The sequence below is a fragment of the Bos javanicus genome, chromosome 3, assembly GCF_032452875.1.
Source record: "Bos javanicus breed banteng chromosome 3, ARS-OSU_banteng_1.0, whole genome shotgun sequence".
NCBI classification, from domain to species: domain Eukaryota; kingdom Metazoa; phylum Chordata; class Mammalia; order Artiodactyla; family Bovidae; genus Bos; species Bos javanicus.
The window spans coordinates 99,980,855-100,102,750 of record NC_083870.1 but is presented as its reverse complement, the minus strand read 5'-3'; the positions used below and the strand labels follow the sequence as shown (position 1 = coordinate 100,102,750).

The 121,896-nt window shown below is 45.0% G+C and overlaps 5 protein-coding genes across 17 annotated transcripts in view; 4 read left to right on the top strand and 1 right to left on the bottom strand.

The window, feature by feature from the left end:
- Positions 1 to 2,182: 2,182 nt before the first annotated feature.
- On the top strand, positions 2,183 to 40,601 carry RAD54L (RAD54 like). Of its 3 annotated transcripts, XR_009735468.1 has the most exons (20): positions 2,183 to 2,862; positions 2,940 to 3,026; positions 4,833 to 4,955; positions 13,340 to 13,400; positions 14,107 to 14,242; positions 14,676 to 14,745; positions 14,865 to 15,153; positions 15,371 to 15,495; positions 19,164 to 19,314; positions 21,732 to 21,858; positions 22,875 to 22,949; positions 23,097 to 23,227; positions 23,734 to 23,844; positions 23,990 to 24,113; positions 24,694 to 24,772; positions 25,061 to 25,240; positions 27,876 to 28,039; positions 28,136 to 36,973; positions 37,121 to 37,211; positions 37,951 to 40,601. XR_009735468.1 is itself a non-coding variant. In XM_061412103.1 (18 exons), exons 1-18 carry the CDS (start codon positions 2,860 to 2,862, stop codon positions 28,347 to 28,349), a joined length of 2,250 nt encoding a protein of 749 aa, XP_061268087.1. In that variant the 5' UTR covers positions 2,183 to 2,859; the 3' UTR covers positions 28,350 to 40,601. The 3 variants fall into 3 exon arrangements, 1 of the variants encoding a protein (XP_061268087.1); XR_009735467.1 differs by having other exon boundaries at positions 28,136 to 37,211; XM_061412103.1 differs by having other exon boundaries at positions 28,136 to 40,601.
- Positions 28,463 to 46,841, bottom strand: LRRC41 (leucine rich repeat containing 41). Of its 3 annotated transcripts, none has more exons than XM_061412099.1 (10): positions 46,590 to 46,841; positions 42,709 to 42,795; positions 41,856 to 41,926; positions 34,571 to 35,714; positions 31,524 to 31,784; positions 30,403 to 30,567; positions 30,212 to 30,310; positions 29,548 to 29,670; positions 29,248 to 29,323; positions 28,463 to 29,155 (listed from the first exon to the last, which is right to left on the bottom strand). In XM_061412099.1, exons 1-10 carry the CDS (start codon positions 46,786 to 46,788, stop codon positions 28,936 to 28,938), a joined length of 2,445 nt encoding a protein of 814 aa, XP_061268083.1. In that variant the 5' UTR covers positions 46,789 to 46,841; the 3' UTR covers positions 28,463 to 28,935. The 3 variants fall into 3 exon arrangements, with proteins under 3 accessions (XP_061268083.1, XP_061268084.1, XP_061268085.1); XM_061412100.1 differs by lacking the exon at positions 46,590 to 46,841 and adding an exon at positions 45,185 to 46,381; XM_061412101.1 differs by lacking the exon at positions 46,590 to 46,841 and adding an exon at positions 44,389 to 45,178.
- A 13-nt stretch (positions 46,842 to 46,854) lies between these two features.
- LOC133244656 (cytochrome b-c1 complex subunit 6, mitochondrial) lies at positions 46,855 to 56,125 on the top strand. Of its 2 annotated transcripts, XM_061412114.1 has the most exons (5): positions 47,238 to 47,285; positions 52,154 to 52,180; positions 52,659 to 52,806; positions 52,915 to 53,076; positions 55,915 to 56,125. In XM_061412114.1, exons 3-5 carry the CDS (start codon positions 52,744 to 52,746, stop codon positions 55,945 to 55,947), a joined length of 258 nt encoding a protein of 85 aa, XP_061268098.1. In that variant the 5' UTR covers positions 47,238 to 47,285; positions 52,154 to 52,180; positions 52,659 to 52,743; the 3' UTR covers positions 55,948 to 56,125. The 2 variants fall into 2 exon arrangements, with proteins under 2 accessions (XP_061268097.1, XP_061268098.1); XM_061412113.1 differs by lacking the exon at positions 52,659 to 52,806 and having other exon boundaries at positions 46,855 to 47,285.
- A 16,350-nt stretch (positions 56,126 to 72,475) lies between these two features.
- On the top strand, positions 72,476 to 96,018 carry NSUN4 (NOP2/Sun RNA methyltransferase 4). Of its 5 annotated transcripts, XM_061412112.1 has the most exons (7): positions 74,100 to 74,817; positions 76,479 to 77,147; positions 77,646 to 77,989; positions 83,380 to 83,534; positions 87,248 to 87,408; positions 94,699 to 94,823; positions 95,406 to 96,018. In XM_061412112.1, the coding sequence occupies exons 3-7, from the start codon at positions 77,700 to 77,702 to the stop codon at positions 95,680 to 95,682; spliced, it is 1,008 nt and encodes a 335-aa protein (XP_061268096.1). In that variant the 5' UTR covers positions 74,100 to 74,817; positions 76,479 to 77,147; positions 77,646 to 77,699; the 3' UTR covers positions 95,683 to 96,018. The 5 variants fall into 5 exon arrangements, with proteins under 5 accessions (XP_061268093.1, XP_061268092.1, XP_061268094.1 ...); XM_061412110.1 differs by lacking the exons at positions 74,100 to 74,817; positions 76,479 to 77,147 and adding an exon at positions 73,144 to 73,758; XM_061412111.1 differs by having other exon boundaries at positions 74,100 to 76,868.
- Positions 96,019 to 107,807: 11,789 nt separating this feature from the next.
- The window catches only part of LOC133244653 (fatty-acid amide hydrolase 1), a 22,155-nt gene continuing 8,066 nt past the window's right edge, over positions 107,808 to 121,896 (top strand). Inside the window, exons 1-7 of one of the 4 annotated variants that reach the window (XM_061412104.1) lie at positions 107,808 to 107,893; positions 108,464 to 109,115; positions 118,834 to 118,947; positions 120,804 to 120,938; positions 121,144 to 121,277; positions 121,360 to 121,566; positions 121,817 to 121,857. In XM_061412104.1, coding sequence (XP_061268088.1) covers positions 108,921 to 109,115; positions 118,834 to 118,947; positions 120,804 to 120,938; positions 121,144 to 121,277; positions 121,360 to 121,566; positions 121,817 to 121,857 — 826 coding nt within the window. In that variant the 5' untranslated portion in view covers positions 107,808 to 107,893; positions 108,464 to 108,920. Of the gene's footprint in view, positions 107,894 to 108,463; positions 109,116 to 114,737; positions 114,966 to 118,833; positions 118,948 to 120,803; positions 120,939 to 121,143; positions 121,278 to 121,359; positions 121,567 to 121,816; positions 121,858 to 121,896 lie in introns of those variants that run through there. The other 3 variants (XM_061412107.1, XM_061412105.1, XM_061412106.1) reach the window with 3 other exon arrangements.

Here is a 121,896-nt window from a genome sequence, read left to right as displayed (position 1 = left end):
CAGTCTTGTCTGACTCTTTGTGACCCCATGAGTTGTAGTCCGCCAGGTGCCTCTGTCCATGGGATTTCCCAGGCAAGAATACTGGAGTCGGCTGCCATTCCCTCTCCAAGGGATCATCCCAACCCAGGGATCCAACTCAGGTATCCTGCACTGCAGGCTGATTCTTTACTGTCTGAACCACCAAGGAAGCCCGAAAGCACAGGATACTGGCCCCAGAGAGCTGAGGTGCAGATCAAAGGAATAATTTCACTGAGCCCAGAATCTTGCATTTTCCCATACACAGAAAAGCACTAAATTCCTTAATTTTTGATTTCTAGCTTTCTTCAATTATTTCTACAATAATTTTTAGGGCTTCCCTGTGGCTCAGACTGTAAAGACTTTGCCTGCAATGTGGGAGACCCAGGTTCAAACACTGGGTTGGGAAGATACCCTGGAGAAGGAAATGGCAACCCACTCCAGTACTCTTGCCTGAGAAATCCCATGGACAGAGGAGCCTGGCAGGCTACAGTCCAAGGAGTCACAGAGAGTCGGACACGACCGAATGACCAACACTTTCACTTTAGATATTTCTGACTACTTGCCCTGTGTTGCAAAACTTCTATATATGGAAGTTCCCCCTTGCCTCCTCTGAGGAGTTCTCTTAGGGTTACTTGAGATTCTGCTTCCTGGGCTTGACGTCCTAAAAATTCCCACCAAACAAAACTTAACTCTCAACTTTTAGGTTGTGAGCAATTTTTTTAGTCTACAGGGACAATAATAAACCTGCCTCACAGTTGTGAGCATTCAGTTCAGTTCAGTTGCTCAGTCGTGTCTGACTCTTTGCGACCCCACGGACTGCAGCATGCCAGGCCTCCCTGTCCATCACCATCTCCCAGAGTTTACTCAAACTCATGTCCATTGGGTCAGTGATGCCATCCAACCATCTCATCCCTCTGTCATTCTCCTCCTGCCTTCAATCTTTCCCAGCATCAGGGTCTTTTCAAATGAGTCCGTTCTTCATATCAGGTGGCCAAAATACCGGAGTTGGAGCTTCAGCATCAGTCCTTCCAATGAATATTCAGGACTGATCTCCTTTAGGATGGATTGGTTGGATCTCCCTGCAGTCCAAGGGACTCTCAAGAGTCTTCTCCAACACCACAGTTCAAAAGCATCAATTCTTCAGCGCTCAGCTTTCTTTCTTTTATTTTTTTAAATTTTTAAAATGTTTGCTTATTTTTATATCTTTTTTGTTTTTCTTTATTTTTAATTTTATTTTTTAACTTTACAATATTGTATTGATTTTGCCATATATCAACATGAATCCGCCACAGGTATACACGTGTTCCTCATCCTGAACCCTCCTCCTTCCTCCCTCCCCGTACCAGCTTTCTTTATTAAATGATAACTAAGAAACTTAGAGGTACCTGACAATAAATGCTACGTGTATACCCCTTACTAGTGAGTACCTAGGTTGTGCTTGGCATTATATCGAGAAATTTGAGCACATTATCTAATTCTCAGAATTGCCAAAATACTAACATAATACACAGTTTCGTTATGAAGTAATTGACGTTTTAAGAAACTGAGCCTACAGGAAGACTGCGTGTATAGGATTAGGTCTGACTCCAAAGCCACATTGCCGCCAGCACGGTTTTGCCTAGGAAAGGAAGGTAGCTTTCTTTGAGACACCCCAGATCTAAAAATCAAGTCCCCTGGGAGCTTTCACTGCCTAAGCCGACCACGTGGTAGGGAGTCCAGACGGAAAAACTGCCCCCACCCTCGGCGGCTGGGGATGGGGAAAAGGAGCGACATCTAACTCCAACCCCGACCTCCTCTCCAGCTCTGTCACATACCATGCCCCCTTTCCCAGCCTTCTGCACACAGGTGCAAGTCCTTCGCAGCCCCATCTAAAGTAAACCATCACTTCAGTTGCTTCCCAGGCAGCACAACAGGCCAGTGGACCCGAACGCAAGCCCTGCCCCCAAGCGCAAGCCCTGCCCCCAAGCACAAAAACCTTGCTGGCCCTCTTGCCCCGCCCACCTCGCCTAACCGCTCCCGCCACCGCGGACCCCGCCCTCCCCCCTAAGTCCCACCTCCTCGCTGATCCCCTTAGCCAACTCAGCTCTACTTCCCCGGCCTCTCCGCGACCGCAGGGCTAGGCCCGCCCCCATCCTTGGGGCGCGAGCGCCGAACGCATAGAACGCAGCCAATGGGTGGTGTGGTGGCTGCACCGCGGGAGGTTCGATTGACCGGGCCTGGCGGGTCCCGGGAGTCCTGGCGGCTGTTAACGCGCGCTTTGGGTAGAGGAAGGTTTAGCGGCAGTGCTTGGGATTCAGCTGTGCGGCTCTTTCCAGCCTTGCCTGGGATTCCCCTCCCAAACCCGGGTTTTCTACGTGTCCTGCCTGGACCCCTGCTCGGCCTCCCTCAGGCCCGCATCCGCACTCCGACCTGGGAAATCCCTTTTCCGGACTCGCCCTCCCCAGGCCTCAGATTTTCACCCTTCCTCCCCTCCCCCCACCCCGCTGCTACCCCCTGCCTTCAGGTCCATCTGGGGCCGTTATTCCGACTCCCCTCTGCCCAGTCTGGCAGTCTCTTCCCCTGCCTCTTCCCCCCATCCTAGACCTCTACCCATTTCTGATTGGGTACTTCCTTTTTGCCCTTCTCTCCCGCCTCGGCTACCTGGAGACCGACACTCTTCATACTTCGGGCCCAAAGCTCAGCCCCTGGCTGTATTCCCTCCATTCCTGCTCCTTTAATTAGCCCATGCTCTCAAAAGAGTAGCAGCCCGCTCTTTAGTAGGCTGGTTCTACATTCTCAGCTGCTGTGTGCCTTTGACCTTTGCCTAATGGGTACTTGACATTTTATGTTACTGGGTCCAGGATGGTAAGTATGGGCCTATGGGAGACTGTGGCTAGCACTATGGCTGGGTCTAATGGACTGTTTCCGTCCTCTTCTTACAGAGGAGGAGCTTAGCTCCCAGCCAGCTGGCCAAGAGAAAACCGGAAGACGGACCCTCTGATGATGAAGACTGGCAGCCTGGAGCAGTGGTGAGTACTCTGCCCTCAAGGGGATAGGGAACGTGGGGTTGCAGGGCTGTTTAGACAGAGAGGAATCCTAGACTTGGTTTCTGGGGTTACATGAAATGTACCCTGTCACCTCCAGAAACCTTTCAGTGTTTACTATGTGTCAGGCATCGAACTGGATAAAAATCTTTGTCCTCAAGGTGCTCACTAAAAGCTAGTATGCCTCAGTTTTCCTGATAGGAAAATTTGCTGTTCCAAAGCAAAGAGCTGATTGGGTTGGACCCTTTGGTTCCCTTGGGAAAAAAGTGGGGAGGAGGCCCCAGCAGCAACTAGCAGCTCTTTTTCTCTTTGTCACCTGCCCGTGTCACAGAACAGTAGGGTGTACTGGGCCTGTGGTAGAATCTGAGCTTCCTTGGGCCTTGATTGGAGGGGTGGTGCTGCCCCTCCTGTCCCTGCAGATAATCAAGGGCACCAAGTTTGACTTTGGACTGGGCCCTGCCTTGGAGGCTTTTTGGGACTAGCTGTGGGTAGGACCTATGTAACCTAAATCAGTAAGATGATGATGTAGCATGCACTTCAGAGAAAGCAATTCAGGAAGCAGTGGTTTGAAGAAGGGATTAGCTAAGAAATATCTAGAAGGCAATTTGGGGCGGTTGCAACATGTGAGTAAAAGCCCATAGAGAGAGTGGAAGGGGTCTGGTGTTTGTTTCAGGTGTGCCTTGTAGCTTCGGATACCTTGGCAAGCTGCTACAGGTGGATTCTTGCCTGATGGCTCAGTGGGGCTCGTTCTGTAGCTGCATTGCTGGTGTGCAGGCTGTCTTGGCTGCCCCTTGCCACTTACATGGGTCTCAGACTTGAACTTGGGGCAGCACTTGGTGTTGTCTGCTCCTGGTTGCTCCAGAAAATGCTTTCACCACAGACATGGTGGGGACTGGCGAGAGCGGCCTGGGAGTTGGGAGCAGCTCTACTCTTGCCCCAGAGAAGGCAATGGCACCCCACTCCAGTACTTTTGCCTGGAAAATCCATGGACAGAGGAGCCTGGTAGACTGCAGTCCATGGGGTTGCTAAGAGTCGGACATGACTGAGCGACTTTACTTTCACTTTTTACTTTCATGCGTTGGAGAAGGAAATGGCAACCCACTCCAGTGTTCTTGCCTGCAGAATCCCAGGGATGGGGAAGCCTGGTGGGCTGCCGTCTATGGGGTCGCTGGAGTCGGACACGACTGAAGTGACTAAGCAGCAGCAGCAGCAGCAGCAGCTACTCTTGCCCTCCATTGGTAAACCCTGGGAGGAAAGCAAAGAGTCACTCAGTCATTCCTTGGGGCTTTTGGAGTGAAGATTTGTGGGCAGCTTGACTATGCTACTGATGGACTTGCCCGTCACAGGCTCACTTCATTCGCTTCTTCCATTGCCCCTTGGGGCTTCCCTGATAGCTCAGTTGGAAAGAATCTGCCTGCAGTGCTAGCTCTATTCTTGGGTCGGGAAGATCCCCTGGGGAAGGGAATGGCTACCCACTCCAGTATTCTGGCCTGGAGAATTCCATGGATTGTATAGTCCACGGGCACGCAGAGTTGGACAGGACTGAGCGACTTTTACTTTTCACTGCTCCTCAAATTAGGCAAGTTCTTTAACTTCACTAAGCTCCAGTGTTCTCACCTGTTACATCAGGATGTAAACATGTATTCTAGGATTACTATGAAGATGATATATGATAACACATGTGAAGAGTTTAGCACAGTGCTTTACGCTTAATGAGATTTTAAATATTAGTTGTCATTGTGGCTAACTCTGTATCATCCAGACTTCACCTTCCCCAATTCTCTCTCCTAGACTTCTAAGAAACCTAAGAAATCCAGCTGTGAGACCCAGAGCCAGGAGTGTTTCCTGTCTCCTTTTCGGAAACCTTTGACTCAACTAACGAATCGACCACCCTGTCTGGACAGCAGTCAACATGTAAGCCTGAGCTATAACCTGTCGGTGTCTGTGTGTGCCCTCTTTTGTTTAGGGAGGCTCCCTGAATCCTCTCACAGTAGCCATCAGATGCTTTAGTGGGAGATTTGGGCCTGGCCACAGCTCCCGGGGCCTGGAAAAGGCCTGACCTCTTTTCTTAGAGATTTCCTTAGTGTACCTGACTTGGAATTCCCCTTGTTATAGCTACTTGGGCACCAACTCTCAGGTGGCTGGGACTGGCTGATGACAACAAGGTGCAGTGAAGACCTTCCCATTTAGACAGGGTGTTGGAACCCAGCAGAGAACTGTCTGATTCTGCATAATGGCGTCTAAGAAGTACCAGAGCCCTATAGCTTTCACTGTATCCTTTAGTAAAATCAAAAGTAATCATCACCATGGCAGGTTATGTGCATTATCTCATGTAACTCATTTTTTTAAGATAAGGAAGATGAATCCTAGAGGGGTTAAATAATTTGCTTAAAGTTACAAAATTGTCAGATCTGCCTAGCTCCATCCAAAGCTTTTTCCTCTAAACCTTCTGAAGGACACCAAGACACAGCTCCAAAAACCTTTGGAATTTAAATGATAAGAGGGATCAAGATGTCTTCTGTTATTCCTAATGAACCCCTTTCAGCCACACCTGAGTTTGCTAATGAGATGACTTTGGAAAGCACTTAACTTTGGGACTGGTTGCCAGGGGAACCAACCCACCAATGGCCAATGTTTAATCAGTCCTACCTGTGTCAAAAGCCTCCTTAGAAACACAAAAGGTTTGGGAGGGTTTGGAGAACTTCCTGGTTAGTGAGCAGGAAGTCAGGAAGAGGCACACTCGAAGCTCCTCTGGGCCAGAAGCTCCAGTGTTCACCGCTCTTCCAGACCTCCTCCCTCTGTGTGTCTGTTCATCTGGCTATTCATTCATATCTTTTAATATCCTTTGTGATAAACCAGTAATCTAGTAAGTAAACTTTATCTGAGTTCTCTGAACCAGCTAGTGAATTAATCTAAGGAAGGGGTTGTGGTAACATTTGATTTGTAGCTTGGGGTCAGAGCCTTTCAAGACTGCCTGCAATGCAGGAAACTTGGGTTGGATCCCAGGGTTGGGAATATCCCCTGGAGAAGGAAATGGCAATCCCTCCCAGTATTGCCTGGAAAATCCCATGGACAGAGGAGCCTGGCAGGCTACAGTCCATGGGGTTGCAAAGAGCTGATTGAGCGACTTTCACTTTGTGGTTAGAAGCACCTAGACTTGAGATTTGCTTCTGATGCTTTCTCCTGGAAGATAGTGTTGGAATTAAGGTGTAGGGAACCCAAGTGGAACCGAAGATTTGCTTGATGTGTGGAAAACCCACGTCAGGTGTCAGAAATAGTGTAGTATTGAGAATAGAGGAGACGCAAGATTGTTTTTTTAATTAATTTTTATTGGAGTATAGTTGCTTTACAATGTTGTATTAATTTCTGCTGTGTAGCAAAGTGAATCAGCCATACGTGTGTGTGTGTGTGTGTGTGTATATATGTATATATATCTCCCCTCTTTTTGGATTTCCTTCCCATTTAGGTCACCACAGATCACTGAATAGAGTTCCCTGAGCTATACAGTTGATTCTCATTAGTTATTTATTTTATACATAGTATCAAGAGTGTATATATGTCAATCCCAATTCATCCCACCCTCTCCCTTCCCCTTTGGTGTCCATGCATTTGTTCTCTACTTCTGTGTCTCTATTTCTGTTTTGCAGATAAGATCATCTATACCATTTTTCTAGATTCCACATATATACGTTAATGCATGATACTTGTTTTTCTCTTTCTGGCTTACTACACTCATTTATAACAATCTCCAGGTCCATCCATGTGTCTACAAATGACCCAATTTCATTTCTTCTTATGGCTAATTCCATTGTGGACACACACACACACACTCTATGCTTTATCCATTCCTCTGTTGGTGAACATTTAGGTTACTTCCATGTTCTGGCTATGAACATTGGGATACATCAGTCTTTTTTTTTTTTTTATAAAATAAGTAACAAGGACATGCAACACAAGGAAGTATAGTCATTATTTTGTAATAACTTTATTTTTTTGCTTTAGAGAGTTGATATTTCATTTTTAAAATTTTTATTGGAGTATAGTTGATTTACAGTGTTGTGTGTTTCAGGTGTGAGCTTCCCAGGTGGCTCAGTGGTAAGCAGTCTGCCTACCAATGCAGGAGATGCGAGTTTGATCTCTGGGTCGGGAAGATCCCCTGGAGAAGGAAATGGCAACCCACTCCAGTATTCTTGGCTGGGAAATCCCATGGACACAGGAGCCTGGCAGGCTATGGTCCATGGGTTCACAAAGAGTCAGACACTGACCACTACATGTGTCTTTTTAAATTATGGTTTTCTCTGAGTATATGTCCAGTAGTGAGATTGCTGTTCATATGCTAGTTCTGAGTTTTTTTAAGAAACCTCCATACTGTTCTCCATAGTGTTTGTACCAGTTTATATTCCCAACAACAGTGCAAGAGGACTTCCTTGTCTTCACTCAGTCTCTAGCATTTATTGTTTGTAGATTTTATTAATGATGGCCATTTTGATGGGTGTGAGTTGATACCTCATTGTAGTTTTGATTTGCATTCCTCTAATAATTAGTTTCAGTCGTGTCCGACTCTGTGCGATCCTGTAGACAGCAGCCCACCAGGCTTCCCCGTCCCTGGGATTCTCCAGACAAGAACACTGGAGTGGATTGCCATTTCCTTCTCCAATGCATGAAAGTGAAAAGTGAAAGTGAAGTCACTCAGTTGTGTCCGACTCTAGCGACCCCATGGACTGCAGCCCTACCAGGCTCCTCCGTCCATGGGATTTTCCAGGCAAAAGTACTGGAGTGGGGTGCCATTGCCTTCTCCCAATAATTAGTTATGTTGAGCTTCTTTTCACGTGTTTGTTTGGCCTTCTGTACGGTTTCTTTGGAGAAATGTCTGTTTACGTCTTCTGTCCATTTTTTGATTTGATATTAAGCTGCATGAGCTGTTTGTATATTTTGGAGATTAATCCTTTTTCAGTTTGTTCATATGAAATATTTCCTCCTATTCTGAGGGTTGTCTTTTTGTTTTGTTTATGGTTTCCTTTACTGTGCAAAAGGTTTTACGTTTAATTAGGTCTCATTTGTTTATTTTTATTTTCATTAGGAGGTGCATGAAAAAGATCTGAGTGTTTTGCCTGTTTTCCTCTAAGAATTTTATTGTGTATAGCCTTACATTCAGGTGTTTAACCCATTTTGAGTTTATTTTTGTGTATGGTGTTAGGAAGTGTTCTAATTTCATTCTTCTACATGTAGCTGTCCAGTTTTCACAGCACCATTTACTGAAGTCTTTTCTCCATTGTATTTTCTTGCTTCTTTTGTCATAGATAAGATGACCATAGGTGTGTGGGTTTATCTCTGGATTGTCTGTCCTTTTCCATTGGTCTATATTTTTGTTTTTGAGCCAGTGTCTTGATTACTGTTGCTTTGTAGTATAGTCTGAAGTCAGGGAGCCTGATTCTTCTAGCTTCATTTTTGTTTCTCCAGATTGCTTTGTTTATTCAAGGTCTTTTCTGCTTCCATATAAATTGTAAAATTTTCTTTTCTAGTTCTATGGAAAATACCATTGTTAATTTGATAGGAATTGCATTGAATCTATAGATTGCTTTGGGTAGTATATTCATTTACATTTACACAATATTGATTCTTCCAATCCAAGAACATGGGATATCTCCATCTGTTTGTATCTTTGATTTCTTTCATCAGTATCTTATACTTTTCTGCATACAGGCCTTTTGCCTCTGTCAGTCAGTTCAGTTGCTCAGTCGTGTCCAACTCTTTGTGACCCCATGGACTGCAGCACTCCAGGCCTCCCTGTCCATCACCAACTCCCAGAGTTTACTCAGACTCATGTTCATCGAGTCGGTGATGCCATCCAGCCATCTCATCCTCTGTTGTCTCCTTCTCCTGCCTTCAATCTTTCCCAGCATTAGGGTCTTTTCTAATGAGTTGCTTCTTTTTATCAGGTGGCCAAAGTATTAGAGCTTCAGCTTTAGCATCAGTCCTTCCAATGAGTATTCCGGACTGATTTCCTTAGAATTGATTGGTTTGATCTCCTTGCAGTCCCAGGGACTCTCAAGAGTCTTCTCCAACGCCACAGTTCAGAAGCATCAATTCTTTAGCACTCAGCTTTCTTTATAGTCTCAACTCTCACATCCATACATGACTACTGGAAAAACCATAGCTTTGACTAGATGGGCCTTTATTGGCAAAGTAATGCCTCTGCTTTTTAATATGCTGCCTAGGTTTGTCATAGCTTTTCTTCTAAGGAGCATGTGTCTTTTAGTTCATGGCTGCAATCACCATCTGCAGTGATTTTGGAGCCCAAGAAAATAAAGTCTGTCACCGTTTCCATTGTTTCCCCATCTATTTTTCATGAAGTGATGGGAGCTGCCATGATCTTAGTTTTCTGAATGTTGAGCTTTAAGCCAACTTTTTCACTCTCCTCTTTCACTTTCATCAAGAGGCTTTTTAGTTCCTCTTCACTTTCTGCCATAAGGGTGGTGTCATCTGCGTATCTGAGGTTATTGCTGTTTCTCCTGGCAATCTTGATTCCAGCTTGTGCTTCATCCAGCCGGGCATTTCGCATGATGTACTTTGCGTATAAGTTAAATAAGCAGGGCCTTAGGGCCTTTGCCTCTGTACGTAGGATTGTTTTTGTTTTTTTTTTGCCTGTGCTGGATCTTTGTTGCTGCCCACAGGCTTTCTCTAGTTGTGGTAAGCAGGTGCTGCTCTGTAGTTGCTATGAGTGGGCTTCTCATTGCAGTGGCTTCTCTTGTGGAGCATGGGCTCTAGGGCGCAAGGGCTTCAGTAGTTGTGGCGCAGGCTACAAGTACTGATTCTTCAGCGAGTGGAATCTTCCCAGATCAGGGATCAAATCCATGTCCCCTGCATTGGCAGGTGGATTCTTAACCACTGGACCACCAAGGCTGTCCTGTAGCAAGGTTTATTCCTAGGTGTTTTATTGTTCTGTTGCAATGGTAGAGACACAGGACTGTGGTTTTCCTTTATAGGGACATTTTGAAGGAACAATGGGAATATGATGATAGGAATGTGTAATGGAGGTTACACATGCACGGTTATTTATACATTCAGAAAACATTTTACGTACTATTTGATGAATACAGAAACATATGTATAATGTATATAAGATATAAACCAAAATAACTCCTGTGAACCCACCACCCAGGGCTAGAATATCATCAGTCATAATTCTTTTCCCATTCCCAGAGGTACCACCATCCTAACTATGTTCATCATCCCTTGCTTTTTGTGATAGTTTTACCATATGTATATAATTCACTAAAGTAATATTGTTTGTTTCTTGAGCTTAAAAAAGTAGTATTAGTCCTCTGAAACTGTTTTAATTCAGGATTTATCTTAGGAGATAAGTGTGAGGGTGGTGAGAGTTTGCAAACAGTAGGCCTAACAGTCTGGAGGCTGGTGGAGACTGGAATCTGAGGGACATGCTGATTAGGTCGGGTCCTGAAGACTGTGAGGAGTTTGCCAGGTGAAGAGAGTAGGAAATGTCCAGGTAAAGGGAACAGCCTGTGTGAAAGCTGTGGAGGAAGGATCCCCAAAGGAAAAAAATGCTTTAGGACTACAGAAGTCAGTGCAGCCCTGGGGACAGACTTTAGCCTTAGACACAATGAGTTTAAGTCCTGTAGGTTGTCTAGGTTGGCACATGTGGATGTGGTACCTAGGAGAGTGTTATGGACTGGAAATAGATTTGAGGTGATTGGCATAGAGTTTGACACCTCCAAAAAGTGTATTGGTGTGTCCATGTGAATGTATAGTCAGAAGAACTTAAGGTCAAACCCTGAGAAACACTGACTTTTAAAGGGATTGGGCAGAAGAGGAACCCGTTAGGCGACTGAGTGTAAAGTCCCAGAAAGATAAAATAGTGGGAGAATGGTGTCGTGGAAGTCAAAAGCAGAGACTATTTGAGAGGAAAGAGTGACCAGCTTTGTCTAGTAAGATAGGGTAGAAAAATATCTCTTGGAGTTAAGGTCTTATAGGCCATTGGTGACCTTGGGCAGAATCATTTCAGAAGATAGGAGGAGTGGGAGATAAGGGGGAAACAGACTACTTTTTCTAGAAGTTTGAAGGGGAGGAGATATGAGGTCAAAGGACATTTTGTTTTTAAGATAGGGGAGAGTTAAGCATGTCTTAAATCCTGGTGAGAAAGAGCTGGTAGAGGGAGAAGCTTGAGATAGAGAAAGATCAGGCAGGCCTGATACTGTCTGTGGAAGAGGGAAGCTTTGACCTTGGTAGGGAGGAGGAATGTTCTTCTCCGTCTTCTATCATCAGGAGCAAAGGGTGGTGTGGATTTTCAGTAACTAAATGAACTGAGTGAGAGCATGCTTTCTCTCCTGCCTCTGTCAGAGTCCAATGACTATTCCCAGACCAGATTCTTGGAAGCTGCATTGCGAGTCTTGCAGGCTGTGCCCTCAGATGGTTTTAGCCAGGGGTCTTCGCCTCCTTCCACAGTAGTTCCACAAGCCTGAACTTCTACCTGCAGCACTTGTGGCTCCTGGGTTTTACTGAAAGTCTTTTTAAATTTGGAGCATAAATTCTTGGCTACTTAGAGCTTTAATACTAGCCTCTTACATTTGATAATCTTGAACATAATATCTCAGTTTTGGAATTATAAGCAAAATTGATGCCAAGTTAGGGAAGAAATTGAGTCCATCTTTGTCCTTTTCCTCTTCTTTGACTTAATGGTAGCTTTTAGCATCTTTCATGTTTAAGTTTCTCATTATCCTTTCTTTGATAATTAAAAATAATCAAAAAATTTTATTCAGCTGCAAAGAAATATGCAAATAAAGAATTGGAGCCTTTGTCCAACCCTGGCCTTGTGTTATTTAAGCATGGTGATGAAGTTCAGTTCTCCACGTTTCTTTTCTATCTTGCCATACATTGCCATATATATTCATTACATTCTTCTTCTTTAAAGTACATTGAGTTTCTAGAATTTAATTTATAATCTATACAGGTGGATCAGAATAAAAATATAAAAATTTCAGGGCAATTGCCCCCCCCCCCCCCCCCATTAAACTGTGTTTTTGTTAGAAGGGAGTATTTTTCATTACTTTCCTACTAATGTATTCCATTAAGACTGCCTTCAACGTTTCTGCTCTTGTTTTCTCCTTGCTCTCTTGGCTAACTTATTTTGTTGAGGTTCACAGGCTATTGTAATTCCCTAGAGGGCTCAGGTGTATATACATGAGAACTTAGATGGGAGTTGTCAGTTAGCTCAGGAGCTGACACTGTGGACTTCTTCTGCCCCAGCCCAGTAGCCCAGTGCTGATTCCAGGCTGAAGTGATGGCACAGAGACTTCCTGTCATCCTTGTCCCTGGCTTTTTTTGGTGATTGGCTTGCCCTCTCTCTCATGTCTTCTTGGCTCATGTTTTCCCTTCTCTTGTACTGTTCCATGCAGGAAGCTGTTGACTCTGGGCTGATCCACATGCTATACTCAAACAGGTTGGGTTAGGGAGCCATATTGCCCATCTGTTACAAATAAAGGCCCTGGAATCAGGAAAGTCCTACAGATGTCATGGTTGTGTGACTTGAAACCACTCAGCCTCAATTTGCTCATCTGTAAAATAGGGGTGCCAATATACAGACCTCAAAGAGCTATTAATGAGGATTGGTAATGTGAATGCAAGAACTTAGCACTGCATCTGACATACATTATTAGTCATCATTATTGCTGTCATTTTTGTTGTTATCAACATTATTTTACTGTTCCTTTTTCTCCTGTGACCACTACTCTTAGAAGGGCTGTTTAGTTCCCAAGGAGGCTGATGTAAAAATTGATATGGGAATTAGATGCAGTAAGCAGGATTGATCAGAGATTACAAAAGAACTGTGAGCTATGGTTGGAAAGATGGAGCCCTGTAGGACAGTGGTTGAATCTAGACTTCAGAGTTACGTTAGTACTGGGATCAGGTCAGTTTGTGGTGCCTTCTTAAGGCACTGCAGCCTAGGGAATAGTTAGGTATGCTTGCTTGGCATGATCTTTCATGAGCTAAAGGTTCTGAGTCTTGTGGTTGACCAAGGCCAGCTACTTGCTTTGGCACTGTCCTGTCCCTGGAGATTTGTGGAACCTCGTGCAAAGCCTCAAAAATGAAAGCCATTGTACAAAAGCTAATAATTTAATATGGAGCACATCTTCTGTTCTAGATGCATCTGAATGAGATGGAGTCAAACTACAGTGCTCTAAATATATTATGATACTTATGTGGGCATTTTTGACTGTGTTTATAAAAATATCCCATAACATCTCCAAGCAGTCCTGAATCCTTGTTTCTTCTCTTTATAGGAAGCATTTATTCGAAGCATTTTGTCAAAGCCTTTCAAAATCCCCATTCCAAATTATCAAGGTAAAAGTGGAGACTCTTCTGTTTCTTAAATTAATCATGTGTGAATATGCCCAAATAGATCAAAACACCTACTTTTGTAAGTACAAGCTTACCTTGGAATTAAAGATGCCAATCCAGTGATGACTATGTGTGGGGTGACTCTCCCGGGGCCTGCATGAGGTCTGTGTTTGATAAGTTCAGCAAGGGCTACTAAGACTAAGTGCCCCTCATCTTGGTGGGGATGTGCCAGTGTGCAGGAGGTTTCTGGTGGGCCAGGGCGGCTGATGGACCCAGGCTCCGTTCAGTCCAAGTGAGTCCAGTAGCATTTCCTTTATAAGGTTGACTCTGTTGGAGGTCTAGGTTCTGCAGGTTTCCCCCTCTGTACAAAGAACAGAGCATTGTGCTAACTCGGGCTGCCGGGAGGAGGCAAACTCTTGAGCTTGCAGTCTTGAAAGGCCCTGTTAGGGTTTCAGACCTTTCCAGGATTGTTTTGATTTAAGATGAAAGAGACCTGGCCCCGCCAGAAGTTTGTAGTTGAGTGGGAGAAGTAATATCTGAGGCAGACTGGTTAATGGTTAGGCAGAGGTGCCCAAATTGCATCTGGAGAGGTACTGGGGAGAGGGGTCATGTGGAAGCTTAGGAAAGTTATGTGAAGGATAGGCATTTAACCTGGGCAGGCTGGAGCTCCTCAGCTTAGAGGCTTAAGTGACAAATTGTTGGTTTCTAGGTCCTCTGGGCTCTCGGGCATTGGGCCTCAAACGGGCTGGGGTCCGCCGAGCCCTCCATGACCCCCTGGAAGAAGGTGCCTTGGTTTTGTATGAGCCTCCCCCACTGAGCGCCCATGACCAGCTGAAGTTTGACAAGTACGTGCATTGGTGTTTCTGTGTCCTCTGTAAGTGCACAGAGCCTGGAGGGCAGAGAGCATTTTGGTGTGGTTTCACCCTGGGACCTGCATGTGTTTTCAGAGTGCTGTCATGACGATGGTACCATCCAGAGAGTGAGTAGATGGGGAGGAGAGTGCCTGGGGAAGAGTGTGTAGATATGTCCAGTTGGTGGGTTTCCTCATCCTTTCCCACCAGGCTCACTCAGAGGAGCAGGGGATGTTGAGGTGATGACATAGGAAACCCATCCCCATCTCCTCGCTTTTTCACCCTGGAGAGGAATTTGCTATGGTTTGATTGCATGGGCCAGAGAGGTCCTCTCTTAGGCAATTGCCTCTGGAACAACAGGACAGAGCTTTCTGAGGGTGTGGCCTTGCCGTGTCTGAGCTCTGTTTTCTGTGTTGTGTTTTCTCAGGGAAAAACTTCCTGTCCATGTGGTTGTTGATCCTATTCTGAGTAAGGTCTTGAGGCCTCATCAGAGAGAGGTAAATGGGGGTGAGGGTGAGGTTTGGGCTGGGGCAGTGGCTGGGCCTGAGAGGCTGTCATCCCCGGGGCAGCAGCAGTGGGGTGCCAAAGGGGGCTGAGTGCTGTTACTATTCCACAGGGAGTAAAGTTCCTGTGGGAGTGCGTCACCAGTCGGCGCATCCCTGGGAGCCATGGCTGCATCATGGCTGATGAGATGGGCCTGGGCAAGACGCTACAGTGCATCACACTGATGTGGACGCTTCTGCGCCAGAGTCCAGACTGCAAGCCAGAGATCGACAAGGCAGTGGTGGTGTCGCCCTCCAGCCTAGTGAGGAACTGGTACAATGAAGTTGGGAAATGGCTTGGAGGGAGGATCCAACCTCTGGCCATCGATGGAGGCTCTAAGGACGAGATAGACCAAAAGCTGGGTAGGAGCCTAAACAAACATGACTGCACTCCTCCATACAACCTGCTCCTTTCTTAAGTGTATCCTCACTGATAACCAGGGAAGGGAGTGGGTAGAAAATAAGAGAATTAGCATGAAAAAGAGTTGAGTTGTTTCCAGGCTAAATTACAGAATCATCAAACTGGTTTTTTCTTTAGCATATTCTCAGACTTGCTCTCCTGACACCTTTTCTGTCATAGAAGGATTTATGAACCAGCGTGGTGCCAGAGTGCCTTCTCCCATCCTCATCATTTCCTATGAGACTTTCCGCCTTCACGTTGGAGTCCTCCAGAAAGGGAGTGTTGGACTGGTCATATGTGATGAGGTACTTGACGTACTGCTGTTTGGGTGGTGGGAGAAAAGTCTGTCAGCGTCTTGTCACTGAAAAGTGCCGCCCAAGGGCTGTGCTAGTTACTGGGAGATGCTGAGGACAGAACATACGCCTCAGAGTCAGCAGATGAGAGGGAGAGCCCAGGGTACCAATCTGCCAAAAGAGGGGTTGAGTAGTGCTTGGGATGCCAAGGAGAGTGCGGTGCTGGGGCTCACCAGTTTTGTTTTACAGTTTTGTTCTCTACAGTTTTCCTAGACCGAAGGACTTTGAAGGCTGGGAGAGATGTGGATGGGTGGAGAGACACGGCACAGGGTTTAGGGGAACAGGTTCTAGGGTCAGAGAGATCTTTATTCAAATCCTGGCTGTCTGCTGCATACCAGTAATATGACCTTGGACAAATTACTTAACTACCCAAGCCTCTCTGTGTCAGTAAAATGGGGTGATAATATCTGCCTCATGGGATTATTGTGAGGATTAAATGAAGGAAAGCTTTTATCACAGTGCCTGGTATGTCATAACACCTTGGTAAATGTCAGCTCTGATTTTTGTGTAGGCTGAGAGGGCTCCCGTGAACAGGTGCACAGCGATAGGGAAGTCCGATGCGGATAGTCCATACACATTGTGAGCCTGTGTTGACTCTCTGGGACTGAGGGAAATATAGCAGTTGTTGCTTTCTGGCCTTTTCCAGCACTGTGCATGAAGGGTGGTAGGGATGTTACTACTTAGAAAGGAGTGAGGGTGGCTGGGAGCTTCCTGGTATAAAGAATTTTCCAGGTCTTCAGGGGCTTGCCTGCCCTGAGCCTGCTGACCTTGTTTACATCTTGGGGAAAGTCAGAGCATTCCCTGGGGCTTTAGTGGAGGGGTGGCTGGAAGACTTGGCCCCATCTTTAAACTGATGGCAGGCTTGACTGCTTTAGGGACTATAGATTACCCTAGTATCTGAGGGTCTTTTGGGAGGGGATGAAGAAAAGCTTACTTAGGGTAACCATGCTTGCTAGCCCTGAGCTGTTTCCCAGTTGAACTTTTGTCCATATGAAGTCATTATCTGGCATGCCTGCCAACTTCTGATACCCTGATGGGCCATTCCTTGGTAGGAGTAAGGGATTTAGCAGATTGAGGTGGGGTGTGCACGTGACCACTGCACAGCGCCCTGGCATTTGCTTCATCATGGAAAGGGACTGTGCCAGAAGCCTGGTCTAGAGGCCAAGATGTTGGGGAGGGGAAGGGAAGGCAGGCTGATGGCATCTAGATTTTCTTTTGCTCTATAGTGTTTCATTTTTTTCCTCATTCTCTCCTGTTTTCTGAGCTGACTGGCACCGGGTTCCAAGCTGCCTCTTTGTTCACTGCAGCATCCTGGCCTTCCCTTATACTCATCTACCTTTTTTTAAAAAATTTATTTATTTGGCTGTGCTGGGTCTTAGTTGCAGCACATGGGATCTTCATTGTGGCTCTTAGTTGGGGGATGTGAAATCTAGTTCCCTGACCAGGGATTCAATCTGGGCCTTCTGCATTGGGAGTGCAGAGTCTTAACCACTAGACCACCTTGGAAGCCCCTCATCTACCTTTTATTTATCAGAGTAAGAGAGTGAAAGTCGTGTCCTACTCTTTGTGACCCCATGGACTGTAGCCCACTAGGCTCCTCTGTCCATGAAATTCTCCAAGCAAGAATACTGTAGTGTCTTGCTATTCCCTATTGTGTTGATTGTCAGAGACCTGAGGAAGCCAGCGTCCTGAAGAGGTGGTCAGCCTACTCTAGGAGGAGTTTGTCCTGTTCAGATCCTGGAAAGTCTTTTCCCCAAGCTTTCATGTTCCCAGCTTCCTCCCGGCTGATGCTTTTCTCTGAAACACACAGAAATAATAAAAGATAATAGCATGATAACTGTGTACAAAATCTTGATCCACATAGTAATCTGAGTTAGGCAGAGCAAGTGAGAACACTTGGGATCAGTGTTGGCTTCGCTGCTTATAAGCAGTCTGATGAGACTGCTCTCAGACTATAGAGTAGATGGTACATTGTCTACCTGAAAGGGACATGATCCAGATCAAGAAAGAGGGTATATGGAACCATTTTGTAAGGTGTTATAAATGGGAGGGACTGACATCATCTTCACCTCAGTTTTAGAGGTTAGGAAACTGAAGCTTAGGGGAGTGCTGGGACTGGAATCCAGGTCTGAGATTTTAAGGCCTGGCTCTTCTCCACTCCTGCCTCTTGGCTTGGCTATGGAAGGACTATCTGTCCCTGTACGCTTCACCCAGTTCCATGTACGTTTCTTTACAAGTTCTAGAACACAAAGCCAGTCAGATGCTGGGGAAATGTGTTAAATATAAGAATCTATTCATGGGGCTCATGAGAGAAAAGTGGTGGTATTTAATCTTGGTATCATTTTTTTGCTTTTAAAAGGGTAAGCTGAGAATTCTGCCAGAATAGAAATTCAGCCAGAACTTTGACAACTTTTTATCTAGCAGAATATTTGATTTGCTGAGATGCCAGGGTTTGGGTTTTAAATTTGTGGCCAGTGGTGTCAGGAGCTGGGTCTGGAGTCAGAGTGGCTCCATAGGAGCTGGGGTTGGACTTCTCTTCCACAGAGACCCACAAAGGTAGTATATCAGCTCAGTTCATTAAATTGAGTTATTAAGTACCTGTTAGACGGAGTCAGGCCGTGGGGAATCCATGATTGCCTGCCCTTAGGGGGCTTCCGTTTAGAGGGTTCCAGTTGTTGATGTGCATTTCCCCAGGGCCTTTTGGGTAATTTCTTCACAGGTTTAAAGTTTCTTTTCCCTCTTCAGCTCAGAAGTCTCAGCCTTTTGTTTCAGGACTGGTGCTTGAGCTTTCAGTCACTTTAAAACTTAATTTTGTTTAGGATGTCTTTAAGTTTTTTTTGAGATACAATTGACATAAAATGTTTTTGTTTTAGGTATACAACATTCAGTCATTTTGTTAAATAAAATTCTGTGTCTAATTCTTCAATAACAATGTTGGTTATTCATTTCATTCTTCAGCAAACATTCATTGAGTAGAGAACTCTGTCTTGTGCATTAAGTTAAAAAGCAAATCTGACATGGTCTCTGCTTTAAAGTTTCTGCCTTGGTGAGATAAAGTCCCGGACGGGAGGGCTGGGGGTGGTGGCGGTGATACAGGGATTGAGAAGGGATGCAGAGAGAGGCTCTTTCTTTAGATCTGAACTGGATGGCTTCTGAGGAAAGAGGGGAGGAGGAACCTGGACTAAGTTTCCGTACCACTGACAGTCCAGACACAGCCAGGAGTCTAATACAGAAGGCATCTGACTCAGGAGGTTCTAGGATGGTTGGGCTGGTGGGGGAGGGAGAATTCCCTGAAAGCCTGGGTCTCTAACATGTCCAGATGATCCCTGAAGAGGATAGGCAGGCTGCTGTGACTTTGGAGATGGGGGCAGAGGAAGAAACAAGGAATCCTTGTTTTATGGATGTTGCATTGATCTAGAAGCTGAAGGTCTGTCCTTGGGCCTGGCCCGTTTCTCCCCAAGAGAGTAGATAAACTCTCACTCTTGGTGCCCCTGCCCAGTTCCCAAGGCCTCAGGACCTGTAATGCTTTTGATTCCTCTTTTCCTGTCTACACAAGACTTTGCTGCTGTTAGGGAGGCCACCTTGTGCCCAGGCCTCAGTGAGAATTAATTTCCTTGCAGGGACACAGGCTCAAGAACTCTGAGAATCAGACTTATCAGGCCCTGGACAGCTTGAACACCAGCCGACGGGTGCTCATCTCTGGGACCCCCATCCAGAATGATCTCCTTGAGTATTTCAGCTTGGTACACTTTGTCAACTCGGGAATCCTGGGTAAGAATCTGGCCTTTTCTGCTGCGCTGGAGAGGAGCCTTGATTTAACCTTGTGAGTCTAACACTAGCTGAGGAGAGAGGAGACCACGGTTAAATGTGGGTTACTAGACGCTCTTTTAGGAAGACTTCTCTTGTCAAGGAGTACCAGAACCGTGGGGAGACCTTGGCTCTGCTGGGCATCTTAGCAAGGCCCACCCTGGCCCTTTTTCCCACTGTAGAGGTGGCAGGGGCTGTGCAGGGCATGGTCTCCGTGAGCTAGAGATGGAACTACTACCCCCAGGCATTTTTGCTCATCACATCCTAGCAGCCTCACAAGAGCTCTTGCCTCAGAGAAGACTGTCTTGGGCGGTTTTGTTTTTAACCGTTATTTAGCGCACAACTTAGTGTCATTAAATACGTTCACATTGTTGTACAACCATCACCACCATCTACCTCCAGAACTTTTTCATCTTGCAACACTGGAACTCTTCCCATTAAGCAGCAACTCCTCACTGCCCCCCAGCCCCTAAAAATCATAGGTTGGGCAGTTCTTATCCATAGATATCTGTGGAAGGATTTGTTAGTGCCCATTTTTGAGCTTCATGTAAAAAGAATCATATAATATATTTTCCTTTGCATCTGGATTGTTTTGTTCAATATAATGTTTGAGAGTAATTCATGTTGTTGTCTATGGCAGTTTGTTTTTCATTTTAGTATACTATTCCATTTTTTAAAATATACCAGAATTGATCAGTTCTACTGTTGATAGACAATTGAGTTTCCATTTTTTATTATTTTGAATAATGATCCCATGAACATTCTTGTAGCTTACCTGAGAATAGTATGCATTTCTCTGTCATAAAAATGGAATTGCTGGGTCATATGTTATGTATGAGTTTAGCCCTAGTAAATAATCCAGTTTTCCAGAGTGATTGTACCAGCAGTATATGAGAATTTCAGTGTTTCTACATCAGGGGCCAGCAGCTTTTTTCTTAAAAGGCTAGATGGTAAGTATTGCAGGCTCGAAGGCTGTAATGTCTCTGTCACAGGTACTCAGCTCTGCTGCTGTACCGTGAAAGCATCCATAACATGTAAACGCACGAGCACAGACGCGTTCTAATAGAGCTTTACAGAAACAGGTGACTGGTCCATGGCTGTAGTTTGCTGACATCTGCTTTTTTTCACCAGTATTTATCTTTAGAAGACATTAAATTTTTTTTTTTTGTCATTCTGCTGGGTGCTTAGTGATATTTCTTTGCATTTATTTAATTTTGAGTAAAAGTGGAACCTCTTTTTATATATTCATTGGCAATTTGGAGATCCACTTTTGTGAGGTACCTGATCTTTTAAATTCCTGACTAAAACAAAATCCTATACTCATTAACGGTCACTCCCAACCCCACTTACCCCAGCCCCTATCAACTACCAGTCTATTTTCTGTCTCTGTGTACTTGCCTGTTCTGGATATTTCCTGTAAATGGAATCATATGAGACCTTTTGTGTTTGGCTTTTCATACTTAGCATAATGTTTTCGAGGTTCATCAGTATTGTAGCATATATCAATACAGATTTTCCGCAGCTTATGATGGGGTTCTGTGCCACTAAACCCATTAAAAGTTGAAAATGTCTTAAGTCAAAAATGCATTTAAGGGATGTCCTTGGTGGTCCAGTGGTTAAGACTGCATTTCCACTGCAGGGGATGTAGGTTCAACCCCTGGTTGGGGAGCTAAGATCATGCACGCCGTGCAGTGCAGCCAAAAAAATAAATAAAAAATAAAATGGTATGCAGCATAAAAAATCATATACCTTAAAAAAATGCATTTAATGCCAACCATTAAAACTTAGCCTAGCCTACCTGCAATGTGCTCAGAACACTTAAGTTAGCCAACAATTAGGTAAAAGCAGTTCACACAGTCTATTTTATAATGAAGTATTGAGTATCTCATGTAATTCATCGAATACTCTACTGAAAGTGAAAACCAGAATGTATGGGCATAGAATGGTTATATCAGTTTTTAACTCTTGTGATCACTGCAGCTCACAGGGCTCTAGGGCATGGGCTCAGTAGTTAAGACCCACAGGCTTAATTGCCCTGCAGCTTGTGGAATCTTCCAGACCAGGGGTTGAACGTGTGTCCCCTGCATTGGGACTGTGGGGTCTTAACCACTGGATGACCAGGGAAGTCCCTGGTCCATTTACATTTAATGTAATTAGGCATGTATTTGAGTTTTGATCTATTTGCTATCTTAATATTTGGCCTTTCAAGTCTTTACTGCTTTGGTAGCTCTCTGATCTATTCAAACAGAAATTGCCTATAATTTGTTCAGCATTGTTGTTCTTGGCGGGAAAGTTGGTCTGTGATAACATAGTCTGCCATTCCTGGCAGTGGAAAAGTCATTACTTTCTGCATTCTTTAATGCCTTTTCTCCTGTGCTTAGGAACCGCCCAGGAGTTCAAGAAGCATTTTGAATTGCCAATTCTGAAGGGTCGAGATGCAGCTGCCAGTGAGGAAGATAGGCGTGTAGGAGAGGAGCGCCTGCGGGAGCTCACCAGCATTGTGAATAGGTAATGAGGGTGGGGGTGGCAGTAGCATCTCTTATGGGGTCCCCCCACTTTAGGTCATCAGAATCGCCTCCTTAGCCATCCAAGGCCAGTCCTTTGGGACCTTGGCCTTTGGGGGTGGGATTCTATGAAGAGAGTGGGATGGTGCCCTGATAATAATAGCCACTGAGTAAATGAAGGGGTCTGGCAGGCTGATTTCCTGCTTTCTTCCTGGCCTTGGCCCCTGTGGTCTGGTTTGGTGCCACTTAGCATCCTGCTGAGGAGGTTTTGGTATCCCTTGGAGCATTGTTAGTACTTTAGAAGCTTCCTTTGTCTGTCTCAGATCTAAAGCACCAAGCTTCTCTTCCTACATCCCATAGCTTTCTGTGACAGGTAGTAGTAGATCTGAAGGATGGGTAGTGGTGCCTCGCCAGCTGATGGGGCTTTTTCGATGGGGGCCACATTGCTCAAGGGGCAGGTATATTCTGCACTCCTCTGTTGTAGTTATATATACTTGATGATTTTTATATCCTGAAGAGTCTTGCTTTTGCCAACTGCCACCTCCCTCTCAGGTTAAGATAACAGGAAAGAGAGTCCATGTGCTCTTAGGAGCTGCTGCTCAGGTGCCTGATCTCTGTCCTTCCTGGTCTGCCAGGTCGTAGGGGCAGAATTTAATTGAACCTCGGGCCATTTGGCAGCAGGCATTTGGGCAAATACAAGGAGAAACTCCCATGAAGACTCAATGGTTTACAGCTTCATTTCCGTCAGAGCACCAGGCTTAGTAGAAGACCTCTGCCTTCCTTTGAAGATAAGCTAACATTCTGAAGGAGTAGAGAAGAGTTGTCCGTCAAGCTAGACCCTAAGAAAGCGTCTCTGTTCCCATGGCTGAGACCCTGATATAGACATCTTTGCCATAAAGCTGATTGAGTGTCTGACATTTGATACTACAAAGAGCCTTGGTCCTTCGGGTGTCAGCTTTTATTCCGGTAGTTAGTGTGGCAATTTTATCAGCCTCTTGCCTTTTTATCTTGTTCTTTCAGGTGCCTGATACGGAGGACATCTGATATCCTTTCTAAATATCTGCCTGTGAAGATCGAGCAGGTGGTTTGTTGTAGGTACTGAACAACTGAGGGGTGTGGAGTGAGTGGGTAAAAGCTCAGCCCCTGAGGTATTGTTGGGCTCTCAAGGTGTCCTCAGAAGGCAGAAGTGTGGTCCTGCAATTCCTGCTGACCCAGCTACCCTTCTTTTTGTTTTTTTTAAAGGCTGACACCCCTTCAGATTGAATTATACAAGAGGTTTTTGAGACAGGCCAAGCCAGCAGAAGAGTTGCATGAGGGCAAGATGAGTGTGTCTTCTCTTTCTTCCATCACCTCACTGAAGAAACTGTGTAATCGTGAGTTAGATCCATGCCCTGGGGTCCTCTGTCAAAGTGAGCAAGGAAGGTAGTTCAGCCACCTTTACTGAAACTTGTCTGTAGTCTTCACGGAGGCCACATGTGATTCTAACCCTTCCCAAGGCATAAACTCATGCACTAGATCAGACCCTTTGTTTTGGAAAATTTAGCTTATCCTTGCTTGACCCGTGTTTGATACTTGGAGTATACAAGACTGTGCATGAGAGTGTGTGTGCACAAGTGTGCCTATAGAATGTTGGGTGGGGGAAAAATAACAAACTTTGCCCTCTCTGGTATAACTCCCCTCTTGTTGGGAAAACACAGAACACACTAGTGAGCAGAATTGTCTACTCATGATCCCAGGTGGCACTGCCCACACCCTGGGCTTTGGAAACAAGTCTGGTGCTGAGGAAGGTTAAGTTTCTAGAGGATGTTCTAATGAACACTGAAATGAAACTTCTAAACACAGTGTAGCTGGCATTTTGGAGGTTTTTTTTTTCTTTCAGATCCAGCTTTAATCTATGACAAGTGTGTGGAAGAGGAAGATGGCTTTGAAGGTACCTTGGACATATTTCCCCCCGGTTATAACTCCAAGGCTCTAGAGCCTCAGCTGTCAGGTGAGTCCTTTCCTGCCAGTCTTTGGGCCCCTCTGGGAAGAGAGACAGGAGGTTGTCTCTTTGTGCTCAATCTATTCCATCTCAAGAGTAAGAATCCTGGCCACTGGGATAGCGCATTGGGGGCTGATAGTTGTTGATCTCCTAGGTAAGATGCTGGTCCTTGATTACATTCTGGCGGTGACCCGAAGCCGCAGCAGTGACAAAGTAGTGCTGGTGTCCAATTACACTCAGACATTGGACCTCTTTGAGAAACTCTGCCGAGCCCGAAGGTAGGGAAGAGCTGTCATAGGGATACCTCACCTACTGTATTCATAGGAAAAACAGGTGTTTGGGTTGGTGGATGTGGGCCAAAATGCAGGCACAGGAAGGACTTTCCAGATGTTTGTTCCTTTTTTGCTCCATGTCCAAACAGAATAGCCCCTGTTCCTTCAGGTACTCCACAGGACGGTCCTCGCCCCTTAGCTCCTTGCCAATCCCTTTGGGAATTTAGGGTTTCAGGTTATATATGAACAACCTTCAAGAGTGGTTGGTTCTATCTCTTCAGTAGCTCTGGCTCCAAGGACACTGTACTTACTTCTTTTTTTTTAATTGGAGGATAACTGTTTTACAATGTCATGTTAGTTTCTGCTGAACAACAATGTGAATCAACCATAAGTATACATTCCCTCTTAAACCTCCCTCTCCCTCATCTCACCCCTTTAGGTCATCATAGCACCGGGCTGAGCTCCCTGTGCTATAGAACAGCTTCCCACTAGCTATGTGTATATATGTCAGTCAGTTTGTCCAACCCTCCCCTTCTCCCACTGTGTTCTGTTTACTTCTTGATTTGATCTTTGGATCCCCCTTTAGGTACTTATATGTTCGCTTAGATGGCACGATGTCCATTAAGAAGCGAGCCAAGGTTGTGGAGCGCTTCAACAACCCATCGGTAAATGCACGGCCACTGTCCCCATGCTACCAGTGCAATAACATGAGAACTAAGGGTTGTTAATTTATAAGGGGCCTCTGCTTTGGGGCCTCTCTTTTTTTTTTTCTGGTGGATATGGTAGGGTTAGGCTAATTGGTTTATGAAGGCTGTGCTGGGAACTGAGCTTGCGGGCTAATAAATTGGCTGGTAGGCAGGCAAACTGGCAGTCCACACGTGAGAGAACAGTTGGTTGGTCTGAGTAAGATTCTTAATTTGGGGTATAAGCAGTTCTTTTTCTTCTTTTTCCAGAGTCCTGACTTTGTCTTCATGCTAAGCAGCAAAGCTGGGGGCTGTGGCCTCAATCTCATCGGGGCTAACCGACTGGTCATGTTTGACCCTGACTGGAACCCAGCCAATGATGAACAAGCCATGGCCCGGGTCTGGCGTGATGGTCAAAAGAAGACCTGCTATATCTATCGCCTACTGTCTGTAAGGATAGTGGTAATGTTCAGAGTAGTGGTGGGTCATGGAATAAGCCCTTCAGGATCACCTTGGGTGTTTCTCATTGCCTCTGTGGCCCCTCTGCCTGTAGTGGTGAGCAAGGTATGGACGTAGCCTGGAGCCCTTCATTCTTCTGCTCTCTCCCCCCTCTCTACCCTGTTCCTCAGATCCTTTTTGCTGTGCTCTGGATGCCTGTAGATAATAAACTCCCCTATGCCTTCATGATTTTCACAGGACACTTGCTTTCTTTTAAACCTGATTTCTTCTGTGCTGCTTGCCTTGTAGTCTTCTCACATTCCATCTTGTGGGTCTAAGTGGTGGTATTGGCATTCTCCAGGTTCTCAGTGATCACTCAGACCATCTATCCTATAGTACCTCTTTTGAAGCTCATGTTGCCTTAACTACCCTCTTTTCTTCCTTGCTACAGTTATCTACCTTCTGCTGTTTACCTAATTCGTTAATAAGTTTGGACACCAGCTCAGTCTTCATTACTTCAACTCCAGCTATCTTCCTGGTTGACTTCAGGGGCCATGCAGTTTGCCAGCACTCTAGCCTTCATGTTTCCTTGACCTCTACATCTGTTTCAACCTAATGTCCTTAGTTACTACCTGCCCCAGTTCCTCCCAATCAGGCTTGACTTGCCTTACTATTCAGCCCGATCCTCCCTGTGCATCCTTTCTGCCACTCTTCCCCTAATACCTAGTCTTGGATCATTACAGCTGTTTGCAGCTTCTGCACCAGATAAAACTTGGCATTTTTAGATTGGCACTACCATAAGTTCACATTCTCCATTTTGAACTGGATTGTATCTCATTTCCTTCAATAGCCACTTCAAGTTTTTCCCTCAAGTTTCCTCCTAATCCTGTCTTTCCTTCTTTCTGCAGAGACTTTGTCTTCTACCTCACAGAGAAAATGTAGGCTACCAAACTTAAATTCTCTCGCCTACCTTCCTCTGTTCTGTCCGTCTCACATCTTCTCTTTTTTTTCCATTCTCAAACGAGAATCATTTCCTTCCTTTCTACTTGGGACTTACCATTCCAGCTCTGCTCTAGACCCTTTCCCCATTCTTTCCTTTCTTAGTTGATCAGTTTCTCCTTTATTTCCCTGATGTCTATGAGCATGGTCAAGTAGCTCTCACCTTAAAAATGTTTCTCAACCCTCTCTTACATTGTAGTGACTACCTAGGGTTATTTTCCATTCATTCACTGTCAGATTTTCCCAAAGCCTAGAGATTTAATTCATCTCATCTCCTACTCACTAAACTCACCAGTTTTGCCACTGAATCTGCTTTCAGGGTACTGTTGACTTCCTAATTACTAAAACAAGAGACTCTTGATTTTTCTTCTTTGTGTGTCTGACACTGTTTACTGGCTGCAGATTTTAAAATTCTATCACCTACTATATATTTCTACTTGAATGTCTTGAGTATACCCTTCTGAATTTTGTCACTTAATGACTGTTATCCACCCAACCCAAATATGAGTATCATCCTGTGGACCATTCTCTGCTTCCTAACCAGATTCCAATTATCATTGATTTTACTTTCTCAAAATGTGTCCCCCCCCTTTTTTTTTTGAAAGGGCATGCATTTTATTTTTAAAAATTTAATTGGAGGCTAATTACTTTACAATATTGTGGTGGTTTTGCCAGACATTGGCATGAATCAATGGCAGTTGATTCCATTGGGTGTACATGTGTCCCACCATCCTGTCCTTACTCTAATCTTCCTCACCATCCCATGCTAAAGTCAGTCATCTCCCACTTGGATTTTGAAGCAGCATCCTAATTCTTTACCTTTGGCCTTATCATAATCCATTCTTCACAACTACTTCCAGAATGAGCCTTCCAAAAATTCTACTTTTGCTTTGCACTTTCAGGACAAGGCCAAGCTCTTTAGCCTAGCATCCAAGTTTCTACAGTATGGGACTTTCTCAGTCCCAGCTCTTTCCCTGCTCCTACCATTCTCTAGACAGGCCTCCAGTAGGCCAGGCTTATTGATTTTGTTATTATGTCTGGAATGGCTTCTCTTCTTTCTTTGTAAACCATCTATTCATTTTTCAAGATTCAGCTTAAAGATAATTTTTACTTTCAAGCTCTTCAACATTATTTCATGCTACTGTCCCTCCTGTGGGTCGCTGGGTATCCTATAGAATTCTGTCATGTACCAGTTAGTTTATATGTCTGTCTGTCTCTCTGACTAGTCTATGAGTTGAAGGATAGGGATCATATTGATTCTTCTTTGTATCTGGTGTTAGCATAGGGCCTGGCATGTCATACCCAAATGATATTTACTTGAGTGAGTGAGACTTGGGCTTGGTGTGGAGGTCAGATAACGCTGCTGCAGATAAACCTCAGCTCATCCTAAAGAAATTTAGCCAGGCCCTGAAACCCTCCATCGGTACAGAAAATATCCTGGGTGGGCAGACATGTCCAAATTATATTCCTAAAAGATAGACTAGGAAAATGGGCTGAGGTGATCAGCCCATTTTGAGCCATATTGAGGCAAGACTCTTCTCATTCATCTCCCCTTCTGCGCAGCTACAGTTTCAACCCCTGGGTTTTCCTGCCCCCTATGTGTGGAGGTGACTTAGCCCTGGGCTCCACCTCTGCCCCCACCCCGCAGGCAGGAACCATCGAGGAGAAGATCTTTCAGCGTCAGAGCCATAAGAAAGCACTGAGCAGCTGTGTGGTGGATGAGGAGCAGGATGTGGAGCGACACTTTTCTCTCGGCGAATTGAAGGAGCTGTTTACCTTGGATGAGGCTAAGCTCAGTGACACACATGACAGGTGGGTGGGGTGCCTCTGCTGGCCATTATCTCTGAACACCCTGCACAGCATGGAGCTGGGACCCACAGTAACCACACTTCTGTCCTCTGCCCCCAGGTTGCGCTGCCGGCGCTGTGTCAACAACCACCAGGTCTGGCCACCCCCTGACGGTTCTGACTGCACCTCAGACCTGGCTCAGTGGAACCACAGCACTGATAAGCGGGGGCTCAAGGATGAGGTACTCCAGGCTGCTTGGGATGCTGCCTCCACTGCCATCACCTTTGTTTTCCACCAGCGTTCCCATGAGGAGCAGCGGGGCCTCCACCTTTAACCAGCTGGTCTGGTGTGTAGCTGTTAGAGGAAAGAGATGGGAAAAGGGGACTCCCTGCCCAATAGGGCACTGTTGGATTTTGTTCTCTGAGAGAAAAATCAAGAAGGGCTGCATGATGTTTGCCCAAAATTTATTTTATAAGAAAAATTTTGGTTAAAAAAAAGAAAGGAATAAAGGTATGAAAGGGACTGAGGCCTGGAAGCAGCATGGTAAGCCCAGCAGAGAGGAGAGGCCTGGTAATGGGCACTCCTATCCTTCACTAAAGCCTGGGTACCTGCTTGAGAAAGGAAAGCAGGAACCCTGGGGCAGGGAAGGGGACGGGGGCTGTCCTCAGTGATTGATGACCACTGAAACCTCCCGGCCCAGTACTGGGTAAGGAACCCAAAGGCTCCAAACCCAGGTGTGGGAATGCCTTTGCTGGGCCCCGTCAAGGCCTCCAGGACCTCAGTGCAAGGGAAAAAGGAAAAAAGAGAAAAAAGGTAGCAGAAAGAGAAAGACAGAATTGGTGCTGGGAGTTCTGGGCAGCCCATGCCTCAGCCCCTGCAAGCTGATGGTACTGAGCATGGGCCTGTGAGGCCTGGGCCCATCACATGGTGCTGACATAATCTGCGAAGGCTTGCGATGAGTCCCACGAGTCGCTAACCACATGGCAGGTGGCCCGGAGCCGCCGGATGGCTTCCCTGGCTGTGACTGCATCCTGGTCCAGCCAGTTCTGGAAGAGGCGCAGGTGACCAAAGGCCCCACGGCCCCAGCGCTCCAGCCGCTTGGCGAACTCCAGAAGCCCATCTGGCTTGATGCAGTTGGAACTGGTAGGGGTGAGGATCAGAAACCCAGGAATCAATCCCTGGTCTGTGTCCCTGCAGCTTTATCCCTTGTCATTCCCCACCCCCACGGGTACCTGATATCCAGCTGACAGAGAGAGGAGGATGAATCTTCCGAGAAAACATCTGCCAGGGCCAGTAGGCCAGCATTCCCTGGGGAGATGGGGAGAAATGCTCATGACCTTTACCCCAGAATAGGAAACAAAGGTATCCCAACCCAATTCTGGCTGGAGAGAAGCCCAGTCTCCTAAAGCCCCAGCACAACTGTATCCCAACCCCTGTCTTCCCAGTGGAGAGGTATGTGCCTTCACCCACTGAGTTTCTAGGTCAGAGGACTGGCTCCTTCCCCCTCTCCCTCCTCAGGGCCCTGTCCCCACCCAGGCGGTTCCCTGGCAGCCGGAGGCCCTTCAATGTGGAGTTGCCCTTCATAGCAGCAACCATCTCGGGCAGAAATTGGGCTGGGCGCTTCTCAAACAGACGGCAGAAGGAGAAGGTAATCTCTGTAAAGAAAAATTGAAACAAGTTCTGGTGGCAGCCTGAGAACTGGTGCTGTCCCACCTGTCCCCAGGGCCTTAAAAAGGGTTATAAGCATTTTATAGAGTCCCAGGAGAAAATAGTTTGTCCATACCCTCAAGCAAGGTTGCAGCTAAGTCAGGATTCAAACCAGAGACTGAGCCTATGTGGAGACTCTAGATGGACAGTTCTCCATTCACTTCCTTTTATGCAGGGGTGGACATTAGTGACAAGTCTATGAGGGGGGCCTGATAGCACATTTATCCCTTCCCACCACCATCATTTCTGTCAGCTAGTGGAAGGTAAGAATACTTTCAGGTGAGGTAATTTACAAGTGAATAATTTCCCATGTTTAGTATAGGAATGGTTAGGTTGGGGACTATCTAGAAGGAAGGTGATGCAGGTTCTATAATTTTAGTTATGAGGACGTAAGACTAAGAAAAGAACTATGGCTTGTTGATTCAGTGAGACCGTGGCAGTTCTGCAGTGAGGACCAATGAGTCCCTGGGTTCTAGATGAAGAACTTACCCTGAAGAGTCAGATTCTGTAGCAAAAAGAGCACCTCACTCTGACAGTCAGCCAGATTCATGTCGTGGAAGCTCAGCCTCTTTAGGGTTAGGTTATACTCTGGATTGGGAGAAAGTTCATGGACCTTAGCTTTCCCAAAGAACAAAGTCCCCTTCTATTCTCTTCCCTTTATCATTCTAGCTGGATCATACCTTTGAGTGTCTGCAACACAAGCCCAAAATCTTGGGGAGATGCAAAGGTGGCACTATCCAGGGACAATTGCTGCAGAGAACCTGAGGCCTTCAGTACAGAGCAGAGCAGTGGGGCTGGCTGGGCTCCCCGTGGAAATCCCATCTCCAGCTGTTCCAGGCAGTTTTCTGGATATGGTAGGAAGAGAAGATTCCAACTGGTTATATCTACTTCACTCCCATTGCAGGTCTCATCCTGTACTTAAGGGATTCACTGAAAAATCATTTATTCATCTACTTGTCCTTGAGTGCCTATATGTGCTGGCAGGATGCTAATACACAGTTTAGTCCTTGCCCTTAACGGTGCTTTTAATCCAAGAAGACTACTCAGACACAAGTATAGTAAAAGAGTATGCACAATGGTGGGCTCAAGTGACACCAGTGGTAGAGAACCTGCCTGCCAATACAGGAGACATAAGAGACGTGGGTTTGATCCCAGGATCGGGAAGATGCCCTGGAGAAGGAAATGGCTACCTACTCCAATATTTTTGCCTGGAGAATCCCATGGACACAGGAGCCTGGTGGGCTGCAGTCCATGGGAGTCACAAAGAATCAGACATGACTGAAGCAACTTAGCATATGCAGAATGGTGGGATATGAGACACGTAGGAACTAAGAGAACATATAACATGGGGACCCATCAGTTCGTTTCTTGGTTCAGACTCCTTTCTGGAGTGGATGTGCCAGTGACTCCCTACTAGGCTAGTGTTGGTCTGAGATCTATCCAACCCATGGTTATCTTGAAAACTGAAGTTCACTCAGTTGTGTCCCAAGTCTTTGTGACCCCATGGACTCTACAGTCCATAGAATTCTCCAGGCCAGAACACTGGAGTGGGTAGCCTTCCCTTCTCCAGGGGATCTTCCCAACCCAGGGATCAAACCCAGGTCTCCCACATTGCAGGAGGATTCTTTACCATCTGAACCACCAGGTAAGCCCATCTTTAAGATTAGCAGGCTCTAAAGGGAACAAATTATAGATAGCCAGGAATGTGGTGGTTTAAGAGACCTGGATTAGAAATCTTTTGCCTGGCCCACACAAATACACCTGCACATTTGTGAGGGAATACACGCACACAAAGCTTCACCTGGTATCTCCTCATCCCCAATTACGTTGCTAGGGGGCCCTGCATTCCCAGGCACAGCTGGGTTGTCCCTCTGGCTGGGGTGGTCCACACGGATAGAGAGGACCCGCAGCAGGGGCAGGGCTCGCACAATGGCACGTGTCAGCTCCAGGATGGGCAGTGGTGAGAACAGGTCACTGAGATGCAGGGCACGGAGGCGGCATCCAGCCTGGACTGACAGGGCCCGCAGGCTGTCCAGTAGACGGAAGATATTAGAGCCCAGGCCTATGGCAGGAAAGACATTAGGTCAATCGTGGGAGTTACATCAGGGATAACATTCAGAGACAACTTCAGATATTGATTAAACTACCAAATCTGAGCTCTGGATCAGATTATTTTCAATGATTCTCAATTATTCATCCATTGTCTTGCTTTTTCCTCAGGTAACCAGCCGACTGGTGTCTATTCTACTGGGTCATACCCTCAAGCATCAGTCAGGCCAGAGTCACAAAACATGATAGAATGTGGGGCAGCATGTGGTTGCTAGCTGAATGATGGACCTAAACAGTACAGACCTCTGGACTTTTCCTGTAGGTCATGGGTAACATCTAAAACTAAGCTGGAGAATGACAGTGATCCAACAGGGAATACTTTAAAAGGGTCATTGGGTGGGAATGGGGCAGAAAACCATATCCCACAGAAGGGAGTAGTAGAATCCAGAAAGGTTAGGGTAATTAATGCCACAAAGCAAATAATTCTGTGGAAGCTACACACCTTTATCTCTGGACTGAGCAGGCTCCTGTTGATTCATTTAAACCTTAACCAGCCCTAGTAAATAGTTTTGCTTTTTTTTTTTTTTGCTAGATAAGTCATGGGCAGCAGATCTTGTTCCTACCTGATAACAAAAGCATGGGATGAGAACTGGGGAAATAAGAGTATTGTGAAAATAAAAGGATGGCTACTTAGTACCCAGGCTAGCTTACATCAGTAAAGACTTTGCACGCAGGTCCTAAACAAGCTAAAAGGTGGAAGAAGAGTGACTGGCAGAGTGAACTTTGCATATATCAAGACCTGAAGGAGAAAGTAGCAGGTTCCAAGAACTGAAAAATTCTCAATTTGGCTGGTGTGTGAAGTATAAGGGAGGGAAGTATTCAACTATAAAGGTGAGCAGGGATAAGAACATGAATGACCCTGTAAGTAAAACTTAAAAGTAGGTGACAAGAAGCCACTGAATTTTTAAATGAATGAGTTACAGATTTGCACTTTGAAATTACTTTGATTGTGGCATAAACAACTATGGTGAGTATGGACAAACTGCTGAAATGATGAATCCAGGTGAGAAGTAATGATAATCTGAATTAAGGACGTGGAGATAAGTGATTCTGAGAGATTGTAAAGATACAATTTGTATCTTTAATATATGTGGAATAAGAGATATCTTTAATGTATGTGGAGTAAGAATCCAGGTTTCTTTTGGGCAACTGAATCATCTGTGATGTCACTGAGAACAGAAGGAAGAAAATGAATTCAGCTTGGGGAATGCAGTTTATCAATACTGTGATTCCTAGTTGTCAGATGGAAAAACTGGTCTGGAGTTAAGATAATGTGCTAATGTCAAAATGGGGGTGTCTTGAGCATGGCTGGCCTTTGAAATCAAGGAAATGGACAAAATTGTCCAGGAAATGTAAAGTGGGAGAGCTTTGAGAAACTCTGAATATTAGGGCAAATAATGTCCAGAAAGGGAGAAAAAGTCAGAAATTTTTGAGGTTAGAAGTGAGACTATTACATGAAGAAAATGCAGAATAGTAGATGTCAAGAATATGAGGGCTAAGAAGTATATACTGGACTTAGCAACACAGATAGCCTTGGTCACCTCTAGGTCCCCAGTGCAGTAGAGGGAGTGTAAGCAAGGCTGAAGTGGCTGTGAGAAGAAGAAAGCACAGATAACTCTTAAGGATGTCTATGAAGGGCAGGAGAGAATAGGACAGTAGTTCATAAGTAGAATATATGGAGGAGATATGGTGGTAGTTTTGGGTGGATACCTGATCCAGAGAAGAGAGGCAGCATTAAGTAGTTAGTGCTTTAAAAGCATGAGTTCTGGAGCCAGGTCACCTGGGTTTGAATTCTAGGTCTATAATCTATCGACTTATCCTGGGCAAGTCACTTGGCTTCACAATTTAAAGGATTAAACCAGTTTTAAGAATATTTAAAGTATGTCAGGCACATAATAGGCAGTATATAAAAGTTCTTATTAAGGCATTTGAAAAACAAGTTTTCCTAGGGAGGTGAGTGTATGGATCCAGAGCACAAGCAGATGAGTTAGCCTTAGACAGGACAGCCATTTATCCCACTGTGATGAAAAGAGTGCAAATGCAGAAGTTTATAGGCTGGTTAACAAATTGAAGGGAGTTCATGTGTGATGGCTTCTATTTTCTCTGTGAAGCAGGTGAGATTTACTAGGAAAGGAAAAGAAGAAAGGATTTGGAAGTAGTAGAGTTAGGAATGGACCTGACATTGCAAACAGGGTTCATATGAGATTGATGACCAGGAATGTATACAGTACACTAATCTGCAATTGTGTGACTTTAGCAGCATTCAGCAACATAGGTAGATTCCTGGGTTCAGTCAGAACTGAAGTTTGGCTAGTTGGGCACAACAAGGTGGGCAAGACCTAAGGACTGTTTGGCAGGTTGCTGGTCTGATCTTTTTTTTTAAATAAGTGTCCCACACCTTTTTGTACAGCTCCTTTGATATGATAGGTAAGAGACAACCTCAGCCCTCTCCTTGGGCCTATATACATTATACTCTCCCACCTGCCCTTGGTTAGCCTACCATATCCAAAGTAGACCCTTCAGATTCTCACTGCTCCTCAGGAACCCCTGCTTCCAACTAGATCAAGCCATAGACCATATATCCATCTTCTGTAGCACTGAGTCTGCCACTAAGTCTCTTCCCTGAGGTGGGTAGGGCCACATCTCTGGCTTCCTGATCATATCCCCTATTCCCCCTGACAGGGTTGGGCACAGCTGGTGCTGCTGGGAAGCCAAATCTCAGCCCTCCAGGGCACTCACCATTATAGGAGAGTGTGAGGCTCTCCAGAGACACCCAGGAGCTCAGCAGGTGGCACAGTGTCAGAGCCGCCTCTGTGGAGAGTGGAACTGTGAAAAGCTCCAAGGTGGAAATGCTGCGGAATCGTTGGGAGGCTTCCAGTGCTGGAAGCCCCAGGCAGCTGGGATCTGATCCATCCAAAGCTCCACAAGCCACTTCTCCGATCTCCATCTCTTCCCCATCCTCTTTCTCACCCGCCACAATGAAAACAAAGTCATACAGGTCTTCAGATTCTGCGCCACACCCCTGACGGGTGCGAGCACCCTTCTTCCCTGCAGCTCGCTTAAAACGCTTTAGGGGCTTAGGCTGTGGGGCTGAGCTGGCTGGAGCCCGTTTAGATGAGGATGTGGAAGAGGAAGCAGAGGCAGAGGAGGTGGTGGCTGGAGCAGAAGGTGGGCGTTTGGTGCCAGGAGCCTCATGGGAGGTGGCTGGAGGGAGGGGCTCCCTCTTAGAGTCTGTGCCGCCTGCTGTCAGGCTCTCCTGTGTGCTCCGGCGTGTTACCCGAGTGGCAGGTGCAGCTCTGGCCGTCTGCTTGGCTTCACTCTTTCGCCGGGAGGCCATCAGAGCTGCAGCACATCGCTCAGCAGCATCTCTGCGAGGCCGGCGTGAGCCCAGCAAAAGGGACCCTTCATCTCGGGATGGGGCCCGGCCTCGGGAGGCCTCTCCACAGAGGCGACAGGGCGGACCACCAGGGCCTGGCTGCCAGAAGCCAGCACTCATGGTGAGGATAAGAATGAAAAGGGCTGACTCGGGCACAGGCCAGGAGTACAGCGACACCTGGCTGACAGCCCCATGGTGAATAAGCTGATGTAACAGCTGCCGAAGTGACTGCTGAGCAGCCACATCGGAGAACAGCAAGTGGCGGAACTTAAGGGTGTGCAGGGAACTGGCCAGGGTCTCCAGAACCCTGCGGTTGGGCTCGGCCACCAGCTCAGTTGCACCCTGCAGCATGTTGCAGATGGTGAGTTGCCGGACGTGGCGGGAGCTATGCAGGAGAGGTGAGAAGCGCTGGTCACAAAGACGCCTGTCAGAAGACACATCAATGGTCCCACGTAGAACATGGGAAAAAAAGGCCTCCATAAACTTGGCTCGCCAACAGGTCACGCTCTGAAAAGCAGAGAACATTCCAGACAGCTGTGATACTAAGTGCTACCCACGGGATAGTTTCCTTCCAATAGCTAGCTATTTACTAAGCCAGGAAATGTTCTAAATAACATGCAAGTTCATTTAATCCTCACATCTTTGAGGTATATATTACTATTAGATCCAATTTACAGGTAAGAAAAACAAGGCACAAATGTCATTGCCTGTGGTTACATAATTAAGTGGTAGGATTAAGATTTGAAACTCAAGAGGGAATTCCTTGGCAGTCCAGTGGTTAGGACTCTTGAGCTTTCACTGCCTATGGCCCAGGTTCAATACCTGGTTGGGGAGTAAGAATTCCACAAGCTGTGTGGTACAGCAAAAAACAAAACCTGAACCCAGGAAATTTGGTTCCAGAGACAATTTTGCCAAAATGTCCCTCAAGTGAAATACTTGTTCTATCACGTTTGTTTTTAGAATCTGATCCTACCTTTTCATTCTTATTGCTGCCACCTTTGTTCAGCTCCTTATTACCTAACACCTGGTACTTCATTAGCTTCCTGACTGCTCTCCTTGTTTCCCTTCCCAAACTTTTACACAAGTCCACTGGGTTTAATCTTTGTATTCAAAAACAACTCTGATTACACTATTCTCCAATACCCCTATTGAGTCCCCACTGCCAAGGGGATCAGGGCAGCAGCACATTTAAAGTTCCTCAGCCTGGCAGGGAAAGCTGTCCACAATATGGGCTCTGCCTACTGGAGAAGCTGTATCTCCCACTTGCTCAGGAAAGCTCTGCTTTGGCAAAACTGGTCACCTCAGGGACGCAAACCTGCCTTTGTCCCTTCCTACATCTGCCAGAAATGCTCTCCACTGCCCAAACAGACTTCCTGAAAGGACCTATCAACATTTTGCTCTTTGAGGCTGTTCATTTCTCCCTAAAATTGTAGATCTCACTGACTGCCCCCCGCCCCCCACCTCCTTTTGGAACTCATACTCGACTATTCATGTCTTTAGAGAATGGTAAATAGGTCTCATGGTATTGTCACTGCCTGTGTACATCATGTCTCATCCCAACCAGATAAATTCCTGGAGAGGAGGGACCAAGTCTTAGTTTTCTCCAAGGCCATACTTGGATATGAGGTTTCACCAGTCTACTCTGATACGTTCAGGAGAACTCTAAACACAAGTGATTTTTAACCTTTGGAATACATCAAATTTACTGTGGACTTTTTCTCCAAAATTCATATGCCATGTACCCAGACTTGGTGATTACATCTGAGGTAAGATGCAAGCATCTTTATTTTCAAATCTACCCCCAAATGATTCTGATACATATATCAGAGATTAGGAACTACTGCTACCTACCTCAAAAGGACCTGCCTACCTCAAAAGGCAAATACTTCTCTAAATCCCCATTCTCTCCTAAGGTGCATGGAAAGTCTGATGACTGAAAAGTGCCAGCTCTGCGACATACTCAACCTCTTCATTTGTAAAATATGGATAATATCACCTTCACAGGTTTGTTGTAAAGATCGAACTGGAGACTGTAAATGTAAATTCAAGCACTTTATAAACTGTAAAATATAAAATGTAACTTTACTGTTAATGATAATTACCCTACATGGGAAATGGACTTAATGGAGGCAAAGCCTGTTAAGCAGGGTGCTTATTCAGCCTGAAGCAAAGGTAGTAGGGGCCTGAGGTTCCTCAAATCTAAAAATAAGACACTTCTTTTGGCTTCTACCCTACCTCCATGCATTCCTCCTACCAGACTGACCCTCAAAAGAGGTTCTTGTCAGGAGCTAGGCTCCTATTGTCGGGCAAAAGTGTCATTCCCTTTGCTTGAGCTGTTGTTCCCTGAGAACGCTGTAATAATCATGAATGACTTCATGTTTGAGCTAACTGGATGGCACCAATAAGAAAGACCCCTCCAGCAACAATGTGGGGGCATGAGGGGAGCAGGAAAAAATACCTGGTAACCAAATCTCTACTTAGCCTTAATAGAAGTAAAGAAGGTATTCCTGAATCCTTCAATCCATCCTCACTCAACATATTTTTCACACATTGCTGGCCCACACAATCTTGAAAGATACTTGCAGGTAACCCCAGCAAGGCTTTAACTTCACAAGTGAAGTAGATGGTTACTATGAGATCTGGGGCTAAGATTACAGACAAATGTGAAAATTAAGGTGTAAGTTTCCAACTATAAGGCATGTGGAATATGAACTGTAGATAACTAAATACTTGGGTTTTTCAGACATTTTATTGGTTCATGAAGACAATGGGAGAGAATACTTGAAATTGGAACACCTCAGACCTGTGATAACCAATGAAAGCAACATGACAGTGATTAAGAGCATTTGCTCCAGGGCCAGGCTGCCACAACTGGATAGGTCTGCCATTCACAAACTGAAACTTTTAGGCAAATCACTTTTACTCTTTCTGTGTGTTTCATCATATATAAACTGAGGAAGATAACTATATCTACATGACAGAATTATGAGAATCAAATGTGTAAAAAAATTAGCTGACAACTAATGCATAGATAGCAACTCACTGTCACTTTTATTAATGCATAGACAGACAGCAACTCACTGTCACTTTATTCCATCACCAGCTTGTACAAGATTCTGTGCTAAAATTTCAAAGCTGAAAAATAACCTGAGAGATCTAGTAGTCCAAGCCACTCATTTTGTGGACTTGTACACTATAGTTCAGACAATGCAAAGTAATTTGAATATTTTCTTTTGGGAAATAACACACCATCAAAGAGGTGAAGTGGCATTTGCTTACCAACATAACTAATCCTTGGCCCTTCCACAATGGGCTGGTAGCTCAGGTACTGGTCAGGAAGAAATGTGTGTACAAACCAGGGAGAGCTAAATATTTTCTTATACTAAACTTTTAGAGCCATACTCAAACTATATATTGTCCATTGTTTTTCTGATAACAGGAATAGTTTATGGAAGCAAATCAAAAATCGTGTAAAACTTTCTGGAGTGTATATGTGACAAGCCATAGGTATTTGTGTTTATAACACTGAGACAATTCTGAACAGTTTCAAATTCTGGGCTTAAAAAACAAAAAAGACTATACCACCACATCATTAAACATTTTTACCACTATTTAAATTTTAGAAATATTTAAGTATTTCTAGAATGACTTTATTAATAATTTTGAAAATATGGATGTGCTATATTTAATAATTTCTATATTATTGAATACTTAAATTGTTTATAACTTTGCTATAATGAACATCTGGAAATAAATCTTCATGAGTATCTCAGTTTTTATATACCATAAAATATAATTTTAGTTGAAGAATTTGAGCATTTTTTAAAGAATCTTGACAGTTATCACCAGATTACCCACCAAGAAAGTTGTAGCATTTCTGCTCCTGCCAACAACATATTAAAATGCAAGTTCTGCCCACCCCTGGAATTATCTTTTAAAGAGGTAGAATTTTACTTTCCCATTTTCTATTATTAGTGAAATTGAACATTTTTTACATTTATTGGAAATTTTTGTATACTTTGTGACTTATCCAAATCTTTATTCATTTTACTGTTTGCTTTTTTGTCTTATTCTCTGTATCCTTTTATTTTGCAAATATTGGTGCAAACATTCATAATTTCCTAGTTTATGCACCTTTTAAATCGTGTTTGGGCTTCCCTGGTGGCTCAGACCAATAAAGAATCTGCCTGCAAAGACCTGGGTTCCATCCCCCTGGGTTGGGAAGATCCTCTGGAGAAAGAAATGGCAACCCACTCCAGTATTCTTGGCCTGGAAGAATCTTTCACTAAATTGTATTTATAGTGTTGGCATTTTATGTGGCCAAATGTGTCTATATTTTTTTCTTATTGTTCTACCCATTTACTAGTGCTCTCTACTCTGAGACTAGATAACCAGTCACCTTTATTTTTAAAATTGTTTTGTGCTTTTGCTTTTTACAAAGTAATCTTTAGTATATATTTATTATAATTGGAGGCTAATTACAATATTGTATTGGTTTTGCATATAGAAATTGAATATACTGTAAAGTGAAGCTCTTTTTTTAAATTTTACATTTATCTTTTAATTGAAGAACAATTGCTTTACAGAATTGTGTTGGTTTCTGCCAAACAAGACTCTTAACTATTTTTTCCAAATGGTTAACCAATCACTGGAGAACCATTTATTGAATAATCCTTTATTTCCTCATTGCTTTGTTTCCAGAATATCTCTTTTATTCTACAGATCTCTTAATATACACACACATTAGTACTACATAGTTTGAAATATTACTGCTTTATAATAGGGCTATGTCTATCTTGCTCACCACTGTATACTTAGAACCTAGCATAGTGCCTGGAACTGTACAATCACTTAATAACTGTTTAATTATGAATGAAGTGAAGGTTACTATTACGCAAAAGTGGGAAGTGGAAGAAGATACCCTCTGAAATGGATATGTTCCAAGTTAAGACCTTTGTGTAGGTGACTGTGAGGCCATCAGGCCTGGGGCTTCCTAAATATTCTGAAATACTCTGAGACAAGGAAACAGCTAACAGACAGACATTTCTTTCCAGGAAGCTTGAGATAATGGTGGAAAAAGCTTTCTCAAAGAGAAAGATACTACAATCTCCATCACTTCCTAGTCAACCATACTACCTGGGAAACACTGTGACAAAGTGAATCATGTTTCTTTAAAGACTGCAGAAAGCTATTTCCACTTTCTAACATTCTTGTGTCCACTTCTCTTCCTCTTAAGGCCTAAATCCTGTACATAATGCCTGATGATTTCGTTGGGCCTCAGTGTCTGTGCTGAACGGCAGGGATTGCATCTAGATCTGGAAGTGGGAAGCTAAAGGAGCTGAATGTTACTGAACCTAGTGTATACTCACAAAATAAATCTGCAGTTCCTGATAAGAGCTTGTTATCTTGTCATCTGGCCTCATTCACCATGTAACACCCAATTCAAATGATTACTTCCTAGGAAAGACTTGTTCTCTCTTCTTTCAACCTCCTTGCTACACTCAGTCATACGACTTGCCCTGCCATACATGATGTATTTGTTTGCAGATTTCCCCAGTAAACTGATAGTTTTTCAAGACTAGGGATTATGGCTGTACTTAAAATATTTAGCATAATACATGGTATGTGGTAAGCTGGAGTAAATGTTTATTGAAATTAGTCTGTCCTGTCACCTGATTATGCAGCAGCAACAGAGATGAGAGCTCCATTGAGTTATAGCTGAACCAATGAATAATAGAATCTTAGGGCTAAGAGGAGTCCTAAAAGTCATCTTGTCCAACATCTCCAACAATGCTGAATTTCTTTTACAATACCCTTGTGTCAGGTGGTTATCTAGACTCTATAAACACTTAGTGATGGGAAGCTTATTACCTTTGGAATTAGCTTGTTTCATCACCAATAAGCACACAGTTTAAAAATTCTACATTCAGCTTAGCAAAAAGTTATCTTCCTTTAGCTTCCACTCAGAACAAACCTATTAATCCCTCTTTCAGATATTTCAAGACAGTTCATATTGCTCAAGTCTTCTTTTTTTCAGGAAAAATATCTCCAGTCTTCCAAATGTGACTCACAAGATGTGGCTTTGACTTCTTTCTCCATACTCCAGGGATAGCCTGACCACTGCAGAGTCAAGCAGGTCTATCATCCCCCATGTCCTTCAGTCTACATTATAGTTACATTAGTTCACACAGTTCAGGATACAGTCATTATATGAGTGGTTTCAGCACACTGCAGACTAAACCCCCTTAATCTTTTTTATACTAGCTGCTGCTAAGCCAGACCCCTCCACCCACTACCCTGAGGTCATGAAATTGGAATTTTTTAGACTCAAGAGTTGGTTTATTCTGTTCAATTTCATCCTGTTAGGTGTGACCATTGTTCCAGCCCTATCAAGACCTGAATCCAGGTTCTGCCATCCAATATGATCACTATCTTTCCCTGTTTTATGTCACCTGCAAACATGGTGAACAAGTCAGTCAGTGACAAATGTTAAACAGGAAAGAACTTTGTGACAAGCCCTTGCAGCCGTCTTCTCAAATTCATCCCATGCCTGTCCCTGCACTTTACCAGTACCCAGCTTGTGTCTGTGTTCTATTCCTGCTTTCACCATGTAGTGAGGCCAGAGCTCTACCTGGTGCCTTAACTTACTTCCAAACTGGAAGGCCTTGTCTTCATCAGCTCATCCCATAGTCGGCGCCAAATGGCCTGAGTGGAGAGGCCTGTAGAGAGAAATAACACATTTACTTGGCTGCTCCTTGGTCTCCATGACTGAAGTACATCAGCCCTTTAATGTCCTTTTCTAGGTTCACAGGAGTAATATGGCAGACTGGTAAAGAGCACTGGCTCTAAAGACAGACTGTTTAGGTTTAAATACCAGAACAGTCTAGCTGTGTGACCTTGAGCAAGTTACTTAATTTTTCTGTACCTCAGTTTCATTATCTACAAAATGTAGTTAATAATAGTGATTTTGCAAAATTGATGAAAATATTAAATAAGTTTCTCCAGATAGAATGCCTAAGACAATGCTTGAGACAAGGATGAATGTTAGCTGTTAACATGTATTTAATGAGGAGCTTAGGAGGTAGTCTGATAAAATAGAAAAACTAAAATTTCAAAAGATCTGGGCTTGGGAACTCCTTGGCGGTGGAGTGGTTAGGACTAGGTGCTTTCACTGCCAGGGGCTGAGTTCAATCTCTTATTGGGAAACTAAGATCCTCAAGCCATGAGGCAAGACCAAAAATGCCCAAAACAAAAGATCTGTGTTCTACCTGGCTTTGCTCTTAATTGTGGTGTGCTTGTGGTTTCATTTTTATTAGTATAATGGGGATTAAATACTTGTTTTGTGTTTCACAGGACATTGAGAAATTAGATAAGAAAATAGGTGTGAGGGTACTTTTTGAAAAGCATGAAGTTCTATGCAGGTATCAAGTGTCATATTTACCTGAAGAACATCATGGTGCCTTGCTTACAATCACTGAGAAAGAGACAGAAAAACACTCACCTTTCTTGAGGGCAGTTTCCTCAATCCTCTCCAAGTAATATATATTGAGCAGAGGTAAGATGCTTTGAAGTATTGGGCCTGGGAGGGCTACAAAAACCAAACACAAAATTTACTTTTTTCTCCCAGGGTTACAAGCATTATTTATTCTACTGGAAAGGAAAACAGAAAGACTTCTCACTTGACAAGTAGAAATCTTTAGACGCTAACCTAAGTCTAATTCAAACTCTGGTCCACTTATCTTCAGACACTTAGTTTGCAGTGGGAATTTCAGAGGCATGCACATCTTCAAGGGTGAGATAATCCCACAAAGCAAGCAGATGGGCTCATTTAGGAGCTGGCAGCTCACTTCTGCCCAAGCATAATGAACCATTCTGCACTTAAAAGGTCCTATTGAATATGTGTGATTAAAAAAAGTCTTTTATAATCTGAGCCCTACTAACTTCTCCAGCTCCCTGCTTTGCCCCCTATACTTCAGTCATACTAAACTACCTTTTTTCATTTACCTACCTCCCTGCTTTCTGCCTCTGCCTTTGTTATGCTGTTCTCTCCATCAGGAATGCTCTTGCCATTTTCAGCATATCAACTACTCATCTTTCATGTATCACATGCCCTTTACTAAGCCTTCTCTGGATTCCCTTCTCACTCTTCCAGACTGGCCACTTCCATCCTTTGGGCTCCCACTGTACCCTGAACTAGTACTTTCCTATGAAGAATAGAAATAATTAGGTTCTATACTCTTAATTCAATATATCTTAAAAACAAAACTCGCTCTTGCTAACTTCCCTAGATCTGAGAGGCATTATAATATTGTGGCTAAATGGTATAGTCTCTAGAGTTGGGACAAAACTGGGTGAAATGCTGATTGTATCAGTTAATTATGAATTCATGGACAAATTAATGTCTTTGAGCCTCAATTTCCTTAATTTTAAAATGGAGATAATAATAACTACCTCTTAAGATTGTTGTGAAAATTAAAGAAGACCATATTTGTAGACTTGAAGAGACCAGACTTGAAGACTGTTGCTGGCCATAATTTCACTAAACTTTAGCTATTATTATTCCTATTCTGTCAAAAGCTTCTCTGTTCTGCCAAGAACAAGTTTTATGATCTTGATACCTAAGGAAATTCTTTTAAAACTTAGATTCCAGGACCTTTTATCCTTACTTGTGCAGTAACTGAATCCTGATATCCAAGAGCTTAGTACAGTTCTTTGTACATAGTAGGTACTCAATGTACCCACTGAAGAAGAGCATTAATTCCGTTTGCTAATATACTAATGAAATCTCTCTACTGCATTCAAGATAAAGTCCAAGTTCCATATCCTGGCATTCAAGGTATAACATACCTGTTCTATTCCTCATTATATCCTTTCCTGCTGGCTCTACTCATTTTCCCCTTCTCTCTCCCTACACAAAGAAATGCTAGTGCACTACTTCCAGGAAGGCTTTCTTGGCTGTTAGCCCACACTGAGACCTTGCTCCAAAATAGCACTGCTAGCAGGCCTCTTACTTGGCCCTTCTAAGAGGCCTAACTTGATTCAGCTCTTTCTGTGTGACTGTCCACCTGGGCAAGGCCCATAGGAGCTCTTCCTCCTCTGTCCCTCCAATATGCTCCTCTCTGTAGAGCCATCCCCTTTCACAGACATTCTCATCCCCTATTATTCACAAACTCTTCTCTACCTTTCCTCAATCTTCTTAAGCCAGGCTCTTCCTCGCTTCTTTTCGTGTGTGTGTGTCAGTTGTGTCCAACCCTGCAACCCCATGGACTGTAGCCCACCAGGGTCCTCTGTCCGCGGAATTTTCCAGACAAGAATACTGGAGTCAGTTGCCATTTCCTCCTCCAGGCGATCTTCCTGACCCAGAGATCGAACCGGAGTCTCTTCTTTTTAGCTCATATCTTTAATGCTTTGCTTTCCCAACTTGGGAACTTCACCCTCAGTCCTAGTCCCTCTTAGTTAGGTTTAGCATTCTAGACGCTCCGGGCTGACAAAGCCAGATCCACTGTATCTTCTTCCAAATTCCCCAGGACTTTTCTGAGTCTCCTGCCCAGATTCACTGAGACTTTTCTCCCATTCCCTCTGGGTCAGCTTGACCCTATTCTTTTTAGTTGTTGGTCCAGGGCCTCCACAATCCCCTCCCCCTCACCAGGCCTGAGGACTGCTAACAGCCTTCCCTCACCAGACAAGACACTTGGGCCTCTTCAGGAAGGGTGCCCCACCCCCACTTCACCAAGGGCCTTCCTACATCCTTGGACCTCCTTAACCACTCCACAGCTTTGGGGCTTATTCCTGAAGGTCCAGCTCCCCACATTTCAGGGTCTTTTCTCCACATCGGCCTCCTCAGGGTGTAATCCAAATCCCCCATCCCAGGACCTTAAGCCCCGACTCCTGACCTTACGGGAGGCCTTCCTCAGGCCTTCCTCCAGGCAAAGACACCACCACACTCTCTCACCCTCACACTCACTAGACCCTCTTACCGCCAGGGCCTAGGGCCTCCTCTCCTGCCATCCGCTCCCCCGTCCCGGGGCCTCCGGCCTGGCCTGGCCTGAGATCTCCTCACCCAACTTCAGCCCAGGCCTCCGGCCCCACCCCCTCGCTCCAGCAGTCTGTCAGGCCCAAGGCCTCCTAGGCCCAGGCAGGCAGGCCTACCCCCAGAGCTCTCACTTTCCTCTTTCACACTCACTATCGTGCCCAGGTCGTCCACTCGCGTTTTCCTCCTCAGCCGCCTGGCTGCCACCAGCAGTACCCAATCCATGGCCCGGCCTCCTCGCGCCCATCCGCCTTGCAGGCCTCCCTCCGTTACTCCGCTTGCCCCGCCGCCGCTGTACTGCCAGGCCCCCCGACAGGCTAGTCGGCTCACCGTCCCAGGCCCTCATCCCAGTGCCCCCGGCCACCCGCCTTTGCTACTCAGCCTGGGCGCCCTCAACCCAGGTCGGGCCTGGCGGTCCCGGCCGCTTTCAGGCCCCGGGCCTTCTTTCACTCCACCCGGACCCAGGCCTCCAAGCGGCGCCGCGCCCCCTCCCAGTTCGGGTTCCCCAGGCCCTCGCCGCGCCTGGGGCCTCCGTGGCCCTTCCCGCCTGTCCGTCATTCGCGCCTCAGTCGATTGACCCGCTCCGGGCCTCCCTTCACCCGCTCTCTGGCCCGTCCTCGCCGCTCCGGCCAATCCGAGCGGCCTCCGGCGCTCCGAGTCCTGCCCGTCAGTCAGTCGCTCACTCAGTTTGGTACCCGAGGCCCTGGCCGTCAGTCAGTCAGCTCCCTCCAGCCCCGGGCCGTCAGAAAGGCCTCGGCGCCCCGAGCCTTTCGGCCTCTCCCGCAGCCCCATCCCTTCACTCTCCAGTCCACTGGCTGCCCTCGCCCAGCGGCTTGGCCTCCACAGCCCCCACGGTCTGTCAGGCAGACAGCGGAGGCCGCGCGCCGTCAGTCTGGTTACGTTGCCCTGGGCCTGGCCTCCTGGCCTTAGGCCGGGCCTCCAGGCCTCGGCCCCCGCCCCCAAGTAGCAGTGCCATCCCTGCCCGTCCGTTCGACATCCGAGGTTCTGCAGCCGGACCCAGTCCGAGTGTCACTTCGGTGACCAAGGCCCGGCTAGTCACTCCTGCCTCTTGTCGCCCGGGCTCTGCCCGCTTCACCCCAGACTGGGCCTCCTGGCCTCGCCCCCCGAGCCCCCCAGCCAGGCCGCGGTGCGGGTCCACCTGCCAGTTTGGTCTCCGTCTTTACTGTGCCCAGTCCTGCCAGTCACAGAATTCTTGCTCCGACCCGAAGGTCTGACTTCCAGTGCCCAGAGCTGGGCCTTGCCCCAGGCCTCCTGGCCTCGCCCCCCGCGCCCCCCGGCCGCTGGGCCGCCTCCGTTCGTTGCCAGTGGTAGCCCCTCATCCCGCGACTTACCCCACACCCCGCTTTCCAGAACCCCCATATGGGCGCTCACCGCCCGCCCGCACAGCTCGAACAGGGCGGGGGGAGCGCTGGGGCCCGAGGCCGAGCTCTTCGCTGGCGCCGCCTCCCGGGACGTGGCCTCCATGGTCGTTGCTGCCGCTACCTCACAGAACCAGCAACTCCGGGCGCGCCAGGCCTCGGGCGCCGCCATCTTGGGGAGGTGCGCGAGTCCGCGAGTAGCAGTCTCGGGCCGCCATCTTGAAAAGGTCAGCAGTTAGGACGGTTCCATCGACGATGTGGGGAAGACTGGGAACTGCGCTAAAAGAATATCAAGTATTTCTGCATACTTCCCAAGTTTCTTAGAAAGCAATAATTCAAATAACCCCCCAAGTCAACATATTTGGGCCTGGTGTGGCTAAGGGGATATTCCTTAGCAAATCCTTCTCTGGTGCAAATACCAGCTATCCCTGTCCCCTGCCTCTGGACGGTAGTACATGCCAATCGGAGCGTGTGTTCGCCACTACGACTAGTCTGCCGCACTTCCGGCCAGATCGCCGGATATCCGCTGAGTGACCCTTACAAGTCCTTTTTGATCCTGAATTGGAATAGGTGCCGCTGTTGCTGCTTGTGTTGAGTCCAGAGCCGCAGCCGGACATGGGGCTAGAGGACGAGCAAAGGATGCTGACCGGGTCCGGAGATCCCAAGGAGGTAAGAATCTCGGGCAGCTCGACCTCCTTTCACAGCCCTGAGGCTCAGGACCTGACCCAAAGCACGGGACCCTCTGGGCCCCCCTTTCCCACTAGAGTTTGCAGGGTCGGGAGAGCTGGTTCCCCATACTCTTCCCCAGAGTTCGTCGGGTGACCTTGGTCAAGTAGGTGACTAGGCTTTCTCTGGGCTTCGGCTTTCCCAGTCTGTGAATGTGATTAAGGTTTAACGAGAGGGAAAATGCTTTGTGGACTAAATTTTTGTAAAAATGAGGCCTGCTTATGTTTTTAGTCAATTAGCTGTTCAGAGCCTCTAGTTTGACTAATTTGGGGAGCAAGCTGCCTCAGCTAGGGTCAGGGATCCTGGTGTATCTTCTGTGGAGATTTCGGGCATCAGGCCTTAGGCTAGTTTCTGTGAAAACGTGATTTAGTTTTCCTTGGGTGGAGGAAAGGGAAAAGTGTCTTTGGGGACAGTGTGGGGATGTGCGGTATAATTCTGTGATGAGAGAGGGAGCTCCTTCCCAGACTTAGAATGCCAATTTAATAATAATCATTTATTGGCTGCTTTCGATTCCAAGTGCTTTATATGTACTAATTCATTTAAGCCACACAATAGTCCTGTGAGGTATTAGGTAGTCATAGTATTGCCATTTTACAGATGAGGAAACAAGCATAGAGAGGTTAAATGCCTAATCTGAGGACACACAGCTAATAAATCATGGAGACAGGAATTGAACTCAGGCAGCATGGTTCCAGAGGAGGCTTAGCCACAGTGTTACATGGTTTTACAGAAGCCAGCTAGTTTTTGTTTCCCATCATATTTCTTATCTTTCGTTCTCTGGTCACTTCCCTGCAGTTGTTCTGGGCTTATGGGTTAAGAATAATTGGGAACTAGTTAATCCCATAATTTTTTCTAGTCTTATTTTCAGAAAAAGGACAAGAAAGAAATGGAGCCAGTCTCAGGATGTTCAACTGGAAGTATACCAGAAAGTTCAGTAGGGCTCATCACAGCAGTAGATGAGAAAACAGAAAGTAAACAAGTAGTCTGTTTTAAAATGAAGAAATCTGAGGTTTGTTATGAAGAACCTGTACATCTTGGAGATTGAATCTTTTTATTTAGTATGACCTTGGTTTTTATCATTGATATGAAGTTTACCTGAAATAGTCCATATTCAGATTTGTATTTGGATTTGTTTTCTCAAAATATGCCATGATACTTTTGACACAAAATTATCAAAATGATCAATAAAATAATCAGTGTAGTAACACTGCTAATAGGGAAAGGATATAAAGGTCTTGCTTCTAGGATACTAATTTCTGGTTTCTAACTCAGGCAGAATGGGATTTCAGTTTTTTTGAATAACTGTTTTCAGGATGAATTTTGTTTTCCTAAGAGCAAGGTTAAGAAATCTTGTTTAATGGAAAACTAGAATTGTACATTCTAAGTAATAACTTCACATTTAGAAGACACCTTTGTTAATTTGAGAATAAATAGCCTGGATTACAGTGGAACCTGCCCTGTCCCTCACTCCAGTTTTCATAAGCTTTGGTCCCTTCCTTGAAGATCATACAGTGGGGCAGATTGTATGGAGTTTTGAAAACACAGTGAGGGATTGTTGAACTAGTTTTTTTTTTTCCTCTCTATATCACCTTTTCCTTCCCTTCCTGCAAACGTGGACATGTACATGCACTGGCGGGTAGCTGCTTTACTTTTGACAGGTTGAGTTACTGATCAGGCTCTACTGTGCCACAGTTTTAAGACTCTGCTTTTTCTCCCAAAGAGATTTGTTCCCCCACACCCCTTGGAAGAAAAGAAACTGAGGTTGAAGTAATAGGTCGAAGGCAATGGCACCCCACTCCAGTACTCTTGCCTGGAAAATCCCATGGATGGAGGAGCCTGGTAGGCTGCAGTCCATGGGGTCACTTAGAGTCGGACACAACTGAGCAACTTCAATTTCACTTTTCATTTTCATGCATTGGAGAAGGAAATGGCAAAGAACTCCAGTGTTCTTGCCTGGAGAATCCCAGGGACGGGGAGCCTGGTGGGCTGCCGTCTATGGGGTCGCAGAGAGTCGGACACGACTGAAGCGACTTAGCAGTAGCAGCAAGTAATAGGTAGGGCCTGATGTTTTTTAAGCTTGTGAGTGGAGTTGTGTAGAGCTTTGGTGCACTTATATTGACAGTGTACTTAGAGTCTTGAAAGTTCAGCAAGCCAAAAGCAGTGACTGAAATTATCTTTAATTCTGGCTAAAGGAGAATTTAGGTTTGGCTATTTTCATATACCCAATTCAAATTCAGAACATAGGAAAAAATGTTAGCTTTCTACCTAATTTGGTTTGGGAATGAAAGGATTAAATTTAGCTATTTCTGGCACTACTGGTATGTCTCAGAATTTAGAAGAAAATATATTTAAGTTGGGGACTTTCCTGTAGCTCAGATAGTAAAGAATCTGCCTGCAATGCAAGTGACCCAGGTTCGATCCCTGGGTCAGGAAGATCCCCTGGAAAAGGAAATGGCAACCCACTCCACTATTCTTGGCTGGAGAATTCCCTGGACAGAGGAGCCAGGCAGGCTATAGTCCATGGGATCGCAAAGAGTTGGACACAACTAAGCAGCTAACACACACACACACGCACGCACGCACGCACGCACACGCACACGTTGATCCCATATGAACAGTTGACAACTTGAATGACTGATTAATTTGGTTGCACTGGGTCTTAGTTGCTGGGATATTCATTGCATGTGGGTTCCAGAGCACGCAGGTTGAGCCACGTGGGATCTTATTTCCTCAATCAGGGGTTGAACCTGGATCCCCTGCATTGCAAGATGTATTCTTAACCACTGGACCACAAGGGAAGTCCCTGAATCTTTTTTTTTCCCCCCCATAATTAAAACATTTAATGAGCATAAATATATGACAGATATTATAGATACGGTTAGGTATTACATATAGTATGGTATTTGCAAAATCTATACATTAAAATTGATAACGGCAATTTTACTGTGACAGCTTGAATCTATATCAGAAAATGTTTGATTAGTGCTTGTTATTACTAAACTGGGAGCCCCTTAAGGGTCTATTGTAATTAGTCAAATCATTACAGATATAAAGTGCATAAACTTTTAGAGTGTTGTACACACTTAAGTTTGTTGCTAATGAACATGAGATTGTGTGTCCTTGTTTAAACATACTCAGGACTTGTTTTAATCAGGTAAGGTAAGGTTACAAGCATGGAGACAACTTTTTTTTATTTAAACTACTTTATAATTTATTTTAAAATTATTTAAATTGTATAACCTGTAAAGTTGTTTATATCAGTGACCCTGTCTAGTATGATATCGATTACCCTTCTTCAAAGCATAATCAAGATAAGACAACTGTTTTTCAATGAAGTTTATTACTATAGTTTCTGACTATATATATATCGACTGAGCTGACTGACTATAGTTCCCAAGAGAAGAGGGCAGGCCATACCACCAGGGCCACATGGGGAGGTGCCAAGGCCCTATCAGGAGCAGAAGAAGGACTAGGTGAGGCAGGATAGCCATGTTCTGGCAAGTTTTGTTGTCGTTCAGTCACTCAGTTGTGTCCGACTCTTTACAACCCCATGGACTGCAGCATGCCAGGCTTCCTTGTTCTTCACTGTCTTCCTGAGCTTGTTCAAACTCATGTTCATTGAGTTGGTGATGCCATCTTGTCCTCTGTTGTCCCCTTCTCCTGCCTTCGATCTTTGCCAGTATCAGGGTCTTTTCCAATGGGTCTCTTCTTCCCATCAGATGCGCAAAGTATTGGAACGTCAGCTTCAGCAACGGACCTTCCAATGAATATTCAGGCTTGATTTTCTTTAGGATTGACTGGTTTGATCTTCTTGTAGTCCATTTCCTTGCAGTCCAAGGGACTCTAAAGAGTTTCTCCAACACCACAGTTCAAAAGCAACAATTCTTTGGCTCTCAGCCTTCTTTATGGTCTGACTCTCACATCCATACATGACTATTGGAAAAACTATAGCTTTGACTATATGGACTTAAGTCGGCAAAGTAAGGTCTCTGCTTTTAAATGCGCTGTCTGGGTTTGTCATAGCTTTTCTGCCAAAGACCAAGCGTCTTTTAATTTCATGGCTGCTGTCACCATGTTCAGTGATTTTGGAGCCCAGGAAAATAAAATCTGTCACTGGTTGCATTGTTTCCCCATCTATTTGCCATGAAGTGATGGGACTGGATGCCATGATCTTCCATTTTTGAATGTTGAGTTTTAAGCCCGCTTTCTCACTCTCCTCTTTCACCTTCATCAAGAGGCTTTTTAGTTCCTCTTCACTTTCTGCCATAAGGGTGATGTTATCTGCATATCTGAGATTATTGATATTAATCCTGGTAGTCTTGATTCCAGCTTGTGCTTCATCCAGTCTGGCATTTCGCATGGTGTACTCTGAATATAAGTTAAATAAGCAGGGTGACAATATCCAGCCTGGACATACTGGCAAGTTTAAGAGTGGATAATTTAATAGGCTGTTGACTTTGGGCTGGTCCCTTTTTGTTTGGTACTTAGCCCTGATGTGATTAGTACATGGGCAATAATTGGTTTAGTGTAGGAAAGTTAGATAAAGGTAGATGGTAAGAAGGGTTTTGGATTGGTTTCTTTGAAATTTGTGCCCCCTGGCAAGTTGTTTGCCAACTCTAGAAATTAGGCAGCCCTGGGAGGGGCTGTCTCCAGGATTAACAAGGCCCCTAAAGTGTCAAAACACCATAAAATATAGAAAAATTTAAAACATGGTTAATACCGTCTATGCTCAGTAATTACAACATCACTATGATTGTGAATATATATGTCATAAAATTGCTGCTGACATTATTTTTGTTCTTATTTTGTAGGAGGAAGAGGAGGAGGAGGAATTAGTGGTAAGAGCTATCTCAGGTTTGGAACCATCTCAGTAAAAGAAAGTTTTGAGTTTCATGAAACTCTTAAGAGCATTTTAAGGATACTCAACACCTTGGAGAGAATGGGAATGGAAAAATCCTTTAATACTACTGTTCAGTTTTTCTGGCATGTGGGCCTGGGAGGCTGACACTTTTCTGGGTTTGGGGCTTCTACAATCATGGTATCAGAAAGCAGAGTAGCATCTTGAAGGCCTGGTACTCAACCATGTGCTCTTTGTGGTCTAATAAGGAATTCTAGAAGGAATCTTAAATGATCCTTCTCCATGTTAACATTGCCTTTGTAGGTGGTCAGCTGGGGTGCATAGGCCAGTTGTCTATTGAGGGGAATTAAAATTCACAGACATTATATATCCCAAAATGATGTGATAATAAACAAGGCAGGCCTCCTCTAGATGTCCTTCAAGTTTGGCCAGGTTTCCTTTATCACCTTGTTTTTCAGATAGGACTGAGGCTTTCAGTGCATACTGGCAACTCTGGAAGGCAGGAATGTGAAACTTTCCCCTTCTACTTAGCATCAGAATTAAATGGGAGACCCCATTCTGCTCTTTCTGGCGGCAGTGTGGCTCTGCCAGGTGGCCTTCTGCACGGTAATTCAGAGACAGCACCTTGGTTTGGTGGTTGTATTAAAGCATGTGGTTTGTGGGTCTCCTAAAATCCCCATTTTGTTTTTGTGTGGGTGTGTGTTTCTCTCTTAGGATCCCCTAACAACAGTGAGAGAGCAATGCGAGCAGCTGGAGAAATGTGTAAAGGCTCGGGAGCGGCTCGAGCTCTGTGATGAGCGTGTATCCTCCAGGTCACAGACAGAGGAGGACTGCACAGAGGAGCTCTTGGATTTCTTGCATGCAAGGGACCATTGTGTAAGTCAGCTTAAAGTCCAGAAGGGGAAAGCTTACAGTGGCCAGGGAAGACTTGGTGATGACCACCTTTCTTTCCATCCTAGGGGCAGGACAGTGCTGAGCATTTTACATACATAATCTTACATAATCCTCTGATTCACTGAAGATAACTATTCCCATTTTACAGATAAAAAACTGAGGCTCACATCTCAGAAAAGAGATGTGATATTCCAGTTTAAACTGCTAAGCAGTAGGGAAACTGGATTCTGTATGTTAAGTACAAAAGGCTATTCTTCAGTATATATCCTCCAGTGTGTCTTGTACATAATAGTTGGTAAAAAAATTGTTTTTTAAACTTGTTTTTGACTCCCTTACATATGTAACAGTAAGGTATTTTAATAAAGTACAGGGTAGGCAAAGTTTGATTTGATTGTTTATGTTAAAACTGATTGGCTGGCTAATAAGCATATGAAAAGATGCCTAACACCATTAGTTCTCAGGGAAATGCAAATCAAAATCACAGTGAGATACCCCTTCACACCTCAAGATGGCTATAATAAAAAAATACGGGGAGAAATGGGTGAAGGGGTCGATAAATAACTCCCCACAAAATAGTTAATGACCTCCACTATCATAATTTATGCTTCAACAATCCCAACTTAGGTTTTTTAATTCTATAACATACAGTGCAAACACAGAAATGCATATGCACACACATTCGTACACAGCTCCTATAAACACATTCTAACAGTTAAAAGAAAATTTGTTTGGCCATGCTGTGCTGCACATTTTGTAGGGTTTCCTGACCAAGGATCGATCCTGTGTGTGCTGTATGGAATTCTAAACAACCATTGGACCCACTGCCAAGGAATTGCCTGGAATTTTTTTTTATATATATAAGAACAAAAATCCAACTGAAGTCATACTATCTAGAGATAAACATGTTTTTTTATATAAACTAACATTTTTAAACAAAATGAAATTATAACAACACATTTACATATAAAATATGAAGGAGCATTATATTCCTTTCCATTGATGTATATTCATATTTTATCCATCCTCTAGTTTATAATTATTCATATAGCTTTTTTCCCATGATTTAAGTGGAAAGAGGGAAAGTTTATATACAAAACACTTATATATTGCTTTTTATATCTTAAGAAATAAGTGTTGGTGATGTGGAAAAACTAGAAACCTCATATACACTGCCTATGGGAATGTATGTTGGTATAGCCTTATTGAAAGGTCTGGCAGTTCTTCAAAAGGTTAAACTTAGAGTTAACATATGACCCAGCAGTTCTCCTAGGTGTACACCCAAGACAAATGAAAACATCTCTACACAAATTTGTACACAAATATTCATAGAAGCATTATTCATAACAGGCACAGTTGGAAACAATATAAATGTCCATCAGCTGATAAATAAAACTTCATGTATCCACATAAAGGAATATTATTTGGCAAAAAAAAGAAATAAGTACTTTACTCAAAAAACATGTCTGTTGGTGGAGTGGATAAACAAAATGTATGTACATACAATGGAATATTATTGAGCCTTAAAATGGAAGGAAACTGACACATACTACAGCATAGGTGAACCTTGAAAACATGCTAAGTGAAATCAATCAAAAACAAAAGAACAAATATTCCACTTATATGAGGAACCTAGAGTAGTCCGATGTATTGAGGTAGAAAATTGAATGGTAGTTGCCTTTATTTAATGGGTATAGAGTTTTAGTTTGGGAAAATGAAAAAGTTCTGGAGGTTGATGGTTGTAGAACGTGAGTTACTTCAGTTCAGTCGCTCAGTCGTGTCCGACTCTTTGCGACCCCATGAATTGCAGCACGCCAGGCCTCCTTGTCCATCACCAACTCCCGGAGTTTACTCAAACTCATGTCCATCGAGTCGGTAATGCCATCCAGTCATCTCATCCTCTGTCGTCCCCTTCTCCTCCTGCCCCCAATCCCTCCCAGTATCAGGGTCTTTTCCAGTGAGTCAACTCTTTGCATGAGGTGGCCAAAGTATTGGAGTTTCAGCTTCAGTATCCTTCCAATGAACACCCAGGACTGATCTCCTTTACAATGGACTGGTTGGATCTCCTTGCAGTCCAAGGGACTCTCAAGAGTCTTCTCCAACACCATAATTACTTAAGGCTACACAAATGAATTGCTTAAAATTATTAAAATGGTGAATGTTATTTAAATACTTTGAGTCAAAACTGGCTTAAGATCGGGGAATGAGATGGGCGTGGTCCCCTTCACTGAATTATAAGCCAGCACAGGAGACAGAAGTAAAATGGTTAGTAAACTGGTAAATCTCCTGGGTATAACTTCAGGATGCCCTTTACTGAACCTTCTATTTAAAGTTGCTGTTCCTTCCCCCCACCATTTTATTTTCCTCAGCATTTATCACTACCAGAAGTTATATGTATATTTCTCTCATTGTTCTCTTAAGTTCTATAGGACACAGATATTGTCTTGTTTACCGTAGTGACTCAGCATCTAGAACGGTATCTGGCACATAGTAGATGTTTTATAAATATTTGTTGAATTAGTAAGCACTGTGATTGGGAGTCCTAAGTTTCTTTGGGAAAGACAGGAAGGACAGGAGCTTGTTAAAACCTAAATATGTAACGTTAGGTTTTAAAGGAAAATTAAAAGATGAAAAAGTGGGAAAAAGATTCCCAGTTAAGAAGACAGTATTCCGGTAATTGAGGGGAGTTCACTAGGGCTCAAGAAGAGTGTGAGAAGGTGAGTGGTAAGGGAAGAGGCAGTGCTGCTCCAGGTTACGAAAAGCATTGTAATTCATGACATTAAACATGCCAGTTGATGACATTCTTTTCTTTCCCCCATCTAGGTGGCCCACAAACTGTTTAACAGCTTGAAATAAGTGTGCATATTTGTTCACCCCAGCCTTCATCATCTGGGCATTGGGATATTTCCTCAGTTTTGAACATGATGTTTATTTGTGTAACTAAGTTCATGTGAATCTCAAGGATTTTGGCTTAGGCAAGTAATTTCTGTGTAATTATCAGTGATTTCATCTTAATAAAGTCTAGTGATCAGCAGTCTTGCCTTCTGTCTTTTTTTTTTAATTTAAAGATTTTAAGCATGAGGATAGATAGAATAATAATCAACTCCCATGTACTCATTACCTAGCAATAATAAGGACTTTTAAAATTTTTACTTTGATGGCATTTGTAACACTAATTGCTTAACATCATTAAATACTCAGTTCATATCAAAGTTTTTTTAATCTCAAAAGTGTCTTGGGAATTCCCTTGGCAGTCCAGTGGTTAGGGCTCTGAGTTTCCCCTGCAGTTGGGCACAGGTTCAGTGTCTGGTCAGGGAACTAAGATCCTGCAAGCCATGCAGCACAGCCAAAAAAATAACAGCAAACAGTTTTTGGTCTCAGTGTCCAACAAGATTGCTTTTCTTTAAAAATACTGTTTTTAAGGGAGAGTGGAGAGGGGTAGTGGAGTCTAAACAGGGTGAGGAAAGAGGATCTGGCCAGGCAGTGCTGGCAATGGGAGACTGGGTACATAGATACAGGGGGAATTGATCCAGTAAGTAGATACATTAAAGATAATGAGATCTAGCAGAGAATGGAGTTACGAATATAGAAGAGGAAAAAACCAGAATGAAGCCTGCAGTGTTCTTATTGGTATGAACTAAATAAACACAAATTTCAATGTAAGTAAATACAGATGCCAATGTGTATATGTAGGGAATATATACATTCTTCACCTTGACCCATAAAGAGGGCTTTATTATCCAGTCAAAGGATCCAGGGCTTCTTGGAGAAATGGGTGATTCCAAGCCTGGGGTGGGGAAAGTATAAGATAAACCTGAACATTTGATTCAGAGAGAAGGAAGTGCTCAAAGAATGATAGGGACATATCAAGAGTACATAAAAACCACTAGCCAAATCTGGGACAACTTGAGCATCAAAAACATGAAATTACTGGATTATAACACTGAATAAAGCAGAAATCCATGAATCATACTAATTATATAAAGCGAATCAACTGAAAGCTTGGTGAGAAGGGGATATATATTAATTATTTTATTAGAGAAAGTACACTGGAGAAGTCTAGCAGACGGATGAAAGCTGACATCACCAATAATGGGACAGATAAATGGACCTCTTACAGGCAGCAATGAGAAGAACACAGCATCACAGATTCCTGTAAGATACAGGTAAGATAAATCCAACCAGGTAAATTGAGGAACATTCTATAAAATAGTACATTGTACAAAATAATCCTTAATTGTGTCAAGGGTGTGATAGTCAAGATGGCTGAACCATTTCACACAGGAGACTAGAGAGACAACACATGCAACATGTGACTCTAACCTGGATTCTTTTGTTAAGGGTATTACTGGGACAGTTGGTAAAACTTAAATGGAGTCTGAATTAGATGTCAGTGACTTAATCAATGTTAAAGCTTAGAATTATTAAAAACATTGTAGTAAGTTCCAAGCATGTGGAATAGAGGCCAACTTGTAGTCCTGTGAACCATCCATAAGCCTATGTCTAGAGTTAGAACTTGGCACATTTCCCCATAAAAACAGTAAATTGTGATAAGGCTCCACAGTTATCACTAATAAGCTATGTAGCCTCAGGGATAGGCAAAAATGTTCCCTGTTCCAATTGGGGAGACAGGCTAGGTCAGCACTGTTCAATAGAGCAGTGTGCAGTGACGACAAAGTTCTCTTCTGTATTGTCCAATATGCTAATGTGGCTAATGTGACTGAGGTACTGAGTTTTAAATTTTATTTAATTATAATTAACTTTGAAAAGATCATGTCATCTGGTCCCATCACTTCATGGGAAATAGATGGGGAAACAGTGGAAACAGTGTCAGACTATTTTTTTGGGCTCCAAAATCACTGCAGATGGTGACTGCAGCCCTGAAATTAAAAGACGCTTACTCCTTGGAAGGAAAGTTATGACCAACCTAGATAGCATATTGAAAAGCAGAGACATTACTTTGTCAACAAAGGTCCGTCTAGTCAAGGCTATGGTTTTTCCAGTAGCCATGTATGGATGTGAGAGTTGGACTGTGAAGAAAGCTGAGCACCGAAGAATTGAAGACTCGAGAGTCCCTTGGACTGCAAGGAGATCCAACCAGTCCATTCTAAAGGGGATCAGTCCTGGGTGTTCTTTGGAAGGAATGATGCTAAAGCTGAAACTCCAGTACTTTGGCCACCTCATGAGAAGAGCTGACTCATTGGAAAAGACTCTGATCCTGGGAGGGATTGGGGGCAGGAGGAGAAGGGGACGACAGAGGATGAGATGGCTGGATGGCATCACCGACTCAATGGATGTGAGTTTGAGTGAACTCCAGGAGATGGTGATAGACAGGGAGGCCTGGTGTGCTGCGATTCATGGGGTCACAAAGAGTTGGACACGACTGAGTGATTGAACTGAACTGAACTGAACTTTGAATTAATTTATATTCAATAGTCCTGTGTGGTTACTATGTTAGACAGCAGAGGACTAGAAGTTGCATCTGAGTGATAAATGAGGGAAGCAGGCCCTCCAGGTCCTGGAAAATTGCCTTTATACTGCAGTCAACTGTTGCTTTGTAGAAAGGCACAAGCAGTGTTGCCAGATCACTTGTTTTATGTGAAATCTCTCTGTTGTTAAATGTGAACAACTAACTTTTCAAAGCATTAGGCTAAACAAAACACACCTATGGGCTGGGGCTTTAGCTCACTTGTTTGCAACCTTTAGTTTGCACATGAGAAAGACCTATATAGTAGTAAACAGTCATACACAGAAAGTGAGCCATGCCAGAAATCAGTGCTTTGTGCTTCAGAAATAATCAGCAGACTGATCTTCAATATAGCCTGCAAGACTCAGGCTTCACAGGCATACATGGTAATGGAGCTTCTGAGAATCTGAAGGATTGTGTTTGGAAATATGGGGCAAAGGGCTACTTTAATCTAGAAGCTCTTTGAGCCTATTATCCTAGCTACAGGGATGGCCAGCATCTTCCAGCCACTTCTGACTTAGAACCCACTTCAACAGTTATGTATAATCCTCCCAAATACCCATATATAATAAGTTCCATACATATGAACCTTCAAGTTTTGAACTTTCAAAGATGTAAACATGTGTTTGTATGTAAGTTCACATGTCTGGCACACATTGTCACATGCATGCATCCTCTACAAGTGGTGGTGTTTCTGTGTACTGTATAGTACTGTATAGAGCACAGCAGTACAGAATCTATTTCAAGCACAGGATGTCCAGAAGCAAGTATAAAAGCAGCAGTGATGTAGCTGGTACTGCTAAGAAGCACCAAACAATAACAATGGAAACAAAAGTGAAAATAATTGAGAGTGGGGTGAGATGAAAAGATGGTAGATGTCACTTGTTCTTACAACATGAATTGCACTATTCTAAAGAAAACTGCTACTGCTACTGCTAAGTCGCTTCAGTCATGTCTGACTCTGTGCGACCCCATAGACGGCAGCCTACCGGGCTCCCCCGTCCCTGGGATTCTCCAGGCAAGAACACTGGAGTGGGTTGCCATTTCCTTCTCCAATGTATAAAAGTGAAAAGTGAAAGTGAAGTCACTCAGTCGTGTCCGACTCTTAGCGACCCCATGGACTGCGGCCCACCAGGGTCCTCCCTCCATGGGATTTTCCAGGCAAGAGTACTGGGGTGGGGTGCCATTGCCTTCCCTTCTAAAGAACACAGAACAAAAAGATCTTCATGACCAAGATAATCACGATGGTGTGATCACTCATCTAGAGCCAGACATCCTGGAATGTGAAGTCAAGTGGGCCTTAGGAAGCATCACTACGAACAAAGTAGTGGAGGTGATGGAATCCCAGTTGAGCTATTTCAAATCCTGAAAGATAATGCTGTGAAAGTGCTGCACTCAATATGCCAGGAAATGTGGAAAACTCAGCAGTGGCCACAGGACTGGAAAAGGTCAGTTTTCATTCCAATCCCAAAGAAAGGCAATGCCAAAGAATGCTCAAACTACCACACAGTTGCACTCATCTCACACGCTAGTAAAGTAATGCTCAAAATTCTCCAAGCCAGGCTTCAGCAATAAGTGAACCAAGAACTTCCAGATGTTCAAGCTGGTTTTAGAAAAGGCAGAGGAACCAGAGATCAAATTGCCAACATCTGCTGGATCATCGAAAAAGCAAGAGAGTTCCAGAAAAACATCTATTTCTGCTTTATTGACTATGCCAAAGCCTTTGAATGTGTGGATCACAATAAACTGTGGAAAACTCTGAAAGCGATGGGAATACCAGACCATCTGATCTGCCTCTTGAGAAACCTATATGCAGATCAGGAAGCAACAGTTAGAACTGGACATGGAACAACAGACTGGTTCCAAATAGGAAAAGGAGTACGTCAATGCTGTATATTGTCACCCTGCTTATTTAACTTATGCAGAGTATATCATGAGAAACGCTGGGCTGGAAGAAGCACAAGATGGAATCAAGATTGCTGGGAGAAATATCAATAACCTCCAATATGCAGATGGCACCAGCCTTATGGCAGAAAGTGAAGAGGAACTAAAAAGCCTCTTGATGAAAGTGAAAGAGGAGAGTGGGAAAGTTGACGTAAAGCTCAACATTCAGAAAACTAAGATCATGGCATCCAGTCCCATTACTTCATGGGAAATAGATGGGGAAACAGTGGAAACAGTGTCAGACTTTATTTTTGGGGCTCCAAAATCACTGCAGATGGTGATTGCAGCCATGAAATTAAAAGATGCTTACTCCTTGGAAGGAAAGTTATGTCCAACCTAGATAGCATATTGAAAAGCAGAGATACTACTTTGCCAACAAAGGTCTGTCTAGTCAAGGCTACGGTTTTTCCAGTGGTCATGTATGGATGTGAGTTGGACTGTGAAGAAGGCTGAGCGCCAAAGAATTGATGCTTTTGAACTGTGGTGTTGGAGAAGACTCTTGAGAGTCCCTTGGACTGCAAGGAGATCCAACCAGTCCGTTCTGAAGGAGATCAGTCCTGGCTGTTCTTTGGAAGGACTAATGTTGAAGCTGAAACTCCAATACTTTGGCCCCCTCATGTGAAGAGTTGACTCATTGGAAAAGACTCTGATGCTGGGAGGGATTGGGGGCAGGAGGAGAAGGGGACGACAGAGGATGAGATGGCTGGATGGTATCACTGACTCAATGGACATGAATTTGGGCGAACTCCAGGAGTTGGTGATGGACAAGGAGGCCTGGCGTGCTGCAATTCATGGGGTTGCAAAGAGCTGGACACAACTGAACGACTGAACTGAACTGAAAGAACAAGATCATGGAACATGTGAAGTCTGCTGTGCTGCTGCTGCTAAGTCGCTTCAGTCGTGTCCAACTCTGTGTGACACCATAGATGGCAGCCCACCAGACTCCCCTGTCCCTGGGATTCTCCAGGCAAGAACACTGGAGTGGGTTGCCATTTCCTTCTCCAATGCATGAAAGTGAAAAGTGAAAGTGAAGTCACTCAGTCGTGTCCGACTCTATCGACCCCATGGACTGCAGCCCACCAGGCTCCTCCATCCATGGGATTCTCCAGGCAAGAGTACTGGAGTGGGGTGCCATTGCCTTCTCCCTGCTGTTTTAATGATGCCAACAATAATATCAAAGAAATGTAGAAAAGTGATAAAGAAACTTTTCGGTGTGTGGATGCAGGATCAACAACACTGTCAAGTTCTGCTTAGCTTAATGCTGATTTAAGAGAAAGCTAAAAGCCTTTATAAAGACTTGAAGAAGAAACACAGCGAAGAATCAGAAGGCACATCTTTTAATACTATATGTGGCAGGTTTCATCGGTCCAAGGCTAGAACCAGTCTTTACAATGTAAACGTACGTGGTGAGGCAGCAAGTGCAGATATGGTAGCTGCCTGGGAATTTACTGAAATGCTTCAAGAAATTACTGGTGAAGTCACTTATTTACCTGAGGAGGTTTTTAATGTGGATGAGACAGGACTGTACTGGAAGAGGATTCCAGATCAAAGTTACATCAGTAAGGAGGAAAAGTTGATGCCAGGCTATAAAGCAGCAAAGGACAGGCTAACTCCGTTGTTTAGTGGCAATGTTTCCAGTGATTTGAAGCTGAAGCTTCTCCTCGTTTATCATTCAGAGAACCCAAAAGCCCTTAAAAACATGGCCAAAGACTCTCCTTGTGTGAAACAGTAACTCCAAAGCCTGGGTTTCACAGACCATTTTTCAGAACTGATTTTTCCACCACTTTATCCCAGAGGTAGAGAAATCTTGCTTGGAAGGTATGTCCCATTCAATAGTCTTCTGCTGCTTGACAATACCCTGGGTCACCCCATTCATGGATGGCTCTCATCCCAACGTCAAAGCAGTGCACCTGCCACCAAATACTACATTGCTCATCCAACCCATGGACAAGGGAGTTAGAGTGACTTTCCATCACATTTTTCATCAGATATAAAGGTGAATGATGAATCAGGAACAACCTTGTGTTAATTTTTAAAGGACTATAACATCTACAAGGACATTAAAAAAAAAAAAAAACTGACTTGGCTTGGCATGAAGTTACTGCTGTCACCATGAATGGGGTTTGGAAGAACCTTTGCCCACAGTTTGTTCATGATTTTCATGGATTTGAGAAGGTGGATGAAGAGTCCAAAGAGGTCTTCAGCAACTCAGTGACCCTGAGTGAGAAGCTGGAGCTAGATCTGTAAGGGGATGATTTCATTAAGCTCTTGTGCAACACAAGAAGGAAATCTGATAGAATTGGAGGCCCAGAGAATGGACAAAGACAGGAAAGAGTTAAAAGAACTAAGTGAAGAACTGAAGAGAATTATGACACAGGAAATGGGGGGGCGGATTTTCTTTGAGGCACTGTTAGTTTTTGAGGTGAATTTTTGGCCCAAACATAGAACAGTACATGAAGCCTACAACAGCTGTTCAGAATGCAGTCTAGTGCCACGGTGTCATCTATGATAAGAAAAAAGAGCTACTACCCAGACATCACTGGATCATTTTTTCAAGACGGCAGATAGAATTGAATCCAGCAAAGAACCAGAACTTGTGCCATCAACATCATGCGTGAATGAAATTGCAGCTTGCCCTCCATTTCATTTCCTCCTGTTGCTGATGGTCCTTCAGCTCTGCTATCTCCTCTCCCTCGTCCAGTCAGTAACTTTTTGTCTGTTCACTTGATGCCAGCCCATGTATGCCCCTGTATATATGTACTGTACTACTATACTTTTCAAGATACTATACTGTAAGATTAAAACTGTTTTATTTTTTGTTTTTTAATATATTATCTGTATATAAACTATTCTAACCCTATTAGTATAGTACTATATAGCCGATTGTGTTAGTTGGTTGCCTAGGCTAACTTTGTTGAACTTACAAATTGGACTTTTGCATGTGCTCATGGAACAGAACTTGTTCATATGTAGGGGACTTACTGTACATGGTAGTATTATATTTTTTGTATGTAATCCAGTCATTTTCAAACATTTATTAAGTTTTCAAACAAACAACAAAGCTGAAATTTTACAGTGAACAGCCCTAAACTCATTACTCAGATTTTAGTGAATATTTAGCAGTGTTACTATACTTGTTTTATCATAAAAAGGAAGGAGTTAACCAGAGAGAGAGAGCTCTGAATTCAGCTTCAGATCAGATCAGTCGCTCAGTTGTGTCCGACTCTTTGCGACCCCATGAATCGCAGCACGCCAGGCCTCCCTGTCCATCACCAACTCCCGGAGTTCACTCAGACTCATGTCCATCGAGTCAGGGATGCCATCCAGCCATCTCATCCTCTGTCGTCCCCTTCTCCTCTTGCCCCCAGTCCCTCCCAGCATCAGAGTCTTTTCCAATGAGTCAACTCTTTGCATGAGGTGGTCAAAGTACTGGAGTTTCAGCTTTAGCATCATTCCTTCCAAAGAAATTCCAGGGCTGATCTCCTTTAGAATGGACTGGTTGGATCTCCTTGCAGTCCAAGGGACTCTCAAGAGTCTTCTCCAACACCACAGTTCAAAAGCATCAATTCTTTGGCGCTCAGCCTTCTTCACAGTCCAACTCTCACATACATACATGACCACTGGAAAAACCATAGCCTTGACTAGACAAACCTTTGTTGGCAAAGTAATGTCTCTGCTTTTCAATATGCTATCTAGGTTGGTCATAACTTTCCTTCCAAGGAGTAAGCATCTTTTAATTTCATGGCTGCAGTCACCATCTGCAGTGATTTTGGAGCCCCAAAAATAAAGTCTGACACTGTTTCCACTGTTTCCCCATCTATTTCCCATGAAGTGATGGGAACAGATGCCATGATCTTAGTGTTCTGAATGTTGAGCTTTACACCAACTTTCCCACTCTCCTCTTTCACTTTCATCAAGACGCTTTTTAGTTCTTCTTCACTTTCTGCCATAAGGGTGGTGTCATCTGCATATCTGAGGTTATTGATATTTCTCCCGGCAATCTTGATTCCAGCTTGTGTTTCTTCCAGTCCAGCGTTTCTCATGATGTACTCTGCATATAAGTTAAATAAACAGGGTGACAATATACAGCCTTGATGTACTCCTTTTCCTATTTGGAACCAGTCTGTTGTTCCATGTCCAGTTCTAACTGTTGCTTCCTGAACCTGCATATAGGTTTCTCAAGAGGCAGATCAGGTGGTCTGGTATTCCCATCTCTTTCAGAATTTTCCACAGTTTATTGTGATCCACACAGTCAAAGGCTTTGGCATAGTCAATAAAGCAGAAATAGATGTTTTTCTGGAACTCTCTTGCTTTTTCCATAATCCAGCGGATGTTGGCAATTTGATCTCTAGTTCCTCTGCCTCTGAGGATGCTTAAGTGTGTTGCTGAATACTAAGCTGCAAAAGAGTAGAATGAAACTTCACATACCCAGACAAAGAACTACTGGGTAACTGTAAACTAAGTAATTCCCAAAGCTGTATGCAGAGGGCTAGGAGATGTTTGAGCTTTGACCAGCTATTGTGGAGAATTCCCATTCAACTTGAACTCCAGAAAGGGATACCTCTCCAGGGCTAAAACTAGCCATAGAGAGAAGCTACACAAGATAGGCTATAACAAATCTTTAAAAAAGGAACCTTGAAAGGATCAAGCTGATTCACAAACACACAAAAACCCTGAGTGCCTGCCAGAACAAATTCTAAGACATTTTAAAGAAGACAGCTAAATCCAGCCTTCAGCAATGTAAATTTCACAATACCAAGTGCTCAGTAAAAAAAATTAAAAACTGCCAGACAGACATACAAAGAAGCAGGTAAATGTGACCAGGAGAAAAATAGTAAACAGATTCTTGGGCATGTATCTGGAGAAAACTATAATTCAAAAAGATACATATACCTCGATGCCCATTGCAGCACTATTTTCAATACCCAAAACATGGGAGCAACCTAAATGTCCATCTACAGATAAATGGATAAAGATGTGGTATGTATACACAACACAATATTACTCAGCCACAAAACAAAGAATGAAATAATGCCATTTGCAGCAACATCAAGATTGCCGGGAGAAATATCAATAACCTCAGATATGCAGATGACACCACCCGTATGGCAGAAAGTGAAGAACTAAAAAGCCTCTTGATGAAAGTGAAAGAGGAGAGTAGGAAAGTTGGCGTAAAGCTCAACATTCAGAACACTAAGATCATGGCATCTGTTCCCATCACTTCATGGGAAATAGATGGGGAAACAGTGGAAACAGTGTCAGACTTTATTTTTTGGGCTCCAAAATCACTGCAGATGGTGATTGCAGCCATGAAATTAAAAGATGCTTACTCCTTGGAAGGAAAGTTATGACCAACCTAGATAGCATATTGAAAAGCAGAGATATTACTTTGCCAACAAAGGTCTGTCTAGTCAAGGCTACGGTTTTTCCAGTGGTCATGTATGGATGTGAGTTGGACTGTGAAGAATGCTGAGCACTGAAGAATTGATGCTTTTGAACTGTGGTGTTGGAGAAGACTCTTGAGAGTCCCTTGGACTGCAAGGAGATCCAACCAGTCCATCCTAAAGGAGATCAGTCTTGGGTGTTCATTGGAAGGACTGATGTTGAAGCTGAAACTCCAATACTTTGGCTACTTGATGCGAAGTGCTGGCTCATTGGAAAAGACCCTGATGCTGGGAAAGATTGAGGGCAGGAGGAGAAGGGGATGACAGAGGATGAGATGGTTGGATGGCATCACCTACCTGGACATGGGTTTGGGTGAACTCTGGGAGTTGGTGATGGACAGGGAGGCGTGGCGTGCTGTGGTTCATGGGGTCACAAAGAGTAAGACACGACTGAGCGACTGAACTGAACTAAACAAATTTTAATGTAACTGACTATGAAAAGTTCGTTGATATGGTTTCAGATTTCACATTGCTACTGACCTTAAAGGAAACTACCACTTGTCAAATTTTGGTATAGTATCAAAGAATATTCATAGTTATCTTGAAAGGCTATAAAAATGTACCTCTCTTTTCTAACTACATATTTGTGTGAGACTGGATTTTTTAATGTATACTTCAACTAAAACAACATATTACAACACACCAAGGAAGAATTTTGGCCACCTGATGTGAAGAGCTGACTCATTTGAAAAGACCCTGATGCTGGGAAAGACTGAAGGTGGGAGAAGAAGGGGACGACAGAGGATGAGATGGTTGGATGGCATCACTGACTCAGTGGGCAGTGAGTTTGAATAAACTCCGGGAGTTGGTGATGGACAGGGAAGCCTGGTATGCTGCAGTCCATGGGGTTGCAGAGAGTCGGACATGACTGAGTGACTGAACTGAACTGAACTGAGGAAGAATATCTAAGAATCCAGCTTTACTAAGCCAGACATTAATTTGCAAGAGATTTGTTTTTTAATATATTTAAAAAATTTATTTGGCTGCACTGGGTCTTAGTTGTAGCATGTGGGATCTAGTTTCCTGACCAAGGATCAAACCTGGGCCCCTTGGACTGCAAATGCAGAGTTTTAGCCACTGGACCACCAGAGAAGTCCCTTTGCAAGAGATTTTTAAAACAATGCCAATATTTTGACTAAATTTCTTTTAGGAAAATATAGTTATTTTTCATATAAATATTTATGTTAACATGTAATGGGCTTATTATTTTTTTTAATGAATATTTTCAAAAATTTGTTTTAATTTCTAAGCTGGCAAATATTGATAGACAAAGTAAACAAAATCTCAATAATGCTCAATACTCATTAACATTTTAAAGGGGTCCCGAGACCAAAATGTTTGAGAATCACTGATCTAGTCCTACCCTCTCCCCTTGTTCCCCCAGTTTCTAGACAGGAAGGAAGACCCTCCCCCAGTTTGGAGTGGGAAGGGTCCCTTCCCAGGGAGATTGTGGCTGTGGTCCTGACACTCCATATTTGGTTTAAGGTATATAGCAAAGTGATTCAGTTACAGATATACATATATCCATTATTTTGCAGATTCTTTTCCCATATAGGGTATTACTATGAGCTTTTAAAAAAAAGGTCTTTCTCTATACACATACCTCCCTCTACTTTATGATTGCTAGGTCCCTGTAACAGACTTCTTGGGGAAATTGTTTACTCTCACATCCCTGTTTCTCATTTTTCACTCACTCATTCAATAAATATTTGAGAGCTAACTATGTACCATATACAGTACTGGGGGCTGATAATTCAACAATGAATTAAACAAAATCCTTGCTTTTAAAAATATACATCCTATTGATGGGAGACATCCATAAAAATTGTCCAGAGCTTGTAAATGGGCTTGTAAATCCCAGAAGAAGATTACTGGGTGATATTTTATTGTAGTGCTGTGGTTTACCTTTGATTAAGGGACTTTCCAGGTGGCGCTAGTGGAAAAGAACCCACCTGCCAATGCAGGAGACATAAGAGATGTGGGTTCAATCCCTGGCTTGAGATCTGGAGAAGGGCATGGCAAACCACTCCAATATTCTTGCCTGGAGAATCCCACGGACAGAGGAACCTGGCAGGCTACAGGTCCATAGGATCGCAAAGAGTTGGACACGACTGAAGCAACTTAGCATGCATGCATACCTTGATTGATTTCACATTACTAAGTAATCTTACAACTTTGTACTAATAGAGGTTAACTTGTAAAAAACTGATGGCAATGCAAATCTTGTCTGCAAGCAATGCAAATAATTCCTATATGTAGAAATGGAAATGAATTTTTGTCCAGTAGAGATGGAATTTAATTCCCTCTGGTAAAAGAGATAATCTCTAACATTATAGTTTATTGCTTAATAGGAATATTAGTGTTTCTGCAACTATTAGCAAATTCATTTCAGTATTCCTCTGGCTGATAATCCAAATCTCTGAAACTCAAATTCTCATTTGAACAAGTCTTACCATCTCACTGGTTCCCTCATTATTTAAGATAATAATGGTTAAGCAGTTTATGATGATGAATAAAATCTTTGGCATGTGTTCATTTTATATTTTTATAAGTTATGTTTTTAACCTTTTGAAAATTATTTAGCAGACTATAAGAAAATAAATATATATCAGATGACAAGTCATAAGAATAAAACCAGGGTAAGAGGAAGGCTATTAACTGGTGGTGTCATCTGTACTATTTTAGATACGGCCAATCAGTCAATAAGTTCTGTACTTCTCTCTCCACTGTAAGTGGAATTCATCTTCTTCTCTCTATCTTCACAGCCACCACACAATCCAGACCATGGTCTTCTCTCATCTGATCTCTCTACCTTCCTCCCATCTACTCTGAACATTGGCTATCAGATAATCATTTTTAAAAACAATTATCTGATCATGTCCCTCCTTTTCACTGGCTCCTATGGTGGAGTCAAGTTCTGTGGGGTCTCAGTTCAGTGGCTCAGTCATGTCGGACTCTTTGCGACCCCATGGACTGCAGCACGCCAGGCTTCCCTGTCCATCACCAACTCCCAGAGCTTGCTCAAACTTATGTCCATCAAATTGGTGATGCCATCCAACCATCTCATCCTCTGTTGTCCCCTTCTCCTCCTGCCTTCCATCTTTCCCAGCATCAGGGTCTTTTCCAAGGAGTCAGTTCTTTGCATCAGGTGGCCAAAGTATTGAAGTTTTAGCTTCAGCATCAGCCCTTCCAATGAATATTCAGGACTGATTTCTTTTAGGATGGATTGGTTGGATCTCCTTGCAGTCCAAGGGACTCTCAGAGTCTTCTCCAGCACCACAGTTCAAAAGCATCAATTTTTAGGCGCTCAGCTTTCTTTATAGTCCAACTCTCACATCCATACATGACTACTGGAAAAACCATAGCCTTGACTAGACGGACCTTTGTTGGAAAAGTAACGTGGCCTGAAGCTTACAAAATTCGGGAGACCGTCTTTTAAAAAAATACAAAAATTAGGTACACGCCTTGAACGGGGGAGTACAAATGACATGTCCTGAAGCTTCAGCTTCATTGCAAAACCTCAGTAGCCTCGTTTTTCACTACCTCTGGATCTCTCTCCATACAAGTTCTTCCTAGAAGGCTCTTCTTGCTTCATTTTGCCTACCTAACTCTTTCTGTACTCAACAATCAGTTCGTAGTCCTCCTTTATCCCTCAACTGGGTTAGGGGAATTTACAGAGTCTCTCCTAAAGCTACAAGCATTCAGACGGAGCCACCATTCTCCACAAATGATTGCTCTTTTTTCAGACTCTCAAAAGATCCCTGGAGAAGGAAATGGCAACCAACTCCAGTATTTTGGCCTGGAGATTCCTGTGGACTGAGGTGCCTGGTGAGCTACAGTTTCAGTACAGTAGCTCAGTCATGTACGACTCTTTGTGACCCCATGAATTGCAGCACGCCAGGCCTCCCTGTCCATCACCAACTCCCAGAGTTCACCCAAACCCATGTCCATCGAGTCGGTGATGCCATCCAGCCATCTCATCCTCTGTCGTCCCCTTCTCCTCCTGCCCCCAAACCCTCCCAGCATCAGGGTCTTTTCCAATGAGTCAACTCTTCGCATGAGGTGGCCAAAGTATTGGAGTTTCAGCTTCAGTATCAGTCCTTCCAATGAACACCCAGGACTGATCTCCTTTAGAATGGACTGGTTGGATCTCCTTGCAGTCCAAGGGACTCTCAAGAGTCTTCTCCAACACCACAGTTCAAAAGCATCGATTCTTCGGTGCTCAGCTTTCTTCACAGTCCAACTCTCACATCCATACATGACCACTGGAAAAACCATAGCCTTGACTAGACAGACCTTTGTTGGCAAAGTAATGTCTCTGCTTTTGAATATGCTATCTAGGTTGGTCATAACTTTCCTTCCAAGAAGTAAGCGTCTTTTAATGTCATGGCTGCAATCACCATCTGCAGTGATTTTGGAGCCCAAAAAATTAAGTCTGACACTGTTTCTACTGTTTCCCCATCTATTTCCCATGAAGTGATGGGAACAGATGCCATGATCTTAGTTTTCAGAATGCTGAGCTTTACGTCAACTTCCCCACTCTCCTCTTTCACTTTCATCAAGAGGCTTTTTAGTTCCTCTTCACTTTCTGCCATAAGGGTGGTGTCATCTGCATATCTGAGGTTATTGATATTTCTCCCGGCAATCTTGATTCCAGCTTGTGCTTCTTCCAGCCCATCTGGAAGATGTACTCTGCATATAAGTTAAATAAGCAGGGTGACAATATACAGCCTTGTAGCTCTATATAGTCAGCAAAAACAAGACCGGGAGCTGACTGTGGCTCAGATCCTGAACTCCTTATTGCCAAATTCAGACTTAAATTGATGAAAGTAGGGAAAACCACTAGACCATTCAGATATGACCTAAATCAACTCCCTTATGATTATACAGTGGAAGTGAGAAATAGATTTAAGGGACTAGATCTGATAGAGTGAGTACCTGATGAACTATGGACAGAGGTTTGTGACATTGTACAGGAGACAGGGATCAAGACCATCCCCATGGAAAAGAAATGCAAAAAAGCAAAATGGCTGTCTGAGGAGGCCTTACAAATGGCTGTGAAAAGAAGAGAAGCAAAAAGCAAAGGAAAGATATAAGCATCTGAATGCAGAGTTCCTAAGAATAGCAAGGAGAGATAAGAAAGCCTTCCTCAGCAATCAGTGCAAAGAAATAGAGGAAAACAACAGAATGGGAAAGACTAGGGATCTCTTCAAGAAAAGTAGAGATACCAAGGGAACATTTCATGCAAAGATGGGCTCGATAAAGGACAGAAATGGTAGGGACCTAACAGAAGCAGAAGATACTAAGAAGAGGTGGCAAGAATACGCAGAAGAACTGTACAAAAGAGAGCTTCATGACCCAGCTAATCATGATGGTGTGATCACTGACCTAGAGCCAGACATCCTGGAATGTGAAGTCAAGTGGGCCTTAGGAAGCATCACTACGAACAAAACTAGTGGAGGTGATGGAATTCCAGTTGAGCTATTTCAAATCCTGAAAGATGATGCTGTGAAAGTGCTGCACTAAATATGCCAGCAAATTTGGAAAACTCAGCAGTTGCCACAGGACTGGAAAGGTCAGTTTTCATTCCAATCCCAAAGAAAGGCAATGCCAAAGAATGCTCAAACAAACTACTTAGCACTTAGCACTACTGCCGCTAACTGCTGCTAAGTTGTGTCAGTCGTTTCTGACTCTGTGCGACCCCATAGATGGCAGCCCACCAGGCTCCTCCATCCCTGGGATTCTCCAGGCAAGAATACTGGAGTGGGTTGCCATTTCCTTCTCCAGTGCATGAAAGTGAAAAGTGAAAGTGAAGTTGCTCAGTTGCATTTGACTCTTCGGGATCCCAGGGACTGTGGCCTACCAGGCACCTCCGTCCATGGGATATTCCAGGCACGAGTACTGGAGTGGGTTGCCATTGCCTTCTCCCATTCACAAGCTAAGGATGCTCAAGCTACCAGAAGTTAGGAGGGGGCCCAGAACAGGTTTTCCCTCAGAGCTGTCAGATGGAACCAACCTTGATTAAGGGTTTCTAGACTCCCCATATGTGAGACTGTAAACTTCTGTTGTTTAAGCCACTAAGTTTATGGAACTTTGTTATGGAAGCCCAAGGGAACTCATACATATGCCAAAGTAAAGACTGTGGCTTTTCCACAGGGAAAAGGAAGTCACTGGAGAGTTTTTTGTGGGAGTTCATATGGCCATTCTCCAATTTAGAAAAGTTTCATAGTCATACGTGTATATATGGATCAGAGCAGGAAATGCTAGAGGGAGGACTCAAATTTTATGATAAATGGTGGGGGATCTATCTAGTTTGGACTCAATCCAAGGATGCTTTCCGATACACATGCAGGCAGGCTTTAAATGGGGGACGCTCAGATGAATTATGGCAGGCTAGATATTTCGGTTAAGGTAATTAATTAAAAATTTATAATTTATTTCAATATCTCTACCTTTGTTCTCTGCATCTCAGGGTTTGAGCAGTCTCTTTTAAGTATACATTGTTACATTTTTTTTTTTTTTCTTTTTTGGCCATGCAGAGACATTACTTTGCCAACAAAGGTCCGTCTAGTCAGGGCTATGGGTGTTCCTGTGGTCATGTATGGATGTGAGAGTTCGACTGTGAAGAAGGCTGAGCACCGAAGAATTGATGCTTTTGAACTGTGGTGTTGGAAAAGACTCTTGAGAGTCCCTTGGACTGCAAGGAGATCCAACCAGTCCATTCTAAAGGAGATCAGCCCTGGGTGTTGTTTGGAAGGAATGATGCTAAAGCTGAAACTCCAGTACTTTGGCCACTTCATGCGAAGAGTTGACTCATTGGAAAAGAATGATGCTGGGAGGGATTGGGGGCAGGAGGGGAAGGGGATGATAGAGTATGAGATGGCTGGATGGCATCACTGACTCGATGGACATGAGTCTGAGTGAACTCCCGGAGTTGGTGATGGACAGGGAGGCCTGGCGTGCTGCGATTCATGGGGTCGCAAAGAGTTGGACACGACTGAGCAACTGAACTGAACTGAGTGCAGCATGTTGGGAATGTTAGTTCCGAAACCAGGCATCAAACACATATCCCCTGCATTGGCAGCTCGGAGTCTTAATTGTACTCATCTCACACGCTAGTAGAGTAATGCTCAAAATTCTCAAGCCAGGCTTCAGCAATACGTGAACCATGAACTTCCAGATGTTCAAGCTGGTTTTAGAAAAGGCAGAGGAACCAGAGATCAAATTGCCAACATCTGCTGGATTATGGAAAAAGCAAGAGAGTTCCAGAAAAACATCTATTTCTGCTTTATTGACCATGCCAAAGCCTTTTACTGTGTGGATCACAATAAACTGTGGAAAATTCTGAAAGAGATGGGCATGCCAGACCACCTGACCTGCCTCTTGAGAAACCTGTATGCAGGTCAGGAAGCAACAGTTAGAACTGGACATGGAACAACAGACTGGTTCAAATAGGAAAAGGAGTACGTCAAGGGCTACAGTTTAGAGGGTCGCAAAGAGTCGGACATGACTGAGCGACTAAAAACAACAACAGCAAGAACAACAAAAGATCCCTAGCTGGGCGGGGTTTGCACTCGCGTCGTATCGGAGGGCGGAGCCCCAAGAGAGTCAGCCGTAACGCTCTCCCCTTTTCGTCCACAGTGGGGCACACCACCTCTCCGGAACCTGAGCGTCTGCTTTTGAGGTTCCGGTCGGAATTACAAAGCGGCGCACGACGACATGGCTGCGCTGGTAGTGAGAGGTGTTCGGGACATGCTGAAGCGTGCGGACTTCGCGACGGTCCCGCGGAGACAACGACATAAGAAGAAATGGGTAAGGTCCAGTGACGGCAGCCTTTTACCGCCGCCCCTCGGGAAACTTATCCAGCCCTGTCACATCTCGCACCCTCAGTTCGTTCGCTACTCCAGCGCCGCTGGAACGCTTTGGGTCACCTTTCCCCCACCCTTCAGGCGGCGTGACTAGGTGCCTTCTCACCTCTGTAGTCTTCGCCTCTCGCCGCCTTTTTATTTCGTCACAAGTCTTCGGCTGCCCCTCTAGTTAGGTCTGCGGACTCCAGACTCCGCCCCTCTAAGTTACGTCATCACCTCCGCCCTCATTTTTTCAGTTCTGTCACGCCTCTTGTTTCCGGCACTTGGTTACCTTCCCCTGGACCCCCACTAACCTTTCCACTTCCCTTCCTCCCTTTCCCCCTCCCTCCCCTTTTTTCCCACCCTACCTCCCCTTCCTCCTCCCCCCATGACTTCTTCTCTGCCTTTCCTCCTAGACCTTCCTGCCCCGCCGTCCTCTCCGCTAGGAAAGTGACGTAGTGACTTACCTTTCCCTCCCGGGTTTCTGCTGCCCTCCGGGAGAGGATTCAACCCCATTCCTCACCCTCGAGCTGCCTCTGGCTCCCAGGAAAGGTTATAGCGACCACCTCCAGACCTTTCCCCCAAACCAGGCAAAAGGTTCAGCGACTCCTCCCACCTTATGGGCTCTCCCCACTTGTCCAGAGCCCCTTTCTCTGGCCTCACTTGTAGCCCTGAAATTTCTTCCCTAACCGGCCAGCCCTCCTCCCTGCCCCGACCGATTCTTTCCCGGCCGCCACCGCCCTCCTCCCCAACCCCGCAGGCTCTTCCGCGCCCAGGGGGATGTTTTGAACCCAGTTCTCCACACCTAGGAAGGCCCTCCTGCCGGGAGCCTATCCTGTCGGGTTCGTCCCCTCCAAGTCCTTGTGTTGAGCGGTTCCGCCTTGTGGGATCACCTCCTGCCCGTCAGCGGAGCCCTCATTGCAGCTGGATCAGCCCTCCGAGAACACCACGTCCCTGTCCCCGAGGCCCTTACATAGACCAGCACAGATACCTCTATTACTATGGTGGATACCCTCCAGCCCTGGTAACCAACCCGGTGACCTCCCCACCCCTTACTCATGTGCCTTTGGAAACTGGCCCCGTGATTTCACCGCCTCTTACTCACAGGTCCTTGGGAACTGGGCTTGTAATTTCACCTCCCCTTGCCCATCGGCACATGGAAACTAGACCTATAATTTCTCCACCTCCTCAGAGGATTTTGGATACTGGGCCCATGACCTCTACTCTGCTTTCTTCCTGGTCCTCAGGGAGAAGTTACAATGATCCTCCTCTTTCCTCAGCATCTTCCCCACCCACTGACAACTTTTACCATGGCCATGTTAAGCGTCCAGACTCTCATGAACCTAAACCACAGCTTGACCCGACTTTTGGGAAAAATTATTGTGGCTCCCCACTTTCCTCCCAACCAGGCACATCTAGTTGTCCCAGCTCACCTCAGGAGGGCTCTTATCACTATTCCCATCTTCTCCCAGAGGCCCACATACCTGCCCCTGGGAACCCTTACTATGCCATCCACCTATCCCCTGGGAGTACTGGCAACCCCCAGTTACAGGATTCCAGTAAGTCTTGCTTTGAGTCCATTTATTCCTGGGAGACTGGTGGGAGCTCTTATCTCCGAATAACCCCAGGTGCTATGATTTCTGGTCCCACCTGTCCCCAGGAACCACCTCTTCCCCTGTCCTCCCACTGTCCTTGTTCTGCCTTCTTCCCTTCACCTCCAGGCAACCAGTTTATGAATCCACCCCAGTCACCCCCCTGCAGAAGCTGTAAGGAATCCCCTCTCCCTGTGCCCATTTGTCCCCAAGCAAAGTCTCCCAAATCCTCAGAGGTAAAACAACCACATTCTCCCCACAGATGTCACTCCCTGGTCACCGAGCACACTCCTGACCAGCCCAGCGCCCCCAAGCCCAGCTCCTCTCCTCCACCTCCCTCCCGCCCTTCTGGCGTCTCTGGTCCTTCTTGTATGGTGACAACCATCACAACTTGCTCAAATTCCTGCCCCAAAGAACTTCCCCAAGGGACTACTGCACCTGCTGTGGTTCCTAGAACCCTCAAAACAGTTATCCCTGCTTCCCTTCCCCTTCGCCTTCCTTGTGATCCTATCTTACCCAGTAGTTATGCTCAGACCAGCCCCCGAGGACCCCCCTGTAGTACCCATGTATATTCCATGGTTCCCCCCACCCTCGATCCTGGCCTACTCTCTGGTCCCCTCAATCAATGCACAGGTCCCCTTCAGTGTCATAACCAGCCTGTGGTGCCCCCTGGTGGCACTTACGGCACTCCCCGGGGCCCACTCCAACCTCATCGCCAGCCTGTGGTGCCTCCTTGTTCTACCCACATCTATTCTTTTATCCCTTTGAGAACACCCTTTGACCCCCAAAATTTACCCATTGCCCCCAGAGCCCGGGGTCACCTTGATGCTATGCCATGTGGCCTCCACGTCTACTCCATGGCTTCTCGAGACTCCCACAAGGAGTCCTCCCAGATTCCCTACAGCTGTCCTGTGCCTTCAACCAAGAGTTCCAGCTGTAGCACTAGTGCCAGCTGTAGTTCACTTTTGGTTATTAGTGAATGCCAAAGTAGTGACAGCAAGAACATCCACCAAAGCGCAAGTGGGAGCCAGAGTGAGAGTGCCCATTGCCCTAGCACAACTTGGACTCAAAGAAAGACTTTCCATCTTAGCAGAAGTCGGAGTGGGAGCAATAGTACCCAAGAAAGCACAAATAAAAACCGGAGAGAGAGTCCTCTACGTTTTGAAGATCAGTGCCAGAGTGAAAGTACCAGACCTAGCAAAAGTCAGGGCCCAATCAAGAGTGCCCTTCGTAACAGAAGTCGGAGCCCAAGCAAGAGTCCTCACCGTAGCAGAAGGCAGGGCCAGAGCAGGAGCCGGAGCAAGACTCGTCCCCGCTGTGGCAAAAGTCCGGGGCGGAGCAAGAGTCCCCACCGTAGCAGAGGTCAGGGTCGCAGCAAGAGCCCCCGCCGTAACAAGAAATGAGGGCAGAGAAGGAGTTCCAAGCAACCCAAAAATCTAAGCCAACACAAAACTCATAGACGGTAACAGGGCTGCCAGCCATAGTAAGTATATTCCAGCTGTGGCATCCAGGGCCAACTTGTGGACTCCTCAGCTGAGATCTTTTTCCTCTTTCGACCTATTTCTGTACTCTTCAAGCCTGACTCACGCCCCTCTCTGCGGCCCCCGTAGCAGTCGTTCTGTAAGTCCCCACTTTGATTCACACTTCAAGGTTTCTGTGAGCTCTTCTCATCCCGCCTTCCTGGAATCTGGGGACTTTCCCCAGATGACCCTCAGCCCTGTGATACTGAACATTGTGGTGTCAGTCACTGCATGACCTTTAGGTAAGTTACCCTCACCTCTCCACCAAATGTAGAAGGTTGATATTTTTTGTATCCCACTGCACTGTCTCTTGTGGTGCTCATCTAATCTAGGAGATGTGAAAGTGCTTTAGAAAATGGAAGGACTGTTCAGAAAGAAAAAAAATGTCTCCCATCTTTAAATCTGTTCTTTGCCCAGGGCCTCTATAGTTGCTACCAACCTTCTATAGACTCTACTCAAGAGTCCTCTCCTAGGTCTCAAGGAATGCCCTCATTTTTGGTGAACCCCACATGCTATTGTGAGAGCTAAAGTTTACTTTCACAACATGGAGTTAGAAAGGCCGGTTTCCCACTACTTTTCTCATACGCTTTTGCTCTGGCAGGCAGAGGCACGATGCAAAGGCAGGAGTGGGCACTTAGCTGGACCCATGTTTGCCCCAGCACTCTAAGGTGGTGGTGGGCTCAGGCAGTAATGGGATAGTGAGGCCTAGAAGACTTACAGGCCTGTTCTCTTTCTTCCAGGCTTCCACAGAGCCCAAATTTCCTGCTACTCGACTGGCTCTGCAGAATTTTGACATGACCTACAGTGTGCAATTTGGAGATCTCTGGCCATCAATCCGGGTCAGTCTCCTCTCAGAGCAGAAGTATGGTGCACTGGTGAATAACTTCGCTGCTGGGGATCGTGTGAGTGCTGAGCTGGAGCAGCTGAAGGCCAGGGACTTTGTGAATGAAGCTGTCTTCCACAGGGAACCAGAGCCTGAGAATAGCCAAACTGCTGCTCCATCCCCTGCGTCCTGGGCTTGCAGTCCAAATCTTCGTTGTTTTACTTTCACCAGAGGGGATGTCAGCCGTTTCCCTCCTGCCAGGTAGGATCTGGATCGAGGCTGGGGCTGTGCTGAGTGTCTGCCAGAAGTATACAGGAAGAGATGCAGCTCTTGTCCTGTTTAATAGGAATCCTAATATTGCTAATATTTACTAAGTGCTTATACATGTTGGGCCTTACTTCCTTTTGTTCTGTCAGCAGTCCTCTGAGGTGGGTAATATTACTGTTTTTCTTTCATCTTTGAGGAAACTGAGGTGCAGAGAAGTTAAGGTTCTTACTTCTGTAGGTCCTTTAGGTAGTAAGTGGTATAGCTAGTATTTAGACCGAGGCAGTCTGACCCCTGCACTTTGAGGGGTCAAAGTACCTTCACTTTGAGCCTGGTCTGTGCTACTGCCTAAGAAAGGAAAAAAACTTACACTTCTTATATGAGCACTTACTGCACCCTCTCTAGTTAAAATGTGTTATTTACAATTGCTTTCTTATTTTGCCCCCATCAGAGAGAGTAGGACAGGTAACCTCATGATACCAAAGAAGTGGGCCTTGTCTAGGAAATAGGGCTTGCTTAGGAACACAAAGTTAGTACTAGACTGGGGAAAAGAAAGAAGACCTTCCAGACATCTTATCCAATGCTCAGATGTATATGAATTTGAATGAAAAAAGATTCTGTAATAAAATGCTAAATTGTGTTTTAGAAATTGAGAAAAGGAGAGCTCAGTGGTAGTTGTAGGATGTGGGAGTTGATATTTGAAGGAGTGTTTCTTTCATTCAGCAAATATTGTCTACCAAATGCCAGGCACGCTAAATTGCACAAGTCACCATGGAACTTGCAGTGTAGTGAGGGAGATAACTGTTGACTATTTATGGTTGTGATAAGTGCTACAGAAGAAAAGTACAAGATGCCATGAAGTCTTTTTTTTTTTTTTCCATGAAGTCTTATAGTTAGAAGATCTAGTGCTGAGGAAGTGAAATTTAAGCTAAGACCTGAAAATGAATAGGAATTAATAGGTGGCATGGGGTTGGGGATGGGAGTGTGAGGCTACAGAAGAAGTCTGTGCTCTGCTTAGTCGTTCAGTCATGTCCGGCTCTTTGCGACCCCATTGACTGTAGGTTGCCAGGTTCCTCTATCCATGGGGAGTCTCCAAGCAAGAATACTGGAGTGGGATCTTGCCAACCCAGGGATCAAAGCCAGGTCTCCCACCTTGCAGGCAGGTTCTTTACCATCTGAACCAAATAAGGAAGGTTTTACAGGCTATATGGGATTATGGACTTTTTCTCTAAAAGGAAGAGAGAGGCATGAAAGGGTTTTTTGTTTGTTTGTTTTGTTGTTGTTTTTATTTGGCATCTGGGATCTTAGTTCCTTGACCAGAGATTGAACTCGTGCCCCCTGCAGTGGAAGTACAGAGTCTTAACCACTGGCCACCAGGGAAGTCCCAGCCATAAAGGTTTTAAGCTGGAGAATGATGTAATCAGCTTTGAATTTTAAAAATATCATTCTGGCTGCTGTGTGGAAAATAGGTTGGAGAGAGGCAAGGCAGAAATGGGATTGTAAATTAGGAGTCTTTGCAGTAGTCTTAGTGGCTGGTTTGAAGGAAGGCTGTATGCTTAAGAGAAGTAAGAGATGAGGCTGGAAAAGTACATGGGAAGCCATGTATGGGAATCTTGAATTCCAGGAGCTTGCAGGTTGGGGAAAGGGGAGTTTCTTGGTGGTTGCTTATAAATGACTGGTTGCTTATAAATGGTTGCTTATAAATGACCCAGCTACCAGAGCTGGGTAGCTTTATACCGTGTGCCTTTTATTATTTATTGCTGTAAATGGCCAATATGTATTCTAGAGAACCACTAAAGAGGGGTTCAGAGCAGAGGAAAGGAATAACATAGAGTGATTATAAGCATGGGCTTTGGAGTTAAGAAAACCTAGGTTTGAATCCTGTCTTCACCACTTACTGATATTAGATATACAGGGCTTCGCTGTTGGTCCAATTGTTAAGGCTCCAAGCTTGCATTGCAGGGGCCACCATGTTGATCCTTGGATCCCTGGTTGGAGAAGTTTCTCATGCCATGAAGTGCAACCAAAAAAAAAAAAATAAGACATGTGGCATTGGATACCTGAGCCTTGGTTTCCTTATCAGGAAGATAACTTGGAAAGTAATGATAGTAATAGCTGACAAGTATAGCTCACTATGTGCCAGATACTGTAATAAGCATTTGACTTCTGTTAATTATTTCATCCTCACACTAATCCTATCTGGTACATACTCATTACAGATGAGGAAACTGAGGTACAGAGAAGTTGACTGATTTGCTGAAGGTCACACAACTGATGAGCAGGTGGGCTGCATTTGAGATCCAGGTAGTCTGGCTCTAGAATCTGAGTTCTCCTGCCTCATAGGGTTGTGGTAAGAATTAAATCAAATGATGTGTATTAAAAACCAAGTATAGTCCCTGCAATATAACACTTATACATAGTATCTCTTACTATTGATGTTATTGCCATCAAAGTTGTGTTTCAGGAAATTGTTTTAGTCACAGTGAGGAGGGCATAGATTGGAGCAGGGTTAGAGGCCGATTTGAAGGCCCTGGCTTTAGGCAGATCCATGGAGTAAGACCATGTTGTTTTCTAAGTTGCCTGAGGACACTCTGAGAACAGGGGGAAAGCAGATCTCTGTATTTGAATTTTTTCCTTCTTGTCTTGATGGATTCCCTGTAAATCAAGGGGATCTTAACTTCTGGGAAGTTCAAAAATGTATTCATGGAGTCCAGGAACCTCCTGAAATTGAAAAGTTGTTTTGCTTTTCTTTTTAAAATTTTAATTGCAGGATAATCGCTTTACGATGTTGTGTTGGTTGCTGTCATACAACAATGTGAATCAGCCATAAGTATACTGTGCCTTTTTTTTGAAAACAGATATTGTAGCTTTTAACCGATTCTTAAAACTATGAACCACCCCCCCCCCCCAAAAAAAAAGGTTGAGTAATGCTTCTTAAAGAAAGGAATTAAAATAAATTAATAAAAGGAAGGAACTTGATAAGAATGGGTTTTGTGAGCCAGTACACCTATGATAGCAATTCTATATTTTTCTCTGATTTCTTGTCTTTCTCCTTTGTGAGGTACAAGACACACAGTTTCACAGACAATTCAAGTGTGAAAGGATTGTAGCTCTTGTAGCTGATCCTTAGTGGTACTGTCTCGTGTGTTGTCACATCTTTCTCCCAGAGCTTTCCTGTCAGGGCAGCAAGGACCAAGTTTTCTGTCTCCTTGAGACTGTCCCCAAAGGCTGTCCATGCTGAACTGTGTCTCAGGCTGAATGACTGCACCGCAGTTGCCCTTATGACAACTGTGGGTGAGGAGTCCTTCTGTGACTATCATGTTGTTGTCATCCCCTCTACCCTAATGATTGCTGCCTCTATCTGTGTGTCATTAGCTCTCACTTGGACTCTCCTAACAGCCTTCTCACTGGTGTCTCTGTTTCTAATTTGTTCTTTCTAGCCTACCTAGCTTTCTAAAACTCTCACTAGCCGATCGTGTGATTTTCTTTAAAAAACTTTGGTAACTGCCTACAGGTTATAGTCCAAACTTAATATCTGTTACAACCTTGGCCTCTATTTGCTTTCCAACTTCAATCTCATGTACCTTGTATTTCTCAGTTCAGTTCAGTCGCTCAGTCGTGTCCAACTCTTTGCGACCCCGTGAACCGCAGCACGCCAGGCCTCCCTGTCCATCACCAACTCCCGGAGTTTACCCAAGTTCATGTCCATTGAGTTGGTGATGCCATCTAACCATCTCATCCTCTGTCGTCCTCTTCTCCTCCTGCCCTCAATCTTTCCCAGCATCAGGGTCTTTTCCAGTGAGTCAGCTCTTCGCATCAGGTGGCCAAAGTATTGGAGTTTCAGCTTCAACCCCAGTCCTTCCAATGAACACCCAGGACTGATCTCCTTTAGGATGGACCAGTTGGATCTCCTTGTATATCTACACACCACGTTTCTCACCGTGTCTGAAAGAAGCTATGAGTTTGGTTCTGTGCCTTTGGTTTTTTTGTTTTCTTCTGCTTAGAATGCACCTCTTCCCCACCCGACTCCCTTTTTTTAACCTAATGAAAGTCCATTGCTTCGTCCAAACTTAAGTCAGATAATTTTAACTCTGACAGGCACAATGGAAGGCATTCTTTTCTGAACCCAGAAAGAACTTTGTATCTCAATATGTAACCTAATAAAACTGAGTTCCTACCACACGCCATTCACTGTTTCAGGTGTTGGAGATGTTATAATGAACAAAACAAGACGAAGTCTCTACCTTCACTCTAATACGGAGAGAGAGAAGGAGAAAAATACACACACACACACACACACACACACACACACACACCCCTATACTTACAAAGTGAATAATAAATACTTTAAAGATAGATGGGAGTTCAGTTCAGTCGCTCAGTCGTGTCCGACTCTGCGACCCCATGAATCACAGCATGCCAGGCCTCTCTGTCCAACACCAACTCCCGGAGTTCACTCAAACTCACATCCATCGAGTCGGTGATGCCATCCAGCCATCTCATCCTCTGTTGTCCCTTTTTCCCCCTGCCCCCAATCCCTCCCAGCATCAGAGTCTTTTCCAATGAGTCAACTCTTCGCATGGGGTGGCCAAAGTACTGGAGTTTCAGCTTTAGCATCATTCCTTCCAAAGAACACCCAGGGCTGATCTCCTTTAGGATGGACTGGTTGGATCTCCTTGCAGTCCAAGGGACTCTCAAGAGTCTTTTCCAACACCACAGTTCAAAAGCATCAGTTCTTCAGCACTCAGCTTTCTTCACAGTCCAACTCTCACATCCATACATGACCACAGGAAAAACCATAGCCTTGACTAGACAGACCTTTGTTGGCAAAGTAATATCTCTGCTTTTGAATATGCTGTCTAGGTTGGTCATAACTTTCCTTCCAAGGAGTAAGCGTCTTTTAATTTCATGGCTGCAGTCATCATCTGCAGTGATTTTGGAGCCCCCAAAAATAAAGTCTGACACTGTTTCCCCAACTATTAGGGGCTGCTATTTTCAGATAGAGTGGTTAGGGCATACCAGTGCTTTTTTGGTGAGGTAACTTTCGCGGAGGACCTGAAAGAAGTGAGGAAGCAAATGAGGTATGTTTGGAGGAAATATGCTGCGTGCAGAAAGCAGAACAACTACAAAACAGGAGTATGCGTAGCTTAATTAAGGAATAGCAAGATGAGTAGTGTGGCTGGAATTGGGTGAGTTGATTTCTGTTTTAAAAGGCTGGCTGCTATGTAGATGAATGAGTGAGTGAGTACACAACTGAGGGTGGGTTGGAGAAATGAGTTTTTGCTGCATAGAGCTCAGTAATCCCTGAGGGTATGGACTTGAGACCTTGACTTCCAGTGGGTCTCCTGACTTGGCCTTTCACTCTAAGGTGGTCTCTTCTCTTCTAGGCTTGGCAGCCTGGGTCTCATGGACTACTACCTGATGGATGCTGCATCCTTGCTGCCTGTCCTAGCCCTTGGCCTGCAACCTGGTGACACCGTGCTTGACCTGTGTGCAGCCCCTGGGGGGAAGACACTAGCATTGCTTCAGACTGGCTGTTGCCGTAAGTTAGAGGGCTGTGTCTTGAGCAGGGAGGGCTCCCCTCCCCTCCCTCCCCCAGTCAGGGGCTCATTGAATATGATGAGCTCTCTGGTCCAGGTCAGAGGTAGGGGAGTACTTGCTAAGCTGGTTTGTTTTTTCTGTTTGCAGTGACTTCCTCTCTTTCTCTGTCAGGTGGCCAAGGAAGACTGCCAAGCAGAGCAAGGTCTTTGAAAGCAGATTAAAGCAAAGCCCTGATTAATCTACCACATGACACTTTTCACCCCTCTGCATCTTTTCCCTTTGTCTATAAGTTCCATTTTCTTAGCCTGACAGCTAAAATGATAAGATCTGGCCACAGCAGTCATTTAGAGCTTTAATATGTCATTATTCCCCAGGCTTTATGTGCTTCAGCCATATCCTGCTACTCTTTGTTGCCTGAATAAGGCTCTACCTTTGCTCATGTTACAGATTCTCTGTGGAATAGCCCCATCCTATCACCCTCTTAACTCTCAAGCCTCAGCTCAAGTGTGCCATCTCCAGGAAGTCTTCTCTCATGATCTCTGCTGGCCAGCTGCGAAGTGTGTCCTCTGTCTCCTGCGCTCTCACACTCTGGGCATCACCCTTGAAACAGTACATTAGCCTTGCATCAGAGGATAATGGGTATACATGTTCTTTCTCCCCAAGATAAGGAGTTCCTTGAGGACAGGTCTAAGACTTACTCAGTAGTATAGCTCAGCCTGGGCCTTGTTCATTGTAAATGTTCATTTCAGCCATCCATTTGCTGACATCCTGCCTTAATATAAACAGTATTTTTATCTTGAGAAAGATTCACAAGGAGGCTGTGATTTTTATTTATTCATTCATTCATTTCTTGGCTGTGCTGGGTCTTTGTTGCTGTGCACGGACTTTTTCCAGTTGTGGCAGTTGGGGTCTACTGTCTAGCTGCTGTGCTCAAGATTTTCGTTGCCGTGACTTTTCTGGTCACAGAGCATAGGCTCTTGGGTTCATGGGCTCAGTAGTTATGGTACACGGGCATAGTTGCCCCGTGGCATTGGAATCTTCACCCCATGACCCCTGCGTTGGCAGGCACATTCTTAACCACTGGACCACCAGGGAAGCCAGAAGGGAGGGGATGGCTGTGACACTGATCCTGGAGCTCAGCCAGGCTTCTCTTGCCATAGCCTTTTTTATTGGGCCTGGACCCTTCTTTTCCAGTTCTTATCAGCCAACTTGCACAGTTTGAATTAGCTTCCAGCCTCAAGGTAGGCCCTACAGGTGATTCAGAGAGGTACTACATTTGATTTCCACATTCTGGAAGTCCAGAGGGAATGAAGAAATGTTGATATGGCTTAATGGGTCCAATCACCCTAGGCTGGGCTATGCTGATCTGACTGACTGCTGTGAAAATTCATCAGAAGGGGGAATGGATAAGGTGGAGTTTCTTGGATGAGGAGGAACTAGAACTCAGAAGAGGAAGAAGGGCCAAAGAAGTAATTTAGAGTTGCTTTTCTAAAGGAGTTAGAGATAGGCCCAGAACTGGAACCCAGATTTTCTCTTCTCAATTGATATCCTGCTGCAAATTCTTCTTGAGCAGAGAATCCAATTTTGACTTCTTTGAGTGCCCTCAAAAATTAGGACATATTTCTTTGTGGGGAGACTAAAGTGGTTCACTCACTAGATAAAAGTATGTACTCTCTAGTTCTTCACCACAGTACCCACTGCTCTCTTTCATTCCTTGACTCCGAGGCCAGGTATCAATTGCCATTTATTATTAAGCTCACAGTAATATTTTTCTTAGAGCCAAGAGTGAAGTGAAATATTTCTCAAACTCGTGTCTATCACAAAAGGGAAAGTGAAAGGTAGATGGTGAATCATTCAGGTTTAGGCTTGGTTGTATACAATAGAAAACTCAACTAACTGACTTAAAGAAGAAATGTTTATTCTTCTCTTACGTATGAGAGCTGGAATATAGGCAGTCCAGGACTGGCATGGAGGCTCCACAGTTATCAGGGTTTCTTCTTTCTTTTTGCAACCTATTTTATTGCTGTCTTCCATCCTCAGGATTGCCTCATGCCTCCAACATGACTGCTTGACTACTGGAATTCCAATCATTACATTCAAATTCCAGGCAGGAAGAAAAGTCTGGACAAAAGGGGCACATCTCCTGATTGTATCAGCTTCTTTTTATTTATTTATTTTTAATTTTTTAAATTTAATTTTGACTGTACTGGGTCTTTGTTGCTTGGTGGGTTTTCTCTCATTGCCACAAGCAGGGGGCTACTCCCTAGTTGTGGTGCACGGGCTTCTTACTGCAGTGGCTTCTCTCGTTGAGCACAGGCTCTGGGGCGTATGAGCTTCGGTAATTGTGGCACATGGGCTTAGTTGCCCCTTGGCATGTGGAATCCTCTCAGATGAGGGATCAAACCCGTGTCCCCTGCATTGGCGGGTAGAATCCTAACTACTGGATCACCAGGAAAGTCCCTGTATCAGCTTGTGTTTTTTATATATAATTTTTATTTATTTTTGGCTGTGCTGGGTCTTTGTTGCTGCGTGGGCTTTTCTCTAATTGCAACGAGCAGGGGCTACTGTCCAGTTGTGGTACGTGGGCTTCTCATTGCGGTGGCTTCTCCTGTTGCACAGCACGGGCTCTAGGGCACACAAGCGTCAGTAGGTGCAACCTGTGGTATTAGTAGTTGCGGCTTCTGGACTCTAGAGCATAGGTTCAGTAGTTGTGGAGCTGGGGCTTAGCTTCTCCATGGCATGTGGGATCTTCCTGGACCAGGGATTAAACCCATGTCTCCTGCATGGCAGGTGGATTCTTTACCACTGAGCCACAAGGGAAGCCCTGTATCAGCTTCTTTTAAACATCTTACCAGAAGTCCCACACAGTAATTCTGCCTACAACTCACTGACCAGAACTTAGTCTTATAGTTTTACTTAGTTGTAAAAGGAGGCTGGGAAATGTAGTCTTTTGGGGGATATTGCTCCCCTCTCTCTCAAATAAAATTGGAGTTCTGAAACTAAGGAATTGTTGTTTAGTTGCTCAGTCATGTCTGACTCTTTTTTTCCTCATGGACTATAGCCCTTCAGGCTCCTCTGTCCATGGAATTTTCGAGGCCAGAATACTGAAGTAGGTTGCCATTTTTTTCTCCAAGGGATCTTCCTGACCCAAGGATTGAACCCATGTCTCTACGTGTCCTGGATTGCAGGTGGATTCTTTACAGCTGAGCCGCTGGGGAAGCCCATACTAAGGAATAAGAGTAGAATTTAAATTGGGGGTAAATAATATGTAGTATCTACCAAAGATGAAGAGAAATGTATATTTCAAGAAAGGTGAGAGAGCATATTTTTTAAAGAAATAAATGTTTTAGCCTAGTCTGCTTTGTTTATTTATATAACCTTTCTGGACTAAGTTGGTGTTTGCCTTTGCAGCCCCCACTCCAGAGTGTCTAGTACTGTGCTTTGCATATAATAAATGTTTCTCCTCCACTTGCCCCTGCCTTGGGGGTCTGCGTTGATTGGCTGTGCCTGAGAATTTGTCTGACTCTCCATCGGCACCGTTGCTGGTGGGATGCTTTGTTGTGCAATGGCCTCTGAAGTTTCTTTATACCTGCAGGCATAAGATGTTCCTACTACCCAGAATGTTTATAGATGCAGTGCAATTCCTGTTAAGAGTCCAAGGGCGTTTTTTTACAGAGGTAGAAAAAAACAATCCTAAAATTTATACTCCCACAGGCAATCTCGCTGCCAATGATCTCTCCACGTCACGAACGAGCAGGCTACAGAGGGTCCTTCACAGCTATGTGCCTCAAGATGTCAGGGATAAGAATCGAGTTCGAGTCACATCATGGGATGGCAGGAAATGGGGAGAATTGGAGGGGGACACCTATGACCGGGTGAGTGATTCCTTACCTGGGACATCCAGCTAGCCAAACCTGGCATTCCCTCCTGGTGCTAGGCCCTGATCGGGTAGGATCTAGCCATATGTATTGGAAGATGTAGGGCTGATTGTGGACCTGGCCAACTCTCTCCTTAGGTGATGTGATGAAAACAGCCATCTGTAGAACTGTCAGTTCAGCTTAGATGACTGCCTGCTATCTTGATTAGAGGGAACAAAAAGAGTTTGAACCTGTCTGGCTGGAAAAAAATTAATTAGGCTTATTTTATTTCACTATTCACTTGGCTGCACAGTAACCCTCATTAAAGTAAGTATGATTAAGCTCATTTTATTTAGTTTTGAATATTTATACAGTACATGATGTAAAATGCAGAAGGCTCAATATGGTATCTGGAGAAAAGTGTGTTTTCTTCTTAATCCTGTCTCACAGCTGTCTATTTCCTCTCCCTACATATTGTCTGTATTTTCTTCTGTATCCCCTTAAAATATTTTCTTTGTGTATATACAAATATAAATGTGTATATAAAAAATAATAGGAATGGTAGTGTATTATGCTTACTATTCTGAACTTTGTATTTTTTTTTAGTTAATAATATGCCCTGAAGTCAAACTTTTGGTTTTGTTTTTGGAGTATGATTGCTGGATAACAGTTTATATGTACTTAGGATATTGACAGAGGTTACTGAATCACTCCCTGTGAAGGCTAAATCAGTTTCACTTCTACTGGTAATGAATAAGGGCACTATTTCCTCATATCCTGCCACCATTGGAGTTATCCAACTTTTTGGTTTTTGCGGAAAGTCATTTTACATCTTTAAGTTATTTATATTTTCTTTTATTTATTATTTTTTAAATTCTTATTTTTATTAGAGTATAGTTGCTTTACAGTGTTGTGTTAGCTTCTGCTTTATAGCATGGTGAATCAATTATAGCATGGTGAATCAGTTATATGTATCCCCTCTTTTTTAGATTTCCTTCCCATTTAGGTCACCACATACCATTAAGTAGAGTTTCATGTGCTCTACAGCAGGTTCTTATTAGTTATGTGTTTTATACATAGTAGTATATATATGTCAATCCCAGTCTCCCAGTTTATCCCACCCCCTCTTCCCTCCTGGGCCTCCCTGATAGTCAGTTGGTAAAGAATCTGCCTGCAATGCAGGAGACCCCAGTTCGAATCCTGGGTCGGGAAGATCCACTGGAGAAAGGATAGGCTACCCACTTCAGTATTCTTGGGCATCCCTTGTGGCTCAGCTGGCAAAGAGTCTGCCTGCAATGCGGGAGACCTCAGTTCTTTTCTTGGGTTGGGAAGATCTCCTGGAGAAGGGAAAGGCTACCCACTCCAGTATTCTAGCCTAGAGAATTCCATGGACTGTATATGGGGTTGCAAAGAGTCAGACATGACTGAGCAACTTTCACTTTCACTTTCCCTTCCCTCCTTGGTATCCGTAAGTTTATTCTCTGCACCTGTGTCTCTCTGCTTTGCAGGTAAGTTCATCCATATAATTTTTCTAGATTCCACATGTAAGTGATATTTTATTTGTTTTTCTCTTTCTGACTTACTACACTCTATATGACAGTCTCTAGGTCTATCCTTGCCTCTGCAGATGGCACAATTTTGTTCCTTTTTATGGCTGAATGATGTTCCATTGTATGAATATATATATGGGAAGATTCCCCTGGAGAAGGGCATGGCAACCCACTCTAGTTTTCTTGTAGGCTTCCCAGGTGGCTCAGTAGTAAAGAATCTGCCTGCCACTGCAGGAGAGGAGGGTTTGATCCCTGGGTAGGGAAGATCCCCTGGAGAAGGAAATGGCAACCCACTCCAGTAGTATTGTCTGGGAAATCCCATGGACAGAGGAGCCTGGCAGGCCATAGTCCATGGGGTTGCAAGAGAATCTGACATGACTTAGCAATTAAACAACAATAACAGTATATATGTACAACATCTTTATTCCTTCGTTGATAGACATTTAGGTTGCTTCAGTGTCTTGCCTATTGTAAATAGTGCTAAATGAATATTGGGATGCATGTGTCTTTTGAATTATGGTTTTCTCTGGTTATATGCCCAGGAATGGGATTGCTGGGTCATATGGTAGTTCTGCTTCCCAGGTGGCTCAGTGGTAAATAATCTGCCTGCCAGTGTCGGAGGTACAGGAGAGGTGGGTTCAATCCCTGGGTCGGGAAGTTCCCCTGGAGAAGGAAATGGCAACCTACTCCAGTATTCTTGCCTGGAAAATCTCATGGATAGTGGAGCCTGGCAGGCTACAATCCATGGGGTCACAAAGAGTCGGATGCGACTGAGTACACACACACACACACAGAGTAGTTCTGTTTTTAGTTTTTTGATGAACCTCCATACTATCCTCCATAGTGGCTGCACCAATTTACATTCCCACTAACAGTGGAGGCGAGTTCCCTGTATTTTCTAATCGGCACATTCTAAAATTATTTATTTAAAATATATACTTCTAAAAATATAAAATATATGTATACAGCTATTGCCTCTGTGTTGTCATCTGACGCATTTTTCCCTTCTGTTCAGTTCTTACCATCTTGCCTCAGCCACTCTAAGACATGGAAAGAAAGACCAAGGCTTATAGAATCTTGGATAGCTTGAGAGACCTGCTTCCCATCTGTGTAGGAATCCCCTATTCAACCTTTTTGGCATACAGGCAGCAGAGTAGAGGGAGCATGACCTCTGCTGTCGACCTAACTTGTTTTTGTATCACAGAGGTGCCACTTATTGACTTTGAGACAGCTGCTTGATCTCCGTGAACTTCAGCCTCTTTGTTTGTAAAATAGGAAATGATTATTATGAGGATTAATAATGAGCATATCCAGGGAAAGTGCTCAGTACATCAACTGGCTATGAAGATTAAACAGGTAGTAGCCATCATCATTATTCAGCTTGTGTTTGCATACTTTTGGTGACAGGGGCTCACTCAGGTTTTGTGTTGAACACCTCTGCTATTAGAAAAATTCTTTCTCTTACTGAATTAAAATCTCTTGATTTTATGGTATATGGCTGAGTTCAAGGATTCTAGAGTCAGACTGCTTGGTTTGGAATCCTGGCTCCATCACTTACCAGCCAGAGAAGTTAACCTTTCAGTTTAAACTTCAGTTTCTTCCTCTGTAAAGTAAGGATAATATTAATGCCTATCCCATAGGTGGAGATTAAATAGAATGCATGTAGAATGCTCCTGGCATATAGAAAGCATTTAATAATATTGTCATCATCACAGTCCCTTTTATTTTTATTATTTCCATTCATTAATTCTAGCTATGCCTTCTGTAACAATGCACTGCCTCCCATTTCATGTGAAATGGAACATTTCAGACAAACATTTCAGATGTTTGTCTGAAGCATTTCAGATGTTTGAAAACAGCTTTAATGTCCTGAAGATGTCTTTGTTAATTTATTCATTGAACAAATAGTTGTGTACCACATACTGTGTTAGGCAAGTGTTAAGCACTTCAGATTCAAAGAAGAATACTATCTCAGGACTCCATACACTCTTGGTAATTTCGTTTCTACCCCAGCTCTACCTGGCCATCAGCTGGAGTGCCAGAGCTCCTTATTTTCATGGCAAGATAGACCTACCTGTCTTCCCACTTAACAGCTTCCCTTTTATATATGCCGCATTTATACCTTTTCCAATCTCTTTATATTTAGCCTTATTAAATAACTACCCTTTAGATATGTCTCTCATATACTCCCTAGAATTGGGTTTTGCTTTTTGAACCAATCTGAAAATTTTTCTCTTTTAAAACAATTAATGTCCCTGATATATTTGGTTTTGGCTCTGTCAAAGTATTTACTGAGTTTGTTTTACTTACTGTTTCTTTCACTGTGTAATCTCTTAAATTTTTTTTTTATTTAGGAAGGTTTATATTTTAATTCTACATTCAGTTCAGTTCAGTTCAGTTGCTCAGTCGTGTCCGACTCTTTGTGACCCCATGAATCGCAGCACACCAGGCTTCCCGGTCCATCACCAACTCCTGGAGTTCACTCAGACTCACATCCATTGAGTCAGTGATGCCATCCAGCCATCTCATCCTCTGTCGTCCCCTTCTCCTCCTGCCCCCAATCCCTCCCAGCATCAGAGTCTTTTCCAATGAGTCAGCTCTTCGCATGAGGTGGCCAAAGTACTGGAGTTTCAGCTTTAGCATCATTCCTTCCAAAGAAATCCCAGGGCTGATCTCCTTCAGAATGGACTGGTTGGATCTCCTTGCAGTCCAAGGGACTCTCAAGAGTCTTCTCCAACACCACACTTCAAAAACATCGATTCATCGGTGCTCAGTCTTCTTCACAGTCCAACTCTCACATCCATACATGACCACAGGAAAAACCATAGCCTTGACTAGACAGACCTTTGTTGGCAAAGTAATGTCTCTGCTTTTGAATATGCTATCTAGGTTGGTCATAACTTTCCTTCCAAGGAGTAAGCGTCTTTTAATTTCATGGCTGCAGTCACCATCTGCAGTGATTTTGGAGCCCAAAAATTAAGTCTGACACTGTTTCTACTGTTTCCCCATCTATTTCCCATGAAGTGATAGGACTGGATGCCATGATCTTCGTTTTCTGAATGTTGAGCTTTAAGCCAACTTTTTTACTCTCCACTTTCACTTTCATCAAGAGGCTTTTTAGTTCCTTTTCACTTTCTGCCATAAGGGTGGTGTCATCTGCATATCTGAGGTTATTGATATTTCTCCCGGCAATCTTGATTCCAGCTTGTGCTTCATCCAGTCCAGCGTTTCTCATGATGTACGCTGCATATAAGTTAAATTAGCAGGGTGACAATATATAGCCTTGACGTACTCCTTTTCCTATTTGGAACCAGTCTGTTGTTCCCTGTCCAGTTCTAACTGTTGCTTCCTGACCTGCATACAGATTTCTCAAGAGGCAGGTCAGGTGGTCTGGTATTCCCATCTCTTTCAGAATTTTCCACAGTTTATTATGATCCACACAGTCTTTTTAATCCTGCCAACGGGCATGTGAAAAAATGCTCAACATTGCTAATTTTTAGAAAATGCAAATCAAAAATACAATGTGACTTCACACTGGTCAGAATGGCCATTATCAAAAAGTCTACAAATAATTGAGACTTTCCTGGTGGTCCAGTGGTTAAGACTCCATGCTGCCAATGCACGGAGTGCAGATTTGATCCCTGATCAGGGAACTAAGATCCCACATGCTGTGTGGCATGGCCAAAAAGATTAAAAAAAAAAAATTGTCTACAAATAATAAATGCTGGAGAGGTTGTGGAGAAGAGAACCTTCTTACATGGTTGGTGGGAATATAAATTGGTGCAGCCATTATAGAAAACAGTATGGAGGTTCCTTAAAAAACTAAAAGTAGAGTTGCCATGGGATCCAGCTATCCCACTCCTGGACATATGTCCAGACAAAACTATAATTAGCAGCATTATTTACAAAGAGCCAAGACTTGGAAGCAACCTAAATGTCCATTGACAGATGAGTGGATAAAGATGATGTGATACATATATTAAATGGAATATGCTTCAGCCATAAAAAAGAATGAAATAGTGCCATTTGCAGCAACATGGATGAATCTAGAGATTATCATACTAACTGAAGTAACTCAGACAGAGAAAGACAAATCACTTATAAGTAGAATCTTAAAAAAAAGATACAAATGAGCTTATTTACAAGATGGAAACAGATTCACAGGAATAGAAAACAAAGTTATGGTTACCAAAGGAGAAAGAGGGATGGGATAAGTTAGGGGTTTTGGATTAGTGGATGCAAACTACTGTATGTGGAATAGATAAACAGGGTCCTGGGAGTTCCCTGGTGGCCTAACGGTTAGAATTCCGGGCTTTCACTGCTGTGGCCTGGGTTGAATCCCTGGTCAGGGAACTGAGTGCCCACAAGCCACACAGCACAGCCAAAAGAAAAAAGGAACAAGGTCCTACTGCATAGCACAGGGAACTATATTCAATATCTTATAATAGAAAAGAATCTGAAAAATAATATATATGTGTTTGGTTTTTTTACTGAATCTCTTTGCTGTATACCAGAAACTAACACAACGTCATAGGTCAACTATACTTCAAATTGGAAAAAAAAAAAAGAAGCCATCAGCTTCAGCTCTGGAATGCCTCCTTGGATTTGTACTCCTGGTTTTTCTTTGGCTTCTACGGATTTCTCTAATTTTCTTTGAGCTATGCATTTAAAAATATTGACTTTTTAAAATTATTTTATCTATCCTTTTTAGGTGTTTTGTATTACAAGGGTTTCAGGAAACAGAGGGTATTGTCATGTGGTTTCTAAACATCCCAGTGACCCTTCTCTGAGCTTTCCTATCCCTTCTCTGAGCATTCTTATTTAATTAACGTCTCTTTTTCTGAACGCTAGTCCCATCACATTTCTTGAGATATGACCTGACCAGAGTACAAGGTAATCATTTATCTTACTCTGTGTGTGCTATATCAATTCATGTAGCCAAAGAATGCATCAGAATATTGAACTCTGGGTCATTACTAATTTACATGGAATTTCTGCTTAACTGAAAATTTACAGATCTTTTCCATAGATGATTTTTACTTTTTTGAAATGTAAATATAGGACTAGTTTTTGGGGGGAGGTCAGGGGCTCTTTTTGTTTTGTTTTGCTGCCCATCACAGTAGGCTTTTAATAAATAAATGCATGACTTTGTTTATTTTTGGCTGTGCTGTGTGACTTGTGGGGTCTTGGTTCCCTGACTGGGGATCAAACCCAGGCCCTGAGCAGAGAAAGTGGGGAGTCCTAACCACTGGACCGCTGGAGAATTCCCGAATAAGTGAATGACTTTGCATCTCTCACTTTAAAACTTTTCCATGTTGAATATGACATTGTTTTAGAATAAGATAATTTTGAATCCTGATCCTGTTACTCAGTGTATTAGGTACCCTTTGGGCATTATATCATCTGTAAGTTGGATGTTTTTATTCAAATAGCTAGGGACAGAGTTAAGGACAGAGCTCTGAAACACGGAAGACTTCTTTTTAGGTTGATATCAATTATTTAATTACAATTATTTATATGTTGGTTTTGGTTTTTTGACCAGCCATAAGTATACCTAGATGTACTATTTCCCCACTCTTTATTTCAGAGTTGTCCACCAGGTTAAAGTGAGAAGCTTTGTCAGATACTCTGCAGTTGGGGGATGGGCCAGGGGAGCACTCTGCTGAATCCTCCAGGTCAAGGGACTAAACTAGCCCTGACCTAAGGAAGAGGAGCCTGTAAGGAGCTCTAATTGTCGCCCTTTTACACTCCTGGGCAGGTGCTAGTGGATGTGCCCTGTACCACAGACCGCCACTCCCTTCATGAGGAGGAAAACAGCATCTTCCAGCGTTCGAGGAAGAAGGAGCGGCAGATGTTGCCTGTGTTGCAGGTGCAGCTTCTTGCGTGAGTAACAGATTTACAAAAACCCGGAGCTTTGGGAAAGAGTGATCTGGGAGTCTGGGGTGCTGGAAGCTGTTGCCAAGACCATCACCCATAGAAGGGTTTTCTGTTTGGGAATCTGCCTGAAGGAGACAAACATCACAGGATGGTCTTCCTCTGGGACATAAAAACTCTATGTGGTAGAAATACATAGCAGGATGGACTGCACAGATTGACTTTTACCTCCAGGCTAACCCCTAACCCCATGTCAATGATTAACACAATTTTGAAATATGTACTGAGGTCAAGGCTCTGTACAGCTGGGATAAGAACTTGGTTCATAGCCAGTATCAGAGTTTGGTCTATAACTGGAGTCAAAGATCAGGTGACTGTTTGAAGACAGCTTTTGGAGGAGAGCCCATGGAGTAAGGTTAGGTTACTCTCTGCTTTGAGAACAGCTTTTCAGATAATGTCATTGTGGAAGGCACACAGAGGCTAACACAGTCACCCATCCCACAGCTGGCTCCCCATCCTTCCATCTTCTGTTGCCCTTCTGCTTCTGGAAAGCTCATTAGTCACTGCCACTCTCTCTCTCTCTTTTTACAGGGCTGGACTCCTTGCCACCAAACCAGGAGGCCACATTGTCTATTCTACCTGCTCACTTTCACATTTACAGAATGAGTATGTGGTGCAAGGCGCCATCGAGCTCCTGGACAATCAATACAGCATCAAGGTTCAGGTGGAAGACTTGACTCACTTCCGAAAGCTTTTCATGAACACGTTTTCTTTCTTCCCATCCTGCCAGGTTGGGGAGCTGGTAATCCCAAACCTCATGGCCAATTTTGGGCCTATGTACTTTTGCAAAATGTGTAGAATGACTTAGCATCGCCCTGTTCCTGAAGTCCTGGTGTAGGAAGACTGGGTGTACTCTTGTGGAGACCAGTGGTAAATCTCCATCCCATTCAAGTCTTTCTATAGATGGTTTTCAGCAGTAGGAAGTAGGAGTTTTTCTGTCCTGCTGTCCAATTGTGGAGCATCAGCAGGTTTCTAACTCACTTATTACAACCCACTTCCAATCCCTACGCCCCATCTTTGAGCCTGTACTAAAGGTTCCTGCCCCATTAGGGGTTTAGGAGGAGGAACCAGTATGTTGTAAACTTGGGAAGAAGCATTTAGCCAATAAAATTGTTGAAGCTCCATCGAGCTGGGGCTAAAGTTGGGGGGGTCTCATGTCAGTCCAAGTTTTGTTAGTACCTCTTGTACCAGGTGCTGCTACTGAGCACTAGCTCTCAGGTACCCAGAGTCCAGGACCTCAGCCTGGTTATAGGCCTCTGGTTACAGAACCCCTCTCACACTTGAGATGAGTTTTGCATGATAAGTCTTGAGCAGTTGAAGTACCTACACAAGCCTGCCAAGTTTCTCCATATGGCCCATGATCTGATTTCAGGAACAAGTAACTGAAAATGTTAAGCCAGTGCATTATAATCTGCTTACTTAACATCAAGAAGGCTCTCCAGAGCCGAATAATTCAGGCATCCTCCTACTATCAACAGCACTGTTGCCCAAATCTGGCTGGGAAGCTGCTTCTGCCTCAGGCTGTGATACTCTCTTGTGTGTTTCTTCCCTTGTTCACTCCTCTAGTAAGTATTCCTTGAGCTCCTGTATGACAGGTGGCCAGGGAACTGCTGGGGATGTATGCTTGGGACTGTGGGAGAAAATGAGGCCCCTTCATTCTTCAGAATGGCAGCTCTCTGAGCACCTAGGAATTGCCTAATGTCTTATTTTGTTATCTTCAGGTTTTTTTTGCTGTTGTTGTTCCTGGTCCACGACTGAGCTCTGGTGCTAGTTCTCTGGCTAACCCCAAATCCCTCAGAGCTATTCTCCCAGCATCACAGGCTCTCACCTCACACAGTGTGTGTTTGGAGCAATATTACATCATGTAATGCCTGACTGTTAGTTGTGTTGTTTTTGTAACTTTAGCAAAAGAAGGCAGTTCTTTAAAGGTAGGGATATTAAAAATTGCTTATGGTCACTTGCAGATACTACTTTTTTTATTAAATTTTTTTTCTGAAAAACTGATTCTTGCATGGAAGAGGATTCTTCCTACTTTCCTTAACCCTTCTCTTCCTCTTTCTGTCTCTCCTTTTGTTCTTTAAGCCTTTCCTGCTAATCCTTGTTTGGGTATTAGAGGTGTCAGCTGAGAAGGATTTTAGATGAGGTTAAGCCTTCTCCCTTCTTGGAATTTGCATCGTAGCTGAGGGCCCTGAAAGATCTTTCAGACTCAGAATCAAGTAAAGCTAGGAAGATGGAGCTCCAGGAAGTAGGACTCTAATTAGCTTCCATGTGTGCTGTTTGGTTCCTGCCTGCTGTTTACTCAACATTCAGTACTTGCTGAGGCTTGGAGGCCTTAGGTGCCTGGGTTTCTTCCCTTGGCCTCCTGGGTAGCCAGTCTGGTGCTAATTAAATGCTAAGCAGTGATAATTCAAGGGGATAGCATCTCCTGCACTTGGGGTCGAAGTCTATTTGGGGACAGAGAGACGCAGATAAGAAAAGCAGAGATCTGCTTTGGAAAATAGTTTATCTCCTATAATTGAACGTTTACCTACAACTCACTTATTCCAATATTAGGGATAAATCCAAGAGAAACTCTTACATGTACATCAGGAGATACATACAAGAATGTTTTCATAGCAGCCCTGGTCACAAAAGCAAACCCAAATACCATGAGCAAGAGAGTGGACAAATAAACTGGAATGTTCACACAGTGGAATATTATACTGTTTTCGAAACAAGTGAACTACAGTGACACATAACAATATGAATGATTCTTAGCAATAAAATATTAAATGTTTAGTCCCAAAGATTAAATGTAGCATGATACTTAAAAAAAAATTTTTTTTTTGTTATTATTTACACAGAGTATAATTTATCAGTACTAAATGTACCATTTAAATGTGTTTGATAATTCCTTATAATAGTATAACCATCATCACCATAAAAATATAGAAAATAATTCCATCTCCTAAAATGTTTTCTTGTGCTCCTTTGCACTTAATTCCTTTCCCTAATCCCTGGTTCCAGGTAATCACTGATCTGCTTTTTGTCACTGTAGTTTTGCCTATTTTAGAATTTCACATTATGGAAAAGAGTTGATTTACAGCTGGATTGGAAAAGCTCTGTCTATCTATCTGGATGTCTGGTTTTTCACTGTTGGCCCAGATAAAGGCATTGGTATTTCTGTTGTGCTATTTAAATCTGAACTTCCCCTGGTGACTCCTAGGGTTATTTTATTTACTGACTGTTTACAACTGGTATAACTGGTTATATACATGTGACTTGACTACATGACTGGAACTTGTTAAGAACTGCTAAGAACTGTTTTGAGCTCTCTCACAGCCGAGATTCTTCACATAGATCATGGTGATTCAATCCAAATACAGAGTACTTTGCTTCACAGCCTTGCTAATACTTGGTATTTTAAGTTTTAAATGTCACATACTATCCCAATGCAATATGACTTTGCCATTTCCTTCCCTAAGAGACAGTCTGTTTCCTCACCCCTTTAATCTGGGCTAACTGTATGATTTGCTTGGACCAGTTAAGCTTGGTGGAATGAATGCTGTGTAAGTTCTAAGTTTAGGCCTCAAGAGACCTTGCAGCTTTCACTGTTACCTTGGCTCTTTTTTACTGCTATGTGAAGAAGCCCAGGCCAGCGGCAGGTGACACGTGATGGACACTAAGCTAAGACCTTCTAACCTCAGCTAAGTGGTTAAATAACCCAAACCGCATGAGTGAACCCAGTCAAGACCAATATAACTTGCTGATGCTTAGAATCATTAGCAAACAAAATGGTTGTTTGTAAACCACTGAGTTTGGGGATGATTTGTTACACAGCAGCAAAGATTGACACGTGGAAAACCCAGATCTGTCGTTTACTTACCTGCTTCTAATTCTTTGTTCTTTCTGCATTGCCTGCAGGGGCAAGTTCAAACTCTGCCCTGGCCCCTGGTTGTTGATGGTGTTTCATCTCCCTATCCCCCAATGCACCCTTCTCTCACTAGTCATTTGTGTATCCCAAGTGTAACCTATCCCCTATGACCTCTGTGTCATGATACATTGTCTTTTCTGTCTAAATGCCCTTTTCTCTGTTCTTGCTAGCCCAGATTTCCATCTCCTCCAGGAGGCCTTCTCTGATTCCTTTAAAGAAGACTAAGTTGTTCTTTTTCTGTGCTTCCCCTGCCCTTTGTATATGTTATGAATATAACGCTTCCCTTGTGTGGTTTCTCTCCTCACCACAACCCTGAACTGAGAGTTATTCAGGGCAGGAAGCGTGTATTCATTTTTGTATCTCTAATCGCCCAACACCAATATGTTTGGTACATATAAGGTATAAGTACAGACTATCATGTGGTAGACCTAATCCTAGATACTAGAGAGAGGGGTGAACAGAACAGACAAGTCGTTTTTCTCAAGGGATGTACAACCTAGTGGGCAAGATGGAAAAGAAATTGCAAGTGAATTACAAGTAAATTACAAGGGAGCAAAGTATTGAGAGAAGTATAGAGTGCTTATTACCTGGGAGACCTAATGTAGTGTGGTGGAGTGCGTGCGTGCTCAGTCGTATCCAACTCTGTGACCTCATGGATTGTAGCCCACCAGGCTTCTCTGTCCATAGAATTTTCCAGGCAAGAATACTGGAGCGGGTTGCCATTTGCTACTCCAGGGGATCTTCCCGACCCAGGGATCAAACGCACGTCTCCTGTGTCTCCCTCACAGGAGGGAGGGTGGCAGATGGATTCTTTTACCACTGAGCCACCTGGGTGGCCGGGAGGAAGATGTGTTCAGACAGACCTGGGGGTGAGGAGGAGAGGGATGTGTGTATATGAGAGGTACCTTCCAGCAGAGATAAGGGGCCATGTGACTGAAGCTTCTGAAACAGGAGACTACATTCTGGAACCTGAAAGGTCTAGTGTGTTGCAACATGGAGAGAAGGGGATGCTTGTGAAATATGAGGTTAGAGAACAGGCAGAAGCCAGTGGGCTCTGAAGCAGTGAATACTTGGAGTAATTGAAAGCCATTGTAGGAGTTTTAAGCTGGGAAGTGACCTGATCAGATTTCCAAGGGCCTCCCACTGGGAATATAATTATCAATAGTAGTTGCTGAATGAGGAAGTTAAATAATGACATAACAGAAAATGTTTCTGAAGGTCAGTCCAGTACTTAAGCTTCCTTAGCCCTCCCCTCTGTGAGTAAACAGAGCTGTGGAACTCCCTGCTGCTCGTACTGAAGTTTGAGGTGCCACACCAGGAGGCACGCTGGCAAAGTCAGATGTACCCAGAAGGGTGACCAGGACGGAGAGGCAACTGAAGGTGTCATCCTGGAAAGAACAACTGGAGCATTAAGCCAGGAGATGGCTGTTCTCTTGCTCTTTGTACCTCCCCTGCTTGACCCGTACCTGCTTCACCTGCACCCTACTCACCTGACCTTCCTACATACTTGCCCCAGGCCATATTCCAACTTTAGACCCTGTGACAGCTTATCAAAGGGGTGCTGAGGAGCCTGCCCTTCTGCTAGTTTCCCTGTAATCAGTGAGCCAGACTCACTTCAATTCTCCTTGAAATGGCAACCCACTCTAGTATTCTTGCCTGGAAAATCCCATGGACAGAGGAGCCTGGCTCCATGCGGTCGCAAAGAGTGAGACATGACTGAGCGGCTGAGCACACACCCCTGGCAGCAAAGACTGCAGTCAAGTCCTGGACGACCGTGGTGGAGTATTGCTCCAGGATCTTGCTTGAGGCGTGTAAACTCCCTCTATCCGTTGAGTCAAGGATGTCTCTGCCACTGGGGGGAAGAAAGTGAAAGTTAAGTAAAATTGCTCAGTCCTTCCCGACTCTGTGACCCCATGGGGTGTAGCCCCCCCCCCCCACCCCGGCTCCTCTGTCCATGGAATTTTTCAGGCAAGAATACTGGAGTGGGTTGCCATTTCCTTCTCCAGGGGATCTTCCCGACCCAGGGATTGAACCTGGGTCTCCTGCATTGCAAGCAGATGCTTTACCAGCTGAGCCACCAGTCTCCCTTTAAGCTAGTGCTTTCTGAACTGTGGTTCACAACCATGATTTATTTGTGGTCTTGGAGTTAATTTTGTGGGTATGGGAGGCACGAGGACTTTTCATAAATAGTTACTCCTCTTCCTGAAGGAAAGGTTACTCCTCTTCCTCAGAAGGGTTGCCTCTCCTCTACCTCTGTGGTTAGCTATGTGACTTGGTTTATGAAATATTAGTGGAAGCATTGTCTTCTATATTTCTGGATGGAAGCGTTGGGAGTGAACCTTGGGTTTGCCTTGTCATTCCCACCACAGTGATCATGGAAACATATGTTACGATGGAACCTACATCAACTTGAGTACTTAAGTGACTGTTGAGCAGAACCCCCTGTGGACCTGCATTAGACATGTAGTGAGAGTGAGAAATGCTGTGTTCAGCCTCTGAGAGTTTGTGTGGTTACTGAAGTATAACTTGGTCTCCTTTTTTCTTCTTCTGGCTGTGTAGCTTGCAAGATCTTAGTTCCCTGACTTAGGATTGAACCTGGGCCTTTAACAGTGAAAGCATGGAGTCCTAACCACTGGACCACCAGGGAAGCCCCTAACGTGGTCTTTTTTCACTGATAGAGCAGGCATGGACCAGCTCCTTATTTTCTCACTGATATTTTAAAAATCGAAGTATAGTTGATTTACGATATCATGTTAGATTCAGGTGTGCAGCAAAAAATGATTCAGAAACATATATACACATATATATGATACTTGAAAAAATTATTTTCCATTATAGGTTATTACAAGATACTGAAATATTGAATATAGTTTCCTATAGTATACAGTAAATCTTTGTTACTTATCTATTTTATGTATATTTTTAACAAAAGAATAGAAAATATCAGACACAAGCCAATCTATAGTGACAACAGACAGTGGTTGCCTGGAGAAAGCTAGATTACACAGGATCATGAGGAAACTTGGGGGTGATGGCTATCTTTATAGTGTAAAGATATCAGTTATGGCTCAGAATTTTATTTGGTAAATGATAGTACACCTCCAAGGCATGAATGCTGGCTAACTCTGAAGGAGTGGCCAGTAGTAATGTATACAAGTCTATACATATGTAAAAAAGTCATAAAACTGTATACTTTAAATATGTGCAGTTTATTGTACACCAATTATATCTCAATAAAGCTATTAAATATATGCACCCAAAACAAAATTTTAAAATATCATATACAATCAAAAAATAGGCATTAAATTATAAGAGTTGCTTTATGGGTGGAGGGAAGATAAGATTGGGGAACAAAAAGAGTAAATAGATAAGATATAAGAGGGACTTGGATGCATCAATGATGATATTGTCCTGTGAACAGAAATGAACTCAGCCCTCTGCACCTGATGAGATGAATGGATGAATGAACTATTAGGAAAGTGACTGGTTGTATGCCTTTCTTCCTGAGTTGTGTCATTCTTACCTCCCAGGAGGCTTTTTCCCTGACCCAGAGGGCTGACTGATCAGGAGAGGGAATGTGACCAAGAAGTGGGCAGGTTGACTGAGACTCCTACAAAATCACTGTCCCTTTCCCTTTTTCCCCTGCTTTGTCTGTTCTAGGGGACAGAGTCACTTAGTTCCTCTTTGTTTTGTTCCTCACAAGCCCTGATGCCCTTAGTGGCTGCTCTTCTCAGACAGGGGCACTTTGTTTAGAGAGTATTTCTTCAGACTTGAACCTGGATTGTTTATTTATTGAAGGGGGCAGGGAACATCCCCAAAGTCACAGCAGTCCCAAACAGTACTCTGTATGTTCCAAGACTGTCCTGATGGTCCGTTCCTGCTTGGACCTTCCCCAGGTCTTTCTTGGGGGGATGACCCTGGCTCCCTCTGGTGTCTTAGACTGTTTCCTTTTCCTTCAGTTTGATATCACCCGCTTGCTTTCTATCTTTTAAAAATTTTACTTCTTTTTGTTTGCTTACCAGTAATACTTCTGTTATTATTTTTAAAATATGCTTTTCTGTTATTTTAATGAAGAAGGTAAATGCATGTACTTCATCTGCCATCTGGAACCTAAAGGCCCCTAAATTGGGTCTTAAAGAATGAATAGAAGTTTGCCAGGCAGTGTGTGCTGCAGGATGGGGGTGAAAATTATGGGGGAACATCGGTCATTAGAGATCAAAGGAAGGGTATTCAAAGGAGAAAAACACTGGGGCCTAAAGTGTTTGAGGAAGGCTGAGAAATGAGTACAGTTCTTTGTACCTGTTACCATCCTGACAGCCTGCCAGTCATTGGATACCGAGTTTTAACTCTACCAGTATGTTTACCCAACTCACAGAAGCAGATGAGGGCACCAGCTGGAACTGTGGGCTCTGTCTCTCTTAGGGGACCCCATTTGTGACGGAAGTTGTAAGCAGGTTGTCGCCAGCTTGAGCAGAAGCCAAAGAGCTTGGTAGCTGAATATCCAGACTTTCAGTACAGTGACATCAGAGTCACTGAGGACAACAGCCCCACACCTTCTGGTTTCAAAGGGATTCACCTTGGTAGAGCCAGGAATTGCAAAGATTCCAGCCCAAGAGAACCAAGGGCAAGAGCCCTCTTTGGGTTGTACCAGGGTTTAGTAACAGGCAGCCCTAGAGAGAAAGACCGGAGTCACTTGAGGGAACCTTGGGTGCGCAGGTTTGTTTTAGGCAAAAATTCTGCCCATCTCTGGTCAAAATTCTGAATGTCCCTCAAAGGTATACTGATTTTATAAAAAGCCATCCTCACTTTGTAGAATGATTCCCCAGGTAAGTTCTTTAAGATAGATTTATGTGTTAAGATTTGATTTATATACAACCTATCAAGAATAAGCCCTCTGTGAAATATGAGGTAAATATATTATGTCCTACTGATGCTTCTCAAGAAGGGAGGCATGTGCTTTTCTCCATGTCTGGTTTTCAAAAATTGGTTTGCCACCCACGAGATGTTTTCTTCCACACTGTCTTGGATACAAACTTAGGGCATACAAGCTGACTCAATACTCATACTGATGTCCCCAGAGCCAAGTGAAAAATATGTAGCTCTCAGGATCAAAATAAAACATTTCTCTAATAAAATTGCTATTGCTATAGCTCATGTTTAGTCACATTATTTTACTCTATTTTATTTTTTAGCCCTTGCTATACTTTGGGCACTGTTCTAAACACTTTACTAAAATGAACTCATTTAATTCTCAATAACCAATGAGGTAGTACAGTACCTCCATTTTACAGATGAAGAAACTCAGGGGCAGAATGGCAAAGAAACTTACCTCCCAGTTTCAAATAAATTTAGGAGGGAGAAAGCATTTTGTGTATATTTGAAGGATGGCATGGGTTAAAACAGGTTGAGGAAAACAGATGAAGGGTAAGACATGGTTGGTGTGTTTCTAGGTTAACGACTAGGAACTTTTGATAACAGATTTTTGTTTTTGTTTTGGCTGCATCGGCTCTTCATTGAAGTTCGTAGGTTTCTCTAGTTGTGGCACATGGGCTTAGTTGCCTGTGGCATGTGGGATCTTAGTTCCCTGACCAGGGATTGAACTCTTGTCCCCTGCACTGAAAGGTGTTTTCTTAACCACTGGACTACCAGGGGATTCTGATAAGAGTTTTGGAGTCTAGGTGTCTGTATCCCTATTACAGAGGCAGCAGTGAGTCTCAAAGATCCAGTTTTGACTTTTCAGTGGGCTCCTACTTACTATGGAGTATTGAGCAAGTCCCTGCTTGTCTGTGGGGCTCAGTTACTCATCTGGGCAATGGAGATTGGAAGGTAGATTAGTTAGCTATTGCTTTGTAATAAACTAATCCCCAAACTGGCAAGTTAAGCAACTATTTATGATTCTGAGTCTGTTGGTTGGCTAGGCTCACTTACGTATCTGCATTCAAGTGGCTGGCTGTTCTTATGCTTGGAACCTGTGTAAGGGCCTGAGCAGGAACACTGGGCTGAGCAAGCTCTATGCTACATGGCTTTATCTTCTGGAAGGCAAGCTTGGGCTGCTGCTTATGGCAGTGGTAGGGTTCCAGGAGAGAGAAAGGTAACAGTTCTCTTGCAGCGGCTGGCCTGAAAAATAGCACAATGGGAGATTTTTGTGAGCTAAGTTTTCTTTGGGGCAAAATGAAGATTATAGCCCAGGAAACAGCATTTCAGATAGCTCTGAAAAACTGCTCCAAAGAGGCAGAGGGGGAAGGTCAGTATATATGTGATTTTAGTGAAGGGGGAGTATATGCAATCAGGTACATATTATTTTTGCATAAAGTTTCTGCTAGTCACAGGGAGCAGTCACCGTGAAGAATTTTAGTGCTTTTCTAGATATGAGAAGAAACTGAAGAGGAACTAAAGAGCTTTTTGATGAAGGTGAAAGAGGAGAGTGAAAAAGCTGGCTTGGAACAACATTAAAGAATCTAAGATCATGGCATCTGGTCCCATCACTTCTTGGCAAATAGAAGGGGGAAAAGTGGAAGCAGTGACATCTTTTATTTTCTTGTGCTCCAAAATCACTGCAGACAGTGACTGCAGCCATGAAATTAGAAGACGCTTGCTCCTTGGAAGGAAAGCTATGACAAACCTAGACAGCATATCAAAAAACAGAGATATCACTTTGCCAACAAAGGTCCACATGGTCACAGCTATGGTTTTTCTAGTAGTCATGTACAGATTTGAAAGTTGGATCATAAAGACAACTGAGTGCCAAAGGATTGATACTTTTGAGGTGATGGAGAAGACTCTTGAGAGTCCCTTGGACAGCAAGGAGATCAAACCAGTCAGTCATAAAGGAAATCAGGCCTGAATGTTCATTGGAAGGACTGATGCTGAAACTAGCTCCAATACTTTGGCCACCTGATGCGGAGAGTCAACTCACTGGAAAAGACTCTGATGCTGGGAAAAATTGAGGGCAGGAGATGAAGGGAGTGACAGAGGTTGAGATGGTTGGATGACATCATCGACTCAAGCTTGGCATGCTGTTAATCCATGGGGTCACAAAGAGTTGGACATGACTTAGTGATTGAAAAAGAACAGATGTGAGGAAATACAAGAATTGGGCTCATAAAGTTGGCTCCTGAAAATAACTATCTGAAGACCTGTTCTGCCAGTTTTCCCCGGAGCACCTCAGTTCTGCTCTCCCCTCTGAATTCCTTTCAAGGGGTGTTGAAAGTCTGCAGCTGCAGTGGCTCACAATTTAATCTTTGTAGAGACAGATGGCAAGTGCCAAAGGCAAGTGCCAATTTGTAGCTGACATAGCCTAGGCTCAGAACTAGCACAACATCCTGTGTACTGCATTCTGTTCGTTAAAACAAGTCACAAAGTTCAGCTCAGATTTGCAGGGGTGGGGAAATAGCTCCCTTCTGAAGGGACGGAGGAGCCCTTTGCACAGAGCAGAGATACAGAAAGGTGTGGGATTGAAGGAATTTACCAGAGAAGACAAACTCTCCCCTACCTCTGAGGAGAGTATAATAGTATAATAGAACCACCTCTGAGGTGGTGAGGGGCTCAGGCAACTGAGGCCAAAGACCTGGCCGTGCTTTAAAAATTATAAAATGCTCCACAGGTAGTGCTTCTGAGTGTGGTAATCTTGTGTCACCTGTGGGCCTGTGAGCTCCTGAGAGCAAGCCGTGCCCTACTCCTGTCTGCCCCTTCTGTATTGAGGAAAGGCTCACAGAAATGAAGGGAAACAAAGCGGAGCAGTTGCTGAGAACCAGACCACACTCCCTCTTCTCACCCTAGAACAAAGACAGGCTTCAAACCCTCTGGAATCTGAGAAGCTTCCTTGCCTTCAGCAAGCTCTCCCCCTCATCCTTTCTGCCCTGCCCCCACCTCCAACTGCACTTGGCAGGATACTCACCTGTCTTCCCACTCAACAACTGAGGATACAGAAGGATGACTTGCTCAAGGTCACCAGTTAGTGGGTGAAGACCCAGATCCTGCTCAGGAAACCCATCAGGGCCTGCTTGAGTGACTGCAAATATGAACACACATCTGAGTGCAGGGACATGCTGTTTTGGCTCCTGGAATGGTGTGGTGTTGAGTTACAGATGCTTTTCTAATAATACAGGTGGAGCCCTGGAAACCTTTCCCTGCTGTGTTCTCAAGTCTCCCCGCTCTCCCATTCCACATCTCTGCCTCCAGCTTGCCTCTCCCAGTCCTCCTCCATATTGCCTTTCCAAAACACTTGCATCATGACTCTGCTTAAAATAACAATGAATCAACATTTATTGAGCCCTTACAACGGGCCAGGTAGTGTTCTAAGCTCTTCTCTTGAATTAACTCATTTAATCTTCACAATTCTATGAAGGAGTCACTATTATTAGCTCCCATTTTGCAGATAAGGAAACTGAGGCACCAGAGGTTAGAGTGACTTACTGAAAGTTCCACAGTGTCAAAGTTAGGATTTAAACTCAGATAGTCTGGTTCCTGAACTTGGGCTTCTCAGGCCAGAAAAACCCTCTCTCTAGGTCTCTGTTTGTTGTTGTTCATTTGCTAAGTAGTGTCCAACTCTTTGCAGGCCCCATGGACTCCAGTGCACTGGGCTCTATTCTAATAATAACAACAACAGTAATAATTAATATGCATGGATTGCTTACTGTAGGCTAGGCCTTGTTCTGGCTGCATTTCAAGTATTAGCTCATTTGAGTCTTACAATAGTACTAGAGAATTGGCCAGTGGAGGGAGTACTATTATCCTCATTTTACAGGTAAGGAAACGGGGATAGTCATGCAACAAGGATGGGTTACCAGACACTCCAGCTCCAGAGGCAAACTTTAAATCACTGTGCTATCTGGCTTTCCCAAAGACTATTCAGTCCAAGGGCCCAGCATTTACTGCTGTTTGGATTCATGTCACATGATTTCTGCATTTCCACTAAAGCATGGCTTTTGTTGTTTCTATGCATGTTTTTTTCCTTCTCAACCAGATCTTGAGCTCCCTGAGGCCGGACTGAAGATCTGGTACGTCCTCAAGTTCCCCAGTTCACAGCCAGGATCTCACAGACTCCTCCTAACAATCTTACATTATAGGCATTCCTCCTTTTCAAGGAAAAAGCATGGATTCAGAGGTAAAGATAGAACTGGATGAACAGCAGTGTTTTGGCAGACAGCGTTTTCTAGCCACAAAGCACTCTTCCCCACATCCCATTTGATTCCACACATCCTCACTTCCAGGGGCAGTCATGGTAGTACAGCTTGATGGTTAAGAGCAATGGTTTAGGATTAGACCTGAGTTTGAATCTCCACTCAGTCACCTGCATGACCCACAGAGGGGGTAATTTAATCCCTCTTGTCCTCAGTTACCTTATTGGTAAACGAGGATGATAAAAATGCTTTCCTCATCTCTCTGTTGGGAGGACAAATGAAATTGAGCACATAAAGACCTGTGAGAGAGGCCTAGATTGGAGAAGTATTGTGTGTATATAGATAATCCGCTCCCCTCCCCCCACCTCCCTAAAGACACCGGGTCCCAGGACTAGGGAGGGGAGCGGGCAGCAGGTGGGCTCCCTGAGAAACATCCTGTACCCCTCCCTCTCCTGCTGGCACCCCTAAGCCCCACGCAGGGGAGAGGTGAGTGCCCTGCGGTACACAGCCTAAGACAAGCTTCTCCAGGAATGATACTGGTAAACTCTTTGCAGGGTTTATCAGGTCCGCGAGCACAGTCTGTCGCTGCTCTCCATCCTCTTTCCTGAAGTGGCTCGGGCTGGACAGCATCTTCCGTGAGTTGAGGGTCTTGGGTGCACCGGGCTGAGGCCAGGCCAGACGGGGGCGCCGAACGGCTGCTAGGCTCGAGCTTCCGAGGGCGCCCACGGGAAGCGGGTGCTCCTCCCTCTCCGCACCGCCCAGAGCCTTAGAACTTGGGGAGCCGTCCCAGCGGAACCGCGGCTCTTCGCCTTGACCGTTGCGCTCCACCTGTCTTCAGCCGGCTGCCAGGCAACAACGCTTGGCCGAGCGGCTCTACCGCCCCTGCCTCCACTCCGGCGCAGGCGGGCGCTGGATCCCGGGCTGATCCAGGCCGGGTTTTGCGGCGGAGTCCGAGGTCGCTGATTTCCTCCTTCATCGGTTGCCCGTGGCAGCGGTCGGCGGCGGGAGATCATGGTGCTGGACGAACCATGGGCCGCGCTCTCCGGCGTCTCCGGGGCCGCCCTGGCCTGCTGCTTCGTGGCGGCGGCCTTGGCCCTGCGCTGGTCCAGTCGCCGGACAGCGCGGGCCTCGGCGGTCCGGGCGCGACGGAGGCAGAAAGCGGCCCTGGACACCATGGACAAGGCGGCGCAGCGCTTCCGGCTCCAGGTGACAGCCGGGGTTGGAATCGGTGTGGAAGGGGAGGGTTCGGGGTGGCAGCAGCGCTTTGAGCCGCCTGGGCACTCGGAGGGATGGGCGGCCGGCAGCTCAGGTGTGTGGGAGGGACGGGCGGCCGGCAGCTCAGGTGTGTGGGCAGCGCAGGTTTTGTAACTTTCTGACACCCCTCTCGCCATCATGCATTCTGTACTCTTTTCTGAACCAAGTGGGACCTAGGGGAGGAATGGAAACGAAAGGGACAGGACAGGTCGTCGAAGGCTGTCGCCTCACTGGGTCAAAGAGGAGCTTTGCTGTGTGCCAGATAATCTCAAGATCATGGACTTACTAGGACGCTTAAACTGCAAGATGAGAACCAATAGGATGCTTGGGTTTAGGACTTTGGAATCATAAAGTGATGGTCAAGGGCCTTCTGAGAGCTTATAGTTCAAATTCATTGAGGATGCTCAGAGGAAGCTGGGGAGGGACTTGAGCAAGTCCACAGGGAGTTACCGGCTGAGGTGGACTCTTGCCACCTGGCTGTGGAGTCAGATGGGTTATAAGTTCCTTTCATGGATAGGTTTAGTTCCAGCCCTTCCCTGGGTGACCTGTCAACAAGCTTCTTTCCCTCTGGATCAGCTCAGTGTGTGTATGGAGGTGAGGGAAGCGGCCTGGAAGAGGAGGCTTTCCTCTAGGTGTATGCCACACTGGACTCAGTTCCAAGTCGAAATACCAAGCTCAGTTCCTATGTGCTGTGAGACAGAAGACTTGCCCCAAGGGGTGTTGGATGGAATTTGGATGTGACAGGTAGGAAGGCATTCCAGATGATGGGACAAGATGAGGCAGGAGCTAGAACTAGAACCTAGATGCCTGGTGGAACCATCCAGCCTCATTCCAATGGAGAGGAGCAAGGAAGAAAGATCAGGAAGGGAGACCCAGGCCTTGGATGCCAGGCCCTGGGTATGGCCTTGATTGCTTTGCGGTTTTCGCTGGATGTACTAGTATGAATTTACACCATACCATTCCTGAACCAGGAAAATGTCTTATTTGTTTGTTTAGTGAAATAATAACATATCTGGTTCTAGCCCTCACTCACTGACATGGCACACAATCAGCGAAAGTACACAATCAGTTCATTTTTAGGTATTCAATCCAAATTGGCCACTTTCCCTACCTAGTTGAGCAAAGCTTCATCACTGTCTGATCCTTCTTCTCTGGCAGAGCTCCCTGGTGCCCTGCTCAGGGATCCTTGCAGTGATGCCAGGCCCAGCCTAGAGACCCTCGGCTGCTCCGGAGACTCCAAGTCCTGTGCAGCTAGCTAGCTGAGTTCTCCTGGCTCCAAGGAATGTGTGGGGGCAGCTGCAGGAATCTGCCCACAGTTTCTGCCTACATAACTCTCCTCCTGGTTGCAAGGAACCCACCAGCTGGCAGGGGTGTGGGGTAGTAGAAGGGTGGGTTTTCCCTCACTTCAGCTCCAAGCATCAGCATCTGGATCCAAGCATCCAGTTTCCTTCTGGAGCAACAGCCTTTCCTTATTTTTAAGAACCGGAAAAAAAAAAAAAAAATGGCTGTCTGAGGAGGCCTTACAAATAGCTGTGAAAAGAAGGGAAGCGAAAAGCAAAGGAGAAAAGGAAAGATATAAGCATCTGAATGCAAAGTTCCAAAGAATAGCAAGGAGAGATAAGAAAGCCTTCCTCAGCAATCAGTGCAAAGAAATAGAGGAAAACAACAGAATGGGAAAGACTAGAGATCTCTTCAAGAAAAGTAGAGATATCAAGGGAATATTTCACGCAAAGATGGGCTCAATAAAGGACAGAAATGGTAGGGACCTAACAGAAGCAGAAGATATTAAGAAGAGGTGGCAAGAATACACAGAAGAACTGTACAAAAAAGATCTTCATGACCCAGCTAATCACGATGGTGTGATCACTGACCTAGAGCCAGACATCCTGGAATGTGAAGTCAAGTGGGCCTTAGAAAGCATCACTACGAACAAAACTAGTGGAGGTGATGGAATTCCAGTTGAGCTATTTCAAATCCTGAAAGATGATGCTGTGAAAGTGCTGCACTCAATATGCCAGCAAATTTGGAAAACCCAGCAGTGACCACAGGACTGAAAAGGTCAGTTTTCATTCCAATCCCAAAGAAAGGCAATGCCAAAGAATGCTCAAACTACTGCACAATTGCACTCATCTCATACGCTAGTAAAGTAATGCTCAAAATTCTCCAAGCCAGGCTTCAGCAATACGTGAACCATGAACTTCCAGATGTTCAAGCTGGTTTTAGAAAAGGCAGAGGAACCAGAGATCAAATTGCCAACATCTGCTGGATCACAGAAAAAGCAAGAGAGTTCCAGAAAAACATCTATTTCTGCTTTATTGACTATGCCAAAGCCTTTTACTGTGTGGATCACAATAAACTGTGGAAAATTCTGAAAGAGATGGGCATGCCAGACCACCTGACCTGCCTCTTGAGAAACCTGTATGCAGGTCAGGAAGCAACAGTTAGAACTGGACAGGGAACAACAGACTGGTTCCAAATGGGGAAAGGAGTACTTCAAGGCTGTATATTGTCACCCTGCTTATTTAACTTATATGCAGGGTACATCATGAGAAACGCTGGGCTGGACGAAGCACAAGCTGGAATCAAGATTGCTGGGAGAAATATCAATAACCTCAGATATGCAGATGACACCACCCTTATGGCAGAAAGTGAAGAAGAACTAAAGAGCCTCTTGATGAAAGTGAAAGAAGAGAGTGAAAAAGTTGGTGTAAAACTCAACATTCAGAAAACTAAGATCATGGCATCTGGTCCTATCACTTCATGGGAAATAGATGGGGAAACAGTGGAAACAGTGGCTGACTTTCTTTTTCTGGGCTTCAAAATCACTGCAGATGGTGAGTGCAGCCATGAAATTAAAAGATGCTTACTCCTTGGAAGGAAAGTTATGACCAACCTAGGCAGCATATTCAAAAGCAGAGACATTACTTTGCCAACAAAGGTCTGTCTAGTCAAGGCTATGGTTTTTCCAGTGGTCATGTATGGATGTGAGAGTTGGACTGTGAAGAAGGCTGAGCGCCAAAGAATTGATGCTTTTGAAGTGTGGTGTTGGAGAAGACTCTTGAGAGTCCCTTGAACTGCAAGGAGACCCAACCAGTCCATCCTAAAGGAGATCAGTCCTGGGTGTTCACTGGAAGGACTGATGTTGAAGCTGAAACTCCAATACTTTGGCCACCTGATGAGAAGAGCTAACCCATCTGAAAAGACCCTGATGCTGGGAAAGATTGAGGGCAGGAGGAGAAGGGGACGACAGAGGATGAGATGGCTGGATGGCATCACTGACTCTATGGACATGGGTTTGGGTGGACTCCAGGAGTTGGTGATGGACAGGGAGGCCTGGCGTGCTGTGGTTCATGGGATTGCAAAGAGTCAGACACGACTAAGCGACTGAACTGAACTGAACTGAACTTCCATGGTAGATTTCCTAAAAGAAATCAACCCTGAATGTTCATTGGAAGGACTGATGCTGAAGCTGAAGCTCCAGGACTTTGGCCACCTAATGCAAAGAGCTGACTCATTGGAAAAGACCTTGATGCTGGGAAAGATTGAAGGCAAAAGGAGAATGGGGTGGGGATCAGAGGATGAGATGGTTAGACAGCATCATGGACTCAATGGATATGAATTTAAGCAAACTCCAGGAGATAGTGAAGGACACAGGAACCTGGCGTGCTGCAGTCTATGAGGTTGCAAGGAGCAGGACATGACTTAGTGATGGAACAACAATACAACAATAACTTCCAGCGCAGGTTTTGGCCTTGAAATACCAAAAAGTGTTTAAACACCCTCTGTGGGTCAGAGCCTGGCCTCAGAACACCGAAACTTGGCTCTTCCAGATGAGTAAGTAGGGAAATTCCCTTTTGGTTTTCCGGTGACTGGCAGAAGAAAGGGATAACTAGTTCAGCAGTCTTGTTTTGAGCAGTCAGCACAGGGGTTGAGGTCTTGAAGACAGTAGCTCTGGGATCAGTAAGAGGTGGGCAGTTTGTGTGCTTAGTTGCTCAGTCGTGTCCAACTCTTTTTTGGCCCATGGTCTGTATACCCACCAGAATCCCCTCTCCGTGGATTCTTCAGGCAAGAACACTGGAGTGGGTCACCATTTCCTCCTCCAGGGCATCTTCCCAACCCAGGGATCGAACCCTGCGTCTCCTGCACTGCAGGCAGATTCTTAACCCACTGAGCCGTTGGGGAAGGTGGGCAGTTTAGCTGAGCTCACACATAACCTTAGGGAGAAGCCCCTCCTCTATCCCACCCCTAAGGCTCTTTCTGCTTGGTGCTGGAGCTGCTGGGGGTTTTGAGGCTGTTTCAATAGTCTTTCTTCTGGGTCTTTCTCAGCCCAGCCCCACACTGAGAAGGGGGCCTTGAGGTCAGGGGGCCCCTGGGTGAATACAGCAGCCTATGGTACAGCTCCTGCCTGATAGATTGCAGAGAAGTGAGTTGGGACCCAGCTACGTCCTGTGTCCCAAGGTGCTGCTGGAGGAGGGGAGGTCCCAAGCGCCTCCTGAACATCACAAAATGGTTTATCTCTTTTGGGACTCTCAAGCAACTTTAGAGTGAGGCATGCTTTTCATACACTCTGTTGACCATGTGAGGCTTAATTTGAAATATGCGTTTGCCCATTTGCTTCCACCTTACTGCCTGAATGAGTTGTTTTATTTTTGACTGTGCTGGGTTGTCGTTGCTGTGCGGGCTTTTCTTTAGTTGTGTGAGCTGGGGCTACTCTCTCCTTTCGGCATGCGGGCTTCTCATTGCTGTGCCTCCTCTTGTTGACGAACATAAGCTCTAGGGTGCGTGGACTTCTATAGTTATGGTTCCTGGGCTCTAGAGCACAGGCTCAGTAGTTGTGGCACATGGGCTTAGTTGCTCCATGGCGTGTGGGATCTTCCCGGACCAGGGATTGAACTTATCTCCTGCACTGGCAGGTGGATTCTTTACCACTGAGCCACCTGGGAAGCCCCCTAAGTAAGTTTTAATATCCTTTCTAGACTGAAGTGAGGGACTGCCATTGATAGACTATGACGAGTGGGAGAGCCATCCCACTTGCCCACACCTCGGTGCCTCTGCACCTCTGGTTTTAACCAGAATGCCCTTCCTGCACAGACCTTCCAAGCCCCTTTGTCAAAATCCCACTGGATTACAAATGCCTCTCCCTTCAACTGGATCTGACCTGTAGTTCCATCTCCTGGCATCTCCAAGACCAACTTGAAGCTGATTTTAAAACAAGTCAGTAAATGAATGGGAGAACAGTATGGTTTTTGTTTCAGTCAATGTCCATGGTCACATGATAGAATGGAATGTATATCTTGAAATAGAACAGATGTGATTAAAAAAATAACAACAATAAACCATGAATAAAATAAAAAAAAAAAAAAAACAACTTGGAGGACCATCTAGGGTATCTGAAATTAGGACAGTAGGTGGTTCAGGAGAAAAACAGGTTAAGGAGGGGCAGTGATTCAATGACAGCTGTAATATCCTATGCTTGGAAAAAAAGGCATACAGATGGCCACATGCTTGGTGAGATCTTATTTGTATACTTCCCTGCATTCTCCATATAAATTTTAATTTCCTCCATGTTCTTAGATTGGCCTCCTGGACATGCAGACTTACTCTGGTGTCTTGTGAAAGAGAAAATGTCTCAGCTGCCTGATAACTAGTTGAAGACTTAAAAATAGCTGTTAACAACAGTGTCATCAACTGTCAACACAGAAGAGCAGAGGAAAGAATGAACATTTGTGCTGAGAATTGAGAGGAGCTCACTGACAGCTTCTAGCTGAGATGCACAGGGCCTCTGTGGACACCCTGGGTGAGGTGGGGAATGGTGGTGATCAGGCTCCTGCTGGTCATTACCCCAGTGTGGTGGGCTCTCTGGTGATATTTACTTTCTTCCACAAACTGGTAGGCAGTTTTTCGTTTTTTACAATGAGCACATATGTATATAATTGGAAAAAAATCTTGCTATTTTCATTGTGAGGGGAGAAACGCAAGGCATAGAACTGTGTGTATAGTATGATCCCTCTGTCCAAAAATAGAATATATATAAACAACTATATACATTGTGGATTCTTCACAAACATTTTTTTTTTCTCCTATGAGGTTTCATCAGAAACTGTAAACTATGGTTTCCTTTTCAGAAGAGGAATTTGTCAAGGGGGTCCTAGAGGTGGGGGGAGTGTTTCCTTTCCATTTCGCATATCTTAAAAAAAAAAAAAAAGTCATCAGGGGTTGTCTGGGCTTGCCTGATGGCTCAGATTATAAAGAATCTGCCTGCAGTGCAGATACCTGGATTCAATCCCTGGGTCGGGAAGATCCCCTAAAGAAGGGCATGACTACCCAGTCCAGTATTCTTGCCTGGAGAATCCCAAGGACAGAGGAGCCTGGCGGGCTACAGTCCATGGGGTCACAGTCAGACACGACTGAAGCAATTTAGCACACAGGGGTTATCTAGTATGTTGGGGGTAGATCATGGATCCATTTTTTCTCCTTGTAGCTCCTTGTATCATTAAAAAAAGAAAAAAGAAAAGAAAAAAATCCCAAGTAAATGTTGTATCCCTTTAACAAATTTGGGGAAGAATATTCCTGATATTGAGGCTGGATTTCAAAGGCTGTGTGGTGGGTGTGTGCGATGGGTGTTCAGCTTTGGGTGTGAGGTGGGAGTGAGTGGGCTGTGTCACATTGAGGGGGCAGAGGGGGCTCTGACAGGACCTCAGCCTAGAAACATCTCCTGGACCTTGTGGTGGGAGGCAACCTGAAGGGGACAGGCAAGGTGAGGTCGTTGTTGTGCTGTGTGGTCTGGTGACAAAGCTTTGGCAGAGAAGCCAGCTAGGTGGCCTCTGTGTGACCCAGTAGAGAAAGGGTCGGCAGTGGCAAGTGTCTCAGTAGAGGAGACAGAGAGGTGGCCATTTTCCAGAGCTACTTAGGGGCGTGGTGACTGATTAGATGTGGGTGGAAGAAGGGGGAGCTGAGGACAGATGGCAGCGTCCTTCCTTGCGTGAAGAGGAGCCGGTGGAAAGGAGATAGGAGGCAGTGAGCTCAGGGGAAGGACACAGGAACAGAGGGAACAAAAGGAATAGCCCAGCGAGCGGGTCTGAGCTCAGTTGGGTCAGGCGAAGGATGATTTGGAGGCGGAAGGACCATCTAGAGGCCATGTGATAGGTGTAGGGCCTGGAGGGAAGCCAAGAGGCGGCATGACTTCTAGCATCAGAGAGGGAAGAGCAGGTGCCCAGAGGAACCTCCGGGAGCCTTTGACTCTTCCTATGTCTGGCTCCTTTTTGTGCTTCAGGTCATAGCTGAAACAATGTCTCCACCTGCCCAGTGCATCTGAGTCAATCCCCTGTTCTTTCTGTCACAGATTCTGTTTACTTCCTTTCTCACACTTATCGTGATCTGCCATCATTTATTAACTTTCTTTCTTTTTTTTTATTTAAAAATTTATTTTATTTTAAAAAACTTTGGCTGTGCTGGGTCTCTGTTGCGGCACGCCAGCTTTCTGTAGTTGCTTTGTGTGGGCTTATCTTGTTGTGGAGCACAGGTTCTAGAGGAGGGGTCCCCAGCCCCTACCAGCCGGTAGCAGTCCATGGCGGGTTGGGAACCAGCTGCACAGCAGGAGGTGAGCTCTGGGGCAGGTGACTGAAACTTCATGTGCCACTCCCCATTGCTCGCATTATTGATGAACATCCCCCCACCCCCATACCTCCTTCCCACCCCTCCTTCCTGTGGAAAAATTGTCTTCCTTGAAACCAGTCCCTGGTGCCAAATAGGCTGGGGACTGCTACTGCAGAGCCTGGAGGCTCAGTAGTTGCCCTGCCGCATGTGGGATCTTAGTTCCCCAACTAGGGATCGAACCTACATCTCCTGCACTGGAAGGCAGATTCTTAACCACTGGACCAGGGATGTCCCTTGTGTTATTAAAATTTCTTTTCTTCTTTTTCAAATTCTTTTTCTCAATTACTTTGTTTTCTTGAAGGTAAGCTCTAAGATCAGGGACTTGTCTGTCTCGGCTAACTCTAAATTCATAGCCCTAACATAGTGCTCGACACAGAGTAGGTGCTCAGAACATGTGTGTTGACTGGCTGAACGAGTGGATGACAGTAGCAGCGTAGAGGAGGGAGGGAACCCCGGGAAAGGGGTATGCCTGTGCCCAGGAGGAGTCTGAAGTCAGCCCTGTGAACGCCTCCATGAGACTTGGAGCAGAATGAAGAGTTGAGTGTTTGTTGTGTTGGGCAACGAGGAAGTCCCTGGTGAGTTTGGCAAGAGCAGAGGAGGGTAGAGATGAGATGTGGTGGCTGAACTCAGATGCTCTCCTAATTAGCCCAAAGCCCTTGAGGGGGAAGCCAGTGAGGTATGCAGGCAGGGGCTGATCCCAGAGACTCTGGAGGCCTCTGAGACCTGGCAGTGAGTGTCTGACCAACGTCCCTCCTCCGTCGGAGAGCTCTTCCCTGACCACCCTCTACCTGTGTGCTGCCCACTCAATACATCCATGTTATTTTCTTTATTTCTGGCTATCTAAAATTCTTATTTGTTTACTTATAAATGATCTCTGTGTGTTAGTTGCTCAGTTGTGTCCAACTCTTTGTAACTCTAAGGACTGTAGCCCCCCAGGCTCTGTCCATGGGATTCTCCAAGCAAGAGTACTGTAGTGGGTTGCCATTTCCTTCTCCAGGGGATCTTCCTGACCCAGGGATTAAACTCGGGTCTCCTGCATCGCAGGCAGATTCTTTATCACCGAGCCACCAAATTATCTCCTCACTCCCAACTCTACACCTTGTTGAAGCTCCCCCAAAGCCTGGAGGTGACTTTCTTGTTCACTGCTGTATCCCCATGTCTAGCATGGTCCTTGGTACAGAGTAGATGCCTAATATATGTATTTATGGAATGAATGGAAAAAACCTCTCTCTTTGATGTGGCTCTAGCTTCAACCCCAGCCACCTTAGACAGGGTTTTCTTCTTTCTGCCCTCCCCTGCCAAAGGGTTGAGTAGTTAAGTGCAGGTGGACAGCCAGTGGGCAGCTTGTGCTGAATGGGCAGAGAACTATAGTTTATCTGTAAGTCCTAATCAAAGCACTTTCCCTCTGTGAACGTCAGTTTCTTTAAGCTGTGCAATGGGAATGGTGGTAACATTTAATCCAAACACAGAGCATATCAACAAGGTGTGTGGCCACACTCAGCAACCACTGTGCTAAGCTGCTTCAGTCTTGTCCAACTCTCTGCAATGCTATGGACTGTAGCCCGCCAGGCTCCTCTGTCCATGGGATTCCCCAGACAAGAATACTGAAGTGGGTTGCCATACCCTTCTCCAGAGACTCTTCCCCACCCAGGGGCTGAACCCTTGTCTCCTACGTCTCCTGCATTGGCAGGTGGGTTCTTTACCACTAGCGCCACCTGGGAAGTTTTTTCATAATGGTCTAATACTCAGCCTGGGCGTGGCCTCTCCCTGGGCCCCCCTCAAGTGAGCTTCTGGAAGAGATAGATCTGTACTGTCCACAGGTGGCAAGGGCCTGCCCAGCTGGAGCACATCTGTGATGTCAGAGACGCGGGTGGGCATGTCTGTTATGGGCTGGCATGTGACAGTGAGCACATGCTTGGTAGATGTTGGGATGTGGGGGCATGGGCCATAGGTGTCTGCTGCAGGCACCTGGGGCCTGGGGGGAGTAGGGGACTGATCCGAGGTGTCTCCCCAGAACCCTGACCTGGACTCAGAGGCGCTGCTGGCCCTGCCCCTGCCTCAACTGGTACAGAAGTTACACAGTGGGGACCTGTATCCCGAGGCTGTGCTCTTCACCTACATAGGAAAGGTAAGGCCAGGGAGTGACCCCACTCCTTCCTCCCCTCTCTGTACAAGGCTGTGGGAAAACCTGGCTGGAGGGCCATGGTGGGACCACAGTGCCAAGGGCTGCCAGGGAGAGAGGGAGGGAGCCAGAGCTGTGTGTGTGTATGAGAGAGAGAGAGAGAGAGAAGGCTCTGTGTGTGTGCATGTGCTGGGGACACTGAGCATGTTGTGCTACCTAGAAACCTGGCTTTTAGCCCAGACTTCCCACCCCGTTCCGCCCCCAACCCATCAGTCGCTGAGTCTGGTCTGTTCCCTTTTAGAGCTCCCCCTAGACCATCCCCTTGTCTCCCCCGCTACCCTGGTCTTCCGCCAGTCTCTGTCCAGGACCAAGCACCAGTCTCCTGGCCAGCTGCCCGCTCAGCATTCCAGCATCCTCTCTGGTCAAGGATTCCGGGGCTTGGGGCATCGGCAGCTCAGCTGCTGGCAGTTACCTGGCCCCCATAGCCTGCTGTGTTCTGGGGTTGCCTTTACCTGCAAGGCTCTTCTCCCTCCTCTTGCCCTGCTCAGTGCAACAGGCTCTCCTGAGTCTTCAGGGCCCAGAGAGGAGTCACGTCTTCCAGGAAGCCTCCCATAACCCTCCTCCCCTCCCAGTCTGGGTTAGGGTTTCCTCTTCAGTGGTCACTTACTAACAGCACATTTCTCATCACATTTTGGGGCTTGTCTTGTCTTTCTCTTTCCCAAGGCACATGTGTGGGCTTTTGGTGGACAGAGTCTTATTTGTCTTTGTACCTTAGGGCCTACCACGATGTCCTTTATATGTTGATAGTGAGTGCTCAAGAAATGTGTTTGAAATGAAATGAAGGAAGAAATTGTGCTTTATGAAAATGACTTGTATGTGATATGATCTCTCGGAAGAGAGTACGTGGCAGTGACTGTGACCCCTAAGCAGGTGGACATGAGTGCCAGGCATGTGAGAGTGGTGTGAGTGACTGCAGCTGAGAAGGGACAGAGAGGGACTGTGGAGAAAGGACTGGACACCCCTGGGTCGGGCGCATTGAAAGGACACAGTCTGAACAGATGGGGTTGCTTCTTTCAAATCCATGTCCCTGAAAAAGCTCCAGCCCTTCAGAGGGAGCATCCACAGAGAGCATTCTGGCTAAAGATTGGCCTCCTCTTTTCCTGCCCTGGTCAGCAGACAGATTTCACATACCTGAGTTGGCGATAGGGCCACAGTCATGTTCTTAACAGCTGGTATCAGTCAGCCATTCCTCAGATTCAGGTGTTCCTTTCACCTGGGCAGTTGTGGGCCGGGCCTGGGGCAGAGGAGACTGCTGCATGCCAGGAAGCAGAAGCCTGGGTCTAGCCCTGCTCTGCACTGACTCCTGGTGCGACTCAACATGGGGATCTAGCCTCACTGGGCACCGGTGTGGCTTGAAGGAGGAGGTGAGTGGGGTGGCCAAGGGTCACCCTCCCCTTAGGTCGGCCTCTGGAGGGCATCTGAGGTCAGTCAGTATCTTGTTCCTTTGAGTGTCATGGTCCTCGGAGCACACACATACTCTCTATTCATCTCTGGAGGACACCTGAGGTCAGTATCTTGTTCCTTTGAGTGTCCTGGTCCTCGGAGCACTCCCTCTGTCTGTCTTGGAGTTGAAGGTCAGAGACAGCCTGGGTAAGGCTGGGCCGCATGTCCGCAATGAGGCCAGTGCTGGGCCTGCTTACCCTCTGTGCTCCTGGCCCTGGGTCAGGTTAATGGTTACCCTGTCACTGGGTGGTATATTTGAAAAGGCCAATCTTACGCTATGTTGATTTTGCCACAGTTGAAAAAACAAAAGAAGCCAGCCTCACCGCACTCTGTCGTATGTCCATTTCTCCCTACCCCAGGCCTGGGAAGTCAACAAAGGGACTAACTGTGTGACCACCTACCTGGCAGACTGTGAGACTCAGCTGTGCAAGGTCCCAAGACAGGGCCTGCTCTATGGTGTCCCCGTGAGCCTCAAGGAGTGCTTCAGCTATAAGGTGCGCCCTGCCCCAGTCCCTGCCAGCCAGCTCTGGGTCCTGGGTCACCCTGGGCCCTCAGAGGAAGTCCTAGGGCCAAAGGCCTTGAGAGGGCACCGCAGGTGTGTCCTGCCTTGGCCTGTGGGGCGGTGGTGGGAGCAGACCCTGTGTGTTGAAGCCCCCCTGGCTCATCAACCATGTCCCTCTCACCCATCCGTCCTTCTAGGGCCAGGACTCGACACTGGGCTTGAGCCTGAACCAGGGGGTGCCAGCGGAGGGTGACTGTGTGGTGGTGCAGGTGCTGAAGTTGCAGGGCGCTTTGCCCTTCGTGCACACCAATGTCCCCCAGTCCATGTTCAGGTTGGGTCCCAGGGGTGCAGGGTGGGGGGCAGGGGCACCGGTACCAACATGACAGGGGCTGACCCCTTCCCGCTTCCTCCAGCTTTGACTGCAGTAACCCCCTCTTTGGCCCGACCATGAACCCATGGAATTCTTCCAAGAGCCCAGGTGGCTCCTCAGGGGGCGAGGGGGCCCTCATTGCCGCTGGGGGCTCCCCACTGGGCTTAGGCACCGACATTGGAGGCAGCATCCGCTTTCCCTCAGCCTTCTGTGGCATCTGCGGCCTCAAACCCACAGGGAACCGCCTCAGGTAGGATGTAGGTGGTGGGTGGAGGGAGCCCCTGAGTCCTGCTGTGTGACCTTGGCCTAGCTTCCCACCTCTCCGGGCTCCAGGCAGGGATTCCCTGACTGGGGTTTTGCTAGGAGGTAATGTCACAGTACCACCAGCCCCTGGTTCCTCGTTTCCAAAGTGGTGAGAGAGTTGGGGGCTGCTGACTGGATGTGGGGCCGGGCAGCGGGTGGCCATTTCCCATTTCCAACATCTTGTGTTTCTTATCCAGCAAGAGTGGTCTGAAGGGCTGTGTCTATGGACAGGTAGCAGGTGAGGTCTGTGGTTCCCTCTGTGCCCTGGAGGAGGGGG

Bases quoted from the DNA above. Each gene is read 5' to 3' on its own strand.
- RAD54L (XM_061412103.1), top strand. The intron at 23,845-23,989 runs GTGAGTCCTTTC...TTGATCTCCTAG, and splicing joins TCTAGAGCCTCAGCTGTCAG to GTAAGATGCTGGTCCTTGAT. The intron at 28,040-28,135 runs GTGGGTGGGGTG...CTCTGCCCCCAG, and splicing joins CTCAGTGACACACATGACAG to GTTGCGCTGCCGGCGCTGTG.
- LRRC41 (XM_061412099.1), bottom strand. From the start codon at position 46,788: ATGGCGGCGCCCGAGGCCTGGCGCGCCCGGAGTTGCTGGTTCTGTGAG. The intron at 30,311-30,402 runs GTATGATCCAGC...CTCCCAATCCAG, and splicing joins TGTGTTGCAGACACTCAAAG to AGTATAACCTAACCCTAAAG. The intron at 29,671-30,211 runs GTAAGTTCTTCA...TTTTCTTTACAG, and splicing joins ACAGAATCTGACTCTTCAGG to AGATTACCTTCTCCTTCTGC.
- LOC133244656 (XM_061412113.1), top strand. From the start codon at position 47,232: ATGGGGCTAGAGGACGAGCAAAGGATGCTGACCGGGTCCGGAGATCCC. The intron at 52,181-52,914 runs GTAAGAGCTATC...TTTCTCTCTTAG, and splicing joins AGGAGGAGGAGGAATTAGTG to GATCCCCTAACAACAGTGAG. The intron at 53,077-55,914 runs GTAAGTCAGCTT...TCCCCCATCTAG, and splicing joins TGCATGCAAGGGACCATTGT to GTGGCCCACAAACTGTTTAA.
- NSUN4 (XM_061412109.1), top strand. From the start codon at position 74,413: ATGGGCTCTCCCCACTTGTCCAGAGCCCCTTTCTCTGGCCTCACTTGT. The intron at 75,353-76,478 runs GTAAGTCTTGCT...CCATCTTAGCAG, and splicing joins CCCCCAGTTACAGGATTCCA to AAGTCGGAGTGGGAGCAATA.